This window comes from Ammospiza caudacuta, chromosome 3 (assembly GCF_027887145.1).
Source record: "Ammospiza caudacuta isolate bAmmCau1 chromosome 3, bAmmCau1.pri, whole genome shotgun sequence".
Taxonomy (NCBI): domain Eukaryota; kingdom Metazoa; phylum Chordata; class Aves; order Passeriformes; family Passerellidae; genus Ammospiza; species Ammospiza caudacuta.
In genome coordinates, this window is record NC_080595.1 from 27128540 (window position 1) to 27272718 (window position 144179).

Here is a 144179-nt window from a genome sequence, read left to right on the forward strand (position 1 = left end):
CTTCATTAAATTACAATTTTTGCTTAGAACACAAACTTTCAGCATAATTTTGCATCTTGTTCTATGTACATCTTAAAAATACAGCAGAAAATACCATTGCTTAGCACGTTAACAAAAATCACATATGAGAGGTTTGTCAAAATACCTGTATACTAAGTTATATACAATTCTGGAAATTCTTCTCTCTCTGAATTCTATCATGTTACTCTCCAGAAACCCAATCTGTTTGTCCTTAAAAGCTGAAGTACAGAAAGTATGCTGATGAAACAACTTGAGCAAAAAAAAAAGATTAAATTTTCCAATTCCACTTTTAATTTCAAAATAAGATGGAATGGATTGCCATGTGATGCCAGCAATCTTTTTTTTTTTTTTTTTTTTTTCTTAAACTAACTGTCTCTGATAAGGGAACATGTGAATATTACAAGTCCTACTTGGGGTCATATTCCCAAAAGGATCTGGATATGGTGGACTCACATTGTTGATAAGCGTTTTATCCCAAGGTGCACTATGTTGTATGCTCCCGTGTACAAAAGCGAATGTGCGTAGAAATGTGTATTCTGGTGGTTGATACATAGCTTTTCAAATGTAGATATATTCACAATTCTCAGTTTTTGTTATTTTTCTCTGAGAAAAAGTCCACCTCAGCAAGCAGCTCAGCTGACTGTTGTGATGGCTGGCGTCTTCCCGCCTTCCTCTCCTTCGGCCCCTTCGGCTCCTGCTTCCACCTGGTTGAACTTACCCAGCTTTTTCAAGTTCTCCAACGCAGATTTGAAAGTGTCCTTCAGGCTGTTCTCCAGGATCCACCCTTCACTCTCGCATTCAGGGTCTTCAGGATTGGCAATGCTTTCCAGGGAGGTGTGCAGCAGGCGCAGGCCAACCATCACTGACATCTGTGCCGGGCAACGGGAGAGGCAGAGAGCGTCAGCCAGATCTGGACACTCCATCCCACCCTCCCTGTGCCTGCCTGGGCACCCTGGAATGCTGCTCCCAGGGGCCACGTGCCCAAGGGGCCTCTCCACAAGCCCCATCAGTGTTGGTGCCTTCCCAGGAGGCTTTAATGCATCCCTGGCTGCTGTGCACGGGGTGTCCACAAGGCAGTTTGGATGTGCAGCACTGTCCTTGGCCACCACCCGCTTAGTTTTAGCTAAATATTTTGGCTTTGCATTGACCTTAATATGCTTGGTGAGTATATTAAGCTGATCAAGGAGATATTAATGAATCAGCATCTCTGCAGAATGGAGCAGAGTTAGGATTTGAGCTATTAGTTTGTCTGGTTCAGAGATTCTGATTTTGTTTTAATATAGGTATATGTGCAAATAAGGAAACCAAGGGAGTGGGTGATCCCTCCCTGGTTCCACCTAAAACAAAGTTTATATTTCTGATTAAATATTACCTAGTCCCAGCAACCCTGACTGAGACTTTTTCTACTGCACTGTGTAACCCTGCTGACACTGGCAACACCCTGCACCTGCCTCCAGAGAGAAAGTGTGGTTTCAGCCAGTCTCCTGCCTTCTAACACCGTTCACAACAATCTGACCTCTCCCCTGTGGTGCATGTGAAGAAAGTGATTGATGAGAGAAGTAGAGAAGGACAGAAGAGCAGCTCCCAGAAGAGGCAGCCTGCTGACATGGTAGGGCTGGTGGTTGGGATGGGGCAGCAGTAAGATGGGTTTGGTCCTTCACGTGCTGGGTAAAGCTCAGTTGGAGAATACCTACTGCTGTCAGGACCTCACAGGATTTGTTCTCCAAGGGAAGTACAATGCCTCTGTCACACTATCCAGTTTCCCAAGGAGCTCCTTTGGTCCTCCTCAGCCCTGATGGCTGAAGAGGCTGGCAGGTTTGAGTTAGGGATGCAGCCACATGGCAAGGCCAGAGGCAGAATTCACATCTGGCTTTTGGGCTTGAGGCACTGCCCAGGCATGTGCTTCCATGGACCATCCATCAGCCTGTCTGCTGTGGTCACCCTAGTTGTATATGGTCAGTGTCTCCAAATTCTTGGAAGACTAAAGCTACATTTGTCTACTCTCAGCCTTTGCAGATGTTCGCATTTCTCTGCCTTCACTCAAGATCAGAAAGGGAAAAGCATTGGTCAAACAAACAAGTTTCATCCAATGCTTCCATATCCAAGGGCAAATGTTGATACTGCTTAACACAGGAATGTATGACTAGCCACACTTTGGTCACTAAGGAAGTTTCTAGTGGCTCTGAGTCTGAAATAGTCTCATCTAGCCAATAATATGATGACTTAAATCAGTTAAAGCAGTATTCTATAAAAGTCACGACAAGTGACAAATCCCATCATGTTAGTCTTGGGATTTAAAGCCTTTGACATCTTCCTTCCACTCTGAGTCTCAGTTTTGCTGCTCTCACTCATGGGGCTGATATCTTTGAAATCAAAGGCTGTTGCAAGTGCAGGTTAACAGAGCTGGGTGCAGGAAATGGCCTCCACGTTGCTCTTTACTTGTGTTGCCTTGCTGCATGTCAGCAGGAGCTTTGTTTTGTGATTGACTTGCCAAGTGCCACTATTTGACAGCCTGGTAGGTGGACTGGCTTCCTGGATGGCTCTAAGTCACTAAATATTATCATGCTTTTAAAAATGAAGGTGCTTGTCCAGCACTGAGCATCTGACCTGTCCTTGGAAGAGGTTTTGTGGTATTTTCTCTCACTTTAAGACTGAGAGAAAAAAAAACTTTCTAAGCAAGGTTTTGAGTCCCTGAAGCTGAGATTCCTTAAAAGCAATGCAAAATGTCTGTCTCCTTATTACCCCCACTGATCTGAGCCTGCCTTCTCTGCCAGATGAGAAGAGAGCCCAGGAAGTTTGAGACAGGTAAATCAGTCTCTCTCCTATTTGATCACAGAGAGTCTGGGACCCCCAGTTTATCTGAAGTCTTGCACCAGGGAAGGCATAACCCCAGGCAGCAGTATGTGCTGGGGGTGACTGGCTGACAGCAGCTTGGCAGCAAAGGGCCCTGGGGCTCTGGGTGGCACCAAGCTGTCTCTGAGCCAACAATGTGCCCTTGTGGCAGAGTGGGAAAATGGGATCCTTGGCTGCATTAGAGGAATAATTGCCAGCAGGCTGAGGAATGTGATCCTTCTTCCCACAGCTAAACCTGCAGCCTTACCCAGCCTGTGAGTTGTAGGCTTGAGCTTAACCACAACCCAGCACAGAAGGCTGCGGGGTCAGAGCCCCAGAGCAAGGCCAGTCCTGCTGAGGGATGATGGAAATTCTTGTCACTTTACAGCAGCTTTAAAGTGCCAGAAAGAACATGGCCACAGTGTTTCTCCAGGGCTGCAGGGCTGGGCTGGTGGATCCCCCGCACCTCAGCACGCTCAGTCTCTCCAGCTGGGCCAACAGAGCAAACTGTGTCCTTCTGGAGGGCCCCTGCTGGCTGTGGGCTGGTTTGGGAGATCTCCAGGGTTCACTCCTACTGTTAGTGCATCAGAGAGGTTGCTCTCCAACACAGAACATGCAACATGCTCCTGTGAATGTCTCAGTGCTCTCCTGGAGCTCAGCCTGGGTCTGGTCTGGTGGGAGCACAAGGGAGGTGAATCCCAGGGCCGTGGCTGCTGTGGCAGCTGTGACTTATTGATATCCACATGTTTGCACAAGTGGAAGACCTGGAGTATCTCAGGAACCAGCCTCAGCTCTCTATTCCTTTTGAAATGCCTTATTCAGGGCACCCTTGAGCCCCTCTTCTCCCCTTTGCTGGCTGAGGCAGGTCAAGAAGACATCCAGGCTTGCTCTTGTTGACCTTCTGCAGCGAAGCCCATCTGCTTGCCAGGGTTTAGCCTGAGGCGGCTTAGCCAGAGCAGGGTGTGATCTTTTTTTGTCATCCTCATGACTGATTGTCACACATGGGAAGCCTACAGCTTTTGTTAGGAGGAGCAGCTTCTAGATATTAGCATTCTTTTCAAACAGAAGTTTGGATGTTTCAAAATACAGGTTCATCCTTCCTTGTGCCTAGTATAGAGAGGTGAAATAGAATGGCCCTCCCTGAGGTCCCTGTGCCTGTTTGGCATGTTACCTTTTCCTACAGCTCAGAATAACAGCTGTCATTAGTATTTCCCCTCCGTGTTCTCTCCCCCTTCCCACACCTCAATTCCAGCAACCCAGCTGGAAGAGTTGTCCATGACCCCCAGAAGGGCTTGGTTGGAGAAGCCCCTGGTTTGAGTCCATGGTGGCTGCAGGTGCAAAGCAACCCAGGATTTTGCTTTTCCACTTTTCTGTGCCTTCCCAGAATTCAGTCAAAGTGGAAATGAGGAGCACAGAGCCAGCACAAGCTCTGCCTCTGGGCTCACCCTGCTCAGACCCACACTTACCTTGGCCAGGAGCTGGAACCTCTGCTGCCCTCCTACTCAGCATAAAATTGTTTCCTATCCTGACTGGAATTTAAAGGAAGTTGTTATATTTCAAGGGAGACTAAATTAATGTCAGTTTCGTGCTTTGCTTCCTCCCTTCACAGGGAATTTCAAACCCAAATCTGGTCCCTTTATGGTAGAATATCGTGCAAGTAATAAATACTCAGGAGGGCAAGTTATTGTGACCCAGGATTGTATTGTTTCTTTCAAGTTTTGCCCTAAAAGTCCTCTGATTGCCTGAAAAAAAGTCTCACCTTCAATTTTGAAAAAGGAAAAGAAGATCTTATTTCTCATTATGCCACAGGCTGAAAAAAATACCCAGGTGTACTTTGAAGAGTTAGGCATAAAATACTGCATTTTTATCACTGCTATTAATGTTAACATATCACTGTCATTAATCTCTTGCAAGTTAGCAGAGCTGGGTTACAAGTTCCTAGTCATGATTTTCTGCAGCTGGCATTGGTATTTTTGTGCATTTTTCCCCTGAGTTTTTGAATTTCTTAGACTTTTGAACACAGTTGAAATTCCCCTCTCTTCAAGAGCTCTGCACTTGGATCTAGGCTAAAATAAAGACCTTCTCTTTCTTTTCTTAGCAGAATAACAGTGCAAAGAGGTAATACATTTCTCTGCAGCTTGGAGCAGTTATTTTTAAAACAACGCAACATGGAGTAACTTCATGATTTTTTTTCAGTTCACAGATTTAGGTAGGTGTTTATTTTCTAAAAAGCATCTTCATTCCTGGAAGGCTGTAGGCCAGTGCTTGTATCAAAATGTAATTCATCTTTTTTTAATTTGCATGTATCTAAATTTTTTAAAAGGCAGCTGAATCATTTAAAATAGGCAATGCCATTTGCAGCAGCCATTCCAAGGATAGGAAAAGATCTGCTGCACCCCAGGGAGCTGCACCCTTCCTTTTACCAGCAGCTCCTGCCTGATCTCCACATCCAGCACCTCACGTTCCAGCCCTCGTGCCAGTGCCAGCCCACGCTCCCCGAGCATTAGTGTTGATTAAACACCCTGGCTGGAGAACTGGCCATCTCCCAGAGGCAGGGGATTCATTGCATTGGATGAACAGTATTTTATCAGCCAAGCTGCACTTTGGTGCCCACAGACACCTGCCCTGAGCAGTGCTGGCACCTGTTTGCATTTGCATTGTGTTTTAGGAAGTGGAATAAAATTAATTTAATCCACTTGCTCCACCTAAACCACTTTTTCTGATCAAATACCTTGGTGGAGCTGATGGAGATCCACATGCTGCCTTGAAATCTTTCCACTGTGTGTGGCTTAAAGCCTTGTTTTGTTCAGGGTGTCAACCCTTTAACTGCATTTTCTGTCCCTCTAATTACTGTCACGTCTTTCTGACGTGCTGCTTTTTTGTATTCCTCGTTCCCCACAAATGGGGACACATGTAAAATTAATGCATCTGGACAGCAGAGCCCTTGCACTCTCTTCCCTGCTCAGCACCTTGCCTTGGACAGAAGATCACTCCCTTTTCACCTTTTGCTGTAGGATACTCAAGGCTCTGGCCCCTGCTAAGAGGCGTCTGTGATCCCACACCCTCTCCACCTCTGTTTCTAGCCTGGCACCTTTCAGCCCTTACTCAGCTATCAGATATTTTCTCAGCCAAACAATGGGGAAATTTATTTTAACCAGATTTGATTTTCACTCAGAAAACCCCCCTGCTCCTGCAGGCCTGGCACTTGACTGCAGTGTGTGTGTGAGGGGAAGGGGTACCTCGAAGAGCCAGACGAGGAGGATGACGGCGCCCATGGAGCTCATCATGCTGCTGTAGTAGCTGAGCAGCGCTTCCCGGCAGCCGCGGCGCCACAGGTTCAGCTCCTCGGTCTGGTAGTCGTAGCTGTAGTGGGCAGAGTTGTTGGTGACCTGGTACTGGATGCAGGGCCTGGGGGAGCTGGGGTTGCAGCAGCTGAAGGGGACTCCGTCCACCAGGTACCGCCCGTCCACGTTGCTTTTGATCCGGCTACGGGCAAGGGCAGAAGGGAGCGTGAGTGCACACACAGACACGGACATACACACAGACACACACACACACACAGACACACAGACATACACACAGACACACACACACACACACACACACACAGACACACACAGAAAGATATCCAGGAGCAAATCTGCACAAGGACAGAAAGCAAAGGCAAGGAGGATTTTCCACCATGCCTTTTCTCTGTGTTCCCCTGTTCACGTAGCGGTGTTTGTCCAGGGTGTCCTCTCTCTCTCTGTCCTTTCTCTCCTTTTCTATGTCAAGGCTACACTGAGTCTGTAATTAACTCCTCCTGGTGGAAATGCACGCCCTTGGGTCACTTCTTCAAAGAAATTAATTTTTAACAAAAGTGAATGGTGAGAGAACTCAGGAAGAGCAGTCAGAAAAGAGCAATCACGGCATAGTTAGGATGGAAGAGAGGTGCTGGAGCTGACCTGAGCTTGGAAAAGAACCCAGAGCAGCCTTGGAACCCACTATATCTATTGATCCAGCAAACGTAATAGCTTCTTTTTGATGATAATATCTCCAAGGAGGGGTTGTGCATTTATTCTTGGTGTGGGAAGGTAGCCAGTATTGAAAACATGAAATGTGCTTCAGCAACAGGATGTTGCAAAATTTAAAAATTTCCAAAGTCCTTGCAGGAGCTCCCCCAGCTATTGTTCATCTGACACTCTGGTTGTTCTCTGTTAACAGTCATTTGGCCTGGTGTCTTAGGAGATGTTTAGTTGCAAGATAACTTGGAAGGCAAATAGTTCCACTGACTCTGCAGAAAGACTATAATAAAAGGACTGCAGTTTTAAAACAGGCCATTTTTCTTAGAAAATCACAGAATGGAGAGTCCCAGTGGTGTAGAGAGGCGAAAAAAAATCTGAGTCTCCCTTGTAGCTTTCTATATGGATATTTTTAAATTGTGTCATAGAGAGAGAAGTGATTCCAACAGCCTGGTGAAGGGAAATTCCACTTTGCAATCATGACCTAAATATATCTAAAGAGCAAATGCAGCTGAGGTTTTCTCTCTAAATGTAAAGTGTGCTCTGGATTGGATCTAATTCCCATTCATGTGTAAATGCTCCACCAGTTTCAGAGAGATTGGATATTGGATCAGGCCTTTGCTCTACAAATAATATAAAAATCCCACTGTGAGGGACAGACTCCCACCTTCCTTGGAACTACGGAGAACTTTACTATTGGCTTCAAAGGGGCCAGACTATCCCACCAGGAATGGGAGCAGAGATTGTGCACCACCACACAGGACAAACCTTGAACTCACTAAAACCCATTTGTAGATTTTTAATGCCCTAGTTCCCACCTCAGTAGTACAGAGAAATTACCTTGAGTCTCAGTCCCAAACAAGGCATGAGTTATTAAGGACAGTATAACCCCGTTTTCCCCCTGTGCCTTGCCCTTCCACTGCTGCTGGATTAAGCTACAGCTCTCAAATCTCCATATAATGCTGGCGAAGTTTTTTCAAGTAGTTATTTATACCCACGGGCATACCTTTGCAACGGGAACATCCCCTTATCCAATAGTGAATGTATTTGTTATAACACCCTGCAGTGCAACGGGTTAAATCTGTAACAGTTTTCACTAAAAAAAGTCCTCATTCAGAACTGCAAAAACAACCAGACCACCCAACAAGTCAAAGGAACACACAGAGAGACACACACGAGATAAATACCATTTACACAGTCGGGCAGGGATCTCAAGAGATCCCAAGAGATACACAAAGCTTTTTTTCAAAATTACTTCAGACATTTTTAATACAGGCAGTATATTTAAAAGGCAGATTGCTTCCAGTTTACAGGACCCATTATGCAACCACAGAGCATAAATGTTGACGAATGATGTTCCCAAAGAACCCGGAATAACCATTTCTTTCCCTGGTGCATAATTTTTTAAAAGGTTGTGGGTATTTATGCCTAATGCTACTTTTTAATTTCAAAAGTTCATTTTGTTCTCATGCTTATTTTCTGCTTGAGCTTACTGCACCTAACCTGATTTTAGGATTACTGCCTCTTTGGGCACTGACATCAAAGCCATTAAGGTGTTTCTGGTCAACAACCTGATCTGGTTTGTACAGAAACAATAAACTAGTTCTGCTTTCATGTGAGGTTTCAAAAAATTAGGCACAGGACAGAACTTAAAATACATATGGCTACAAGGGCCACTTTGTAAAGCTAAGAACATCAATTGATGCTTGGTATTATCACAGCACTGAAGCAGTCCATTGAGTGAATACAAAAATAAAATTCTAAATCTTAAGGATCTAAAAGACAAGAGTTATTGGCAAAGTGTTTTTGCCTCTATTTATTTCCATCCATGATTAGCTGCCAATATCTGAGCGGAGTTTTAAAAGTGGTATCAACAGTATATCTCCAGGGAATTCTTTTTTTAGGAAATTAATCAATCACATTGTCTGCTTAAGGATCAGTAAAGTTCTGCTACTTTCCTGTTGATTTTGGGAGTCTGGCTCAAGGTAATGGGTTTATAAAGCAGTAGAAGACAGTAAAAACTATTTAGCCTGTCTGAGTAAGAGTGGGAACTGTAGTTTGGTACTTTTTATTTTATGTTATGGACGACTTTGGAGGAATTTGTCAGGGGAGGAAGCAATCCAGCTGTCATTTGGGACGATTTATTACACAAGACCCCATTTTACACAGACCCCCTTCCAGCCAGTGCCTGTTGGCACTCGAGGCCAGCACCGACCAACGTGGACACTGCGTGACACAAACCCCACCGAGTCACTTACTCTTTCACTTCTTTGGAGCTGAAGTCCAGATATCTGTTGCTGATCCACTGGATTTCGAACCAATCTTTGTAGCCGTTGTTGCCGCAGCACTTGAACTCGATCTGGAGCATGTCGATGGTCTTCTTCATGAAGCACCTCCCGGGGGTGTCCGTGTCCCGGTAGAACTTCATGCCGTTCTTCAGCCCCTGGGCCAGCGTGCTCTCCAGGGAGCCCCGCATGAGAAAGCAAATCAGAGCCACGAAGAAAAGGAGCATGTTAAAGACGCAGCACAGAGCCAGGTAAGGTTTCAGCAAAGGCTTCCACTTGGCAAATTTAGCGGGATCCAGAGAGTCGTAACAAATTTTTCCAGCAAAACCATTGAAGGCGCAGGATAATATACCCATCAATATCAAAGAATTGGGCACAAAGTGGCTTTCAGAATTGTCCATCACCTCGCTTCGCTTCCGGAGCTCAATTTTGAGGAACAATCCCATGCTAAAAACAAGGATTCCAGCAAACACCGAAAACCAGTTCATGAGCCATAGTCCCTGCGCTAGCTTTACCCGTTTCTTCTGATTGAATTTGACTTTCAGCAGTGCCATCTTTGTAGTGGAAGATGTTGGAAGACTTCACAGCCTGGACCCCTCTTCTCAGCGTAAGCAACTCGAGGAAGAACCATTCAGGCGTCGGAAGAGATCCCGAAGGGCACGTCGGGAAGCAAGCCGCTGCACAGTCCTTCCATCTTGAAGACCTCTGGTTAGGATTCAAGTGAGTAAAATATTTAAAGGTCCCAATTAACAATTTCACATTAGTGAGAATAATGGGCAATTAGCACCTACACCTATTTCTGGTGGTTTCTTCCAAGCAAAGGAGAAACACTCTCAAGGTTTCAAATGATTTGATCTGGATCTGCAAGACGTCATTCTAATACCTTTAATCATTTGATCCAATTTGGAGAAATGTCTGTCAACAGATGAGTGGAAGTAATCCCTCATTTTACTATTTAGTAGATTTGTGCTCTCTTATGATAGGCTGTTGGGTGGAATATGAAACCCCAGAGATATAAAAAGATCTTTGTTGCCAGAAGAATATGGAACCTTTGAGGAAAAAGGAAGAAGGCTCTGGACTTAAAATGGCTGCTTGTATACAAACATACACTTCCTCACTGTGATCCCAACATATTCATATCTACAGCCAGACCTACGTTTGAGTCCTTATCCTTCTGTGCTGGCTTGAGATGACATCCTGTGGCTTATGTATTCTGAAAGGGGATAAGCGTGTAGTTTACGGTGACCTAAAAAACTAAGCTTGGCATTTTCTATTTACTTCCAAGGCTTGCACCATCTCTGGGTCTTGGCAGGAGAGCAGGAGAAAGGAAAAGTGCAGAGAAACTCAACAAATAAACCCTGGGCTGAAATCTAGAGGTGCTTTCATAAAAAGTGAGCTGGCATGAGCAGCTTACTGGATAATCACCGGGCCGGGGAGGGGAGCAGGGCTGCCCAAGGAGACCCACCCGGGAGCTTCTATCAGGGAGATCAGGGAGGAATCCACCTCAGCAGCTGGAAAGGGACCCTGGGGATGCTGTATCTGAGGGCAGGGGAGGCAGCCCGGGGTGCTCCGGCTCTGCACAAGGACCTGCAGCCGGCTGTGCTGTGGGGGCACAGAGAGGGTCCGAGCCCTCCTGCGGCTGCCGCCTCCTCCTTGCGGCACTCAGCGGTGCCCGGCTTCTTCCACCCGCCCCACTGCTCCAGGAGTTCTGCTCACTTTGAAACATCATCTCCCACTCGCCACACAAGGGTTTGGAGCTGCTGGGAAACTCCTGCACTGCCTCGCCCGTGTCATCACAATGCAAAATTAACCTCAGGCTACCCCCAGCAATGGAAAATATCCCTGCAGGTGTGTGAGGGCAGGACTGGGAGGATTCTCTCCTGCCTGTCAACCAGACCTGCTGCTGCCACCACCCGAATCCCTGGGGGCATCCTCTAGTGGCTGCCAGCAGCATGGCCACCAGTCCCCGGCGACACAGAGGGGAAGGAGTGTGCCAGGGTGACGCCAAGTGTGAGAAATAATAACACAAATAATTAAAAAGCCCAAGCACTGAAAAAAATAACGTTTTGATGGTCTGCAGCTCTGTGGTACCGTGGATGCTTCTCAGTTGCCATTTGAGATCCTGGAACGCTGAGGGTTCCTTCAGGAAGGACAAAGGCTGGCAACTCACAACTTCTCCCTGTCCTAATAGAAGGTGTTTGTGGTGGACCTTTCCCAGCCCATCCTGGCGCTATTGCACTGAGCTGGAGAGCAGCTGGTCACTGGGATTTTTCTAAAGCAAGCCTGGTGGTTTGCATTGCTGCTGCCCTCGCTGGCGAAGAGCGAGTGTGTAAGATGAGAGGGAAGGTGATTATCCATCAGGGACTATTCTCTCCTCTTGCCGTGAAGAGGATGGGAAGTGCTGTTTCTTGAGAGAGCCTATTCATGTTTTTGTGCAATAAGAAATGGCTCTGAAATAGCATCTCTCCTGGCAAAATATCCCACAACCATTGTAGCACATGTTGTGTTTCACTGACTCTTTCAGGGCTCAGCTAAGAGACTTGAGTTTGGAAAATGTATTTATCTGACAGCCTGGAGTTAATTCTAGATAAAGGAACTTGAAACCATTTCCTTTCTTGTCAGTGATGACAGTGAAACTGTAATTAAAGTGGAAAAGAATTCTGCACCAGGTCTGCAGGTCATGAGGATATACAGTGAAATACTTCCTGCCCACAGCAGATGAAAGCCTGGTGCTGCTCTGGGTATGGGTAATTTTGTATTCAGGAGCACAGGTGAATCTGAATAACTGTCAGTTCAATAATTTAACATTTAGATACCCACGATAAATCTGATGCAGCAAAATCATGGAAGTGTATACACTACGGTGTTTCCTGTAATTCAGGAATTAAAGTAGTGAAGTAGAACATGCAGGACTTGCTTCAGGGCTCACTGATCCCTCCAGATTGACTTTTCTGCCTATAAACAAAGGAAACAGGAGAGGTCCTCATAAATCACTGCTAAATTGTTAGCTGGGAGATGATCAGTAAAAATCCTGGACCTGATGTTCAGGAAGGGACACTCACCTACTAATTAGACCTTTGAGACTTCGGGTGGTCCCTCTAAAATCATCAGGGACAGCAATCAGCACCACCAGAACAATGTGGATCAGGAAAAGCGCTGTTTAGTTAAGTAGTTTTCAACAGCTGGGGACTTCAAGTGGCAAAAACTCCCCCACCTATCAACTTGACTTGCCCTGCTTGGGGGTTTTAAAGGGGATTGGGTAACACTTTTTAAGCAGGAATGAATGCTTCCATATTGTCCCAGGCCTGGAGCAGACAAACCCCCGTGCAAGCATCGGCACGAACCGGGCAGCCAAGGGCTGTCTCTGGCAGAGCAGCCTGGAGGAGAGGAAGGTGATGGGAGATCATCGAGAAGCGTTTTGGAGTGGGGATAGTTTAAAAAAGAAAGCTTTTTTTTGCCTGGCATCTGCTTTTCTTAAAAAGCTTTTTCTTGGCTGCTATTTGTCTTTAGTTTGGCACTTACTACCTCTTCAAATAGAGTATGCTGAAATTGATCCATAGCAGATAAAAGCTAATTGCTGCAAGAATGTTTGAGTTAATGGTCTCCTCAGAGGTTGTCTATTAAATTCAACTGTATAATTCATATGCCAATATTGGAGAAAAAATGGTAGAATAAAATATTCAAACTATTATTGATCTCACCATGAATCTGTTCAAATTCAAAATCTAGTTAAAAATTATAATATGTATGTAGACCAATACAATATTGATACCTTTTCAAAAAGCTATGCCTGCTAACATACATATAAGGTACAAATTTATCAGTTAAGAGAGAGGAACATAAACAATTTAATCTGGTGTTTGTTAAACAGTCTGGTGCTCGGCCCCGGACCAATCTTAGTCTTTCCATCTTCAGGGGTGTAAGATATAAAATACATACATGCCTAAACTGTGGAAGTGCCCTCGGTAAAAAGAATAATTTTCTGGCCCAATCTTTCTTTCACACTGCTCTGTGATATGAAATGTGTGCCTTTCTGAGGCTTTTTTTCTCCTTTCCCTAAGAGTGGCTATATTTCACTGCAGGAATAATGATGTCTAGCTTTACCTTTGATGGGAAGCTATTGTGTAGAGGGGTTTGCTCATGTACCCTCAGCTATGGTTTTGCTTTCAATTGTAACTCAGTGGTGTGAACAGGGACACTCTCGAGGAACAATGTGATAAAAATGCTGTACCTCACTGTACGATTATCAGGGGGAGAAAAGTCTGATTTATGACTTTCTTTTTACCTCCTTACACAGGAAACTTGCTAGGCTACTATTTTTGTGGCATGTGAGGTGACTGCAGGTTCTGAGACTGGAAACAGAGGCAAGTTCTAAATTCACTGCTGGGATTGTTGTAAATCCTGGGAAGAGTGACTTGACCTGCTGTATTCTGTGGCTCCTGCACTTTGCTGGGGCACACTGTGGGGGTTTTGGTGTGGTTTTGCTCTGGGTAATTCCCAGAATTTCAGCCATCATTCATATGGTGGTGTGTAACGTGCTCAGAAAACACAGCTTTTTTTTGACCTCCAAGATGGTTATTAGGAGTATTTGTTTGTATTATTGTGATGCCTGGGGTGTAGCATTCACTGCTGAAAAAATAAGAGTTAGAAATCAAAATTTGTATTTGCAGAAACAGGAAAGAAATATGCTGGGAATTAAAAGAAGCTTACAAAAAGCTCATTATAGTCATTGCTGCTGGAAAAATCTCAGAACAACAGGTGGGTCCCCCAGTCAGTCAGATAAATCAGATCATGATGTGAATGGAAATGCTGAAATTTCCCCAAGTTGCATAGATTCTTCTTCTTGCTATTCCTGTCTTTCCTTGTATGTGATGAAATTAGCTGTTTAGTAAAACCTGAAGCAATTCCAGGTAAAATCACTGAGATTTGAACCTTGTCTACATGCAACTATTACTTAAATAAGAAACTTCAAAAAAAAAAAAAAATCCAAGCCTTCAAATATATAATGCATAGAAGTGTGTAGGAAATTGTCTTAGGCATATATTTCTTACCTGTTTTTTTTCACGAAACAATTCTACTACAGCTCACATCAGAATCTATTTAAATGAAAGAGAGCTGGCTAAAGAGAGAATGTAGTAACTCCATTTCTGTTCTGATACTCAGAGAAGCAGGGGCAGACAGATGAAAAGCCTGGAATCCAAAGGGAACCCGGGGGGGGTTGATCCCTCTCAGGACAGACCTTGGGTGAGGGGATGGCCCCATGGAAGCAGCAGCAAAGCTCCAGCTGCTTCTCTGGATGCAAGCTTTGGTCTGTGCCACCCCTCAGAGCCTCAACAATGGCAACACTCAAAGCTCTGTTTTGAGTGAAAACAGCCTCAGTTTTCTCCGGCGGGCTCAGCGTTGTGTGTCTTTGCATAGAACTGTTTTATTCCCCGCCCAGACACACACAGGAGCTTTACAACACTGAGTAACAGCCCTGTGGTGGGCTAAGGAACTTTCACTGGCCTTAAAGATTTTGGTGAGGCCACAGGCTGGAGGAGGCCTGTCCAACTAGGCTGTCTTTCAAAAATGTTTGACACAGGACTGCTTTCCTGACTCCTCATGGAAAATGGTTCTGCAGCTCAGTGCCCCCCACTATTTTTATAAACTTTCTGCCTGTAGCTTCTCTTCAGGGCAAATTTGCACAAGGTTTGTGGTGCTGATGTTCTGTTATCCCATGCCTCCAGCAGGCATTTGTTTTGCAGCCCCTTGTGATGTCTAGCATCATTAATTTCTTTAAAGTACATTATTTTTAAAGAAGCTCCTGGTGGAACTGGTGGCACTGTGATGCAAACCAGAGCTAGAGTTCTTGAAGAGACTTTGTTCACTTCAGTTGTATATTATGCAGGGTGATTGCCAGCTGATTAGAAATACTTAGGAGTTTGCCTTCTCTTCCTTAGAGACCCAAAAAAGTTGCAATTTCTATACTGAATAGCCCATGAGCATGCTAGTAAACCTTTACTAGTGCTTAAATTCTCATACAGCATTAATAGACTGTTGTTTCAAAACAGTCTTGAATTTCTGTTATGATTCTACATCAGGGAAGTACAATTCAAAAAAAGTGTTTGGAAACATGTGCAACTCTGTGTGTGTGTGTGTGTGTGTGTGTGTGTATTTGTGTATATATATATGAGATTGTATGTTTAGAACTATAAATCACATTTAGGTAATTGCCTGACCAAATTTTTCTGGACTTACTGTTGTCAGATTGGATCTTGTTTCACACCATGCCTGAGCAAGAGCCAGTTATGTGTTCTGTATTACAAAGGTAATGCCAAATCTTTAGGGTAATTGTCTGGCACCAAGTTCCTGGAAACTATTACCTGCCAACTGTGGTTTGACCAAAGTCAAGTGTTTGGAGGAAGGAAAACAGTAGGAGCTAGGATGTCAATAACTGGTTTGTGAAAAACATCCCCAAGGAAGTAATTTCAGAGAGAAACTGAAGTTCAAGCTTCCATGTTTTGACTCCCGTTGTTTATTCAGGCAGAACTGCATGCCATGGGCCAGGAGCTGGAACAGGACATGGCACTTCCATGGGAGGAAGGCTGGGAAGCCTCAGTGCACCCCTGGTACTGCCTGGGGTCTCTTTCCCTGTCTGGATCTGCCAGGATCCATCACCACAGGAAGGAGGTGTCAATGTTCAGAGCTCAGGGCAAGCAGAACAAAGGCATTACTGTAATTCTTGCAGGCTGAACATTTTGCAATCTCAAGGCTAGAGGATGCTAACAGGATTGATCTGGAGAACAATTAACTACAAAATCAGATTCTGTACCAAGAGGGATATGTTAAAATAACTTGACAGCCACAACTGATCACATCCCTCTAACAAAGGATATAAATGATTACATTGAAGTAAGACTGAGGGTGTATTCTTTAAATCATGTTATGATGCTGTCAGTGCAAAGAAGGCTCACTAGTAAAGGAACAACTAAAATAATTCAAAACAAGTATATCTGAAATGCAAAATCCAATTCAGTCAAAAAATATACATTAACAGAAGTAAACAAAACTGAAAATTGTCAGGAATATAAAAAAAAATCCCTTTTGCCCTCCCCCTTTAAATTAAATATGCTGAAAACAACTTATAGAAAAACATTTTCTGCTCAAGACCAGACAAGCACCTAAGTGCAGTTTCAGGTACTTCTCCTGTGAGTGATGCAGTTTTTGACAGTTCAGCTAGGATTTAGTGTCTGTCAGAGGCACATAGATGATGGCTGCACAGCATAAAGAATTTTAAGTTTTACAATAAAGCTTTATGCTAAGGCAAGATAAACAATTATTTATTGAAAAATGTCACAAGTTAAGGAGGGGTTTCAGAAACCTAAAACTGCTATGTATACTTATATATGGACAGTGGTCACTTCAGCACGCACTAACAGGGCGCATTCCAGTGCTGCTACTTTATTACTATGTAGCAAGAGTGAAGAGACTTAAATTATTCTGCACTTTATGCAACATGCAAATCTGGAATTGGAATATAGCACCTCTTCTTTCTGTTTTGCTGACTCTCTCTGCCAGCACTGCACACATGCAGCAGCAGAGTGCTGCAAATCAGGATCACAGCACACAAAGCCTGTTGTCTGGAAAATTAATGGGACATCCCTGGACATCTCTGCCCTGAAGCTTCAGCTTGCAGAGGAACAGTTAACCCAGCTTCTCTGATGTTCATCAGCACTTGCTGGATGCCTCCAGCTGCTTACAGAAGCAGCATCCTTTCACATGGCATTTACAGATTGTGAACCTTTAGTATTTATACAGACTCCATAGGTTTCTGAATTTTAAGTAATCAGTATATTAGGAGAGCATTAGATATTTATTGGAACACCTTTTTCCTTTAGACTTCTCTCACTTGAAAAGCCTAAAGCCAACTAAGAGATTTAAACCAGTTCAACAGAAGCTGGCTCATCGTTGTACCATAGCCTAGGATGCATCTCAGTCTGCTGCACTGTGCAGTTACAAACTCTCCCTTTAAATGAACCTTTTTCACCCCATTACCTCACAGCAGTAGTGACCTGCACTCCCCCAAGAGACACTGTGCTGCCATCAGAACATGAGAGCCACACAACATGGGAAATTTGGTATTTGATCTTTTCATTCTAGTACAGTTTGCACTACTTGCAGCTATTTCAGAGTCTGCATAGGTGAATGAAAGCAGCACAACAGCTCTAACAGAGCCTCATTGTGGTTTGTGTATCAGTGGCCTTTGTCACACCTTAATAAGTTTTAACTCACAATGAGGTACCTCAGAAATTGGCAAATCCCACAGTGATACATACAGATTACAGCAGCAACTTGTGCAAGAACAGTAAACTCTATTTGACTGGTATGCTTCAACTAAGAAATCCAGCCATACATTGTAATTCGAAATTTGAATACAGAATGGGATAATTTAATGGCATATCGGGGATTAAGTCCCACAGTTTGTGGATCAGTGCGTTTACACGAGGATCTCCGCAGTCAGTCCCAGCTAGTGATTCTCTCCTGCTCGGGGATCAGGCTCCAGTTGGGCGAGGGCCTGTCAGTCGCCAGCCAGTCAAAGTCATCCACCAGGTTCCAGTTGTTACTGTTTCTGTCCAGCCCAGACGACTCGAAATCTCGCTCGATCCCGGGGTAGCTCCAGGAGTAGGGGGCGAAGGAGACCTCGGAGCAGGCCTCGATCACGGCGCGGCTGGTCACCTGCACGTAGACGCGGCAGTCGCGTGTGCGGTGGGTGCGGAGCTGCTGGCAGGCCAGCGCCAGCAGGCAGTCGCTGCAGCCGTCCACCAGCACGGAGGTGGACACGGGCCCGCAGAGCACGGTGCAGCCGCTGCAGTCGCGCACCCGCAGCGTGTTGGGGTTGCCGCGGAGCCGCACCCGGCAGCCGCGCAGCTCCGCCAGCAGCACGTCCCGCTGCAGCAGCTCCGCGGGGCCGAGCTCCAGCTCCGCGTCCTGGGCGCCGCTGAACCCGCACAGCGGCGGCCCGCCCGACTCGCCCTCGGCGATGCCGGGGCCGAGCTCGGGCGCGGCGGGGTCCGGCGGGGCGGGCTCGGCGGGGCGCGGGGCGCTGCCCGGGGCCGCTTCCTTCTTGAGGGCGCGGAAGGCGAATTTCTTCTTGGGCTGCAGCTGCTGCCGCCGCGCCGCCAAGTCCCCTTGCAGCCGCGCCACGGTCTCCTGCCCCTGCCGCACCTCGTAGGGCGCCAGGAACCGCACGCTGCCCGTCAGCAGCTTCTGCAGCGCCTGCAGGCGGGCGGCCGCCTCCTCCAGCGTCCCCGCCGCCAGCAGCGCCTCCACGGCCTCCCGCTCCCGGGCGAAGGCGGCCAGGAAGAACTCGCTCTGCTCCTCCTTCACTACCTGCGCCTCCTTCTTTTGCCGCTGCCGCTCCACGCCCTGCTGCCGCTCCGCTTCCCGCCGCTGCAGCCGCTCCGGCAGCACCACGGCGGAGGCGGCCGAGCCCGCGGCCACCTCGGGCTGCGAGGGAGCCGCCACGGCCGCTGCCTCTGCCGGCGCCGCCATCTTGCCGCTCGCCTCCCCTGCGGTCACCAAGCGGCGCGCGGATTGGCTGCCCACAGCCCTGGCTGCGTCGCCGCCGCCGATTGGCGGCCCGGGAGGCGCGCGGCGGGGGAGGGCGGGAGGGCCGGAGGGAGGGGTCCCCCGCGGTCTTAAAGGGGCCGCCGCCTCTCCGCGAGATGGGGTGAGTGCTGGCGGCAGGTGCCGCGCGGGGCGGGTTATCCCGCTTCCCAAATTAGCTCGGGATATAAATGAGCCCCCGCCCCGCTCCCCCGCTGTGCCCGCGCGGAGCTGCCCGCTTCTCCCCGCTGCTGTGCTTACACCCACACCTACCCTCCCGGGCCGCGCCCGTCGCCGCCGGCCCTGGGCACGGGGGCTCCCGCGAGCGGCGGGGCCGGGCGGGCTCGGGAAGGGGCGGCTCGGCTCGGCTGGGCTCGGTGCGGGCTCGGGCGGGAGGCGGAGGGGCCGCAGCCCAGAGCTCCACCTGCCCTCCCGGGCGGGCTCGGGGCCGCCCCGAGGCGCCCCGCGCTGCCCCGTGCTCTCCGGAGGCGCCGGGCGGTCGCGGCCCCGTGCCCGGGTGGGGGCCCCCGGCTGCCTCACACGGCCGGCGCCTCCGGGAGGCTCCGTGCTCTAGTAAACCTTCCCTGCTGCCTCCCTCTCCCCAGTGAAGTGGCCGAGGAAAAGGCTGCTGAGCCTTGCAGGTAACTGCAAAGGTGCTGCCAGGTGGATCGAGTTCTTCCTCGCTGCTAATTTGGTTTCTGGAGTGTTTTGTTCCAGAAGAGAGCTCGGTTCTTGAGGGAAAAATGGGAGCAGTGCCAGTGGATTACTGTGCCCCTGAGGGAGGGCTGTATGAGCAATCCACAGAGGCCTATATGGAAACATGGGAAGGAAGGCTTTTATAATTAGGAGATGTGTATTAAAGTAAATTTGCAGCAGGAACCAGAAATTAAGTACACTATCTGTAAAGTAAAAAAGTGACCATTGTTTTGCTGTATTCGTTTGAGCTTTTTTGGATTTTAATTTGTGCAAAGAAAGTTAACACTAAGCACTCTTTTAGTAATATGGAAAAAACTCTAACTCCTGTCTATTTCTACAAATACCATCTTCTTCCCCTTGTCATTCTGAAGTCACTTGTAACAAATTGACAGGACCTAAGACTGTCCATTGAAACAAAAAGGTGGTAAACCCAAAGTAGATAATCTGACTTTTCTGTCTTCTGTTTGGCAATAGCATGAGTTTTTTACCTTATGTTCCTGTTTGGAAGTATAGATTGTTATGTCCCTTAAGGTTAGCATTTAAAAGTACCCTTTAGCTTCAAAGTAGCTGTTGTTTTCTGAGAATGTGGTTTAATTTCTGTGTTAGATATGATATAATGTTGTTAGAATGTATGGAGTACCTGAACCTTACATGCAATAATGTCAGTCCAGTTTGGATGACAGAGGAAAGGCAGTGAAATGCCTTTAGTCCTTGCAAAAGACTCACACTGAAATAGAGAATATTCTTTCCCTAACAGCGTTAGCATATAAACTGAGGGGATTGTCCGGGACCCTTACGTAACAGTAGCACTTTGGAGCAGGCTGGATGGGCAGTGGGATAGGTGAAGTGTTGGATGCATTACAGCTCTTAATGCAGCATTACGTCTGTTGCACTACTGCAGTGTTCAGAATTTTAGTTTTGAAGAATTAGATTGAGTCTTAAAAAGTAAAACCTCTTATGCTGTAGAATAGCACTGTGCTCAGACATGAAAAAGGAAGGGTTTTGAAATATTCTCACTTGATATTTTTTCCTAGCAATGTGTTTAAATGATACATTTAGTAGTATCATTAGGTATTTTTTTTCCTAATAAATAGTAAATCCACTCCTTTAGTTATTCCAGCAATGTTCCATTAGGCAGGAATATGCTGCAATTAATTTTCCATAAGAAAAAAATAATCCTTATTTCCATGTTGTTGAAAGATGTGAATGTTTCATTTTAGCTAGGAGGCTCTGTTTGCCTTATGCTCCCTTGAGTCTAGCTAATACAGGTGGTAACAGTGATGGAAGTGCTTATCCTGTACGTGAGGGTATTGACAGAAAAAGGTTTTTGCTGTTTTTCATATGCACAAATATTCGTTAATGCAGATGTGAGCCTGTGGATGAACTGCACTGGGTAAAAGAACTTCATGTTGGAATGATTGCAAGCAAACCTTAGCGTGCACAGCACAGAATAAATGTTAAGTATTTTATGCTGTACTAATTACTCCTTATTGAATCTGGGCACTTAGGATGCTAGGTATTCTGAATTGTTTTTTCTATAGGCGATTGGAGGTTTAAATTAATGAGGACCAAATACCCTTGTGAATATGAGTGTCTGGGAGAGACTGGAAACTTTTCACCTTGCTAACGTGCACAATTGCTATTTTGGTCAAAAAGCAAAAGTATACCCAGAGACAAGAAGGTAAAATGTATGACCATAATGAAAAATTCTTCCAACTGTTTCATCCTGATGTTCCAAAATTACTTTCCACACTTACAATTTGAGGTTTTGTATAATTTATATTGGCATGTGCTTTCTTTTTTTTTTTTTTTTTTTTTTTTTTTTTTTGGTGGTCATACAACGACTGACAATTTTCCTCCTGACTTTGCTGGCAGCAACTTCTATGTTTTGAGGCTGCTGTGTGTGCCAGACAGTAACCACCTGAATAAAATGTAAGCTTTCTAGCTCAGGCTTGCAGTCACTTGGGTAAGCTGTAACAAGTAGTTTGGCTGTTTGAGGATATGAGAAAAACTAAGGTACATAATTCTCTGTGTTATATTTTTTCCTATTTTTTTCCCTCTTGCCTGTGATTTTGTTCCTTTCTGGTTTGAAGGTAGATAGTAGTCATTTCAGTAAGGCCTTGTGCCATTGTTTGAACTCTACAGTTTCCATTATTTTATGTGGAGGTGCAGGTTGCACTTGTTTACTTTGATCTAGTGCTGTGAAAGTCTGGAAATACGAGCTCCGTGTGTGCTTCCAGGTTTAAATCTGTGTCCCATGGTTATCAGTCATGAATGCTATCTGCCTGAAATATTTCCTACTGATTTGTTATAGCTCAACAGCATTACCTCATAGCCTTTTAAGTGAGATGTATTGTGTAGTTCAGCTGAAGGTTCAAGATCCTGTCTCGTTCCATCATTATTTTAAGAAGAGTGGGGAATAAAGGGGAGATCCACAGAGGCAACTGTGTGCTCAGCCTCATAATAATGGATTCTTACACCTGAGGTTCCTGTGCTTGTAAAAGTCAGGGACCTCATAGATGTGGCGTGATCTCAAGGTGTAGATTTGCAGTCTCTCAAGCAGAGGAAGGAAGGAAGTAGAGTTATGCCTTCTCATCAGTATGTATTCCCAACACTGACAGTTTTAATTCCAAAGGGTGTTATGCATGTGTGTTGCACCATCACACAAAAATGCTGTGCGTGTTTTCAAGAAAAGCAGCAGCCTCTGTGCCTTGCATGGAGCCCTTATCTGCTAGATGTGATCTGTGTCTGCTAGATTGAGTTTCTGCAGCAGAGATTAGCAGAGCAGCGTAATTACTTCTGGCTACAAAGTAGGTACTTCAGTGCCTTGTGCAACCAGCGTTTCCACTGATGGTTTTAGTAAGGGCTCTTTGAACTCCTCTGGCTCTGTGATCAGGCATTAAAGATGTAAGCCATATTATGATTCATTTAAGATACTGTAGGCTGCACATTTGTCACGGTGCAATGGGGCTTCATTAAAAGTGAATGTTGAGTTACTGTATCTCGGTTCATTTGGAAAAAAGAAATTCTTTGAACGTTACGTTTGGCATACTGATTGATTTTTTTTTTTTTTTTTTTAAAGCTTTTGTTTGCACTAAAATGTTGTGCTTTATATATATCTGGCCATATGGAAAGCCAGGACAATGTAAAATACATGTGTTTTTAAATCACTTATTGAGTGTTAAAGCTAAAACTATGAGACTTACTTGGTGCAACTTAATTGCTGTGAGTAATGCCAAAGCTTTGAATGTAATCCTTGGGAATGCTTAAGATACTAATTATATTCCAACCAGTCAAGGTGCACTTGTTTTGAAACTAGTCTGAGCTGGTCCCTTCTGAGAACATGGTGTTTCCAATGCCAAAGGTGGAGAAACAGATTTCAACAAAAATGAGTTATCCTTCAAAACCAGGGACAGGCTTCAAAGCATAGCACTTTATGACAAAAGGTACTTTCAGATTAACAAAGCAAGGCCCAAATATGCTAAACACAAGACCTCAAGAGCAGGAAGTGACTTAGGTTTGGTCCAGGTCTAGCTGCTGACTGCTATATAGAATCCTAGCTTGCTAATTGACTGTAGGTAAATTCTGGAGACTGGGTATGTAAGCTACAGTTACTGCTTTATGGACTCTCCCTTTGAGGCAATTATTCTATTAGTTATGGAGTTTCTGAGAGTTTTTTCATTGCCTTGCTTTACATTTCAGATACTTTTACAGTTATTTTTTAAAATGGATTTCAGAAAACTGTGGTTATTGGACTAGCCAGTTCAATGGATCACCTAGGTTCAATAGCATATCAAAGTTTTCTATTTTAGAATTGTGAATCTTACTTGGAAACATATTCCATTTATCTTTGAGTGATTTAAATAGAATTAACTCCAAGTCATATCCAAGTTTTCCTATTAGCTCTCCTGCAGTATATTCCCTAGTGGATAAAACTATACTTGTATTCTTTTTGCCATTTATTCATCTTAGGAAAAAGTCTGTCAGCTATAATTTTGAATGAGGGCTTCCTCCTCCTATTATTAGCATTTGTTCTCCAGTCTAAATCTGAGAATAAATTCCATTCATACTGATACCCATTCTAGTCATAATATAAAGATTTCTTTTACAGCAATCTTCATTCATATCCAATTCTTACCCAGTTGATTTCATAGCAGGAACTCAAAAATGTCCAAGTAAAACTATTCTGTCTCAAAAGTTCTGACTTAGGTTATTCATAATGTCCCTTCTGTTTGTCCATTTTGTCTTGTCCTTATACAAGTGTGGCTTAGCAGGTCTGTGTTTCTTTCAAGAACACAAACGGCTTTGGTATAATTTACTATTCCACTGTGTTTCTGTATCCCTATTTCATGTTTTAGGCCTCCTTTTTTTTTGCTTAAATTCCTCCCATTTTTGTTTGGTTTTATTTTTTTTAAAACAACCTCCACAATACCACAATTGTATTAGGAATGCTTCTCTTGTTAGTTTCATTAACAGGCTGCTGTTTATAATTGGTACTATGTTTAAAAAAAACCAAACCTACACCCAAATCCTTGTGTCCAACTATTCATTAATATACTCATCTGTATTTCTGTATCCTTACTTCGTTGATTTTTTTCCATTAATTTGTGCTAGCCACATTAACTATGAATGTGATAGAAGGTTGTCCCAATTTCTGCTATCATTTTTAGTTTAAATTCTTCCATCAGTTTTGGCAGTGTTAGTTGGGCAAGATTACTTCTCCATTATTTCTGTAATAAAGCTCTGTCTCCAGAGGTGAGGGTATTTTTATTTTTTTCTGATACATTTCAGTGGCTGAATATCTTAAGATTATTCTAACTTGGAAGTGAGAGCTATTAATCTTTCGAACTTAATTCTCCATTTTAGGGTACTTTAGGCTGAAGAATATGAGACTATATTTAAATAACCTAGAGAATGATATAGTAATTCTTGATCTGTTCCAGTAATAATTTTGAATTGCAATTTGTTTAAATGGAACCTCCAGTCACCATGTTTTCTTTGGCTTTACTTAATTGTTGCTGTGTGTCAGATCCCCATCTCAGAGAAGCACAGTTCTCCAAAATCTGCTTTTTAGATTCATCATAGACCAGCCCTGTTGGCCTTCACACACTCTCCAGTCACAGAAACCTGTCTGTCTTCTGGTATTGGTGGAAATCTCTTGTTCTGAGGTTCACTCTTCATTACCCCCTCTCACTGCCTATGTCCTTACCAGTCACCCCTTAAGATACCTTTGGTTAAGTAGTCCTGCCTTTGGTGTGATGATTGATACTGGAGTCATGCAGCTTTACAAATTACATCATGCAATTATGACCCAGGTTTTGCAAGTACTGTTTTGGATAAGGAAGGCATGGTATCAAGCTGAACATTGTAATGTCTAGGTAACTTTTATGGGTGAGTCATCAAAATAGTGGTGGTAATTGTTCAGAATTTGGTGGATATTGAACTGAATTTTTTGTGTGGTATGTTAGGTTTATGTTCCAAGTTAAAGTCCTTGTCTGTTTTCATGCTGCTGTATTTGGGTGCCCTACTTTTCAAGTGACCTCTACCTCTCTATTGCCTGTGCCCTTTAATGATGACCTATTTGTTTCTGTGCCTTCAAGCTTAGCTATTTTTTAAAATTTAAATAATTAATTAAGCCATGTGTAGATAAGTAAAAGGTGTGACTGGTGATGAGCTGACGTAAGAAACACATTAATGAATGGAAAGAAAAAGCATGGGAGGAAGAAGTGTCATCAATAGAGCTGAAGGATTCAGGCTGAGGAAGCAAGGCTGCAGTGAAGCAAATGGCATTCTTTTCCTTGCAATATATCTCTGAAAGGATGCAGTGAGTTGAGGTTACAACCATCTATTAATGCAAAAACCTTGAAATGCCTGTGGAATTAATTCCTTTAATGCACTAGTTTAGTCCTTACATTCTTCATTATGAATCTATTGCTGCCTTACCTTCTTTTGGGGTACTAATTTATGATTGAAGAAGAATTGGAGTGCATGTGATGCAGACCTGAAAAAATGGTCTGAATATTAGCAAAGTGACTTGATGTAGGAGAAACCTGGAGACAGAAAGAATAAGGATGTTTTGTACCCCCTTATTTTCTCCCTCTCAATATCTAGGCATAGTTTTCAGTTCTTCACAGTCTGTCATTTCAGGGCAATGTATTGGATCACTCCAAATGTCATTTGGTGTCTTTGCACACCTATGAGAGTGGTGTTTGTTAAACAGCATGGTCACAGTTTGACAGCTGGTGTCAAAATACAGCCAAGTAGTTTGTTGTGTGATGAGTGCACGTGACATTCCCAGTCGCTGTTTTTACACCAACGTCTCTCAGTCTTCCAAAGATTTCTCTTCTTCCTTTTGACACTGGTCTTTCCTCTCTTGTGCTTATTTCCCCTTGCTCCTTATAAAGCTGCTACAGGAAAGAAAATGTATTAATGTGATGGTGGAAGCTAAAGAAGGGCAGCAACTGATTGTGCATTGTACATAGGACTCTGGTTGAAGATGACAGCTCTGAGCAGGTGACCTTGAGGTCGAAGAATGTTGACATACAAGGGTCTTTTGTATTCAGGCAGTAAGGCAGTGAGAAGAGGGGCAACCTCTCAGGGCAGTGACACCCAGTTCTGAAACACCACGTGATGCTCTTAAAACAGCATGAGTACCTGCCAGGAAAAAGCAGTAGTTCTTTACAAACATGGTCTGAGAAATTCTGTAGTACACCTGAAAGTGGTAACATTACAGCTTCAGACCTCTGCATTCAGACCTCTTAGTACTGAAGGTAACATTAAGTGTGTACTTCAGTATGACCTATAAAGTTACATCCAACCCTTGATTTTTTTTTTGGTAACCATTTCTACCTGTGAACAAATATAGCAAATGTGTGTAGATATGGAGAAATCTAGTTACTGCAGGGTGCTTCATTGTATAGATGATGCTAGTTCTCCTTCCCTTTTTGTACTGTACCTGCTTAGTAATGCTCTTGTCAATGCTGCCTTGAAACATCCTTTAGGGAAAGTAAGTTATAGTACCATCATGGAAAACTTATGTAGGATTCCTTGTGTTTCTTATGGTAACAGAATCCATTCAAAATCACTTGCCTTCCTTTCTCCAGTTCCTTCTTTGTATCGTATTGCCTGCTTCCTATTTGTGGTTTCTGTAGGACTGGGAGAGTAATAATAATAACAACATACTGATCAGATGCTCGGCCTTGTAACCTCTGAAACAAAGTTCCTTCCTGTTAACCAAATAAGAATGCTAGTGGTGTTCCTCCATACAAGTTCTCACTTGGGCAATATTCTCTAAAGCCAGTGAAGCTGAGCAGGTTTGAATTCAGGGCAGTTTGGCCTTGAAGCATTTACTCAAGTTAGGAACCTTGAAATGTTGGCCTTTTGGATTTTCTAATGCTGGTGTCAGGAGTATGGGCTTACAGCTCCTGCAGAGCTCTCTGGCACGTGGTGTTTGTGTCCGTGCAGTGGCTGTTGGGGTCCTTGCTGCAGTCATGAAAGTGCAGTTGATAATCTGGCCGATGGCCAAGGCACAGCCACGGGCAGGTTCGGTCTGGGCTGCACAAAGGATCTGCTGGACTCCTGCTGAGGTTTCTTTGCTTGGGCCCGACCCTTCCACTTTGGGAGTGATCTGAAACTTCACCTCACTTTTCTACTGGGGGTGTGCATGTAAACAAGGATTGTAGGCGAGTCTTGGCTTTGGCAAAAGTTTGGAATTGGCTGAATAATTAAAAAAATAATATAACCAGATTCTAATTGGAAAACAATGCTGAGGTGCTGAGATTTTTTTTTAAGATAAGCAGTCTGGCCAAGTTCTTTAAAAAGGTTCACTTAGTACACTGCCCTTAACCATTTTGATATAGTTGCTCAAAAAACCTAAAGCATTGTGAGAGGGTTTTTTTGAGCTGTGTGAAGCTAATAAAGAAGGATGTGTTACTAAATAAAGTCTTCAAATCCTTGTCTCTAAGGAGTTTTAACAAAGTTACTTAGGAATAAAATAGTAAAGTCCTTGGGAATTACCATAACTAGCAGAAAAAGGGTCTTAAAGATATTTTTTGTTGTTGTTTTTAAAAGCATTACCGTACATATATCTGCATGCTAAAAATCTCCTTTCAATCAAAATGGTTTTTTTAATAAACCAGGCTTCTCTGAATTATCTGCAAAATTAATTAAATTTTTAGAATTAAATTGTTCTCAATCAGTGAATGAAGTGAATGGTGGAAATTGGAAGTTTTCTATAACAAAAAAGCTTTGAACAAAGTTATTAATGCTTTTAGCTGAAGTAAACTGTAGAACAGCATTAATAAACTCTCAGTGCTATAACCTTTGACTTCAAATTAACAATTTTAGGTTACCCAAAACTTTTTAAAGTAGTTGAAGTTCTTGAATTTTGTTTCCAGCAAGGCTGATAAGAACATATCTAAAAATACTTAAAGTAGTATAGCTTGCCAGGGGATCAAATCTTGTATTTTTCAAGGTGACCCTGCATTTATTTTTCCGGGGAGCCCCCTGCACTTGCATTTATTTTTCTGGGGACCCCCTCCCACCCACCAAACTTATAGTGATTTACAGCTTTAATATGAAGGAAATCAGCCAAATTGTTAACATTAAGGTTAATTTTAATAGGATAAAAACTTTGTTTTACTTCCCTGTAACCCCAAACAAACCCCAACTTTTAACCTAAAGCCAGCAGCCTAGGCTAGGTCTCCAGACCTACGGGTTTCTGAAAAACACAACCCCCCAAAAAAAGGAGCCGAAGTTTTTAAAGGGCCTGGCTTTAAACGCGGAGCGAGGATCGCGCCGGGGCTGGGGACTCATCATGCCAGGGCGGCGGTGCGTGTGCCCGGGCGCCGGTCTGCGGCGTTGTGTCCCGGCGGAGCTGCGCGGCCGTGCCGTGCCGTGCCGTGCCGTGCCGGGCCCGGCGGTGCGGTGCCGGTGGCGGCGGCGGTGCGGGCGCGGAGCGGAGCCGAGCGGAGCCGCGCTCTCCTCCCGCTTGCTTTCTCTTTCCCCCTCTCTCGCTCGCTCCCTCTCCCGCTCGCTCTCCCCCCTCCCTCCCTCGCTCTCTCGCTCTCCCTCTCTCTCTCCTACACTGCCAGCCCCTGATGTGATGGCGAAGAAACCCCGTTGACAAGGCACTGCTTTTTCATGACGGTGAGTTTCCCTTTGAGTGTATTATAATTTTGTGATAAAAATTTCAAGGAAAAAAAAAACACACAACCTCCTTCCTCCCTTCCTTCGGGGAGGGAAAAGAGAGGGGGGAAATCTATCTCCAGACAGACAGAAAAGAAAGAGGAGCAAATTAACAACCAGGAGTTGCCAAAACCAGGATATTAGGTTTCAGCCCAGAGAGCTATTGGCTCTGGGGCTATGTATATAAATATATATCTAGAGAGAGAGCGAGCGAGAGGGGAGACGAGGAGGAAGAAGAGAGATATTTTGTGGGTGGCTGTTGTTTGGGCAGATGTGGATTCACATGGAAATGAACTATATATATTAATTTTTTTTTTTTCCGCGAGGATGGTGGTGGTGGCTGCTGAGGGCACTTAAAAAAAAAAAGTTGTTTCTTAAAATAAAGGCGCGGGGGGGGGGGTTGAAGGGAGAGATAAGGTTTCAGGTCCAGGCTGATAGCTGCAGAGAGGGGAGAGGTTTGGGGTGGGTTTTTTTTTTTTTTTTTTCCTTGCTGATGCCATGCAAATTCAGGAGAGGAGGGAAGAAAAATCTCTTTTAATGACTCATTGATTGAGCCGGTTTAAAATTAGTTGTTGTTGTTGTCTTTTTTTTTTTCCGCCCCCTTGATGGCCATCAAGAGAGGGATGGAAAGAGGAGAGGAGGGAGAGAGAGTGTGTGTGTATGTGTGAGTGTGAGAGAGTGAGAGGGAGAGAGGGGGATAGAGAGAGTGTGTGAGGGAGAAAGAAAAATAATCTTTTCAAATCTCCTCCCTCTTTTTTTTCCCCCCTCGTTTCTTTGCTTTTCTCTAAAGCTCTGTGGTCTGTGAAACAGTCTTTTCTTCCTCCTCGTCGGGAAAATGGAGACACTTCGTCTCTCTCCTGGCTGTGCAGCTGGGAAGGATTTTTCTTTTCTTTTTTCCTTTTTCGCTCATGGCTTGATTTTTTTCTTTCCCCCTTCCACTCGCCACCACCCTAATCTTGTCTTTTCTTTGAGCTTGTGTCTCAGAGTTGTACCTGCTGGGGATTTATTTTTCACTAATTTCCTCGTTTTCGGTGTCGCCACTAGATTTGATTTGATTTGTTTGGTTTTTTATTTGCAATTTCCTCCGAATCGCTCCGTGCCTCCTGCTTTTAACCGAGGAATGGAAACGGTGCCGCTTTTTGTGGGTGCGCGAAATGCTCGGGCGGTAGGTTTGGGCTAATGCGATTTTTTTTTTTCGCCTTTTCGGGATCGAGTTTTTCGATGTGCCTTTTATTTTATTTATTTAATTTTTTATTTTTCTTTCGGAGACAGAAAATATTTAATTGTAACGCCTCTTTAAAACACAATAAAGCGTCTCTTTCTGGAGTGACCCCCTTTGGCTTCGCTGTAGAGTGGATGTAAACCCGATCCTTTGTGCTGCTGGGATTATTTTGCGCAAAATAAGCAATATTTTGTAAATAGATTTTTTTACTTGTGGCTTAGAGAGAGTAGTAGGTTGTGAAGGGGGTTTTCTAAAATGGTCACTGTTCACATTTATTGAATCATGGGCGGTATTCAAGTTTGTAAATTATATTTTGTTTTTTGGTATTTATTACAAAATTCAGTTATAGATAATGGCAGAAAATAGGTATAGAGACGTTAAAAGCCGGGCAAAATCGAACGACGCGTAGAGGGCACGCATGTATTTCCTTAGAGCTGTTGCTAATCACTGTGGAGGCCTCTGCCTTTCGCCATTCCGTGCTCGCCGCTCCTCTCCTTCCCCGGGCTCGGCAGCACGGGGTGGCCGAGGACTGCCGGGCAGAGAGGAGAGCGGCTCCAGCGGCGGCCCCGGCCGTGCCCGGGCTCGGCAGGCAGGCAGCCCCGGCTGCGCGGGGGAGCGGGAAGATGGCGCTGCCTGGCTCCCTGCCAGCGTTTGTTGCGCAGTTTCACCCGCTCTCCTCCCCCACGGGCGCCATTTTAAGGTCCTTTCTGCTGTCGCCGCGCCGTGTGGGGCGGTGCCGTCGCGCCCAGCTCGGGCCATATTTCTGTGTCTTGTCTGGGAAGCATTTCTGCTTTGGGCTTTGGGAGCCGAGATCTCCCCGAAATCCTCAAAGCCTTGCTTCCCTCCCGCACCCCCTCACTCCTTTCCTAATCCTTGGTCACCGTCTTGAGGAGCGGTTTAACAGCCTTGGCTCGCCCGGGCCCGTGCGCGCAGCTTCGATCCCGCCAAGAGTCCTTACAAGCTTGTTTTCTTTACCTCTGAAATACGCGTTTCTTGTCATTCAACGTATAGGAATTAATAAAAGATTTGAAAGAACATTTTTTTTCTGAACGATGGCCGAAAAATAGAACATGACATTAAAAAGGAAATCCACCTTTAAAAAATGGTCCGGTGTAGTCCATAGGGCGAGGTATTCCTCATTGAAGAGGTTTCGGTAGTGCTTGTAAAAAAAAAAAAAAAAAAAGGTAATTTTTTTGGTGGGTAGGTTGCTTGTTTTGTTGCTGTTACAACTGTTATTGTTGCTGTTACGTAGTAGTATCTTGATGTAGGGAGGGGACTACGATATTTTCAAGTTTTTATTGCTCCTTTATGTCTAAGGGGAAGCTGCTTTTTCAAAATTACTTAATTTGACAGCTCCACCTTAATATATTTTTAAAGTTTTGTTTTGGTGCTGTTTTCAGGACGAGCACTTCAAATACCTTTTTTTTTCAAAATCACCTTTTTTTAAACATTTCTGTATGATTGCTCAGATCTCATGAGACTTCAGCTTAATACCAACATCACCTGTAGCTGGGAAGAGGAAGGTGTGCTGCCAAGCCAGCTTATGCTGTGCCTGCTAAGGAGTGTGGAATGCTTGTGTAATTCTTGGATTTCTGTTTTTTCTCACATCAGAGGTCAGCTTCCCCATTCTCATTGCTCATTCCTGATAGAAGTGGGAGATTTTTTAAAATTCAGAAATAATCTTAAGATGTTTTTAATTATTTAAATGTTTAAATTTTTTTGCCTGTTGAAGGGTTTTAAACAACATTTCTGTGAAATGCACTTACTGCTTGGAATATACAAAAAAATTGTCTGGATATAAACTGTCTTTTTAAAAGACTTTCCTGGGGACTTGTTGGCATTTTAGCTTTGAATAAAACACCAACTATGAAACTTATTTACAGAGATTTTGAATGTAGAATACAGTATTTGTTCACATATTTCAGAACTCTTATATCATTAAATTGACTGCTTCTTGGCGTGATTATTTTCATTAACAGGAATCTTGGGATCAAGGTGGTGAATTATTTTTTTAATGGTGGCATATCTATAAATAATAAAATTTCTCTCTTATGCCTTGAATGTCTGGGAGACTGTGTGTGATTTTCTTCATTAATTTGTGAAAATAGTGAAGAAATGGCAGAAGCAGGATAAAAATGACCACTTTATATTCTCTCAGGGCCTAGTACTTGCCAAATGACTATATGTAATCTGCACTGCTGCCTGCTTGCATTAAAGCACACCATATTCTCATCTTGCATAGAGATCTTGGTTGGTTACTACTTAAATATTCCAGATCTGTTATTTTTAGATGTGTTTTTGTCTCTCTGAGCTTAAAAGTTTGTGGCTGTTGTTGCAAGCAGCACTTTGCTTTGGGTGTCACTTGTTTGCACTGCTGGAGGAATGCAGAGCTCGCTCACCATGTTGATACAGTAGCCTGGTAGTGCTTCCGTAGATACCCCTTGGCTTACTCACTGGTGTGTGCTCACCTGGGTCTTCAGGTGTGTGCTTGTTTTGGGCATACTTGGAGTGCTTGCTTTGTGTGCAATACCTGTATCCTGGGGTTGAGAATGCTCTCACTAAATGTGTGGGCTCAGCTACAGAGATGGTTGTACTGTAGCTAAGTATTTACATCACTTTATGAATGTGCATCTTTCCTGCCCCAGCTCCCTCACATGTCATTTCCCAGTACAGTTGATGTATTTATTTTAGTTCTACTGAGAGGAAAGGCCCAAAGTTGTGCTAGTATGAGCTGCATATCCAGTTTGCTCCAAGGTCCCTTTCTGTGTGCATGGAGTTTTCCAGCAGAGGGAAGCCCATGGCTGGAGCTGAAGAGCTCTAGGGTGCCTGGCTGTGGTGCCGGCTGCCTTTGCAGAGTTTTGCTGGTACACTTCACATGGTTTCCAGAGAAGTTGTAGCTGTATAGCTTCAGTTGGGTTTCACACTGAGGCTCTAATGGTCAATGATCGTGCCTCCTCATGCTGTATTAGGCTCGTGGTAAATCTAATGGCTGCTGCTTTTTAGGGGAGATGTAGCAGCCAGCGTCAGTGTGTCATTGCTGGCTGAGTACTGGCTGCAGAGCAGGCATAAGAGCCTCTTTGATAATGTAGTCACTGTTCAGAGAGTTGGCAGAATTCCTTGCAGTGCTTCTGCTGGAATAAGCTGCATCTGTACTTGAAAGGTTTTTTTTATTGCCATATAGACATGGGGATTGTCTACAAAAACAAGTGTGTTTTCCTTTCTTATGGTAGAGGAAAAGCAGTGACAATAATAAACTGTTCTAACATTCATTGTGACCTGCCACTGTTTTAATGTGAAAGAGTGAGCACTTTTGGGAGGGCCCTTGTTAACGCCACCATGAATGCATAAGCACGAATCTGAACTGAAGTTTTTTTCAGGTCATCACATAGTTAAATGAATATGTGTATTTTTTTCAAGTGTTAATTTGTTCCTGATTTCATAGTTGGAAAAAAACCCCAACTACTCTGTAATCTTTTGCTTTATTTGAGGTTTTAGACAAAATAAAGATTACCATCATTAACTAGCACAGAGACTATCAAGTTTTTTTTATTATTATTATTCTTTTATTTTCTTGCACTAGTTGAAAAATGTTCTAGGGCTAAGGGAATCCTTACCAAAAGAAATAGAAAGAAAGCAGGCAAAATCAGTGTAAAAACCTAACACAGTAACCTTACTCTCATTGAAGGTATTGAGAAGGGGTGGTGAAATGGAAAGGGAAGGTCTGGAGAGGAGGATTTAACTTCATTGCAAGAGACTGATTGATTATTTTTGTAAAGTCTGATCTTATGCCTTGTCTCAGGTGGAACTTGTTTTACTGTGAACTTGATCCAAGCGTGGAATTTCAAGACCTGGTGATGGAGCTAGAATTTATTGAGATAAGTCAACTACAGAAGTTCTCTTGGCCCCACGGAAATAGGTGGCGAAATTTCTGTTGGCAGTTGGCAGTCAGCGAGGCATTGGCTTCAAGAAGGACAGCGTGGAGGATTTTCAGCTTGGATTTGGGGCGTTGATAAGGACTGCACTGCTGAAGTAGTTACACATTGTCAATTAATCCTATTCACTTCTCAGTAGTTTCCCCAAACATAATAACTGAAAGGAGTATAAATGGCTGTTCAGCTAATTATTGGCAGTTGGTAGCAGATACTAACTAGCTCATCTGAACCATACTTGTGCAAAGTTTGGTTTTTAAACTAATATGGACTAGAGTGGCAATGAAAAGGTATATTAATTGGGCATTGGTTTATAAATGAACTGAGAAATATTCATTCATAAAGAAGTTACGGGCCTGCAGGATATTTTTTCAACATCTCTGGAAACTATCTCTCACAATAAGAAGTATGAAACTTGAGTATTCTCAAGTAGAAACAAGGTAAAAACCATCTGAGGGACTGACTGAACATTTCTTGGAGTATTGTTTTGCACAAAGAACATATGCTAGCAGTCTGCACTATAGCCTACAGTAGTTTGTAGAAATGCTTAAGGGCACCTCATATCTTCTGGGCAGGTGAATGTTTCCTTCCTAAGGAACTGCTGAGATCCTGCCTCCTGTGTGTCTTGTAGGATAAAACTGGGACCTTTCAGAATGTTTTATGAATATTGAAATTCCTGAGGAATCGTGTATGTGGTGGAGCAGCTTGGAGGACAGAGCCCAAAACAGGCCATAGGGTAGTGATGAGCATAGTCACTGCTGGAGGAAAGTCTGAGCCCAGCCTTTAGCCTGGGAGATCCCATGGGATAAGGCAGCAGCCTGACCTTCAGGCTGAGGTTACTCTGGATTTTCTCTATGTGATTTAAAAATAAATCTTATTTCCTGATAAAAGTCTTGTTAAGGTTTTGATATTGCCAAGAGCAGCTGTGGATGCAGTAGAAAAAAAATTGTATTGAATAAATCAGAAATGGTGTGCTGAACATGTGTATCTCAGGGAAATGACTGGAGACAGCCACACAGGGTGTTCACTTGTGTACCTGGAGTGTTGCCTGTAGCTGGATTAGCCATTACTATCATACATACTGTTAATTGAAATGCACATTTCCTTTCTTTCCCCTAACATACTAAAATGTCACTGTAGTTCTTGGAAGTTTGCTAAGTTACCACATTTGGCAAACTCAAATCAGTATTTTTTAATGGTGTACTAAAGGGGAATGTAGGAGTTGGATGAACAGCCTATTGTAGGTTGTCTGTGGCTTTTATTTACCCTTCTGTGTGTGGAGCTGGATGTGTAAGCACCTCTGCCAGATCTTAAAAACCATGAAGAGGCATAATGTTGTGCCTAGCAATTTCTGAGAGGAAGCACTTTTGTGTTTCTTTTCTTGTTGCTGTTTTTCTGATTCCTGAATTGTTTCTATTTTTTAGAGTAGTTTTTCTTAGAAAGGTTTTTCATCATTCTTTTGAATATTTAAAATTACCAACTTCTTCTCATACTTTGTTGCATACAGATGTCTGAAATGCTGATGATTAAATCAGTTCTACAGCTAATTTCAAGCGTTGCAAATTTATCTTAGAAGTACTATTCAGATTTAGATTCTTGGAATGAAAACTTATTTTTTAATATTAAGAAGGTAATGCTTGCATAATACACTGTATTACTGGATTAGAATTCCAGATTTCTTAGTTTTTTAGCTGTATTTTAGAGCACAGTTCCTGGTAGATTTTGCAACAGTGTAGTAACTTTTGATTACTTTGGAAAATAAATGTTTATAAGGATTAATTCCATATTGTAGGATATAAGTACAGCATACTTAGTTTATGAGTGAATAGTAAATCTTTGTGTTTCACAAAGTGCATTTTAAAAGGAATATTTTTCCTTAGTCCTGTTGTCTTGAAATGACCATGTTTGGATAATTATGAGGTTTTAATTTGCAATTTATTTTTCGATATTTACTTCTTTTCCATTGATTACTTTTCATTGTTCTGCAGCACATAATTTTTTTACAGTAATGGGAGGGGGAAGTGGAAATACCTCTTAATACCAATTTTTGTATTCCGTCCATGTAAAAGTCAATTTCTTGAAAACAGAGGGCTTGACATGGTAAGCAGCTCTTAAGTTGATTATAAGATGGAGTTTTGGTTACTTACAAGAATCTGAAATTCGCTTTGCAAGATACTAGATTGCTCAAAAGTAGTATTGACGTGAAATTTAAGAATAAACGATATGATGATAAGGATTTGAGTTTATACTTTTTTCTTACACTTCTGTGTTGCAGAGAATGCAAATGAGGTCTGGTTGTTCCTGTCTAGGAGTTTCCTTCACTGAATCCGAGGCTGCCTGTTGGATAGGAACCTGAGGGAGAACTGACAGGGTAAGGCAGGCAGTGGTAACAGCACCTTGGCAATCTGAAGTGATACATTACCCAGGGGATGATGAAACAGCTTGGGGTTTTTCCCTGTAGTTCAGAAGCACACAGAGCAAAATATTAGCACTGTGGAAATTAATGAGAGTTTTGCTGGAAATTTGTGTGAGGGAAGGACTTCGTTTCTGGGTGTTTGGTCTCTGCAGTCAGTGTGGAGTCACTTAATGCTGCTGCAATCCTTTTATGTAATTTAGCAAGGGATGGATTGGGTTAAATAGAGTTATCTTACTCCGTGCTCAGAAAGGTTGTGAGGGATGAAAATGCCACGAATTTGATGTAGCACACTCAATTCACAGCAGTACCATTCTCTGCAGTGACTGTTGCAGTAACTGATTTGTTCTGGTTTTGTTCTTGTGCTGATTGTTTTTCCAGTGGCAATGCATTTCTTCAGGTATTCAATACTTGTGTTGGGATTGTACATTAAAATTCTGAATGGAGAACAACAGAACAATTTAAAAGATCTTTTAGGACAGGTTCATTATAAAGCACAAGAGAGATCTTGTCAGAATTCCTGCTGACAGGATGTGTACAAAGGCATACTGAAGTTGTGAGGATCAGTGGGTGTATGTCATAACTCCAGCAGTAATTGCTTCAGGTGCTGGGGATGTTCCTGTGTGCAGTTTGATTATCTCCCATTATAAAGGTTTAGCTACAGCAGTCATTGCCTTGCTCTAAAGCATCGATTTCCAAAGGTTACTGTTCACTCCAAGGAGTCATGCTGCCAATCAGGAATTGATCTCATGTATTTGCACAAAACTCTTGAGTCTAGATTTTTCCAACAGTTCTGCAGATAGATTTATTTATGTGTGCCTTATCAAGGTTTGATGTGGATTATATCACACTTTTTGAAAATTATTGTTCTAGATGTTGCTCTTCTAAGCTATCCATTAGCTTGGGCTTTTTACAGCAAGTGAGAATAAGTTTATTGCTTTGTATCTGAAACAATCTGTTAAGGCTGTATGAAATGATAAGTGACTTTGAGAAAGAAGAAAATTCTATTGTTGCAAGCTGGAATATAACTTGAGTAAATTTAAAATCCAGTATTTGCAGCTCTTAGAATATGGCTAGTATCTGAAGAGTGTGTGAATAGTTGGACTGCTTCTGGGCAAATCTGGTTTTAATGGCACTGCAGGTTGTAGTCCCTGCATGTGTTATATGATACTGTGGATTGTGTAGCATGTTGGTTAAAAATTTAAGATGGTTACCTGGGGATTACCTGGCCCTGCCCCCTGCTGTAAGCAGAAGAAGCTTCACAGTTAGAACAGGTTGGTCAGGGCCATTTGTGTTTTGAAAATTTCCAAAGAGGATGATTCCAACCCCTTGCTTGAACATTCTTGCTTGTGAATGTTTTTCCTTGCATCTGGTTGGGGTTGTGTTCCATGTTTTGGCTCTTGCTTTGTGCCTTGCTGTGTGCTGATGAGAGGCAACCTGCTTGGCTCATCTTACTTTCCCTTTTAGCAGGCTGCAGGTAGCACCTGGGTTTGCCTTCTGTTGTCCAGGCCTAAGAAAAGCAGTTCCTTCATGTGAGCACATGATTTTACTTGCACTCTGTTGGACTCCTTCACATTGTTTTGTATTCTTAAGAGCAGTGTCTGTGTGTGAAAGCCCAGCAGATTTCAGCTGGGAGCTCAGAGTGCTGCTGGAAAGGGAATAATCGCTCCCCTGGCCCACTGCTTGCGCTGCGGTGATGTGTGTATTCAGTGTGTGCTCCAGCCCCACATGTGCTTTAAGCTGCCTTCCCCTGCGTTTAACTCTCCACCTGCCTCATTCCCTCCTGTGCTGGCACTAGTGCTGCTGTAGCCCTGTGGCAAGCCAGAACCAATCAAGGAGCTCATCCTAAGTTGAAACAGATCAATGTATTTTATCAGATCAGTTTTTCTTCCAGCTGACTCTTCAAAGCCTTGAGCTGACCCAGGGAAGGTGGATGAGAGGAGGGCAGGACTGCTCTATTCATCTTCTATTGCTCTTTGCTCTGTAGTAGGTCAGAGTGTTGAAATGAAGGCAGCGGCTTTAAGGCCAAGTACTAAGAGTCTCCCAGAGGACTGGCTTGCATAGCTGGGATTTCCTTGTCAGTTTTATTACTTTCAACTTCTCTTATGTTCCGTTCAGGAACGTGTGATAAAGGGCACTGCGGTTATTTCCCAGAAGGGATAGGCAGGGCTTCTTGCACAAGTACATGTTATCCAAGTTGAAATATATCTTGTATTCACCAGTGTGGTAGAAGTATGAAATAAAATGGTAGGGGCTTTGCTAATAAGCTACAGGGAATATCTGTGCTGGGTTGTGACTAATTAGTGAGGATTGCCCTTTGTAAATTAGTTGGATGCACCAGCAGGGCTGAATTTGGCCTACTTCTTATAAGCAGATTTTTTTTTGTGCCTTTTTTTAGGACACTGTAGTATTGGTAATTAGATATTTCCTAGGCTGCATTGTAACAGTGCTCCAGCAGTTTGTGTGACTCTTCCCAAAGTGTATTTTCCACAGCTTTCTCTAGTGTGGGCTCTTGGCAGGGCCCTGGATGCATTGATGGGTCCCAGTGGCCCAGCCAAGCCTCACCGAGAGCCTCCACTGGCTGAAGTCTCCAGAGACTGATTCGAATATAGAAGTGAATCAATGTTTAAGGGTCTAGGCCAATGGTCTCCAGATGTTTGTGATTGCACACTCCTATTGGCAAGATTTTTGAGCATGTGTCCCCAATATATTTATATTAATTTGCATACACAAGTATGTTTGTGTATATTACAACTTCATATACCAGTGAAGTTTTAATAATTTCTTCTTGCACCCCACTGGATTTTCTTGCACACATCCTGCTTTGAAGACCACTGGTTCAGGCTTCATAACTCTTTAATTTCACTCATTGTAGAAAATTTTATTTTCAAATTCTCATGGCTTAATATGGTTTGTACCCACTTCATACATCACTCATTGCTGTGGCCCACTGTATGTTAACAAACAGTGAGGAGGACACAAAACTAGAAAAGATAGTTGGCAAGAAAAGTGACAAACTTTTCTGTCATTTGTGCCATAGGAAAGGTTTTAGGAAAATTCCTCAGGACAGCCTTGCTTTTGTTAACACACTTCTAAATGATCATCTGTGTCAAGGTCACATGGTGCTCAAATTCCACTTTTCAAAGTAGACTCAATGACTACTTTTGGGTGAATTTGTTTTTGGGCATGCAAGTACTCTGTCTGATTGTTTGCTGCTGCCTCTGTTGCTCTCCTGCAATTAACAGGGCACTAATCGTTTGGTAATCCTTGTTGAAAATAGGCATTAGTTAAAAAGATTTAAACCTGCAGTGTCCTGGTTTTGGCTGGAGCAAAGTTATTTTCTTCCTAGTGGCTGGAACAGTGCTGTGTTTTGGCTTTAGGTTGAGAATAACACACTGATGTTTTAGTTGTTGCAAAGCAGTGCTTGCACTAAGCCAAGGCCTTTTCAGCTTCTCATGCTGCCCTGCCTGTGTGGGGGCTGATTTGTGTTTGTAATAATAAATCCTGTGACCAGGACTGGAGGGGCCCTGCCTCCACCTGGGTGAAGGAAGGGGACTACCAGGTTTGACTACCAGGTTTATTGGACTGGATTTGGCACATGGAAGCCACAGGACATACAGGACTCATTTTCACAGCAAACTCATGGACTCCTAGGCATAAAAGTTGGATATATCTTCTTCCCTATCATGCATCAGCCTCTGGGAAAATCCAACAACACAATGGACTGTTCAAGGCCACTCTGAGAGCAAGGGGTACGGGGACATACAGACATTGGGATAGGGGATCTGCTAAAAGGGCTGGCCCTGCCCAATCAAAACTTTAACATCCTGTAGAAGTAGATAAAGTTCCTATAGTGCACACAGAAAATGGTGTTGTGCAAGGCAGTCTGGGTTTTTCCTGTCTCAGGTAAAGGTAGACCCATCCATGGGATTGGATTTGCTCAAGCACCTGGGTGCACTTAGTGGGTAATGCAGAGGGATGAAGTCTGGTGTGTACTCAAGGGGATTTGATTTTGGGGTAGAACAACCAATGAGGATGTTAAGTGCTGTATAATGCTGTATTTCATCACTGGTTGCCTTATGCCATGGCAATGGTATTGCTGTAAGATTCATGAAGAATGAGTGCTGATGAAACTGAGCAAAGTGCAGCAGCAATGATGGAACCAGACAAGCACAGCAGTGATGAACCAGATTTCAGCATGTAATCATCCCAACAGCATTTACCATCTCTGTCACTTTGAAGGAATGATATGACAGATGGAGCCCAAAGTCCTGGACTAAATGAACTCAGTGGACATCTTAGAGGGGTGGCCCATAGATTATGGGCCTGTATGCCTGCATATATGGCAAAAGGCAGGAAAGGTGGTTGTGATTTTGTGGGATGCATTGGAAAGTGTGGGACCGGGACATGATGACCTTGGAATAGAATAAGGGGTGGATATTGTCTTGGTTTTGACTGGGGTAGAGTTACTTTTCTTTCTAGTAGCTGTGTTTTGGATTTAGGATGAGAATAAAGTTGATAACACACTGATGTTTTAGTTGTTGCTGAGCAGTGTTTGCACCAAGTCAGGGACTTCTCAGCTTCTCACAGCACCCCACCAGTGAGGAGATTGGAGGTGTGAAAGAAGCTGGGAGGAAAATAGTCAGCAGATCAGACCCCAGCTGACCAAAGGGATGTCCCACACCATATGGCATCATGTGGAACAATAAAACTTTATTATCTGGGATAAACTTGTAGGAGTTTGCAGTATGTTGGGTAGATTTTTCTTGTATCACATTTAGCTAGTAAAGCCAAGTGTATGTTCAGTAGTGGGTGTAATAGTGAAGATTATGTATTGCTGTTAGGATTTTCTGACACCAGTGTGTACATGCATTTTATTTTCCTTCTGATCATTCTATGCAAATTTTGAAGAATTCAGTGAATTTAACAAGTTTATCTTAATTTGTGTCAGTTGTTTTAATACCTCCAGAGTATTAATTGAAGAAAGCTCTGTGGTATCACTTCAGCTAATAGTGAACCCTTATTATGATAAAATCATGGATAATATTTGGTTATGTAAAGGAAAGACATTTTATGATGTTTAAATAATGCTGTCAGTATTTCCACAGACACATGGGTTGGGATATACAAAAGTAGGTTTGCAGTGTGAAAACAAGGGTAATTTTGTATAAATTTTTGCTTTTGGTTAGCTAGGAGACTTTGGAACCTTGTTCTTGAGACATGGGTATGCTTTCAGCAGTTAAAGGAAATAACAGCTTTCTGTAAGTAGTACTATCACTACAGTTAAAACAGAATGCTAATTGCTTATTAATTTATTCTTAGTAGTACACATTTATATTTAAATTTCCTGACATCATACTATGTCATGCCATTTGCTTAGCATTGAATTGCAATATCAGTGCTCAAGCTGGTGGCTCTATGCAAGAGTAAGCAGCTGGGTTGCTGAATCATGGGAGAAATTGCTTTTCTTAATAGTCACCTCCTGAATGCTGATTTTTGTCAACATTGAGGTAGTTCTCTTTAATATACTTTGTTTTTCTGTCCTCCCTGAGAGATGATACTGAATAATCCTCACACTGACATGCACTCCATTTCTGCTTCACCATCACTGTAAGGTAAAGCACAGAGACAGACAAAATCCAGGCTCTGCAGTATAGAGGACACAGTACCTCTGCTAGTGTGCAATATAAGCTATTTTCAGAACCAGTAGAGTATAGAAAACCTTCAGGAAAGAGGTTACAGAATCACAGGACAGCCAAGGTGGGAATGAATATGTGGAGGTCACGTTATCCCCTGTCCTGCTCAGAGCAGACTCAACCAGAGCAGGCTGCTCAGGGTCAGAGCACGCAGGTCAAGGTTGTGGTCCAGCTGTGCCCTGGGTATCTCCAAGGATGGAGACTCCATTACCTTGCTGAAAAACTTGTGCCAGTATTTGGCTACCCTCAGAGTTTTAAAAAAGTTTTTTCTTTTGTCTACATGGACTTTTTGGTTTATTTTGTTTTGATTTGTGCCCTTTGCCTCTTGTTCATTGCCTGGGTATCACTGAGAAATATTTGTCTCTGTATTCTTAACACTCCCCCACCAGGTATTTATGTACAAGATAAGGATTCCCCCATGGTTTTCTGTTCCTCAGGCAGAACAGTCCTGGTGCTCTCAGTCTCTTGTATAGCAGGTGCTTCAGTCCCGTCAGTGTTTAATCATTATGGAGATCAGGATGAGGAATGACTCACATGGATCTGGTCAGGGACAGTAAGTTTCTATTTGTCAAGAAATAAGAGAGAGAGCAGAACGAATTAAAGCCAAAACTGTGTTATAACATTTGAGTGATAAGTATGACAGCACAACTTTAAAGGGAATTTGAGAAAGAAACAAGCATGGAATGCAATGATCAACTTGATGTGAGTAGAAAATATGCTAAATATGAGATTGGATAACTTCAAGGAAGCTGGGGTACCAAGAAGTTTTGGTAACAATAACATCAGTTGGTATTTGAACTGGTGGATTAGATGGGATCCTCACAGTTATGGGCAAGAGGGATGATAGTCTGGGATGAATAGGAGAGCCCAGAATATGCAAACAGAAGCTTTGAAGGAGCAGCAGTTGGAGGGGAGAGTGAGTGTGAGACTTTGTGGTGCAGCAGTCCCTGATGGAGTGGGCAGTGTGTGAGGAGTTGGTGGTTGTGACACTGTGAGGCTTAAAGTGCTCTGCATTTGGTAGTTGCCCTCAGGTTGGGCAGGGCGCATGAATTCCCTCCCTACCCATTGCTAAAGGGGCTGTCAGAACTCTGTACCGTTAAACTCAAGTTTAAGTGCTCTCCTGAATATTGCTGAGGAGAAACTGGAAGTGGCCACACTGACACTTAGCTTTTGCTAAGAAAGGTCTGTTAGAAAACAGTGTTTGTTTTAATGCTTAGTCATGTTTTGGCTATGGTTTTGATTCTAGACTGTAGCAGCATCCTTGTGACATTGACCTAAGTTTGTTTACCTTTTTGGCTGCTCAAATTAGTGGCTACAGCCACTAATTTGTAACAGTTTTTGTAGGCTCTGTAGTGCTTAGTTATTCCCTCTCTGGGATTAGCTGGGAATAAATTCCTATAGAAGCATTTTAATTGGAGTCTTAGATTGCATTCAGTGTTGATATTTTTACTTCTTTAAGTTGTAGAAGTTATTTTTAATCAGTTTGGTTAATCATTTGTCTTTCTCTGACTTCAAATTCTAAAAACCCCCTGGATGGTAAAACATTGCATTTTGTAAATCTTTGCATGTAACTGAATTTGATTTTGATATAAATCAGCAGACATCTGTAGTACTTAAAAACTTTGTCAATAGTAGACAACTGTCAACTTCTTAAATTGTTTAATAAAAATACTAAGATATTCCAAATTGGTTTTGTTGTTGAAAACAAACTTTTGTGTGATACATATCAAATATCCACCTTCTCCTTTATTCTAGTTGTCATGGATGATGATGATGATGAATCCTGTCTCCTTGATCTTATTGGGTAAGTTTTCCACAAGAGTTGTTGCACAAAAGTTGGGAATCATAATTTTGCAAAATCATCTTCTAGAAGGTGATTCTGTCTTGGTATTGTCTAAAGATGAGGTGACTTGCAGTGAAATGAGCCGACATGCTTCATGTCTTCCACGTGGAGATGTGTGGAGTGCAAAGCCTTTAATGCCAGTGGATACAAGCTGACAGTCCACTTGCTGACATTCTTCTCAGGAGAGGCTAAGGAATGTGTGTTCTTGGAGAATGGATTCTCTTCTCAGGTAGTGCTAATACCAGATCAGTGTTGATGCATGTTACTGCTACTGCAAACTTCATAGCAAATAACTTTTTTTAAACACATCCTCAAAGATGTCAATATTTTTGAGTCATGGGACTAGATAATTTTTTAATACTAGGCTTGTATTTTAAGGGAAGAGTAAAATTATTTTTTCCTGAATTTGGAATACTTAAATATTTCATTTCTACTAGCAATACACATTGGCATCTAAATGTTAGGAAAAAAGAATAGCTCTCTGTACTGTTTCCTCTTCACAACAAAGAATTTACCAGCATTTTGGTCAAAGATGGTTGATTTTAATAGAATCAGGGACTTTGAATGGACATATGTGTTGTTGGTGGGTTTTTTGTAGCCCCCTCCCCTTATTTCCATAACAGATTTATATGGAGTTATGTAGTTCTATGTGGCAATCTCCAAAAGTAATTGGGATAGCTGAAGCTTGAACAAGTTTTGTGTGGATTGTATATGTGACAAGTTGCCTTCCTTTGGCTATCATTTGTGTCAGTATTCAGGAACAGATAATATGCTATAAATGCATATAAAACACAAGAAGAGAATTGAACTTTTCATGCCCAATACTTTGTTCAAACTCTGCTAGAAATTAGACCAATATCAATCCCATAGCTCCTGCTAAAAGATCATTCCCAGTTCACATGAGAATTTTTTACTAAGTGTAGGAAATAATTAGGCTTTTTACCTTTCTTACACACCTGAAAACTTCCAGTGAAACCAGTGAGAGCTGTAACTTCAGAAAGACCAAAACAGCCTCAGAGTGGCTGCTGTAGTTTGAGGGTTGCTCTGGATCAGTAGCAGAAGCAGTTCCTGTGAAGGCTCAGTTACATTCTGTGGGGTAACTGTTGTGAGAGGTTACTGATTGTGGCCATGTGAAAACACTTCCTGCTTGGAACATGAGCATAAAGATGATCATGGGACAATTAAGTGCTCTGTCATGAGCTTGAATCATGAGGATCCTGCTACAAGATCACAGGTGGTCCAGAAAATGAAGTGCTCTCTATACAGATGAGTGTTTGTGTGAAAATTACAGTGTTCTTGTTGCTCCTGGCAGCAATTATTGTCTTAAGCATCTAGAAGAATAGAAAACTTTTTTTTTAAACTGATCTGTGATTTGGTAAGTGCCATTTAAAATTCCTTCCGTACTAAAGACAATATTTAAGGTTATGAAGTGTTCTTAATTTTTAATTGCATTTTGCACGATTGGAGGACAGTGAGGGTGATTAGTATTAATGGCCTGGTTATTTTACTGATAAAACTCATGAGCATAATACAACCCTATATGAGATCATAAGTTCTGTGCTCCTTAATTTTTGAAATTCTGTGAAATCTACTATGAAAATGACATTTGTTTCAAAATATATGTAACCACTTCAATATTGTAAGCATAATAGTACAATAAAGTTCCTGCCAAGTACTGTCATGTCTTTTGTAAACCCATGAACACAGGTTTTTTTTTTTTCAGAAAAAAAAGGGAGTAGAGGTGTGTTTGTCCTTCTAGGAGAGTAGTTGTGAGCTTGAAAGATCTTTGACTTTATGCATCTTTATTTTCTAGGACCATCAAGCAAGAAGGAGACATTTTTAGTTACTGCTTTTTTACATGATAATCGCCTGCTTCTAAAAAATGTTTCATTATTACTTGTTAATCAATGAACATGTTTTAAAAATCAGAGAAACCCATGTCAATTTACTCCTTATGCTAAGGGAAATGCTGTATTATTATTGCATTATAATAATCCCATGTAACACGGCCTTGTATTCTTTTCACTTGTTCTATGCATACAGCTAAATTAATGTATTTGTATTTGTTTGAATTTCTGACACTCATTCTATCCAACTACATTTTTAATAGGAGTTTTGTTTAGTGGTAGTGCTAAGTTAATTAAATACACTGAAATTCATAATATTTAGTCAATTATTTCTATGGTTGGTTTCACTTGGAAAAGGTGCCACTTTTTCTTCATGAGGGGACTGTTACTCTGGCAATCATAAATTTTTATTAACTTGTGTCAAAGGTGACAGAAAACCCATCAAAGAATCAGATTTGTAAATACCCTACTAGATGCTAGCTAAACAAGGCATTACAGTTTAGCTGTAGAAGAGGTGGTACCTGTTTTAGTTCTCACATTATTTGGTGGTAGTGTATTCCTTAGTTTTTGTACTGTGTGCTGTCATAAAATACCATGTTTTTTAAGAGAATATGAGTATCACCCTCATAAAGGGAAATATAGTAGAGTGCAGCTAAAATTTTGTGATCAACATAGTTCATTTGCTTGAAATGCCTTGTTACAATGGCAGCAGAAATGATCAGCATCTGGAGGTTGTGCTGATACAGAAACACAGAGCCCCAGATGACACAAACTTTCAGCTTTGCATTGGGTTCAATGAAAGATGTGTTTTTACTAGAACCCTGATTTACATGAGTACAGTATGTGGCTTAATTAAATTAGCCTCATTAGTAAAAAAGACTTCCAAAAAGTGTTAAATGTCTTTATTTTTTCCCCCCCTTCAGGGACCCACAAGCGCTGAATTATTTTCTACATGGACCTAGTAGTAAATCTGTAAGTACATTGCTGTGTATTAGACATAGATAAACTTAATTGACTGTATTAGTTCTAAACATTATTTTTGTCTTTTACCAGAGCAATGAAGACTTGACTAATGCAGAATATTCTGTAGCCAACTCAAATTCAATTTTCGCCAACTCCAATGTAAGTGCTCAGGAGATAAATGACATTAGTATTGAGATTGCATGCTTTGTATGGCTTTGCTTGGCTTCATAAAACTGAATGAAGCAGATGTGGGTTTCAGCTTTTTCATGTGAAAGCTCTGAATACTGACATAGAACCTATCTTGTGCTGTTAATATTTTAAGTATTGCAGTGGAGAATTAATTGAAAAATACTGCACTGTTGGGATGTGTTTTGTAAATATGTAAAGCAACTTGCTGAGCAGTGAAAATGCTCTCTGGTGTAATTCTTCAGTAAACTGCATTTGTGGCTTTAGTGAATGTAGGAGTAGTAGTGCTCAAAGATAGACCTTGAAAGTTAGTCATTCATATGCTCTCTGTGTATGTTAGAATCCCTTTTGTTTCTTAGTTTATGCAGATTCTGAGCTGACAGGTTTTCTTTAAATTAATGAGTGAGTTGGTTTTTGGTTTTTTTTTTGCTTTTTGTATTTTTTTTTTTTTAGACTCAGGAGGTAACTTTGGATGTGTCCTTCCTGTAACTTCAGTGTTAGGGAAGTTGCTTTAAATTCATTAGGTGTTGCAAGAGGTCTTCAGTGTTCCTTCTTGCCAGGAATGTTGTGCAGCCCTGGACCACGTTTCACACAATGAGGTCGTGGAATCCCAATCCTTGGTGATAAATTCAAGGCTCTAGTGTGGGTGGGAGTCATGCTTTGATTGAACATTGGACTGGAGGACTTAAGAGATCCCTTCAGATTCACATTTCTTTGGTTTCATTTGTGTGTTTTTAAAAACAACTGAATTGTTAATCCCACAATTAAGTTATTTGAATACATAGAATAGGATTTTCTTGGTAATTCCTCTTTCTGTGGTACTGTTACCTTATCTGTTTACCTCATTTTCATAACAGATACATGGATACACTTGTAGAATTAAATAATTGGCATGCAGAAATTCTGAAAACTATTAATCTGTGTGTGGAGAAGTAGTGACTTTCCTGTAGGCACAGGGGTGTAAGACAAGCTGGTTGAGATAATGGTGAGGGAGTAGGGTACCAAGAGGAACAGGGCATGCCCAATTTTCAGCTGATGGGGAACAGTGGCTTTCACTTGGTACCAGGCTGTGGCCATTAGCAGACTGTCTGTATGTAGCACTGGCAGAGGTGGGGTTTCTTACTTATCCTAAGAAAAAAACTGGTTTGGGGGAAAAAGGGTGACATGACATGCATTTGTCATAGCCTAGACTTCCTAGTTGTTCCTTGTAGGCATCCTTCTGATGAGCATGACTAGGTGGGCAGGAGTCAGGTGTTTCAGGTGTATTTTCAGAAAGTGAGTTTCCTTGAGTAATTTTGAGGGGCAGTGGGAGATTCTGGACAAGGTGGGAGTAGCAGTTGGAAGCAGTAAAATACTTGGTGAAAGCTAAGAGCTTTCTGGTGTGTGAAATTTGGGGTAAGTAATCTAGAAGGCAGGTGATCAGAGGAGTGGGGATTCCTAGTACATGTTCCTTGGATGACATACTGCAGTTTGATGTTCAGCATGCTCTGTCCTCATCCTTTTATATCTCACAAGGAGCACCAATGCCATCTTGTCTTCCCTCCTCCCTCCTGTGAGAGCCCTGTGCTGATGTAGGTGAAGAATGACTTGATTACAAATACAGATTCTTACAGTTCATTGGGAAGGACCAAGTGTTACCATAAACAGATGGTTTCATAGTCCATGCTTATAAAATGGGACACCTGAAAAGTTAAACGCTTCTGAGGCTTTTGCCATTAAAGTTTTTGCAGATACTGAAAGTTCTGTCTTTGTATATATTCAGAATTGCTGCCATGAAGTAGGATTGACTGTCTTGCTGCCTGTCTCAGCCTTTCAGTGGCAGAGTTTACAAATTCAGTGTCGAGGTTCAGTGCCTCAGTGGGTAAGCAGGCTCAGCCAACACCTAACACAAGCAAGATGAAGTTCCTGCTGACTGAAGGAAAAGAAAGCACTCTTCCCACTCCCTTTCACTGGCCCCCATGCCCCATCCCAACCTTCCCTGAGTTGAGTCTGTACCACCTCTGCTGATTCCAGGTCGGTTTCCTGTGGCTGTTGTCATGAGAGGCTTTCCCTGCCGTTGCCCTGTTACCTGGCTTGTACTGGGTGGCTGCTTCCATTCTCCTGTTACAGTAAAATAGGACAGCATAAGAGAGCAGAATATTCATGGAGCCAGTGAGAATAAGCTCTTCTTCTTGGGAAGCACATTTGTGAAGCTGCAGAGGCTTTGGTTTCTTCTTGAAATTAGCGTGGCATTCTGCATGGCTCTTCTCAATCTGGACAGTAATGATTCAGATGTTAACTTGGAAGGTTACAGTTTTTGCATATAAAATTATTTTCTAATGTTAAATAGTCCTGGGAGCAGGGAATGAAACTTGGCATTCTCTGTTCCAGTGGGAGAGTTTTAAGCTATTAATCATATTATTAGTGTTATTATTGGTAGTAGTAATAGTTGTATTGTTTGTACTAACTGGAATAGCATTACTGGGACTGTTTAGGTTACACAGTTGTAAAACATTTCAGTTTGGTCATTTACTCGGGGACAACTTAGAGATGCAATAGGGAATCCCTCTGAACCTGAGAGTAAGAGTCCTAATTATGGCCTAATTAGTGATTCCTTTTTACTCTGCCCAGTGGTAGCTAGGTACAGTTGAGAACATGATTTGTAGCTTTAGGTGTTCCTGAGGTTCAGACACTGAGACATTTGAACAGTGGTTTAATTCCTCTATTAACATAAATGTTTAAAGCTTGCTGTAGTTAAATAGTTGTAACTTGACAATATTTTATCTAATCTTAAGAAAAATCTTGTAATATTTTAAAACATGACTGAAGTTTCAGAAAATACACTGGTTTTTTTTTGAGAAACAGATTGGGGTAAAATTCTGAATAAGTATGCTTGGGGAACTGAAGTTAGGGTGGGGACATCATTGCATGTGATAATTACGGCTTGCAGTATCTTCACACAGTTTACATGAGGTGGAAACAAGCGTCTATGACCTTCAAGGAGTGAAGGCTCAGAGTATGAGTGTAACTGATAATTGCACACCCACAGTTTCCATTTATCCTGACCTACAAAGAAACTGGTTGTTGCTTCTGAATAGCTGAGATGTGATCATGCAATTTAGAAAGTTGTACTTTGCCTAACTTAAAACTATCATGAGTATTATTATGCATTTAAATTTGTCATTCCATCTTCAGAAACATGATGCTTTTGTTATCTAGAGTTTCTGGACAGAACTTTGTTTTAGGAAAATCTTGACAGTAGGCCAGAGTAAATAGGTTTTGATTTTCCTTATCACGGTATTAATGGATGTGGATTTGACTGATTTTTTTTGTTAAAGGTGCCATTTAATATTTGTGGTAGTTCCAATGTTTATAGTTCTCAGTAATCTTTTTATGAGCATAAACCACAGTCTGTAACACTTTTTTTTTTACTCCCTTGTTTCTAAAATTTTTTTAAACAAGGAATTTGCATAATGCCTTAACATTATGAAATGGTCACTGGTTTGCACCAAGTGATTATAGAAATGCTGATAGGATTTTGGAGGCGAATCTTGTTTGGTAGAAGTTGGTGGAAGAAAAGCTTTCTTCTGCCTTTTCTCTGCTTCTACTGTTGCTACTGAAGCCTTGCCCTAAACCGAATTAGAGTGGAGGTGTTTTCCCTCCTCGTTTCTTTTATCCTTTTGTCAGTAGAGTGCTCAGCTTGAGGAAGGGAAAATGGCACTTAGAGAGCGTTTCATGTCCTCTTGAAACAGTGCAGCTGCAGAGCTAAGTGCTGTGTATTGAGAGATTTGAGAAGGGAAAGGAGAGAAGCCTCTCCAGCAGTCTGAGGGTGTGAGTGGGGTATCCATGATCTGTTTGTGCTGGCTCACTGTATGGGATCAACATCATCCTGTATAATGCTGTGTAAAAAGTTTGCTTGCATGAAAAAATAACTAATGAGGAAACAAGGCAAATACTGGAGTTTCTGAAAGTGATTTACTTCTTGTTTTGCATTTCAGAACACTGATCCTAAGTCGTCTGTAAAAGGTGTAAGTGGTCAGCTTGGAGAGGGGCCTAGTGATGGACTGCAGCTGTCCAGTAGCCTTCAGTTTCTTGAAGATGAACTTGTGTCTTCTCCTTTACCTGATCTTACTGAGGATCAGCCTTTTGATATTCTTCAGAAGTCCTTGCAGGAGGCCAATATTACTGAACAGACTTTGGCGGAAGAGGCATATTTGGATGCCAGTGTAGGTTCTAGCCAACAGTTTGCACAAGCTCAGCTTCATCCTTCTTCATCAGCATCCTTTACTCAGGCTTCTAATGTTTCTAATTACTCAGGTCAGACATTGCAACCTATAGGAGTTACTCAAGTGGTACAGCAACCTGTTGGAGCATCTTTTGCAAGCAATACAGTTGGTGTGCAACATGGCTTTATGCAACACGTCGGAATTAGTGTTCCCGGCCAGCATTTGTCTAATAGCAGCCAGATTAGTGGTTCTGGGCAGATACAGCTGATTGGTTCATTTAGTAATCAACCTTCCATGATGACCATCAATAACCTCGATGGATCTCAGATAATACTGAAAGGCAATGGTCAGCAAACACCTGCAAACATGAGCAGTGGCCTCTTGGTCCATAGACAAACTCCAAATGGGAACTCGCTGTTCAGTAACTCAAATTCAAGTCCCGTAGCACAACCTGTAACTGTTCCATTTAACAGCACAAATTTTCAGACTTCATTGCCTGTCCATAATATCATCATTCAAAGGGGTTTGGCACCAAACTCTAACAAAGTTCCTATTAATATCCAACCAAAGCCTATTCAGATGGGTCAGCAGACTGCTTACAATGTGAATAACTTGGGAATACAGCAACATCATGTACAGCAAGGGATTCCATTTGCTTCTGCAAACTCACCTCAAAGTTCAGTAGTTGGTCCTCATATGTCTGTTAATATTGTTAATCAACAACAAAATACAAGAAAATCAGTTACACCTCAGACAGTTAGCAATGCTGGAGGTAGTATTGTTATCCATTCTCCTATGGGACAGCCTCACGCACCTCAAAACCAGTTTCTCATACCTACAAGTTTGTCTGTTAATTCTAATTCAGTTCATCATGTCCAGGCCATAAATGGACAACTTCTTCAGACTCAGCCTTCCCAGCTGGTTCCCGGCCAAGTGTCTGCTGAGCACGTAATGCTCAACAGGAACTCTACAAACATGCTAAGAGCCAACCAATCGTATTCAGGACAGATGCTGAATAATCAGAACACAGCTGTTCAGCTTGTTTCTGGCCAGACATTCACAGCTCCTGGAAACCAAGTTATAGTAAATCATGGAACTTCCCAAATTGTTGGTGGACAGGTGCCACTGCAGCAGGCGTCGCCAACGGTGTTGCATTTGTCACCCAGCCAAGCGAACGTTTCCCAAGGCAGGTCGAGTTTCACCACCATGTCACCTGGGCAGTCCACAGCCTCAAGTATGCCAGCTTCTGGTCGATTTGCTGCTGCCAGTTCTTCTGGTTCCGTGCTCCCCAGCCTGGGAGCATCCGTTCAGTCTGTCGCGTCGGGAGGGAACTTCACGGGGGATCAGCTGGGCCAGAACAGAGCTCAGGTTGCCGTCAGCGCGTCGCATCGTCTTCCAGCATCCTCCTCCAAGTCTGTCAGCACCTTCAGTCACACGTCTGTGGGAGTAACACAGCAACAGTTTGCCTTTGGTCAGGTAGGAAAGCTGCCTGAGAATGTAGCCAAAGAAAGGCTTCTAAGCTGTGCTAAAATTGGCTAATACACAGAATGGTAATTTTGCTAGTTTGTATTGTTACAAATACTGTGGAGCTGCTAAAAGTTACTGTAACCCAGAATTGTCATTTCACATGGTATTTTCTAAATCAGTGAACAACTCTGCCACTTTGATTAATCCCAAAGATTTTGTTGGTGATTTATAGTATTATTTTCAGAAGTGCTTGGCATTAATTTGTCTGCTCCTGTTTAAAGGAGTGGGCATTGTAAGTTTATACAATTGCAGGCTCTCCTGTAAACCTTACCATAGGCTAGATGTAAAGGCTCAGGTTCATTCTTAGCACTTAAAAATCTTTTGACCTCCCTAAAACCTATGCATTTTCAAAGTCTGACTTAATGAAATTAGAGATGAAAAGGCTTCTTGGGCTTTCTTTTGTTATTTATCATATTGGTGCTTTTGTTATGTGTTTCTGCAGAAGTTGGAAGCTTTCAAATTTGATGCAAAGACAGGAAATGCTTCTTAGAATCCTTAAAAATAAATACCTTTTAAAGCAGTTTGTAAAAGTATAACATTAAAAATAATCCTCTAAGAAGTCAAGCTAGTACGTAAAAAAAAAATTCAGAATTCACTTTTAAGGTTTGATGTTGTTTATTTTGTCCAGTAGATACACTTGCAGTATATATTCAACTCAGATTTTTCTGTTTTCATAAGCAAACTTATAAGCAGTCAAAAGTTTAAAAGGAAAAAAATTCATAAAGTTACAGAGCTAATTTTAACTCAGTGACTTTTCACACAATTATCAACAAGCTATTCAATTTCTGTCACTTTTTAAACTTTTTTTTTAATTGGTAATTTTGAAATACTGGTCAATCTCTCAGAATGCATTTGCACTGATTAGATCTTTCTCTTTTCTCTTTTACTTAGATCTTTCTTTTTCCAAAGGCCTGATGGATTTTTTTTAACCAAACCCAAATCTGCAGTGAAACAATGTCTTAGAAAATAATGTGCATTATTTAAAAAATCAGTTATGAACATGTTGTAGAAACACATTTGTAATCTTTGCCAAGATTCTGGTTCAGGTTGTAACATTTTATTTGCAGATGAGTAACTTGAGGCCTGTCTGATTTCTCTTCTTGTGTCTGCATCTTCCTATTTGCAGGTCATGTGCTGGGTCAGTGAGTTTCAGCAGTTATAGAAGCAGATTATTTCTTATTGCTATAAAAGATCATTTTGTTCTTGTGCTGGAATTCAGAGCTGTAATTGGGAACTTTTAGAGAACAAATGGCACTATTTGCCAGAATCTTTTTAGTTTATTTGTACTTTTAAACATTGTACTTTATATACTAAACCATGTATCACTCACTTGCTAAGCAGTGGAGGGTTTGTTCCACTGTGAGTTTTTTTTTGGTTGGAGAAGCAACTTCATCATGTTGCAGTTTTGGAACTGTGAGAAGCTGTGTTTTCTGAGGGCCACTTGTAGTGGGAAATGAGTGATCTTGTAGAATGCAACTGGTATGTATTTGTGCTGTTAGTGTAATTTCTGTTCCCCTCTGATTTACTTTATAAAGTTCTTGAACTTGGAGGGATTGAGATGTGTGAAATTTCACCACTGATGAGTTTGAAGTTAAAAAAGTATACATGGAGATGAAATTTAGGTGCCTTTTCCTTGTTTTTCTTAAAGCTTTCAGTAAATATTTCACTGTGATTTTTAAAAAAATTGTTCTTTATTTTATGTATGTGCCACAGAAAAAGGCTGTGAACCAGACATCACCAGTTTCTGCATCAAAGACACAGGACAATTTGAGGCAGCCTCAGCTAACAAATCTTCTGAGCAACACACTATCAGGTCAACTAAGGTCTTTTTAACATAATTTCTTAATTTTCTGCAGCAACCGAGACTCATTCTACTTCAGTGTGTCAGACTTACATAGATGCCTCATGCTTATAGAGTTCTAAAGGTTGTTAGAATTTTATTTTTAGAAGAATTGAAGCTATATTTTTCAGTATTGAATGTGTGCTTTAATTTTTCTCAACCATGGCACTTCATTTTGTAGAGAGAAGAGTTGAATCTCCGCAATTAGCAATTATTTCTCTCCTCTATAAAATCCAAAATTATACCTTCTTTCATTTTTCTTTTTTTTTTTCAGCTTAGGAAAATAGAAATATTCAATTTTCAAAATAGGCATCTGCTGGAATTCCATGCAAGTTCTAGAATGTTGAATGTGGTGGCTGCTTCAGTTACAGAGATAGGTATTAAAAGGTTATGTGCAGGCTGTCATCACTCACTTTATTCTTGAATGGGTCCCTTTCAGTTAGAATAGTTCATGCATTGTTCATGGCAAAACAGCAGCTTTTCAAGCAGCACCATGCTACTGAAAGAACAAAACCAGTACAATCAAGGCAAGCAGAAAAATGCAGTAACTTTCCTGTTCTCTGTGTACATAAGTAACCTTTTGAATAAGGTCCTATACTCTGCCTTGCTTTTTTTTCCCCCCCCTTGTGTACTGTTATGTATAAGCTGTCCAGGCAATTCTGTACAATCTGCACAGTATGCTGGGTGTCTTTGGGGAAATAAAACTCAATAAACTCTTACTTGTTTTGGTTGTAAGGTAGCATGACTGATAAGATGCTGTTTGGATTATGAAGCAAGGCAATTGGAGGAAGTCTGCCTAACTAAAAAAATCTAGGGGAAGAAATGTGCTTGTTGTCCTGCAAGAGTACTTCCAGGAGCTCTAGAAAAATTTGGGTAATCACTTGAGGGAGGATTGGTATTGAAAAGTTTGCTAAAATTTACTGTATGATTTTAGGTAAATTGTTGGGACACTAAACTTACAGCACTTGAATTTCTTCTTATGTTGCAGTACCATGGTGTGATTTATATCTGAGGATTTTTATTGTTTTCAGGCAAAATATCAATCCTGTTTAATTTTTATGAGCTGGTTTCTCCACAGGATAGTTGCACTAGTGCTTTTAAGCATAAGATAGAGCTTTCCTAGAAACTCAGGTGAAATGATCAGGATAGGGATACAAAATTATTCCCCTCTTGCTTAGGATGACAAGAATCTTTTCAACTTTTTTTTTATAGGACAGGACTCTGGAGGAAAAATCATACAACAATCTCTAGGAACAGCACAGCCACAAGAAAAAGTGATAGGATCATCATCAGTTCAGCAGAGTATACAGGTAAGAACACCTCTATTTATATGTTTCCCTGTCTTCCTGGTTTTTTCTGGGATAGAGCTAATTTTCATCTTAGTAGGTGGTACAGTGCTGAGTTTTGGATTTGGCTGTGGATAACGTTGGTAACACACCAGTGTTTTAGTTATTGGGCAGTGCTTACTCTGCAAGTCACAGCCTTTCCAGTGCCCCATGCTGTGCCAGGGCACACAGGACAGCTGGCCCAAACTGCCAGAGGAGGGTCCCATTCTCTGGAACATCCCGTGGTGTTCTGGGTGGAAATGTACGAACTAATTGCCTGTGAGCCCCTGATGGCTGCTCAGGAATGGGGTGGGCATTGTTCAGAGGGTGCTGGGCAATTGATTTGGGCATCACTTGTTTCTCCTGGATTTAATTCCCCCTTTTGCTCTTTTTCATTACAACTTTGTAATAACTATCATTATTATATTGTTTTATTTTGTTTCTGTTTTTAAACTGTTCTTTTCAGCCCATGAGGTTTACTTTTTCCTGATTCTCTTCTCCACTGGGGTGAGGGGAGGTAATGAGTAAACAAACAAGAATCATTGTAGGTTTATTTGTAGAGTATATGAACTCCTTCAAACTTGACAAATTCTACCTTGGCATAGTAAATGTTGATTATTTTGCAAATTGATACACTGAATGCTGCTTTGAGATTTAGTTCATTAAGTGGAGTCTGACTGTACTGTTCCCTGAAGATAATTTTGTATGACATAGCAATTCTTCATTGAGTTGGCCAATAGTTCGACATACTCTTCTCATTATTTCTTACAAACTCAGCTGTTCTCTGGCTGATTGGGAGACAGTGGTTTGTGAGAAGCAGCACAACAGTTCCACGTGGTCTTTGTCTGTTTTATTCCTTACTGCAGTCTTCTTCTTTTACCATCAAAAGTTCTCCCACATAATGCAAGTATGTACAAAACACTGTCCAAAATGACTTTTTTTTGGAGAGGATCTGACTTAAAATTTTTGTTAGTAAATGTATTTGTCAATGCAGTAGGACAGGAATGTTTTTCTATGTCTTATTGATGTACAGGTAGAACAGAAGGTACAATAGTGCTCAGTTAGGAGGTCAGCCTGGATGTGTAATAGTTGGTCAGATGTTCATTCTGCTTGGTGGTGATTACTTTTTGTGATCTGAAGTTGGAGGCTTTTTGAGGCAAATATTCTTCCAGTGTCTCTGCCATGAATCTTTACCCCCTCAGAGAGCCTCTGGTCTTAGGAGAGTGTTCCCAGGAAAATCTTGATTTCATTAAATGTCTAAGCAAAGGAAAAAATGACTTGGATTGCTACCTGATGGGCATATCTGTAGCATTGACACTGAAATAGAATTCCTAGAATGACTTTTACAATCCCCCCATCCACTGTGGCTTTTGAGAATTGAAGTGCCCAACCTTAGCCTGCTTTCCTCATAGATACTCTAATCCATTAATGTCAGGCAAGATGACATCTTCTGAGAAATGCAGAGAGGGTTTGTATGAGCAGATTTGTTTGTAAAAGTTTTTAGTTGTATCTTTCCTTCTTTGTACCTGCTAACTTTGATCTTCTCTTTCTTAGTGAAGTATGTGTAATGCAAAACAGTGGAATTTGTCTACAAACAGCATTTCAGACCTTTGGTTTATGTCACTTCCCTATTTTGTGGGTACACAGTGCCCTGTGAAAACAGGAGATAGTTGAAAGTGTTTATACTTATGTGGTGGTTACAGTTAGTATTGGTGATGGTACCTAATTGACAGAAACAACTCCTGAAACTTAGGTTTTGCAAATGAGGGGCTGTATTGTAATTTGTCTTTTATTTTGAACGTAGGTCGATGGTCATTTAGTTGGACAGAAAAGGCCTGCTGCTAAACAGTTAACTAAAGGAGCTTTGTAAGTCACTATTTCGTTTTAATTTTGTTGCAGAAACCTTAATTTTTACTTTTGTCAGTGTAAAAACTCTGTACAGTACGTTAAGTATATACCATTAATTTTTTTCTAGTATTCTGCAGCAATTACAGAAGGATCAGGTACATGCTGTGACACCAGATAAAAGTCGGTTCAGATCATTAAATGATGCAGTTCAGAGACTCCTTTCTTACCATGTGTGCCAGGGATCGCTGCCAACAGAAGAAGATTTAAGAAAAGGTAATTTTCTTTTTCAAATTTGGCAGTAAGTTTGTAATCAGTTTGTATTGAGAGAATTCTTAATGTAAATTCGAGCAATAAGAAAAGGATTATTTTAAAATTTGTACAGGTTATTGAAGAACAGTGTTTGAAAGTGTACTTTGTCTTTCTAGTGGACAGTGAATTTGAATCTGTTGCTACACAACTTCTGAAGAGGACACAGGCTATGCTGAACAAATACAGATGTTTGCTTATAGAAGATGCAATGGTAAGGTGTAGAACCCAGGTACACTTTGTTTAAGGGATGGGATTAAATTTGTTGAAACAAAGTCTACAGAACAGGTGCATGAACTTCTGTTCTCTGCTTCTGCTTTGCTCTTACACTGAACAGGCTGTGATAGTCAGGAGGGTGATTTCTGTGTGTTTCTGTGGATGATGGAACCTGAAGTAGTGTTGATGTTGTCCATTCCGAGGCCTCCAGCCATATTATAATTAGAGCCAAATCATATTACAGTTTAGGAAATCATTGTCCTTAAAAGCTAGGTGGAACTTCATCAGAAGTGCTTCTGATTAAAGTGCTTTCACAATCCCAGGTATGAGGCAAAATAAAACGGACAAAGTTAAGGAATGTGTTTTACAAGGATCAGGAAATGCCATTGTGACCTCAGATATGCTAGTTTTCATACCTGGAAAAGTTTTGAATTTGAGTGTAATAGGCATTTAGATATTTAGAGACAGGGATACATAATACAACTGTTAGAATTAATATGATTCTACAACTAGCAGTTGCATTGTAATAGATCCTAACCATTAAATATTTGCAAGTATTTGCAGATGCAAAGAGAGGATGGAGGTTGAGATTTGTTCTTTTAGCATCTGGTATGTTGTATGGCAAATCCCATTTAGTAATTTTGAAAAGTTTGTTTCACATAGCATTCAGGTTTGAAACTAGTTGTCTGTGTTATGGCCTAGTGCAGTGACCATTTTCTGTGATGGATGAATCAAAGTGGCTTGAAGGCATTGTCAGTAAAATGTAGCTCTGACCAGCTAGTTACAAGGATAGGAGAGAAGTGCAGGGAAGATGACAGGATGGTCCCAGTTCAAGATTTTTGCTGGTTGATCCCCTAAAAGAGAAGGATACTGTATGAATTTTAAAAATTGTGGTATACAATAGTAAGCATACTCAGTCCTTAAAAAGTACAACTCATACAACTGGAATAGCAATTCTCTTTTTTAAAGTCTTTCCCAAATAAAATTTGCAGTACAATGTGAGTAATACTTCATGACTGAGTTTCAGTAGTGGTTGGGTCAGAGACAGGATTGTTGAATTGTGAATGTTCTTTGCAAATACATAGTAAAGGAAGTTTCTTTTCTCTGAAATTTAACTAAGCTGTCGATGTTTTGATTTGATACCAACATATGAGTCACTCTAGAGATGGGTTGTGTTTTCCCTTTTCCTCCAGCGGATAAATCCCTCTGCAGAAATGGTTATGATTGATAGGATGTTTAACCAGGAGGAAAGAGCATCTCTGACCCGGGAAAAGCGTCTTGCACTTGTGGATCCTGGTAAGCAATGCTTAACTTCAAAATAAAGTGTGGAGTGTTTAAAAATAGTTGTGGCCACAGTGAGGCAGTGATTGCTGTGGATTCCAGTTAGTGAAATACTGAATTAGCATTTGCAAGATAACCTTTTATAACTCCAGAATTGAACAATCCAGAGACATTGTAGGGTTGAAGCAGTTATTTGTGGGGGAAAAAAAAGAGTTATCTGTTTGGCAGAGAAATGTTCAAGTTTCTTTTGACAACAGTCATGACTTCTATAGTTCCTCCATCCTAGCAGGGAAGAATCTGAGTTTACTTGCAGCCAGAAAGACCAGCACTGTTTGAAGCATGAACACTCTTGTTCATCTTAATGAAGTGTTTCTCTTGGAGTGCCATGGCCATTTAAATGGCACTGTTTTTAACTGGGATGTTGTTAAACATAGCACCTGGAAGCACGTTAATTGTGTATGATTACAGTTACGATTTGTTTAAAGGTTCTGCATGATCTGCATATTTTAAAAGATATTCACAGGTTGTGTTGTAGAAAGTATTAATCTTCAGAGACCATATTTGCATATTTAGAATGCTGGGAAGTGCCCTTAATCTGGTTTTACAGCGCACATGCGTGAGCAGTGTGCTGATTAATTTAGTGCTAATCTCCTGCACTGTATGCAGCAGAACGCATAAGCATATGAACATCTCTTAAAGACCCAGATCTGTAAGCTGTGGATGTTATTTGAATTTCAGTACACAGAAACTGTGTTGTCAGTTATTTGGATGTGCAGGTGATTTTAGTAAAATGTTGCTACTTAATTTTCAGATGGTTATCAGGCCGATTTTTGTTGTTCTGCCAAACAATTTGAGAAAGCAGCCGAAGAAGCTCAGTCCAGCAAAAGTGACCATCAGTCTAGCAAAACATTACCTTCTCGAAGTCAAACCACCAAAACCCAAGCCAGAGACCGACCAAAATCCAGCTCAGCAGAGTCCACAAATCACAGTAAACTTCCTATAGTGCCTAACAACATTCTGACACCACAAGAAGGAAAAGCTTCTACTAAAAAATCCGAGAGCCTCACTAAAGCTTTAAAGTTTGAAAAAGCTAATTGTTCTTCTGAGAGCCAATATGTGGCCCTTTCTGAAGAAAGGATGAGTGGGAAAGATCTTGCCAAGTCCACTGAGAATTCTTCGAGTTCTGAAGACTTGTCAAAAATAGTGTCAAGAGGCAGTCATGGAACACACAATAAAATATCAAGGAATGCAGTTCAATCTTTCTCCAAGGTAACGTGTAATAATTCACTTCAAGACAAAACTCTGAGGAGCTCTCCAAAGAATGAGGTTTTGCATCCTGCTAACAGGAAAAGCTCTGATGAACCCCAGGAAGACTTACTGCTCAGTAAGAGTTTAGAAACTACATTTAAAAACATCTTGGAACTTAAAAAAGCTGGGAGGCAGCCACAAAATGAGGCAGCAAGTAGTGGCTCCGTTGAATTAGAGTTCCCTAATTTTTCACCTATCGCTTCACAAGAGAACTGCCTGGAAAAATTTATTCCAGACCACAGTGAAAGTGTTGTAGAAACTGACTCTATTTTAGAAGCAGCTGTAAATAGTATCTTAGAGTGTTAATAGTTACAGTACCATGGACAAGTTATGTTTCTCTTAGCAGAAGCAAATGTGAATGACACCACAAGTACAGCCTGACATGCATTTAAGGTTAACCTTTCTAAACTAGATTCTGTTCTGTGTTTGAGAGCAATACTCATTGTGGTTACAGTGAGATATCCAAGTAAAGTTAATCCTTGTTAGAATGCAGTCTGTTAGGGCCTTACTGTTTCAAGTATTATTATGATAGTGCTTTTGATTATTGAGCAGTACTGCAACGTAACAGGGTTGCAGGTTGTTAGGCCCTACATAATATGGTAATATACTGACAATCACAGTCATTTGAAAGGATATATTTATTAAGAAAATGTTTTTAAAGAGTGATGGAAGCAACAATTCTCCCCTACCCTTCTCTTCACAAATCATCAAAATTTTAGTTTTTCTGGAAAACCCACTGTACCTCTATTCAGAAGTGATTATTTGCTTTGTTAATGAATCTGTATTCTAGGATTCTTAAGTTGGAAGGAAATCATCAGTGTGTTTACGAGGCTTCATAATTTAAACTTTAAGTGCTTTTCTATTGCTTTCTGAGCAGAAACTAGTACTTGATATATTTGTAGTGGGTAACTTTAGTCTGTGGGATGATATTATATGATCTTAGTCACAGTGGCATGATATGAAGTAATAAATGCTTGACTAAGGATGGTAGAACGGAAGCCAGTAAATAGCAAAGTGTACAGGATGAGGCCATGATAGAGCCATGAATTTATATATATAATACATATATATGTTATCTCTTGAGGAAAAGATTTTGCATTTTATAATTGGATGTAGTCAGCCTTGAGTCTTTCTGAAGTGGTATAAATGTTTTTTTTTTATTTGTTGGTTTGGTTTTTTTTTAGACCAAGTGTCAAAAGCACTTTGATTTGAAAACTGTATTTGTAGCTTATATTTTAAGAGGATGTTAGCCTTACTCTGAGTAAATTTAAAGGCCAGTGTTTATTTTTGATTCTTTTTGCTTTTTGCTGTCAGAGAATGTTAAATCATCCACCGTAGCAGTCATTATTATCAAGATATGTACAGACCAAAGTTGATCAGCAATCCCATTGTTTAAACATATCAAAAAAATATGTAATTATTAATTCATATTGTAAAGCCAAGTGAAACCATTGCATGGTTTGCATTTGGCTTGCTGTCATGTTGTTAAGATAGAATCTTATTATTTTATTTATTTATTTTAATCTATGACTTTTTTTTGCTGCCCATGCTGCTTTGTTCTAGTTTACTTTGGTCATGAGTGCTTCTGTGCACATAAGCGCGCTGACGTTGGTCACGTGTGTGTAGTACATATGTCTGCTCAGGAGGATACAGCTTTTGTGGTTTCTAAGGTATGCTCATGTGCTCCCCCAGAACTTCTCCACCATTTCTCAGAAACATTACCAGCCCTTTTCCACACTTGCTGATTTTGATTTTCACGGTGTAAGAGGCTCATTGTGACAAGCTGTGGTTGTCTGTCAGATTGCCAGGAGAGAAACCAAAAGGTTTTGCTGGTGTGTAACTCAGTCCATCTGAACGACACGGAAGGAAGCAGAATTAGATCCTTGGGATAGTAGAACATTACAGTCAGCTCAGTACTGAGCTGCAGTCCACTGTCTGACCACTGAAGGAAACCAAATCTAGAAAGCAATGAGAGAGAGATGAACTTCCTTAAAATTCATTTCCCCTTCAACATGAATGGAAGTACTGGTTTTATATGTTACTAATTGCCATTTAAAAAAAATGTGCCAATTTTAAAGTACATGTTTGTAAAAACCCAACATTCCCAAGTGTTGTATGTAATATTAATAAGTATTGCCAGTTTTAAATTTTTGGTTGGGTGTCCACAGAGTAGACTCTCAGGCAGTTAGTTGTTTTCTTATTGGCAAAACTGACAAGATAGTCTTCACCTATTGCCTTTTTAGATTTAATAATATTCTCATGGCTGTGTATTCTGATGCATATTTTATCATTTTGGAAGTGTAATTAATTTATCATTCTGAACTATTTAGGAAGGAGAGCAGTAAGTTACACAGCTGTATGCTAACTAGTTAAATTTTTCTTTTGAGGAAAAAAAAAGTGAAGTTGCACATTCATCAGTCCCCTTGCTTGTTGTGCCACCTCGAAATGGGTATGGGGTTTCCAGCCTCTCTACAGCAAATACATAACTGGTTGTGTGTCTTCTATTGGGTCTCATTGGGAAGGGGGGACAATGGCATATAAAAAAGGACAAATTGCAAAAAGTAATCGTGATTGATTTGGTCAGACACATTTCTCTGAACTGCTGATGAGAGGAACCCCTTGAACAATCCTAGTAAGATTGATCTTAGATTGTTAATGTTCTGTTGTTCACTCCTTTGAATTCAATTCTAAAGGAATTCTGGTATGTGGTGAAGCAGTAAATGAAATAATTGTATTTTTGTGGTGCTTAAAAAAAGTTTATTAATCATATGGGCTCAAGTCCAGCAAAGTATTGTGAATATGCATGACTTTAAACATGTTTTCATTATTTTGCTGGATCAGCATTGTGATTTCAATGTTATTTAATACTGCCTAATATTAAAACAAATTTTAAACTGGCAATTAAGAAAACTATGTTCATTTTGAAGATTTTGGTATAATTTATCTGTTAGAGTAGGGAGGCCTTACAGACTGACTTCACTTAAAGAGGATGTGTCACTTATTGTCAGCGTGGTATGGACTTTATTTGCTTAAATACCTTCATTTGTAAAGTATGTCTCACTTGAAATTGCTTTGTATACATTTTGTAAAAATATTTATAAAATGTTTTGTAAAAAAAAAAAGTATAACAAATTGCAGTTTATTTTGTTATGTTGGATAAATACTGTTAAAAGACACAAGTCAGTAAATATATTGTTAATCCATGGATAGGAAATGTTTAGTTGGAGATTACAAATTGAAACAACCATTGCAATACAGCCAAAGATTTGGGAAAAAATGTCTATCTGTGATTGTCTTGATTTAACCAAGTTGAATATTCACATTTCCAAAAGATGATTTGTGTCAGTTTTAAGTCTTGCTCCTCTTCTTTTCATGATGCAGCTCTGTTGTAATATACTTAATAGGCCAACTTTCCATGCTCCTTATGCATCTTTCTGAATATACACACTGCTAGGATTTGGTTCATGTGGCATTATAACTACATTCACTAATGTTAATCTCCAAATTACAAGAGAGCAAATGGTCCTCCCTTACTGGTATTAGGAGTCTTGCCACAGCAAGGTTCTTGCTTGCTCTCCTTCTCTGGTGTATTTTCACAAGGTAGAGGCATCATCTTCCTGGTGCCTCAGGGAGATGGAAGATGAGAAGGCTTTTGGATGAAGTGGTCACTGCATCCACACTGCAGGTTTGACTCATGTCAGCTGCATTTGGTTATAGATGCCTGTGTTTGGGTGTTTTGTGAGACAATGCTGCAATTGCAGGTGCTACAGGGAATCTTCCTACTTTTATTAGAGGGGTGATGAACCTTTTTTTACTGTGATTGAATTTTTCAGAGAGTATGCTGAGACTGATCTAGTAAAGCTCTCATGCCTGGAACTTCCTCACTTTGTTTTTGGAGGCTGTGGAAGTGGAGCATTGGTGAAGTGGTGAAGGGCAGTGCCTCTCATCTTGGAGTAGGGCCTGCACTGTTGAAAGGTAGAGATCTTCATGGTTAGTATTTGTTATTTTGTCAGTGAGACAAAATAAATATGCCCTTTGAATGCTTCCCACATGGATTCAGACAGCAACAAAATTAATAAAACCAGTTATATGCTATTTTAATATCTTTTTGAGTTAGGATGGCTAAGCATCTTGGGCTTGGCTTTTTTTTTTGTTTTGTTTTGTTTTTGTCATTTCCCTGTGGAATCACCGGGCAAACCTTTTGTATTCCTCAACATTTTATGTGAAATCTACTGTGCAGGTATCTTCACCTGAGAATATCTTTCTTATAAGAATTTATGGTGTATTTTTTTTATTGCTTTTCAATAATATTTTTATACCTGGGCTTGTTATGTTTATTCCAACTTATGGGGCAGAATTTCTGAAAATTTTTGTGTGTGTGTTAATGCATAGCTGATTTAAGAAAGTCAAAACACTGTTCATTTTGAGGATCTGAATGAAGAAAAAAAAAGCCAGGAGCAGATTGGCACAAGGAAAGGTAAGTGTAAACAATTTTAAAACTTAGAGGAATTCCTCCCTTCTTTTTTTAATAAGCCTTTGAATTTTTCCTTTCAAATCATACACACATTTCCTTGAAGGTTTCACAACAATGCATTTGTCAAGACAGCTTCAAGAAATGGGAGAAATTGTCTTTGTGACCAGAGGTCAGCTCTCTTTTGGCTGAAGAAAATCACTGGAGAAAAGAAGGTCTGTTGAAGATCTGCTCATGGCAGCTCTGGTGCACAGATGCAATGCATGCACAGATTTCATATGAGTAGTGGTGGGTGTACTGAGTTATTTGTGATTGATGGGGTGGCATTTGTGAGTGCTGCTAATCTTGCAACTGGTCATCATATTGGACATGGAAAAAAGTGTGCATAATAATGAGTTGCAATGGTAAACAACAAGTAAGCTTGAGGGAGCCTCCTGTGCTAGGGGAGAAAACCTGCAAAGGACACAGTGTCCAGCTGAACCAATATTTTTGGTGTAAAGAACAAACCTTTAAAGTTGCCCTGCTGTGTGCTGAGGATAAACCCCATTTTATTTTTTTATACAGTTTATATCTTACCTTGTGTTCTATAAATGAAGGAGTTAGCTGCATCAAAATTTTAAGGCTCTTTGTATTTTTCACACACACACACACACACACACACACACACACACACACACACGTATATGTATATATGTATATATATATATGGAGGGTGGAGATTGACCTCTTCTCCCAGGCAGCTAGTGACAGAACAAAGCCTCAAATCTCTGCCAGGCTGGATATAACAGGAATTTCTTCACTGAAAGGGTTGTCCATCACTGGAATGGCCTGCCCAGGGAGTAGAGTAACCATCACTGGAAACCTGCTATAGCTCATGTCACAGTGAGGCATTGCTGTGTGTATCTGGGGCTGACAAATGGCCAACAGCATAAAAACGCATGGATTTAATGTTATTGAGGTTGAACAATTTCATGTTGCTTTCATGGCAAAATGAATCAGGAATTTTGGAAGCCTCTGTTAGCAGGGGCAAATAGAGTGTCTGCTGTGCCTGTGGAAGGTGCTCTGCTGAGTGCTCAGGAACAGGGACTTGGAAACCTTTGTGTCCCCAGAAGGAAATTCATGTGAGACTGAAGGAGATGAGGCTCCAGAGTTTGGAAGAGATGAGTAGGAAGGTGAGTAGGTGTGTGCAGGGTGAATGTTTTGGGGATCTGAGATTTAAATTACTTAAACTTGATTTTAATAACACAGGATGTATTGTAGATACAGGAAATTTTACAGTACTGTATCTCTTTATATATTAGATAACATAATAATATTAAACACACTGTTCTTTTTGCCTTTGCACCTGGGTGAAGAATGGATTTAGTGAATATTTTACTCAGATGAGGATTTGTGTGTCTTAACAGTTGCGAGGACACAGTTTGAAAGCCATTTATGAAAGAGCATATCTGATATGCAAGATTTGATGTTAATTTGACCAAGAACATTACTGAAAACTGAGTCAGTTCCAAAGTATTGTGGAATGGGGGAGGTATTTTCATGCTACTGAATGAGTGTCATTGACAATGTAAGTCTTTATTAAAGAGGTAAGGAAGGTATGGAATCTATTTGCTACTATACTGGGTTTTTTTTCTGAGGTTAAATGTGATTAATTTTGAATTTTTAGTGAAAACAACATACAACATATCTGTGGTAATTAGAATTCTCTTTATGACAATGCATTATGTTACTCTCCTCTATTGAGAAGGGCAGTTTTAGTCCTGTGACAACCAGTCTGAGGGTCAAGTCTCACTTCCCTGGAAGCTGAGAACTGCTTTTTTTAAAGTGAAATATTAACACATATGATTTTGTTAAAGCTTAAAGGGAGATACCACCCCACTCTGATTTTGTTTTGTTTTATCCTTTGGCAATCACATTTTAATCACCTAAGTAAAAAATCATTCCTGGATAGTTCTAGTCTTAAGTCACTTTGACCTGTTTCTTCAGCAGTGTTCCATCAGAGGCTGCATGGTTTGTTTCAGAGGAATTTTGATAAAGCAGAATCCTACAAAAAATTGTCATCTTTTACATGCTCTCCCATTTTCCATAGATTTTCTGTTACTTTTGGAGGAATTAAGGTTTATGTCTTCAATTTGTAAACTTCTAGCTAGGAGACCCCCTCTGCTATTTGCGTGCAGATGTGTTTAGCATTTACCCCAGTCAGAGTGAAGGTATTTTCTTCCTTACCTGGCTGGGTGGTAGAAATAAATTCCAGGGCAAGATTATTGTTGGCAGGGAAAACTGGATTTATTTAATTTTTTTTTTTTATTTGCCATGCTTTTTCAGACTTGAAGGTGTTAGTAGTTTTATGGCTCTGAATTCATTGAAAGAATTTGAGACTGAAGATGGGATTAAACCATGCCACAAATGGTGTGACCAGGAGCCTTAGAACCTTATACTCAAATACAGAGCTGTTTGTTTGTACTGCAATCCAAAAGCAAGATTTACCTTGAAATCCAGTGGTGTTGTGTGTATGGAGAGGAAGAGGAGAAGGAGCAGATGTAAATTGTTACAGGTCTGTTGATTTTAAGAACAGAAAAAAGAGTATTTTCACTTGCTTCCTTTGTCCCCTCAGTTACTTAAGAAGATTGCAGGAGCTTTGAAATGAGAAGCAGGGTGGAAAGCAGAATATGCAGCTCTATTTGTCCATTCCAGAGGTAGCTCAGTAACATCAGGTTCTGTGCAAATAAACAGTAGATTTCAATTATCTGCTGCTAATTATCACCCAAATCTGATTTGCACTCTCTTCAAAGGGACTCATATCTTTCCATTTAGTTATTTGTTTCAGTGCAATGAGTGAGTTTAATTCAAACCAAACGTGGCTCAATTTCCTACTGGAAAAAAAATTTGCAAGGAATGTATTTATCCACAGTCATATCAGTTTAATTTTAGTTTAATGTATGTGGTGATTCACAGCCTCAGTGGGGAGGTGAATTTGTGTCAATCTGTGAATTGGCTTTGCTTGCTTGGCAAGTTTGTAAAGGGCTTGGTCAGCTGTAGAAGGTCTTCAATAATTGCACCAAAAGGGGTGGTTCTGGTGGGCTCTGAGTAATGAGAGGAAGTTTTAATGTTACACAGATGTAACCAAGACTCATTGTGAAGACTTGCCCCCCCAGATATTATTTCTCTTACACAGCATCGAGCCAGTTGGTCTTTCACACAGACTTTTTTTGTGCTGCAGTAATCATCCTTTTAATCTTTATAGACAGACTGTATTTATTCCTCTGTCTGTAGTGGTGCAGCCAACAGTCTCTGAGGGCGTTGAAACAATCCTCCTCCCTTCATCAAAAGCACCTACTGAAAACTATAAGCCTAGGGAAGAAATGAGGCAATTTAAGACATGTCTGATGGAGTGATTGACTAAGGAGATCAAGCAGTGCTGTGGAAATCCTGAAGTACTGTCATGTGGACACTGTGCTGGGAAACATGCTCCAGGTGACCCTGCATGAGCAGGAGCCTTAGACAAGTTGACCTCCAGTCATCCTATTAATTCTTAACAACTCTATGCTAATAATATTCAGTTAACATTGTGGAGAAAGGTTATTTAAGTGTGCAGTACTGGCTACAGTTTTCAATTGAACTTTATGGGATCACACAAGTGATGGTACTTGAAATCCAGTATTGTATGTATGGAGAGGAAGAGGAGACGGAGCAGATGTAAATTGTTAAAGGTCTATTGATTTTAAGAACAGAAAAAATAGTATTTTCACTTGCTTCCTTTGTCCCCTCATTTACTTAACAAGATTGCAGGAGCTTTGACAATGTTCTATAAGAGGTTTAAAAATGAGAAGCAGGGTGGAAAGCAGAATATGCAGCTCTATTTGTCCATTCCAGAGGTAGCTCAGTAACTTCTGGTTCTGTGCAAATAAACAAATGATGGTATGTATTGAAAAATGCATTAATTTTTGCTTTTTATGACTTAGAAAGAGAATTTACTGTGAGAAAGATGTTCAAAGATTGTTACCAGTCAAATGGTTAGTATTTTACAGAAAATAACAACTGTCAGAAAAGTAGGCATCATCTTCAGCAGAGCTGTCTTGTGACTGAACATTCACCAAACACCAGCAGCTACAGATGCTCTGCTGGGGAGTCTCCTACATGCTGTAGCTCTAACTCCAGGCAGTCATTCAGAAAATGTTCACTGCATGCAGTGAATGCTCTTCATTTTAACATGTCTTGTCTCTTTTCACTGTTAAAAATATTCTATGTCCATCCTCATCCACAATCTGTTTTGCCTGGTCTGTTACCCACTGCTGCAGTAGCTGCCAGCTCCCTCCTCCAGTCTCAATCTCTCCCTTCAGCTCATGGTGACAGCAGAGCTGGCAGCTGCTCTCTGAGCACAGATGGCAAACTTAGCCAGTCCTTGTGCAGACACTTGAGCCTCTGCTGCTTCTGTCCTTTGGAATGTGTCCCTTGTGATAAAAACACGATTACTTATTTAGTGCCTTTGTGGTGTGGTGGATGCAGCCAGGGGGCAATGTGCCATGCAGCTGGCTGGGCAGGGAGCAGCCACAGCAGGGAAAAGGGTAAATCCAGCTGGGAGCTGCTGCCCGTGAAGGTGGCAGTGAAAGTGTTGCTGGCCCTGGTAATTGGTAACAGCCATTTACAGGGGCAGAGGCTTTGGGGACATGTACTTGCTAAAATTTGTATTTGGGATTGTGCACTCCTGTTTCCTCTCTTGCATGCGGGAATGGAAGGACCCTCCGGGACAGAGCCCTCACAAACCAGGGACATGCAGCACTGGCTGGGTGTGGATGTCAGAGCTGCCCTGGCAGCGCTGAGCCTAGCACAGGGCTCTGACCTCTTTTGCCCTGTGGGTTTAGGCTGAAATCACTGGGATCTCTGGATAAAGAGCTTTTGGGAGTGTGGGGTTTGATTTGTTTTGTTGAGGTTTTTCAACTTTCCTTTTTTTCCCCTCAGGAGAAGGAAGAAGGAATGGAGGGCTGGTAAACACTAAAATCTGCGTTAAAGCTGAAATTTGCCCTGCAGAGCATTTTTATTCTACATTTTGACTACCTTTCAGAAAGAATAGTATGTATAGATTCTGTAGGCAGACAGACACAATAGCACAGCAAAGTGTGAATTTCTTCCAGCTGTCTTAATGGAGCGTTGATTTTAAAACCTAATTTCACTGCTGCTTGCAATGCAATTAGCACACAGTGAATACATTGGGTTAGTTCAGATGTGTGGTCCTGTACTTTGTGTTGGGGTGGGTGTCATTGTGGATACTTCAATCAAAACATCTCTGTTAGGTAAGTGAGCAAAGAGCGAACAAAATTTGAGGAAATGAAAGCAAGGATATACCAGGAAAACTGGTGATATTTAAATTCTATCAAAATATATTTGAAGGAAGTGTTAATTACTCTTACACAAAAAAAAAGCCCAGCCCAAAAGCCCCATCTACCCCCCTAAGCCCCGCCCCCAAAACAACCTAAACAAACAAACAAAAACCCAGCAAAAGTAGAATTGAGATAAGGGAAATTTTAAATCCACAAAAACAGTTTTTTAAGGTATCAAGTAAAGTAGAACCTGACAAATGGGCTGATCAGGAGAAGATTAATCTGATACTGTCATGTAAACTTGACATAAAGGAGAATAAGACAGCTGATGAAACAAAGATAAGCACCAATGAAATAAACCCACTTTTATTAAGAATGTATCAGTTCCAAAATAGAAGTAACAGAGTTGTTGTCTTGTGTAGTAACAATAATATTTACTGGTACAAACTTTTGAGTACAGTGAGATGAAGAAACTCACCCTGACTGAAGAGATTGTCCCCACTTTCTAATGATGGAGCGATTCATAAATGTTATAACTTTCCAAGTAGCTTAAGATCTGACTATTTCTTCTCAGTAGTGATGGCTAAGTTGCTTCTCTAAAACTCTTGTTTATTTAATGATGTTTTTCACTAATGGAAAAAGGGAAGATTTTAACCACTTATGATAGATCAGATGGAACAGGAAACTCTTTCCAAAAATTCTAGAACACTCTGGGCCCGGGAAAGATTTTTTAAAAAATATTGTGTATTTAATCAAATTTTGGAGTCTGTGGTTTGCAGATCATTCTCACGATTCTCCACGAGGTGGAGGAAGCGGCTTGTGCTTGGGGCTGCGGGGCGGCGCAGGGCTCCGGCTGCGCTCCTCTCCCAGCACCACAGCCCCGCTCCAGGAGGGAGCACCCAGGGAAGGGCTCGGAAGCGTTCCTTGCTCGCTTCCTCCTCTAAAAACCATAACGGGGACTTCAGAGTCGTGATTCACCAGGAGGTCTTGAAGGGCTGCACAGGAATGTGCTGAGTTGGAAGGGACTCACAAGATCGGTGAAATCCAACTCGTGGTCCTGCACAGGGCATCCCCAAGGATGTGCCTGAGAGCCCTGTCCGAGCGTGGAGCATGCCGAGTGTGACGGGAGAAGCTGGTGCCACAGCTGTGTGCTGCCTGTCCGCGGTCACACAGCCAGGGCTGGTGGGTAACCCAGCTTCTCTGAGATTTGCTGTGCTGCTTGTCTGTGGTCATACAGCCAGGGCTGGTGGGTAACCCAGCTTCTCTGAGATTTGGTGGATAAAACAGCTTCTCTGAGATTTGCTGTGCTGCCTGTTCGTGGTCATTCAGCCAGGGCTCGTGGATGAACCAGCTTCTCTGAGATTTGCTGTGCTGCTTGTCTGTGGTCATACAGCCAGGGCTGGTGGGTAAATCTGGTTCTCTGAGATTTGCTGTGCTGCCTGCTCTTGGTCATTCTGCCAGCCAGGGCTGGTGGATAAACCAGCTTCTCTGAGATTTGCTGTGCTGCAGTGTGCTCAGTGCTGCAGGGCTGCTTCACTGAAAAACTGCTCTTCTTTATGGATAAAGTACAAGTAGAGAAAATAACAGCTGATGTCTGTAATTAAAAATGCTGTAACTTATACTAGATTACTGCTAAAGGCTCTGATTTGTAAGCAGTGTTTCAGGTTTTCTGTTGACTGTGGTGAGATTTAGAAAGACTTATCTTGCACAGTTATCCAGGGTCCTGTGTTTTCAGTCTTTGCAGCTCCTAAACATCAAACTCCATTCAATTTGTAATTTTCTTTCCCTGTCTAAAGCCCTCACCCAACCGATTTTTATTTTTGCCTGTGATGAAGCATGTCAAGCCCAAAATAGAAAATACTAGTTTTAAAATTTGATTCAGTGCATTTCTGTTGAAAACAAAATACCTGTTAATACTCTTATGTGAATGACACAATAATGCCTGTGTTTTACCTGATCGTCTTATGGCAGATCACTTGACTTACTTTTCAAGGCATTAAAATGTGTTTGCAGCCATGCTAAGGTTGTTTCAGCATTGCAGGCCTAACTCAGTTGTATCCAGATAAAAAATCACTGGAAAGGGGTGTTATCAAGGTGATGTGCCATTAGTGATCACAAGAGCAGAACTGCAGACTGAGATGGTGAATTGCTTGGAAAGAAGGCTGGAAAGGGGTGCTGAGGAGCCATTTCATCCTTCATACCTGATCCCCCGAGCCTGTCCTTTTCTTGGCAGAGGCCTGTTGAAGGTTGCTCTTGTGAGCTTGCACAAAAGCTCCTTTTGCTTCCTTTTGGCCCAAACATTTTCTACCACCTGCTTGCCTCTGTGTTCCCACAAGCATTGTGTTGCCATAGATGAAGCATCTGAAAGCTGCAGTGTGAGGTTAAAAAGAACTGGGATGTGAGGAAGGTGTGGACTTCATAAATAATGTTGTATCAGGGGAAATATCCATGAAGATGTTATTAAATGTGAGAAGGAATGTATTCCATTATGTCCCAAAGCTTTTCTTTTCCAGAGGGAAGGGCAAATTTTTGGTTGGTTGAATTGATGCTTGGTTTTTCTTTTTTTTACATTTCTTTTCTTTTTCCTTTACTGGTATTATTTGGGCCACTTCCTTAAAGGAAATACAGAATTTATTTTTTTTCTTTTGGCCAAAATACATGAGGACTTCTTCCTGCATAGCCTTGCCAGTTAGAGCCATAATTTCTTCTTGCTTCTGACTGATGCACCTATGATAGTAACTCATCTAGCTCACAGGCAGGACTTGGAAATTTCTAACAAATTTAGATATATGATCTGTACTTCAGGCGAAGTTTGGTCCCTCTTCCTTCATATATGTTACTTTATGACAAGCTAAATAATGTTAACAAACTTCTGAAAAAGGTTTATAGGATCAAGCTTTGCCAGCTTCTGTGACAGCTAAAAGAATGTGTTTTGTTACTGAGGACTTGATTTAGTGGCAATCTGTTAGTGTGGTAAAGCAGTCAGATGACCAGGCCCCAATTCCTCTTGAGAGGCTTAAAATTCAGGTGACCATACTTATGATTAGTAGAATCTTAGCTACAATAGAAATTATTCTGCTTTGGTGAGGTGGAAATTTAATGGTTATATGCTTTCTCTGGGTGGAGGGGTAGGTGTATGGGAACACCTTCTTGACTTGAAGAAAACCCACATTTATTCTGAAGGATGTAAACTTGGCCAGAGATAGCTGATCTCTGGAGCTGTTCTAAATTATGAGAGCTATCTGACCCCAAAGAGGCAAAACTTATCTCCTGAGTCCTTGAAAGCGTGTTGGCTTTGCTGTTTTATTTTTGACACAGGACTCAAGTTGGGCAATACCTCTATGGGAAGCAGGGTGGGACAGCAGACTCCTTAAAGCTTCACTCTTAAGCTGAAGTTTTCTCTCTGAGTGATGAGGAGAGGGACTGCCTTATGTTCTCTAGCAGCAGCAGATTCAGAGCAAAACCCAGCCAGGAGCTGCAGAGAAAGCTCTGTGGCTTCCTTACTGGGTTGGGCTGGAGCAAGGACCAGCCCAAGGGGCTCTCCCTGGTGAGGGATGGCACCTTGCTGGTCCATGCTCAGGGCTGGAAACAACAATCCAGGAGGGGCCCTTGCTGCTTCCTGAAATGGCCCAGCATCCTGCTCAGCCTGGGGTGCTGCTCTTGCTCCCTTGCTGGTGGGCCTGCCAGGGAGAGGGGCTCCCTTCCCTGCCCACTCATGGCCATCCCTCCATCCCTGTCTCCTGTTGTCATGGAGAATTGCTCTAAAAGGAGGCAATAACAATCTCTAGCAATCAAATTTTACTGTCACAGGTCTTACCTCCAGCAGATACAAGTGAGTGTGCAATGTCTCTTCCTTTTGGAATGAAGGCTTTAGTAGCTCAAACTGGGACCAGTTTCCTGACACAGGGAGATCTCTGTCTTGAGAATTGCAGGGTTTTTTCTGTGGAATTCATTAATCTGATAACTGTTTTCCTTTATCATAAAATTTATATGATTTCCAATATTTTAAAAATCTTTATCGTCCTCCTTCTATTTGGTGGTAGCTCAGGCCGACTGGGAAAAAAACCAATCTATAAAACATGCGGTGAAGTGAAAAATACACCAAAATTTCACTTCAATGCTCTGGCCAAATCTATCTTATGGGAGTTGCTACTCTAGCCTGCTCTGTGCTGGAGAGACATTTTTCTCTTCTTCACTGTGCTGCAAAACTGTGCTTCCTCTTAGGTTGAGGCCAAGCACATCCTGAGAAAAAACTGCTTGGTTTGCCAAACATGCAGCTGATGACACGTATATTTATGCTCCCTGGCAAACTAAGTTAAACAAACAGGGACTAAGTTGGGCAGACATTATAGGAGGTAATACTTCATTATAACTCAGCTATGAGCTGCTTATTCTTCTTCCCAATTATGGCATCCCCATGCATGGCTTTCCCAAGAGGAGGAGAAGTATTCTGGGGAAAAACAAATTCCAGCATATAAAACCTTGGAAGAGCAGTAACTGTACAGGAAGGGACGGTAGCTGGAGTGAGGGGTCTGAGCAAATGTCATTTTGTCTCTTTTTGTTCAGAGCATGGTTGTTTCTACCTCAGCTACAAAACTTAAATTAATTCCTGAAAACTCACTTGCTCAGTTCACAGTGTGCCTGAATTCAAGCCGTGTTTCAGTAACATCAGGTTCTGTGCAAATAAACAGTAGGTTTCAATTGTCTGCTGCTAATTATCACCTAAATTTGATTTGCACGCTCTTCAAAGGGACTCATATCTTTCCATTTAGTTATTTGTTTCAGCGCGATGAATCTTTAATTCAAACCAAACGTGGGTCAATTTCCACTGGAAAAAAAAATGCCAGGAATGTGTTTATCCGTGGTCATATCAGTGTCTCTCTTTAGTTTAATATATGTGGTGATTCATGGCCTCCATGGGGAGGTGGATTTGTGTCAATCTGTGAATTGGCTTTGCCTGTTTGGCAAGTTTGTAAAGTCAGTTGTAGAAGGTCTTAAATAATTGTTCCTAATGGGATGGTTCTGGTGGGCTTTAGAATAAGGAGTGCAAGCCCTGAAGTTACACAGGCACAGAAAAACTTGTTAGGCTTCAATTCCCATCCTACCTATAAAAAGAGGTCTGTGTGAGGATGAAGTGGAGAGATGGGGTAATGGGATCTAGACTCTCTCCTACTGCTTTGAATCTCAACTTAAAAACGTGTGTGTCATACTTTACACAGGCTCCTTGGTTGTCTCTGTGACCCTCTGGCTTGTACACCACCACAGAATTTCAGTCACAGAACTGAAGGATTGCTGGACATTTTTCTTTTTAGAATAAACAGAAAGCACTAAATGCAAGCAAGAGGGCTACAGCAACAAGAAAATTTCATTGTAATAAATACCACATGTGATCACGATTTACGAAGTAGACAATAAAGAGTAATTTAAAAAGAGAAATCCTTCTATTCTCTTTCATGTGGCTGAAGGCAGCATAATTTTTGGCTGTCTTTACTGGAGATTTACTCAAAGATTTAACACCCCCTTCTGTTTTTCTTCTCCTGGAAGCTCAGAGGAGAACACTTTATTAACTTGCTATTCTTTAGATTCACATCTGACCTCTGATTTCTTTTAACATGGAGATAGTTGGTAAGAGTGCTGAATTTTTTTAAATTTAAAGAATATTTTCAAGATATTTCAGTAGTATGATGTTGTGTTTCCAACAGTTTTTAAATTTTTTTTTTCTCGTGACTGGAGTAAATAGTAGTATTTTTGAGAAGTCCATGAATACTGAAAGCACCTTCTCAAATTCTGTATGTTGTCTTTTGCTACTTTAAAGATAGGTTATCTAACACCTCTGCAAAAGAAAAACCTGTTTTGATTTGGTGCTCAAACAGTCTGAAGTGGTGACCTAATATAAAAATATTTGCTGTTGGAGTGGAGGAAAGATTTCAACTTCACAGCAGTATTTCTTACTTCTCCCTGTTCTGGGCTTCTGTCAGTCCCAGTTAAAAATCAGGGTCAGTCTGAAGTGGAGCTGTAATTACAAAATTAACATCCACGTGCATTTTTACTGTGACTGTGTCTGTAAGGTACATCTCAACAGGGTTTGATACAGGGAGTTCTTTGTTAAATGGAAACTTTTCTGGTTGGATTGGTGTTTCTGGATTCCAGGGCTGTGTGACTGGTTAGTCTCTGTAGTGTTTTTATGGTTTATTTTCAGTCCTGCCAAATCCAATCCAAATAGCTGTATGTTTTCTTCCTATGATGGAGGTAGAGTATGTCCTAGTACAATTGGTGCAGCATACAAGACACATTACAATTTACAGGATAGAGGATTTTTATTTACATTGTCTCAAACATTTGTTGACAAAGATGAGGGGTCCTATGGTTTAGGAAACCCCAAAGTAAAAATAAACTCCGGAACAAGTTCTTTCCTGTGACAATACAAGTGGAAAAAGTCTTAAGGACATTCAGATTCATAGATGTATTTATTATAAATTCTGTGTGTGTTTCGTAAGGTTTGGTTTCTTGTTTCCCAATATCTGAGTGAATTCTGCCTTGGTAATGAACAGCAACATGAGAAAATCTTTGCTTTTCTATATTCATAGGGTCTTCAGGTTATTATTTGTCTCAGAGTGAAGTTCTAAATAAATTATTACCTCTGTGCAGAGATTTTGAGAGTGGATAGTGGTGAGCTTTTTAAAGTTCTTCAGCACTCTGACTATAATTTTCATAGAGCTGGAGCTCACTTTAGTAGAATCTGAGCATTCACCTTTTTAAGGATGGTCTGTCTGCAGATTTTCTGCCTGGAATAATGTTCATACCACATGAAGCATGATACCTTTGCTAAAATATCATTGAATTATGCTATTTTGTGGCAGTTTCTCTGTCCCTATCCTCAGGCCTGCAAAGCCTCCGAGTTGAGACTCTGGAAACTTGTGAATATGATTGATATGGTTTGAAATTACCAGTTCTAAATTAACATGTTGGCTTTTTCTTTTGCCTTGCACAGTCCCATTTCACAGTTCTCCTTGTCCAGAATTTCTCTTCGGATTGAAAATTCAGAGAGAACAAGGGCTTGAAGATGGGCTCCAACACATATTGCTTTCCAGGCAAGGGAAAAATCATGGGAGAACCCCCAAATAATGTATTTTTCTTGCATTCAGATAATTTCATTGGTGTGTCTAGCTCTAAGTACAACCATTTCTGTGGGAACAGTTCAGAACTTTAATTAATTTTTCTGCTTTCAAGAGGAGGAGAGTGACCTGAAGTCCTCTTCTAGCCAAGTAGTGTAGAGTAAATGACTTTTAAATATATATTTTTGAAGATATGGTTACTTTAAAATTCTTTTGCTTCAGCAACAAGTTGGTTTGCTGTTTATTTAAAGGTATCAGAATCTTTGAATTTCCCTTAATACTTGCTGTTCATGATATTGTGGAGAAAGAGTGAGTGAAAGATTAGGGAGTGGGAAAGATTCTTTCTGTCAGTGTGTCTCCCTAGATGGCTTCTGTGACCCCTTTCTCTCAGAAAGCTTTTTAACTGAAGTGCTCTTTTGATGTCCACTTTTCAGCCAGCTTTGTTACTCGGCCCAGGAGCCTTGTGTTGTTGACTCATCACTTATGAGGAAGATAATTAACTGCAAATACCCTGATGCATCCTTGATAATTCTGCACAGAGCCTGGGTCTATAAGGTGCTGTGCCAGTTCAATCATAGAGGAAATTGTTATAGATCTTCAGACTGGGCAAGAAACTAAAATAGCTCTTTGCTTTGCGTGTCTAGTAATTTTATTTAATTGACTTATTTGCTCCAGAATAATTTGCACCCCTGCTTCATGTTATTGCTATTAAATTGGTGACAGAGAAAATCTGTGCTTTTGTCCCCAGTCTTGTGCTGGATATTTGTAGCTAGACTATCTGAAATACAAATTGCCATTATGTGTGTAGGAATCTACTCAGCAGTATTTGTTTATTTCTGGTTTTGGTCCTGCAAGTCTGTTAGAACCAAGGGAAGTATTTAGATTTTCCTCCAGTCCTAAAGTACTTTGAATTGTTCGTGTAATTACAGTCAGAAAGCAAGTGACAAAATAAAGAATGTGCAGAAAATCAGCTCAGCTATACAGGACTTTAAATAGATTAAAAAAAAAAAAAAAAACAACAAACCCAAAAAGCTGCTTGGTACAGCTCAGTCCTGAACTGAGAATGTGAAGAAATTAACTGACTAAACCTTCAGTGGGGCATGGCTGAAACGAGCTCTTGGAGAACAGAGACAGACATTTTATCCACCAAAATTTCCCAAGTATATCCTAGTTAATCTTCACACCTGAGGAGTTTTGGGGCTGCTGTGGCCCCCCATGCTGCTTTCACACATAGGTAACTTCATTAACTTTGCCAGGGTGAGGTCAGGAAATTCTCAAAGCACAGACCAAGTCGATAATCAATCTTTTATAAGGGCCCCAAGATTAGTGGTGTCCAGGGCATAAAAACACTCTGAGAAAAGTCTTTGACAAAATATCCATGTCTTTACTCCCCTTATGCTACTATTAAGAAAAATGGGTCTTTTATGTCCAGTGGAGAACCTTGTCCCAGCTCTCCATGCCTCTGACACCTTGGCGCTGGATTATGTTATCGCCCTGCACTCCATATGGAGCCATGTGCTGAGATCCTGGGAACTGGAGCTGGTGCACAGTGTGGAGCTCCATGCCAGGAACACCTGAGACCAGCCTTGCTTGCTGTTAATAAGTTCCTGGGAAGAGTTCATGGTGTTAGTTGGAAGCTATAAAGCCCCAAATGGTTACCCAGGAGGCTGCTTCCCTTCCTGCAGCACAGCACTCGTACCTGGAATCAGCCAGAGACACCCGAGCTGCGCTTTGGAATTCACGTCCCACATCCACCCTCCTGGGCTGGGGTCTGTCCAAACTTAGTGTGCGCCGCAAGCTCAGCCTGTTGTGCCTGATCACCTGGTAGGGGATGGTGTGAGGTCCTGGGGATTTGCTTCCTCCTGGTGGTGGTGTAATTTTACCTGCTGGTGAGTACTTCGTTCTCTTTTTTTTTGTTTCCCTTTGTTCTGCCAAAAACCCCAGTATATTGCTTTTTGAAATGAAACCAGAGCTACACTCTATACCTGCAACCCCATGGCCGGAACCAAGGCGTTGCCAGGTGCCTTTCAATTAATTACATTTCTGTTCCATCAAAATCAGTGGGTGTATGCAACCTATCCCTGCTATGGTAGGATTTATTCTCCTAAGCAAAACATTTGAGGTCAGATATGAATCTATAAAGAAATTCTATATCAAGATGGGTGAGATGAGGAAACCCTGATTACAGGGCTTCTCTTTAAGGCTGAGAACAGTGATGAGCCATTATGGAGCAGAAATATCAGCTGGAGAATGCAAAGCAAAGACAACAGTGTAAGGAGAGGCAAAATCCGTGTTGGTGTTTGTTATGGCATCGGCTTTACTCTGAGCTGGTGAAACCAGGTGCAGAAGAGGGGAAGCTGCAAGAGGTGGGATGTGCTTGACCTTGATTTCTGATGGAGAGAGGCAGGATGTGCAGTTGTTTCAGCTCTGCAGTACAGAAAACACCATGTGCAAGCTCAGCTGACTCTTCCTCAGTGCAGATTGTATGAGGTGCCATGACACGGTCTCAGAGAGTGCATTAAGGGAATTAAAATGGGAAACCAAACCTGGGATATCTGGGTATCTGAGTGATTTTGCATAGCTGTGCTATGCCCTCTGAGAAAGGGCCTGTAACAAGATTTTTGTGTCTGTAATAATGTAGCTCATGGACAGGAAGAAATTATGACATTTTTTTTTGTTTAGCTGTATAAATGATAGTACAAATAATAATATATAATTGTTCTAAGTGGAGAATCCAATTACTTAATGAGAGAAAGATCTGTTGCTTTTCCATTTCACCAGGAACTGTCAGGAGAGGGAGGATAAAGTGTTAGAAAGCTGAGAGTATATATAAATCCAGAGGCTGCAGTGTTTTATTCACCAGTGGCTCATCCCTAATATTGCTTGGCTATAGACCAAAGTTCCTATCTGACAAGACAGGATGTAAAACTCTAATTCATCCACCAAACAGCACAGGCCAGATTTTTCTGGTTTTGTGTATAAACAGTTTGTCCCTGGATTTATATTCCCATTTGTTTACACAGACCCCAAATTTAGGTGTAGCACTATGTGGTTATCCACAGGTGAGAGGTGCTGTATCCCCAGTGAACCCTGTGGGCCTCCCACCCACAGACCCCTGGAAGCACCAGATCCCAGTGCAGCCCGTTCCTTCATAGAGAAAATATTCTAGCTGCTTGATCAGCCCAAACTTCACCTTTTTCTGCTTTCAGCCTCCCAGCTATGGGGATATAGCTCTTTCAGGCAGCCTGGAAGCCTGCCTCTCCTTAAAGCCCTAAATATTTGCACAGTGAACAAGCCCCACACGTCTGTCATGGCAAAAGGCTTTTCTTCAGCTGTCGAGCCATCCCGATGCAATTGTAATTTTTCTAAACTGTTCATTCATTGCCAGTAAAGAACTTTTTTTTTTTTTTTTTTCCCTTGGAAAATGCCATGTCCCAGCTCTAGTAAGTTTATTTGTAAGTCTGATTGACATATGATGGGGCGAAGCTAGACTGACAGTGAGAGTTTCATTGATGTGAAATTTTACACCATATCTGGACATAGTATATACTTGGTTTATGATCCAGCTGGGCATGCTTGTTAGTTATTGTTGAGGTCAATCAAAGTGTAATTGTAACATAGGGAAAGACGGTCCCAGGGCTGCAAAGGTTTGCTTCCAACAGCTGCTATTCATTATTCATTAAACTCTACCTTCTGTTTTTTTTAAATTAATAACCCTTGGCTTTCTAACAAGGTATCAGACGTGCAGAATATAGATTTAAAAATCAAAGATGCACTGGTTTCATCCCCAAACAAGAGAGAGCACAAAGCACTTTAGCTAGCAATAGCAGTTGGCAGCAGAACATAGTGTTTCTGTTTGTGGAAAAGCAGATGTGAGTTAATTAACCTGAAATTTTTGGGCACTGTATGCTGTGTGTGAGAGAACTGACTGGTGCACAATAAACCCCAAACTTATGGAAGTCAGGGGGAACACTCAAAACTTCAGTTAAACAAAATTTCATAAAAATTAGGGCAAAGTATATTGCAGGTCTGCAGTGAGGGAATATCAGATGAAACAGGGTTCATTCAAATTGGCACTTGCACCTCCTTTAAGGCAGTGATTTTACAGCATCCACTCACCAGTTTGTTTGAAGTGTAGCCCAAGCTTTAGCTCAGGACGATGGCCAAAGCAGGCACAAGATGTTTCTGTCCCATGAATCCCATTCCTGTGTCCCTGTGAATGCTGTCTGACTGAGATGGCACATGGAAAAGTGTCAGAACTTTGGAGCATGACTGGGGACAGGGTCATTCCCAGCCAGGTCCCGGCACATTTTTTGCAATTTTTTGCATTTTATCATTTTGTCATCACAGAGGGCTAATACACTGTGGCAAAAATTATGTGCAAGACACTGCTCTGAGTCTGAGTGTCTCAGTGCAGGCCATCTGTGGGAAATATGATTACCTGTGGTGCATGATCACAAGGCCAGTGACTATGGTAGTGTATCATAAGGTTAATTGACATTGGTCTAAGAGTGTTAACACAGCCATCTTCCCACTCTCTGAATCAGGTCTTTGTTGTCCTTTCTTTTCCTGTGTAAATTCCACTACTTATTCATCTGGGGTGCTCTAAACCATCACTAAATGTCACATTTATGACACATTTCTAAACAAACATTGGGATATCCATTGCACATGAGCATGCTTCCTCAGCTCTGCTGGCCTTGTTGGGCAGCTTATCTACTGTTCTCCCTAAGTCTGACCTTTCATGTTCAGTTACTTTAAAGACACTAGAAAACCAACTATCTACTCAATTTCCTTGTAGCTTGGGGGTAAGGTTAAAATATCATGTAGCTACCGTATGTTTGACATTATACAGCAACAACTGATAAGAAAATATTTTCTTTTTAAATACACAGTACATCTTGCAAGAGTACATAATGGGTGTTCTCGTTCTTAGTCTTTGTCCTGGAGAAGGCCTGATGTTGTTAAATATAAAAAGTTGCCACTGGTATTTACCTTGCTGAATCTGCTCACATCAATTGGTTCTGCCTACCTCATATTTCAAAGGGGAATGATGGGGAAAGGTCATATGGATTGCCCTCCTCTTCACTTCTCAGCTTAAGGGTGTCCTGGTTGTAATTAAGGAACAATTTCTTTTGTGGTGGTAGTAAAGAAATTTTTCTTTCACTTCCCTCTTTCTCATTTTTTCACATCATGTTTGGAAAGGCATGTGAAAGCCAGAGAACAGACAAGTGCAGTTGGAAGATTTGTCATTCCAGAGGTAATTTGGTTTTTCCCAAAAAAATAAATCTGAAACAGCTTCTGTGTATTTGTATTCAAATTCAAGTCCATAGACTATCAGCAGTGAGTTTGGGGGTGACAGGCTGAAGGCAAAGGTTTTGATTGCAAGGCCATCTGGCATTGTTATGAGGAAAGTTCTTGAATTCCTAAAAGAAACCAAAACCACATTGCTCAGTAGGTGCTGACTCCAATGAAATTGAACCATCTTAGTGCAGGTTTGCTGTCTGACTTGTTGGAGAGACTGTGGGAAAATCAGCTATTTCTATACTGATGAAGTGACTGTGGCTGAGAATTGTGATTTTACGGGAAAAATGTGAAATGGAATGTTTGGCATGTTGAAGCAAAATGTTTTAAAATTGTAACTATTTTTTTAGCTTCCTGCAAGATTCATGCAAGATATACCTTTATGGAAGGCCAGAAAGAGGTAATCAATATTGTGTTGCTTCAGTCTGGTCTTACAGAGAGAGAGACTGAAGAAAGACAAAATCCATTTACTGTCACAGAATGGTCTGAAAGTGAGCAATAAAGAGAAATACTGTTCTGCAGAATATGGAGAGTTTTACTGAGGTTGATTTCCTGAAGTCTGGGTTTTTGGATTTCTGTGAAACTTGATTTGTTTGCCTGCTTTTCTTAAAGTTCATGTGCTGTGTTAGCTTATAGGCCTCACTGCTTGGATGGAACCGAAGGGATTAGAGGTGGGATGTAAGGGCTTTTCAATCCAGGTCAGATTGGATTTAGCACTGACTGAAAATGACACCAGTTGTTCAGTGTTCTGGATCAAATGTACAGTGGCCAGATCCACAGCAGGCTGGGTCATCTGAGGTCATAGTGCAGTGAAAGTTGAGAAAACATAGCCCCAGCTGAAGCAGGGCATTTTCAGCCTGCTAAGCAGGGCAGGGCAGCAGTGACTGTTCCCACATCAGGTTTCATTCCTGTGTATTTCCCCTTCCTTTTTGAGGCTGAACACTTTATTCCTAGATGCCACATGTAATGCATTTACAAGCTAGGAAAGCATGCATCAGGCCAGGCATAAATCTGATATGTTTTTTTTTTTTTAGTTCTACCTTTTCCTTTGCTCAGCAGAGAAAGGAACAGGAATGGGAAAGAAAAAGGAATTGGTTTCTGCTTTGGCACTGAGGACCTACCTGCACAGCAATCTGGTGAAAGGCAAATGCTGTTTGTCTGGGTCTCCTTTGACCCAAGTTGGGTTATTTGTGGCAGGCCTGTGGAAGAAGGTTCAAGCTGGAATGCACTGAGTGACAGCAAACAGCCCAAAATCAAAAGAATGGGGATTTAAATTTTGTTACCTGCCTTTGACATAGCAAGTCAGGTGTTGTTGCTGTGGTATCTAAGAACTACAATTAATTAATGGAGCCCCGGTTCAAGGCCTTAGTTTTGTATGGGTGAAGCAGCTCAGCCATGCAAAAATTAGACTTCTAAGGTTTATAAATTTGACAAAGTGTGGGACCCTCTCTGTAACCAAGATCTCCTGCCAGTGGACAGTGAGCTCCAGTGACTTTGCAGCTGCAGACATGCTGAGCTACATTGGTAGACTGTTTCATGTTTCAGGCAGAAAAGATGTAAATCTTCATCCTCTCTGTGATAAATTGTGTGTTAATGAAGACAGACCTTGCTTTGATATGCAACCAGGTTAAAAGAAGAATTCTTCTGATGAGGCAAATCCAGAGATAGTGAAAGCAGCAAATTAGAATCCAGGAGTACTTATGGATTATGAAGAGGAATTTTTGTGTGGACAATGTCACGTTCTGTGCAGCTGTACTCACATATTTTTAAGATTTGAGCTAAGATGTAAAGGGTGCCTTCACAAGCTACTAGTACAGATGATTACTGAAAAATTTGGTGCTGTGTTTTGGGCATAAGATGTGTTTCACTGTGAGCACACCACCTCTGTTCCATAAAACACAGCTTGTCTCTGTATGTGTAAATGGCCTTTCCTTATTCTGCAAAAAGGGTCTGCAAACGAGTAACTAAATGGGAGAAGGGACAGTTCACCCAAAATGCTGTCTGGAGGGTTTGCTTTGAAGATCTCCCGTATCTCACATGCAGCGTGTCAGGAAATGAGCCCTCAAATTGGTTGATAGAGGTATGTCCTTGGTTTGACTCACTGCTGCATTATTCCAGTTTTATATTGATCTATCACCATGGGAGTGACCTCTGAGCTTTTTATCTCTGTGTCTCATCAAGGCATTTATTAAGCATCCAGTCTCCTTATAAACTGAGTGCCTTTGGTCCTGTGCATAAACCAGGAAACACTAGCAAGGACTCTTCAGGACTGAATCATTCAGAGCTTGGTGGAATACAGAAAATCTGATACCTGCAGGTTGGTCACATATGTCCTAGCACAAAGCATGCTGAAGTTACTGGGGACTTACTACAGACTGAAAGGTCACTTTCAATAATGATTATTCCCTTTTTACAGCTCACCTTCTGTCATAATCAAGCAGCACATTTTGGTGTTGCTTGTATTTCTCCCACTGATATTGCGTGTTTTAAGGAAGGAAACAGCTCTGGTCTCATTCTTTGTTCTGTCAGGAGCTGAATATCAGGCTGGTACTTGAATTCCCAGTTTCATGTGGATTATGTTACCTATCTGTGTTGTGATCCCTTTCTGTTTTCCATATGATACAGTTGGTGTAGGGTTTTTAATCATATAAATGCTATAACCTGGAAGATCCAATGCTAATTTCCTCTGGAGACTTATGAAAAGTATCAAGGGTGTGCCTGACTTGTGGTGACAGAGCTTTTCAGCATCCCCTGAGAAAGAAGGGCTTCTGGGCACACATGGCAGCCAGATATGGCTCACACTCACAGCAGTGCACACAGAGCACCAGTTATTAGCTTTCCACCCATGGATATGCTAACCAGATACTTTAATTGCACTTCTAATGTACCATCACATGGCTGGGGTCACACACTGGCTGCACCAGCTGCAGATCAGGCTGAGGTTCCATACGACCACAAACAGCAGAGATAAGGTGAAAGCCAAATACCTTTAGTCTTATGAACCCTCTGTCTCAGATATTACATCAGACATTCATGAAAGGACAGACAGAATAAATTAGTCAATGTAAAATGTATCTGAAAGACTGAGATAATCCTATAATTCCCAGTATTATCCCTAATAACAAGACTGTAGAACCAGTGATGAAATGGAGCAAAGAGGTCATTGCATGTCAGGGTGCAGATAAGATCTTCTGTGGATTCTTTCCTGTAAGATCTAACCAAAGAAGCTGAAAGTAATTTGAAAAGAACTTTTTAAAGCAGTCTTCACTCTGAAGGGATTAGGAGCCCACAGATGAATATGATGTTCCTCAATCTCCCTGGAAAAAAAAAAAGCTTTGCAGGACAGCCTCAAATCGCTGCAAAATAAAATTAGAAATCAGAATACAATTCCCAGGCACAATGCAGCACATATTTGGTGTGATTAAGGAATGGTAAAAGGGGACTTTAAAGGGACCCTACATGGGGAGCTGATTGAAAAAGCTTTGGGAAGGGTCTTGCATCTGGGTCAGGTTTCTGAGAGAAGGAGAACAGCTTTTAGGAGTGACCTGTATCTTACTCCCAGAGTTGCAGCAGAGGTGGTGGAGGAGTGCTGTGGCTCTCAGAGAAGGGATCTCAGCGTGGTCCTTGGCTGGAGTGTGCACTGGTGGCCTGGGGAAACACCTGCTTGTGGCTCCTGTGTCCTCCGGCCCATGTGGTGGCCTTTTGACAACTGCACTATTGTTTTTATTTTTGTCTTGGGACCGGTCCCACCAGTAGGATCTGATGGATAGAAGGAGGGTGAAGGAAGTGGTTGATGGGCAGGCTCAGCTGATGTTCAGCTGGTCCTGTGCCCACAGCTGTGTGCTGAGGATATGGGTGCCTGTGGCCCTCTGGTTCTTGGGATGCTGGCATGGCTGTAACAGAGGGGACACAGCTGGGACAAGAGCATCAGATGGACAGGTCACCAAAAGTGTGGTGGTGCATGTCCTGAGCTGAGAGCATAGTCTGAAACCAAGAAAAACATTTGTTTTCTTTTCTTTTTGCAGAGAGAAGGTAGCAGAGTGTAACCAATTCCAAGGTATCTGTTTATAAATTAGTGATGTCTGGACCTTAGTACCACAAAGTCCTCCTTGACACCATTCCTTGTTCATTCTTCCCAAAGCATTCCAGGAGAAAGGGTAAGCAATGCTTTCTGGTTCCCACTGGAGAAGACCATAAATGCAGAAGGACTTTCTATGATTTTCCCTGGAAAGGAACTGTGGTTGGGACATATGTTCTTCTAATTTGGAAAAATCTTATATTTTCCAGGGTGCTTGCCATGAGTCAGGGAGAGTTTGGGCTCACAGGAAAGATGGGTGGGCGGAAAAGCTTTTTTATTTTTTTTGCTTGGTTTGGTTTTATTTTTCCAGTTTGGGCTCTGACACACACTGCTTCACTCTGTTGTTTCAGATTTTACTACTAAAACCTTGGGAAGAAAGGAACCTTCTTCCCCGTTGCAAAGCTGGTATTGTTTGGGATACCCTGCTGGGCTTCTGAAGAGAAGTGATGACAGACACCCTGTGACAGACGTAAAATCCAGCTCTGGAATCCCAACAGCAAATCCAGCGTGTGAGCAAAGGCTGCTCTGGCTTGTGTGGGTCTTCACAGTTGCCTGCCAGCTTCAAACCAGGCTGTGTCAGTGGAGAACTGTAAATGCTTCTTGGGAGAACTGGCTGCTCTGAAGAACCATAACTTACAACTGTGAAATGGGCAGTGCAGTTCCTGGAGAAACAATGATTGCAACACAGGGATATGGAGATCTCAGCTGTAAAAGCCTCTAAGGCAGATAAGCCACCAGGGATTCTCTTGTACCATACTGGGAAGATTCCTGGTCCTCAGTACGGATGTGAGACATGCAGTGAGAAAGAGCTGAGCCCCTCAGACAATTATAATTAGGTCATTAAAGTTAAATGCCAGACTGTATCTTTATATTGCAGTAATAAAAGGGTAGTGAGAACCTCCAGTAAAAGTGTCAGATGATGTGCTATTCCCAATCTGTGATTCCTATGGTTTATGGGTGAAGTCATGGCCAGCACACAGCATATTTCCCATGTGAACAGGTCCAGTTTCACAATCACCACTGCGAAACACACAGGACTGTCCAACAGGCAAGCTCTAGTTAGGTTTGGTTTGACAGCTGAGATTGATTCCTGCATGGAATCATTTCCAGTGCTGTGTGCTGACCTCACCCCACTGAGAGCAAAAGGGTGGAGAAGAATGAGTAGCTGGATTCATGGCAACAGAAGAGGGGGAAAAGCAGCCTAGACCTGATGTGGTTAACCTTGCTTAGCCAAGGGCTGTCTGGGGAGTACAAAGAGCCTCAGGGTGGCAATAACAGCTTTCACTCCCCATAGCAAATATGGCTTTGTCCACTGGATATATCCATCCTGAAGGAAGAGGAACCACAGGCTAATACACATCTTGAGATCAAACAGCAAAATCAGTCACTTGGCACACTTGAAATTGCTTGTTGAAATATTTTCTTCCTGTTTCTCTTTCTATCTTGATAACCATATATCCTTGCATACTTACAAGTTTTACAGGGGTTAACTCATTGGGACTACCTTGGGGACAGAAATATTTGGAAGCACTGGAATTCCTGTTTCCCCAAGTGTTGAGTGGATGTTATCTGTTCATGTCCAACTGTGTCTTTGATATCTTCAGATGGAAGGTGATGGTGATGCCCCATCCCCTTTGTGCCAGCCATATATCACCCTTCTGGCACCACAACTCCTCTGACATCTGACCTGAGTACTATCAGTTGCAGCACATCCAGTTGTCTACAAAAGCCAGCTTTTTGCTGTAGGGAATACCATTTCCTGTAGCTCCTGGCAGACCTGAGGGGCCAGAAAAATCACTGTGCAGCACTCTCCCTTCGAGAGTGTCCAAAATGCCTTTTTTCGCTACAGCAGAATTTGTACCTGTACATAGCTTGTACCTTAGGAACTGCTCAGCCTTGCACAGGGGACAGGATGGACAGAACTCCATGAAGGGACAGTTATTCAGAATCATTATCCTGTGTTTTTTGCTGGCTTTTTTAGGTCCTATGTGTTTCCAAAGCATCTTTTACTTATAAAACTTTCTTTTTTTGTGGACTTTTAATGGTGCTGATTGTGAAGTTACCTGAGACTTCTGTATCCATGAATTAATTTTTACTCTGCCCCTGTGAGGGGTGAAAATGGGCCAAACCAGTGGTAGACGGGATTTTAGATTGCAGCAGGGATGTCAAGAGTCTCCAAAAATTTCAGCTGGTTTTGTGAGAGATTAGCAATGTAAACAAATCTGGTTTAGACTCTCACCTCCAGGTGACACTCCCAGAGCTGGTGACATGTGTGGGGAACTGGCACTGCCTGAACTGCCTGGAGTCCCCTGGAAGTGTTGCCCTTTGCAAGAGTAAACCTGAATTGCTGAGAACAGCATTCACGTGGGAGCCATGGAAGTGGCTCTCTCTGTACTTACTCTTTGCCTTTCTTCCCAGAAAAAAAGGCAGAGTGAGGAAAAAAAGCAACAGAGGTGTAAATATCTGTGTATGGGAAATAGGTAGTTGATTTCCTTGAGTTTTGCTCGCCTCTTTGTCTAAATTTCACCCCCCTCCCCAGCAGTGTTGATTTTCAAGAGAGATTATTGTATTCTGCCCCACTGACAGTACAAGTTTGTTTTTTGCCCCCCCCCCCAGTATCTTCAGCTGCAGCTTTATCAAACCTACAGGGCAAATCCAAGTTGTCCTATACACCCAAACACTCTGAGTGCCCCAGCTGAGAGTGTTAATGCTCCAACTTTAACGACTGTACCTTTTGGTGTGATTGCTGGGAAGTTTTGCACAAAGCCCTTCTCCCTAAGCATTTGAGTGTAGGACTCCCCTGTGATGGGTGAAAGCTCTGAAGAGCTGGAGCCCAGCACAAGCCTGTCCGTGTGAGACAATGCACCCCGTGACAAAAGATGCTGCACTCTTTGTGAGAACTTGGGGGAGGCTCCCTAAGGGCATCAGGCTGGGAGAAAAGCCAGCACAGGAGATTCCATCAATAGCTGTAGCTGAAAATTTCCTTTTGCCAATGGGCTGCCCAGTTAAATGGAAACAAAGGAGGGCTTGTGGCTCCTGACTGAGGGTTACTGGCATAGGAGAGAAGGACATTTCTTTCAATATGATCCTGACTGTAAAATCTACTAAGCCCCACTTGGAAAGGCTCACACAATGACCTCTGTCAGTTGATACCTCCTGGACCAATGAATTTTCACCCCTACATTTTAAAATTAAATATTCACAGTATTTTTTCTTTTTGAAGATTGTAGAATTATTATAAATTTGTCAATACTAAAGAATTTAGCGACATAAGAAAAAACTTTGCTTTTTCTCCAACATCCATTATTTGATAAAAACAATTTTGTCCATTTGAGAACAACACTTTCACCAAGGTCTAGTAACTGAGTGCTGACTTTGTTTTTAAGCCATATTTCATCTGATGCTGGGAGGGAGTGTACTCCATTGCTCCTCTGTAAGTTAGAGCTCATAAAAAAGAAAGACCAAGCTTTTCTTGCTGACAGAGTACTTTGGAAATTTAGGTTTGGAGGTTTATATTTTTAATATTAACATAACTTGAAAGTAAATAGATGATTAGGACTTTTTCTTTTTTTCCTCAGGGGGAGAAATGGCAAAGAAAGATGAGAGAGCATTCCAGATCTCAGCCTGACAACATTAGTCTCTTGAAACTGGCACTTTGAAGGGCAGTTTCAATCTGGTGATTTGTTTGATCTATTATAAAATCCTCTCTACCAGTGTGTAGCTACCACCCACTTATATTTATTATGGAGTTTTATTTTTGCTTGGTAATATTTTTCTTGCGTTTATTTTAAAAGGTCTACATTTTGTGGTGACAGTCTCCCATTTTCCAAATTAACTGCTAGCAGATGTTGCTGTGTGGTGTGAAGCACACACAGCAGCTGAAACCAGCAAGGTCTGGATACAGTCTTAGGAAGAAAAAATCTTTGTGTTGTTCAAGCAAGTTTCAGGAGTGTCTATAAAGTCCTTATGTAGAATCTTATTCAGAAAATAAATTACTGTTGTTTTTATAGCTTTTTGCTGGTTTCAGTGTTTGGAATTACTGCTGAAACCTCACAAGTCTGTACCATGTTTTAAGAAATGAAATATCATTCGGGCAGTGTTATTTAGGAAAGGATTGGCTGCTGATACATTATATACAGGCAAATGCAGGTAAGTCCTACTTAGAGCTACAGCTGCCTGGTTTTGTCCCTTCTAAAATCCCTGCTGCTGTTACACATGTTCTAGACTCTAGCTTGTGGACCCAAGATCTTCAGTGTGAGCACAGCACTTTGAGCAGGCTGGTTTTGAAACTATTGCTGAAAATAAGAAATGAGAGGTTGTGCTTTTCCTTTTGGAATGAAGAATTTCAATTTGATTGGGTCATTAGGCATGCCCTTGTTTGTTTGTTTGTTGCATCTGTGAAATTTCACCCAGGTTTGGACCAGCCACGATGCATTTGTGGGAAAGTGGGGATGTGTGTCTTGCAGAGCTGACTGGCTAGGCACGTGACTAACCTGTCTGGGCATTTCTATATCCTGCCACTGCAATTGCTCATCCAGGTAAATAGGTGAGTTATAAGCATTTCTTCCCATTCTTCATGTCTGTCATGAGCAGGGCAAGAGGGGAAGGAAAGAGTGTCATAGTGCAGAAAGTGATTCACTGCCCAGCTTGTTGCTGGAGTGCTCAGGAGGAAATGTGGTCATTGTGGCTGTGGCTACATCACAGAAAAGTTTTAAGACCTGTTTTTGTGAGTTTTGTTCAGACCAAAGCAAGTATTAGAGAATCACAGAATAGCCTGGGTTGAAAGGGACCTTAAAGATTTAGTTGCAACCGCCTGCTATGGGCAGGGACACCTTCCACTAGACCAGGTTGCTCAAAGCCCCATCCAACCTGGCCTTGAACATGTCCAGGGATGGGCAACCTGTTCCAGTGTCTTGCTACCCTCATAATGATGAGCTTCTTCCTAATCTCTAATCTAAACCTACCCTCTTTCAGTGTAAAGCTCCTTGACTTATCCCTATCTCATGCTGTAGTTGGTTCTGCATTAGAGCAGCGAAATGGAGTAGAAAAACTTTGAAGTTTCCTCTAAAATTTGTCATTCTCAGTCTGAGCCTTGCTCTGTAGCCTCCCTCAAAGAAATTGGAGAAGTAACCGGATTTGCCCCATTAGATGTGCGCCTGCAGAAGAGCTGCCCACTAGATGTCACTGGTACTTCGCTGAAATAAGATTTAAACAGCCTTTTCTGGTGGGTAGCTAAAAAGGGATGAAGTGCAAGCAGCCATCATCCCTGCGCTTGTGCCCTTCTCGGCTCCACTCCTGTGCAAGGGCTGTGCCTCCCACTCCACCGGGCATCCTGTGCTGACCCAAGGAACAGAGCCTTCCTGGGCTTATGGTGTGCTGGCTAATTCCTCCCACAAGCTTAAGGCTTGAAAACTGGACTCTGTTATATGCTGAGGTTTTGAAGAGCCTGTGGACAGGTACAGGAATGCTTTTGGGATGAGCACCGTGCATGCACATTTGGACAAAACATGGCCATTTTTCACATTTCTCTTTGTAAAAGTGTTTCAACACTCCTCTATTCATCAGGACTGCTAAGGATTTTATTTTCCTTATCTTTCACAGGCAACAGCTAATTCTGCATTTGATTCTGAGGCAAAACTCCATGCTGATATGGCTTATGCATAATTTTGTCTGTAAAGAGGATCTGAATGTCCAATAATCTTGTTAAAAAAGGGATGTCACAAAGATGGCAGATATACAGAAGCTGGCCTTCAACAGTATTTTTAATGCAGAAGTTGGACAAATTATATCTACTTTATTTCACTTGACCTACCAGTTAAATCACCTGCAATTGGCCTATAGTTGACCCTTTGTTGACTTATTTAACCATCTGCTGGTTTTCAGAGCAGGGTATGAGCATTCAGAGTGAAATCAGTCCTTGAAAGGGTCCTGTCACTGGGCAGTGAGCCTCATACCTGATTGTCTGCCCGTCACATAATATGAGCACAGATGACAATCACTTACCTCTTTTATGTCATGATATAAGGCTAAAATTGTCTGAAATGAGGAAGAAAGCCATTATTTAATCAATGGAATTGCGTCAATTGAGTAAAATTTGTCTCCAGTGTAAACAAATGGAATGTCTTTGTGCTTTGTGAAAACAAGAGTAAATTACTTGCAGATCTTGCAGATAGAAAAACATAGGAAGTGGACTTGTAGGCTGACACATTAGGGGGTTTAGAGTATGCATTTAAAATAATTATCCAGATTACTCTGGATTACTTAATATAGTTTTTGCATCATGCATATGCATGTTTGATTTTAAAGCAATAAAAGCAATGTTAGTCTTTTTTTCAGTCATGTTTGATTATTTGAGATTTTCCTCAGAACAATGCAGGACTATTACCACTGAATGCCCTAGTTAAATACAAAAATGCCAAAACCCAGTTTTAACTTTTGCAGGTGAGTTGAAGAACAGTCCTCAGTGTCCTCCCAGACAGAGAAAGTTTTGGGACAGGCACATATAAGGGACTTGATGTGAGAAAATGATCTTTCTTTAAAAAAATTAAAGTAAACCTAAGAGTCCACTATGTAGCCCCATATCTATACAAATAGCAGAACACAGTAAAGAATTTAACAATTTTTAGATTCATGCTTTTAACCAATTATCCAGGTTTTGTAATATGAATGCTCAATTATTAGTGATTACAGCCTGAAGACCAATCTGAATATGGAAAAACCAGGAGCTGTGTGGCTGTGTGACCTATTGGGATATCAGCCTGCAGGTATTTTACATATCCTTAAGTTTTCCTCAGGTTCAACAGAAGAGAATGTGAGTGTGATAAAGATGTGTGCTTCTAATCTGTAGAAGATTTTACTTGTTACAGTAAACTTTGTCGGTGCTTTTGTAACTGGTCTGAAGTGACCAGCTGGAGTAAGATCAGTCATGTGCTTGACCTGATGCCTCTAGAAGGCAAGATATGCCTGTATAAATCTTCCTTGCTGATTCAAAAATTGGGTTTGCTCTGCAGAAAAGCTTGTAGGAAAAAGCTAGTCTAGGAACCAGGTATTTAGTATTTTCTTTTATAAATCTTCTGTTGTGGCCTTTTGGAGACAATATTAGATGATTCAAATAAACACTGTGGGAAAGGCAATAAACTGTGTGTTTAGATCTTGAGTCAAGAGGCTTCCAGGACAGTCCCTCTTCTCAATGAATGCTTGATGAACCTGGGTGAAGGGCATTTAATAATCTCAGCATTCATAAGGTTGGTCCTTAACTGTGACAGGTGGTAACTGAGAGGCAAAAGGTGGGCAAAATTTGCACCAAAGATCACAGAAGTGGTACAGTAAATGTGCAATATCTTACTCCTCCCATACCTCTTCGAAGAGTTGTCTGGAGTTGTAGTTCTGCAGGGATTTTGAAGGGGTGGTCGCTGCAGGAGGGAAGGAGCTATCAATTGAAGTCTGTACCTCACTGCTGTATCTGCCTTGTGTGTGCAGGCTCTGGCTGAGGGAGCTGCCTGCCTGCTCTGACATCAGCTGTGTGCAGGACATCCCATCGGCACGGGCCAGCAGGGCAGGACTGGTCCATGCACAGGCAGTGCTCTGTCTGTGTCCTCATCATTTGTCAAGCTAGACCCCATGGAAGAGGTTTGAAGGATACTGTGCTCCGTCTTTTCCCCAGCTGTGCTTAGGGAACAGTGGTTGGGGTGGTGTTACATTGTCAGATTGATGATCAGGAAGATAAATGTAGAAAGAAAAGGCATCATTGTGAAGCTGAAGATTTGGAGTCAGGGCTTTTGGCTCTGTCCTTGATCCTGCCAATACAGAAGTACAAATTATGAACCAAAGTTACAGAAAAATGGGGTCTCCTTGCTGCCCTGAGGCGTTGGGTCTGGATTTCTGGCAACACTCAGGAGGGGAGCTCAGCACCATGTAATCCTAGAGATCTCCTCTGCTCCATAGCAGCTCTTGTGCTCACTCACTGTGCCACGCAAATTACCCCAGAGAGGGATATGAAACTGGAGCTCCTTTGGTTTATTTGAACCTAAGACATCCACAGCTCTGTCTTCAACACCAGCCCTGAAGCCCCAACCTGAATGAAGTCAGCAAATTTGTTGCCAGTGGGGCTCCTGTTCAGCGTTTCCATGATGGCAACTTTAACTGGACCAGACCTCAGCCTCCACAGGCGCCCTCTTGCAATAGGGTGTGCTTCCCATTTTGTGGTGCTGGTCCTTTCTACAGGCACTCTTTGGGAAAGAGTGTGAGTGGGAAGGCTTTGGAGAGGGAGAGGTCTATACATCCTGTAGGTTCATATTTCGGATTTTGAGAAATTAGTAGGAAGGCAACTGCCAGGTCCAGTTTCACCAGGGTGAACACCCTTGGCATTTGGCTTTGTTTACAGGTCAGTGTAATGAGAAGTTCACTTCCTTTCATTGCAGGTGTTGCCTTGGATATCTGAATATGTTTGTTTAGAAATGCCTGACATAGCTGATAAAGAAAACACTATGATAGATTTTAGTAAAATAAATGAGTCTAATAGACAATAAGCAAATTGACATCTCTGTGTGAGAATCTGATTCCTACAGCTTCTTATTTCAGGTTTAGGGTCTTGTTTCTCTTCTTTTGTCATTTAAGATAATTTGTTACCTTTTAACTGAATTTAAAAAAAGCTCTTTGTTGTGCTCTGCATAGTAAAGCATACTTAAGCAGCAAGGTAGAGAAACCTGCACCTTGAGAGAGTATCATGTTGTGCTGAGACTTCTGAGAGATTAGCTTTTGAAGAACCTCTTTGTTTTTATTCTGAATATGATCCAGTCCTGGGAATTTAATTTGCTTCTCTAGATCATTATGTTTGCATGTTTTCTAATCAAAGGAGGCATAAGCTTAGGGCATGAGCCTGTAAATCTGTTTTCACATAATTTATTAAAAGTCACATAGTACTGGTACCGTTGAAGGGAAGGATTCTGTTTATCTCTTAACTCTACAGTGATATTTAGTCCTTTAAACATAGTTCTCATTCTTAAAGGTCAGTGCATATTCTACGCTATTGTTTTTCCAAGGATTGGTGGGTTTGTGAATAGAAGTCACGTAAATTTTGGTTTCTTTCTGCTTATTTTTTCTCTGTTCTGCATCTCCTTACAGTGCTCATCATCCAATGAAGTCAAGTTGCCTGTTGTTATTGCAGGATTGGCTTTTTGCAGGACAGTCTTGGCTGGACAGAGGAGAAGAAGTTTAGCAACCTCTTTAAGCTGCCTGGTTTTTCTCTGAAGTCAGCCAACCTCCCATGTTCAGAGGCCAAATTATTATGCTTTTGTTCAAAAGACTCTTCTCATCCATGTTCCACAAAGAACTCTGAAGAGTTTATTGTTTTTGTGTTGTGATTCTTTAACAGTTGATGAGGTTTGTGAGTGACCTTTTCTACCATTTCTGAAAATCCTATAGAATACTTTGTGGGATTTGCAGAGGCAAGATTCCAATTTCCTTCTCCTTCCTTCCGTTAACACTGAATATCCCAGGGAGTGAGTACAGCTCTGTTCAGAACCACAACCTGTAAGAAATGATCACTTGCTGGTGAGTTGTGGCAGCCAGGGGACACTAGTCATATTTAGGGCTGATCCTCTCCTTGTAAAGAAGGACAAACAGCCTGATTCTCCTTGCACAAGTGGAAGCCAATTTTGACTTCAAAGGGGGAGGAGGGAACAGAACCGGTGAGTTTTGAAAGTGGATTTGAAAGCTGTGTCTAGATCATTTGGATGCCCTTCTGTTTTACAGCGTGTAGCCTTATGAGATGAGAAGTAGAGTGATTGCTTAAGGTCTTCAGCTTCCCCACTCCTGGGCTGGTGAGTTTTGTTTGCCAGGGAAAATGGCTGTGTTGGTGTTTAGGGGCCTTTGGCCCAGAGTGGCTGGCTGGCTGCTGAAATTCCGCATTGCGCAGGATGCCTTCCAGACCCAAGCTGGGACACCTTGAAACTTGAGTTGGTTTGGCAGTTCCAAGTGGCTCCTGCAGTCTGCCATCAGGAATCTGGGCTGGTGAATTTTGTTTGCCAGGGAAAATTGCCTGTGTTTGAGTTTGGGGACCTGTGGCCTGGAGTGGTAGGCTGGCTCCTGAAATTCCTCATTGTGCAGGATGCCTCCCAGACCTAGCTGGCACCAGTGCCAACTTGGGCTGGTTTGACAGTGCCAAGTGGCTCCTGCAATCTGCCATCAGGAACCTATACTGGTGAGTTTTGTTTGCCACGGAAAAAATGCCAGTGTTAGTATTCGGGGGCCTGTGACCTGGGGTGGCCAGCGTGCTCCTGAAATTCCACATTACGCAGGATGCCTCCCAGACCCAAGCTGGCACCAGTGCCAACTTGGGCTTGTCTGACAGTGCCAAGTGGCTGCTGCAAACTGCTATCAGGAACCTGGAATGCTGAGGTTTATTTGCAACGGAAAAGGGCCAGCTTTTGTTTTGTTTGTGGTCTGGGGTGGCCGGCTGGCTCCTGAAATTCCTCATTGTACATGATGCCTCCCAGACTCAAGCTGGCACCAGTGCCAACTTGGGCTGGTTTGACAGTGCCAAGTGGCTCCTGCAATCTGCCATCAGGAACCTGCAGTGCTGAGTGCTGTTTCCTAGGGAAAATGGCCGATGTTGGTGTTCGGGGGCCTGTGGCCTGGAGTGGCTGGCTGGCTCCTGAAATTTCACATTGCACAGGATGCCTCCCAAACCCAAGCTGGGACACCTTGAAACTTGAGCTGGTTTGGCAGTTCCAAGTGGCTCCTGCAATCTACCCTCAGGAACCTGAGCTGGTGAGCTTTGTTTGCCAAGGAAAAGGGCTGGTGTTGGTGTTCAGGGGGCTGAGGGTTGGAGCGGCCCTCTGCCTTCTGAAGTTCTGCATTGTGCAGGATGCCTCCCAGACCCAAGCTGGCACCAGTCCCAAGTCAGGCTTGTTTGACAGTGCCAAGTGGCTCCTGCAATCTGCCATCAGGAACCTATACTGGTGAGTTTTGTGTCCCAAGGAAAAGCGCCGGCATTGGTGTTTGGGGGCTACCAAATTTAGTTTTGACTATCTCACCTGGCCTCTTCCCCAATGCTATTTGTGCCTATAGCACAAATTTCCATTTTCTTCTCTTGGTCTAGATGTTACCATGATGCACAATTTCTTTTTCATCTTCTCTCGAAATGCCTACCATGACACTCTTCCTCTGGACTAACTGCTGGTCTCATACAAGAACATTTGCAGAATAACCTCACTCATTTGAAGTCTGTCCAGATTTCCACTATGAATCCTAAGAGCAGTTTATGGGCCTACAAACTGAGACCCACAAATCAGCAATAAATCCAAAAATTTTTCAGGGAGGGAAAATTTAATGCAGATTAGATGAAGGTTTTTATCACTTGTTTGCCTATCTGTGAATATGTAAGAGTGAACAAAGGGGACTCTCACTCTACAGACAGTTCAGTGAAGTGTACACAGGTTTTCCTAGGCCATTTTTAAACATATTGCTAAGAACATTGATATCCCAATCTTCCTCCAGAAAAGTTAACCACTTATATTCTGATAGTGTCTCTGCAGTATTTTTCTACAATGCTGAATCCCTGGCTTCTTCACTTAGATAAGCAACCTACTGAAATGATTTTTCAGAACTTCCCTCCCAAAAATGGAGGAAAATCTGAATTTCATGAAACAGAAAGCTGGTTTCTTAAAAAAATATTTATTTTGGCTCTGGCTTTAAGGCTACATTTCTCAGTTCATGCAAGTGGCAGGAAATACACGGAATCTAATCAAGAGATAGTTCACTAGGCTTCTTAAATGAAATGTTAAATCAAGAGCTCTTATGAAAACAAAAAGATGCAGCTCAGGAAATGAGCTAGGTCATCTCACAACTCTCTGTTGTTCCACAGCCAAGCATTGGGTAAACATTAGATTATCATTGTAAACAATACACAGGGAAAAAAATACTAGCAAGATTTACCCTAAAAGTAAGTCTGAAGAGCACCTAAGTGACTTATAAGGCTCAGCTTTATTTTTGAATCTGACTTAAGAGACTAATTCAGATCTTAATGAAAATGAGGGAATGTACATTTTCAAGTAAGGCACTTTTAAAGAATTTACTTAAAATGTAAAATACAGTTTCATGCACAAGCCATAAAAAACGATGAGAAAATATATTTGCAAAATGTGAGCTGAAGAAAAATCCTTTCACGTGGGAGAGTCCTTCAGTGCAGAAGGTTGATGTTACTAGAAAATAAATAACATGAAAGAGGCGGAAGAGGACAGGGGAAATTACTCTGCAGAAGAAAAACAAAGAACAGCAGTCACAAACTTCTCATGAACTCCTGAACTACCAAGTTAACCAAGGTAATCTATTGCTCTCCTCCATATTACAGTCCAGCCTTTCTTTCATCTCTTTGGCCTCGATGCCATAACTTGTGTGCATTTGTAAGGGTGAGCTATGAATTAGCACAGGGAATGTGATCTCTGAGTTTCCAGTGGGGTTCTCAAACTGGTACATATTAGCCTCAGACAAAGCATTTTTTCCAGATTTTGCAAGTGTGACAGCACTGTCTAGTATTAATATCATTGCCTCTGTTTTTATTTGACAGCATGACTGCATTTACATTTCAGAGAAAGCCCATACAAAGGGATGGCTTTGGAGCTTGGCTCCTGTATGCGCTCCTAGCTCATAACACAGTGAAATTAATAGCTGTTTTTATTTAATCTGGCAGGGAGTTTTGCAGTCAATGTAGGATTGCATCTCCTGTGACCACAGGGTTTCTCAGATTTCCCAACAGTTTAATTGCTCCATGCTATGTGAGGTTGCATTTTCTGAGAGGGAAGGAGCTATCTCATACAGCTAGGGCTCTGCAAAGCAGTCAGTATTCCTGAAACAGTCACTGTTCAGTGACTACTAGGAAAAGAAAATTAGTAAAATTTCAGTGGATAAAGAACCACAATCAAATAAAGGGCTTATGCCTAAAAATTACTATCAGATAAATGAATGAAGGACAAGAAATTTAAAGCAAAATCTTGAGTATGAAATGATTTAAGTATCTTCATTTCTGATATTAAAATTCTATAACCCTTTATTTCTAGAAGGGGAAAAGAGGGGAAGGAGCAAAAGGAAGAGACAACCAAGTGAGCTGGATGTCTGGACAAACTATGAAACATGGACAATCAATGAAAATACATGTTTTTGCTTTCCTCTCTTCCCGAAGGAATTAAAAAAACTCTTGAACTTTGGCCTCTTTTTTAGGCTAGAGCAGCAAACAGACTGCCTGACAACCCACAGCAATGCCGATGGAAGATTTTAGTGTGAGAACACTGTGTGCTCGCTTGGCATTGCATTCCCTAGAGGGATTATTGTAGACAGCATATAGATTAAATTTAGCTAGATTTGGACATTAGGACACATACTTGGTGCCTTGATAGAAAAGATCAAGAGAGGTCATTCTACATGTGGTTTTCTTTGTAGGCTTATAATGCTTTTGCCTTTCTCATTCCTTTTTATGGCATTATTGTTGCATAGCAGACATTTGTTCCATCTTTCTTAGTGATGCTGGTTAGACAGTATAGAAGCTTGTGTCAGGAAAATAATCACGATTCTCTGAAGAACACAAAGGCCTTTCAGCATGCTTCAAAATTGATTTCAAGTGTCTGATGAAAAGTCCCTGCGACACAACAAATTCCTGCCATAGGAAAACCAAAACTTCAAGTCTGAAATGAGAGTTTTCTGGGATTTTCTAGTTTTACATGAAACGACACTATTCAGTAGGAATCCTCAGCACGGCACCAGCTAATAACAGCACAGCTATATTTGCCTGTAGCCAGTGCCTTGGAGACAATAAAAAGACTCACTTTTAAAGAATGGTGCAAAAACAGATTCACATCATTTCCCTGCTGGCGCTTCCAGTCTGGAATGCCTTTCAGAGTTTTGGCTCTGTTGACACTGCAGGTTAAACGAAATAAAAAATTCAAATAGAAGCCACAAAACTCAGCCACTCAGTCTTTTTGATCTACCTAAGTGTTTTTATGCCTGCTCATCACCATGGGATCCAAGTGCCCCTTTTCACATTTCAGTGTTTCCAAAAGGATCAAGTCATAGTAAGACCATAATACTTGAGTGGCTGCTGCAAGGAAAGATTCCTTTAGAGAAAAAAAAGTCCTCTTCCCCAGAAATAACCCTAAACAAGGCAAAATAGGGGTAGAATAAGAAAGAAAGCAACAGGGCAAAAAGATTTCCTTGGCAAAAAGATTAGTAGAGTTGGCAACCAACATATAGAAGCAGAGTTGTAAAGAGCTGGAAGAAAATGCTTTCCTCTAACCTTCAAGTGCAAAGAGGTCACAGTTCTTTCAAAGAGCTTCCCTTGGGATAATGTGAATATAGATCGTCCCATACTTCAAGGATTGAATAACCATCTGAAAGGAGAATAACTTGAGATAAACTGAAATTAGTTCCCTGCATCGACATCTGCTTGGAAAATCTAGTGCAAGGGTCATTTGGCTTGCTATGCTAATGATAATACTGCCAACAAGTATCAAAACACTGAGAAATTTGTAAAGATCTGGCACATTACATTCTGCTTAATAAATTTAGAGATTTGAACATGACAGCATATTATAATGTAGTAATGCAGTAAATGTGCAGAACCAGATTCAACCCATAAGGAGACCCAACACTGATTTCAATACACATGCTTACTGCAATCTGAATGAATTGTTTGAGTACATACTAACAACACTACATATGGAATGAAGAAAAATTGTGCTCCTTTTTTTTCTTTAATTTATGAAATTGGAGGAGTAAAAGTATTTTTTTCATACATATTTGTATCAATATTTTTGCAATTAGTAAAGTATACTTATAAATTCAGGGCAAGATTAAGACCTGGCTGGCACGCTTTAGTTAATGTGGGTTAACAAAAGCACAGCCATTCCAAAAGAACTACAGTGAGCTTTTTGATGAGGGGAAAGCAGTGAATCAAAAAGATCTGCTTGAGTCACCCAACAAAGACAAACCAGTCAGGGGACAATGAAGAAAAGGACGGGATAACCACAAAACATCAGCTTGGCAGAGGCAAGTTACTACTGGTGTCTTGATTCCCCCTGCCCCCCAGCAAATGGTGAGACTCATCATGCACTGGAGTGCCTGAAAAACAGCTCTCTGGCTGTCTTGCACTGTTACCTGGGGTGTCAAAATGAACAGCCAGAATAAAAATCCTCATTCTGCAAATTCCATTGGGAAAGTTTCATCATACATCTTCCCAGAAAGAGGAAAGTTTTCAATTAGCAGAGATTAGTCATGGTATTTCCGCTGGGATGGGCTAACCACCGTGATCATCTTTTCACTCCTACAGAACACCTGAGAAGACGACTGGACAGAGCAGGAGTGCATCTGGAAGGGCCATAACATTGGACAATCCCTATGCTTCCACAAGACAGAAAGGGAGAGGCATAAAAGAAACAGACGTAGACTAACAGTTCCTGTTCTTGTTCCAAAAATGGAGCTGTGTGCGAAGGGTGAAAGTTTTCTCTAAGTTCCTCTGTCAGGAGCATATGTGGGAGAAGTGACCCAATGCTATTTGGTTATCCATGACACAAGCATACCTCTTTGGCCACATGGAGAGAGCTGGTGGAGGCGGAGGGGGAGCTGGGCAGTGTGGAGAGATGGCTCGCTAATCCTGTCAGGAGAAAAAGTGTTTCGTGTCACTCAACAGCATCTCCACAGGGCAGTTACGGGAGGAGCGCTGACAGCCCCTGAAAGGAATCGCCTCAGCCGTCCTCCAGCAGGAATAGGTCGGCTTTGACACGAAGCTTATATGGTGGGGGAGATGAAAGTGTGGGCAGGGACATCTGGGCTCCATGTAGGATTTCACCTTCCTCTGCCCCACCAGCAGTCCTGACTGCTTCCAGCTAGCCTGTCCTTTCCGACCCCCTCACGAATCAGTTCCATGACTCTCTCATTCCCCAACTCTCAAAATTTAAACTTGCCAACCCTGCTGCCAAAAGTAGAGACAGAAATAGTATTGGATTTGAAAGCAATTTCAACATAAGGAAGAGCTGCAGGGACAGAGCAGGGATTCTTGCCACATGTGACACAGAGTACCGACCATACCACAGCACACGCTGATAAGTACATTTCGAGCCAGTGTTACAGATTTATCCTGCTTTTCTTTAGAAAATGTTTAGTCAGGCACTTTCAGTCAGTGGCGTACTTGAATGATTTTCAGCAGAGGAAGCAGTAAATAAGTGTAGACAAAGAGGTGAAACATCTACAGAAGGGATGAAGTCACCCAATAGGGTTAAATGAGAAGGCACCTTAATCACATCATAAATGCCTATATTGGCACAGAGTTATCACCTCCAATGTACAAATAAGAAATCACACAAGATAAATGTAATCCACAAATCCTCCCTGAGTTAATGGGATTCATCATCCCCACAGATGCACTCCAAGGGACAGGGTATTCAGCTGTGGCCAAGGACCTAAATCTTCCTCCCAGAAGATTTAAAACACTTCATGTTTTACAAACACAAAGGTACCTGTTGGGCATTTGGGTTTTTATGCAAGATATTCCTTACCATCTCGGAGGTTTATAGAGCATTTTTACTGCAGCACACTGCCTACTATGTGCCACTGTCTCTGTGGCAGCAGCCACGCATCCCTCTCAGGGACCCTTGTCCTTCTCTCCTAGGCCCTCAGAACCCCTTGAAAAACAGACAATAATTCTTGCCTCAAAAAAGCAAGTGAAAACTGCTTTTTCTGATAGATGACATCATATAGGGCAGCCCCTTACCCAACAGTAGGAAATAAAATTCAGAGGTCTGGCTGCTCCTTTGCCTCAGTTGGACTTCAACATCACATTTTCCCTGCTTTGGTGGATTAAAGCTGAAAAGCTTTACAGGAGACATGTCTGTTACAGGGATGTGAACAATAATAATTACAGGAAAGAGAAAGAAAGACTGATTTATTGAAGACTATTCACTTCTTGAAAGTAAATAACTGCACTTTCAATTTAAATGGACATTTTTACTGCCAAATAAATCTGCTTCCACAGATATGAGAAGAGACTTCATGTAGTACACAGAAAGGGAAAAGTTAGAGAAATTCAGAGTGCCAGTGAGCAGACAGGGCCAGACTCTTGATAGATGTTGTTGGTTTAGACCAACCCAGGATTGTTTATATACTCACCTGCCATTGGATGACTGTAGTGAGATAGAGCAGACATAAACAAATTGCTGTTGAGTACGGGAAAAGGAGCCACATGCCTATCCAGCAGCCTTCACGTCACCAAAACTGCAAAGACCTTGATACTTGCTTTGCCCAAATATGGACCACCAGGACTTTTGAGATAAGCTCCTAAAGTTAGGTACCACATCTATTTTTATGTTTTTAAATGTTTTTTTTTCAAAAACACTTGAGTACCCAGCAGTCCTCCTGGACCACAAAGAGAAGTGGCAACTTTTAGCATGACATCACTGATGTACCTTTGTGGATGGTACAGATGGAGATGGGTCTGCGGACTGGTATGAATATCCAGAACCAGAGTTCAGGAACGTTCAGTATTGCCCACTACCTGCCTTGTTGTGAAAGTTCTCCCAGGGCACCAGAGGTCAAATTATGGTTACTAGCCAGAGAACCCCTGGAAATGAGAATGGACTGATAGATCTGATGGGCCACCACAAGAACAATAATTGCACTTAGCTTATTACCTGAATCAAGTGCTACATCTGACGCATCAGGAGCTACATTTGGACACATCCAGTTTCTCGTGAAGATGAATGTGACCTGAGTTTCTTATCACCTTCTGAGAAATGTTCAGGCCAAAACCTGAGGTCTGAATATCCTTTGCCGATTTCTGCTCTGCAGTTTCTGTACAGTGCAATGCTAGAAATAACACCATTTTCTTGGTCTACGTGGATTATTTCAACAGCCTAGAGAATTTAAAACCACCCTCCTTAATTTTCACCAGCTACTCCCTCTAACTGTCCTTTTCCAATGAACCAAATATTATTTCTTTTTGATCTAATTTCCCACAAAGTCAAAGTACAGTTGACACTCCCCGAAGTAACATAACAGATATGGGTATATCTAAAACTTGTGAACTCAGGAGAGATTTGGAAAGTTTTATGTATGTGAAATAATTGAATTCACACACCACTGACTTTTATCTCAAAGGATGGCCACACAAAATGCTGAGTGTGACTCCTAAGTGGTGAGATACTAGATTTCCATCTGATCTGACGGACAGTCTTAACAATTTTATGGAATGTGATCTATCCCTCAGGCTTAGAGTGAACTCTGACAGGTCATAATTTTAAAGCTCCAAAACATGAATATGTGGGTGAGATTTGCAAATCTAAAAAGTTTTTGTATGAGTAAAAGCACTAAATAAGACAAAATATGAGAGAAAGGCAGAGAGAAGAAAGAAATACATCCTGCATGGGTTTTTATATTTGTTTTACTGTTATATTTCACTTTATTTTCAATTAGTCTATCTCTGAGGCTTCTTCTATTTGTTTCCTTAAAAATTAGTAATCCTCACTTCAACAGGAAAGAGCTGGGTAAGATTATTCTTCATCCAGGTGCAAATACAATGGATCTTCCCAAACACATAGAATTTTTTTAGTCATGGCTGGTGAATTTCAAGAGCTCCCCCTGTTTTGTAACCACATACAAGAAATCCACGTTTCTATGGCCAAATCAAGCAGATTGCAAACTTTTCTCTAGACTTGGAGCAGGCTTTGAAGTCAGAGACTCAGTGTTGAAATTAAAATGCAATAGGACATCAGTTCACTGAGTTCATGTAGCAGCAAAAATCTGTTTTAAGATTTGAAACTGAAGTTAAAAGCACAATAAAGATACAAATTCCTGCTAATCTGAAGCTTTCTCTTTCTCACCCTGTCATAAAAGCCCTTTGTGCCTGCAGCCACAGTCCCTTATCTATCCTGCAGACTCTGCCAAAAGGAAGCTGACACCTCATCAGAAGATATCTGGGGAGAATGGTACTGCTTGAATCCTGCCTCTGTCTTCAGAATGATATTTTAGTCTATAAGGCATGGCAAAGGATTTCCACAGGAGATGAATCATCAGAAAATGTAAGTGAACAGCTCATAAAGAACATGTCCTCCTCATAACCAGACAGTTGGTTTTCAGTTTCATGTTCCAACTTTTAAAAATTAAAAATTCAACTGGGACTGAATCTTTGCCTAATGCCTCTGAATTCCATTTCCCTAATTGCTACCCTGGAATTAGAACCATAATAATTATAAACGCAAATAGGTTTTTTTCGTTCACTGACAATGCTACTCTGGTAGTTGCATAACTGTATAGTATTAAATGTTAGCTATCCCCCTTAGCAGAACTGCAGTTTTTCTAGGAGATCAGAGTGGGCAAAGGCAGCCAGGGCTGTGTGTGAGAGAACCATGGGGTGTCTGCAGGGCAAGACTTAGCAGGCACCAGTTCAGCTGCAGTAAAAAGATACCCTTTAGCAGTAAAAATATATACAGAGAGCCACTTCATTCCTCCTTTCTTATTCATTAGCAATATTTCCTTCTTTCTTTTCCCCATGTATTTACATAGCATTTCTGCAAAAGAAATCTTGGATGCCTAAGAGTTTTTGCTCAGCCATTGTTTCTGACCACTTGTGTATCAGAGTGCAACTCTTCACAGATGCCCCTTAACTGCAATATTTTATTCCAGATTAACAATTCAGCAGAAACACAGATAATGCTGACTCTAGAATAATGGAAAATGAATGACAGGTAATACTGATCTTTATTCAGGAGCTTCTTTTATTGTGCATGACACAATATTTATTAAAAATATTGTTCTAAATACTCAGGAAAAACAAAACTTGCAGTTAGCAAAGTCTTTAAGTGTGTGCTTACCTTTAAGCCTGCAGAAAGTCTTCCAAATATTTGCTGGAGTAGTCGTGTGCCTGGAGTTAAGCATGCTTAGAAATACTTCACTGGACTCAGAGCCAAAATCTGTTTGCATTATGGTTTGGGAATAGCAAAGGACAGAGAACAAAAGGAACAGTTATTCAGAATTTGGACAAATAGCTGTAAATACATTTTTTGGTATGATTAAGTCAATATTGGCTCTGTTCTGCATGCACTGACTGAACACACAATCCTAACAATCAGAGCTGAAAAACACAGACCATGGACATTTATTGATTTAGACAAGATCACTCCTCACAGGAGAGTGAGCCTCTAGTTTTACAGACCTTTTAATTCCCTGTACACCATTCCTTTCCCTTTTACAAATCTCCTGCTGTGAAACTCTAAAGCACTCTTGAGACACTAGAAATCATGGAACTAGCTCTGTAAATTGTCCATCAGCCAAAAGAGGAAGCAACTCTCAGACCAAGGAGTTTAGCTGTTGCTATCCAAGCTGGTTTTGTCCAAAAATAAAGCAACAGCCACCACACACCAAAAACTGAAATGTTGTTGCAAAAGATATAATAGCTGCATATAACTGGTTTTTTTTTAGTGTTATCCTCTAACCACCTTCCAACACCCCAAAAAAGGTACCAAATGTCTGGGATGTCTATTGGCAAAAACCATAATTTCTTACTTTAGGCAAATCCAACATTCCATGTAAATGGAAGTAATTTATGCAATACAAAAAGTCCTTTCAGAAAATGCTGAACTGATTAGTATTATGGAAAAGTGGAACTAATTATTCTAGTGATATAACAAAAAGAAAAGATGAAGTTAAAAATTAAAACCATTCAATTCTTGCAAAAAATAATGGCATATTTCCCACATATGCAGGCTCTGTGGAACTCATTTAAAGGTATGAGCAAGATAACCACGAATCTCCCTGACCCATAAATGCAGGTCTCTCTGTAAACCCTGAAGGACCAGAAGTGTATCAAAAGCCCTCACAAAATGTTCATGCCTAGGCTCAATTACTCTTCAGGAACTCCCCAAAAGAGCTGGTTTTCTCCCTAGAATTGAGGTTCACCAGCACAAACCTTATCTGTTCTTCCAATCCCTTGTGAGCTCAAAGCAGAGACCTTTCGCTGGCCCTTCACTCCATGGTAAATTTCACTTTTGGAAAACAGAGGTATGGGCTTGTCTGAACAACATGTGCCCCTTTTTTTTGAAAGAAGACTGTCAAGGCTACAGAGCCAACTCATTAACCTATCCCCCAGCAGTTCCATCTGGATGGTCTTATCTGTAGGAATCTGGCCTTTCATTTATTTTTTCAACCACCATTTGTGACAGAGTTTCTTAAAAAACAGACTCATGACTTATTATTAGCACATGGGCAGGTCAGCACACAGGTTTATTTGCTGTTAACCAACATCCTAACATGCTGTGCTTAAAACTTCCAAAGGGACTATGAATAGGCTGTAAAAGTAGGAGGTTGAATTCCTGAAGATAAGAGCTTGTGATGGGACCACTGTCAAAGCAACTCATATTTTCCTCTGATAACCCCTGAAAATCACTATGCAAACACATATAGTTCAAACATATGTGAGTCCCTAACAATTCCCTTTTTAAAGGCACTTTGATGACTGGCCTCTAACACTTCAGCCATGCCACTTAGGGAATAACAGGCAAAAAATAAAGTGTTAAACTTTGAAAATGTACAGCCCATCTAGAAAAGGTGAAAGAAGGGGAGAAGCCAGGATCAAGAGAGAAAGGAAGGGAAAGATGTAAGAGAAAAAGAAAATATTCCCACTAAAGCAACTGCAGCACAATGCCTGCAGGCTATTATGGTGAATAAACACTCCCATTTCTCTTGTTAGGGGCAAGCCCTAAGAACAGGGGTGTGACCAGAAGGACACTGGGGACAATGCCTGGAAGGCAAGATCCCATTTTGTATTTCATCTGGGATTTCTAACAGATCTCAGGCCATTCAGAGCTTCACCACTGGAAGATCTCTCCAAAGTAGCCTTCACTATATCATGCATACACACAGTTGGACACCACATCCCAGGCAATTATTCCTAGTGGAAGACAAAAATACAGCATCACCTCCAGGAAAAATTATCCACTCACTGGCTTTCATCTTGTGCAGAGCACTGAAAAGTCTGGAGAGAGATAAATGTCTGTTATACAGGGATTTACACATTTCATCCAGACAATTGACTTAAATTTCAAGCATGAGGCCAGAATTGATCATTTATCAAGTTAATCTTTGTGATATATTTAGTGTCTAACCATAATACCTTCAATTGCTTTCACAGTCAGCAGAGACTGGGCAGTGGGAGAGCACCTGTTAAGAATCAAGAACTGAAAAAGAGCTATGCAGTAGATTGGAGTTATAAATACTGGCCTCGATCCTGCAAACACTTGGCATCCAGGGAGAACCAGTGTGAATGAAGCTACAACTGGCTGCCTTAGTGGTCTGATAATTGTCCATCTATTTTAAGCAGGGACCATCTTCTTAATTCATTGTGGGGCAGGGGAAAAGGATTAAAATGTTCAGCTGCACTCCACTGTTCCTAGCCTCATGAAATGAAGCAGCAAAAGAAGGTAACTCGATTACAGCAGTGACTTACATCATTAGGATATCCAGTAGCTTCCTTTCACCACTAGTGTCTCAATGCTTAATCATCACTGAGAAACTTTGGGTTTGATTCTCACTTAATGTATTGCTCCTGCCAAAAGCAAGTATTAAAATATATTCATATAACTGTTGATTATCCATTAATCATTGATTAATCCCTCCACTTTCATTTACAAGATAGTTTCTAAACATGAGCTCTTTCAGCCTATTAAGTGTCAGAAACTATTTTCTTTCTTGAAGGAATGAAAACATAGTTTTGCAAGTAACATCTAAAGACCACCAGCTAAAACTGTGAAACCTCTAATCAAAACCGAAGATTTGGTAAGTAAACATCTTTAAATCAGTCATTTCCTAAAGTTCTGCATCTTAAAATTCAAAACTAAACATTTTAAATTATTTTTATCTTTGTTAAACTGAAACATAAATACCAGAGAAAATACTACAAATGCTATATGTGGCTTAGAATTTAAATCCTGCTGACTTTTGATAAAATCTATGCTCCTGAATCTCTTGGATATATTTTCAACAAAGCTCTGTCCTTTTTGTAAATGACCACTGCCAATTTTTAACATTTGCTTTGTTTTCCAGGCTATCCTTCCTGTATGTGTCATCTAATTTTATTTTAATTGAATTTTTCCTCTAGATCAGTTTAACTGTAAAAAAAAAGAGGGTAAACTATTCATTCTTGAAATCAAAGGGTTCTGTGCCTGCCATCATAAGTCTAGGAGAGTGTGTGTAGGCCAGTTTCTTGGCTGTCTGTAACCATCACACATCAATGAGTGCTGAGTTACAACAATACTACATGCTGGGGAAAAGAATGACCCCTTAGATCTCTAATTAAATCACCCTCTTCCCTCCCTCTAGCTCTACCCTTTCATTTGATGACCACTTCCAGAACCAGGGGGAGGGGGAAAGCAGCTACTGGGGATTGAGCAGAGGAATGGAGGAGTCTTCGTGGGTTGTTTTCCAACCCACACATCATAAAAGGTGGTTTTTCATTCTGATTTTGTACAACACCTCAACACCACAGAACCCCAGATAAAGACAGGCTTTTCAGCACTCCTGTAATTCTATTAATGGACTTGGAGGCTACTTAAGTCATTATTTGGCATCACCAAGTGAAGAGCTGGGGGGCTGTAGCTCTACAGTCAGGATGCAGAGTAATATAATTATTTCCAGTCCAAACTTAAATACTGGCATTCATATAGTGACCAATTGTAAGGGAATGTTTTAGCTGCCCAGATGAATGAGAAGAGCACATTCAAAATCATTGTTGCATGGATTGTCTAAACTGTACTTTTATATTACATTTGGCCTTCAGTTCAGCAAGCCCAAGCACAGATCACTAACATGTGAAAGTCAGACACTGCAGAGAGACTAAACCTGTGAATTTGCATTTGCACATTTTTTAACTCTCTGGGGGTAGTTCTGGATTACTGCTGATATGAAAAAAAAATTAAAATAAAATTATGTCAAGGTGAAAATTCACACATGTGGGAAGCAGTGAAAATGCTTTTTTGTTCATTTATACTCAAAAATGGACTTCATTTCAAAATGGGGGGAAAATACAGGACCTGCATTAATTCCGAGCAATTTGAAAAACAGCGAGAAGTACAAGCGAGGCTATCCAAGGTAGATGAAAGCTACTTTGGTCTGACTTTTGCTTTCTTTTCTGAACTGCTGCTTCCCTAAGTGGCAAGCAGTGGAGGTCAGAGGCCAAACGAGAAGGATAAGCGTCAATGGGAGGCCCTGTGGTGTGACACAAGTGCATAGTGGTATATTGTCCACAGCCCATGAAGAACTTGTCAACAGCTCAGTGAGAATCCCTCAAAGGAGCGTCTACAGTTTCACTGCATCCTGCTCCCTGGAGGCAGTGGCAGATACCCAGGGAAGCTGCAGCTATATAAGCAAGATGGCTCTCTAGGAGCTCTGCTCTCTTCCAGTATTTGTTTTTATATATTGGCATAAAAAATTATTAGCAGTAAAGGCTTCCAAATAACTGGGAAGTTCTACACAAGCAAGAGCGGCTAGTTTAAAAAGTAATTATGCCTTAGACAGCTAGGTGTCAAAAGTACAAATAATATTTACTAAATTGGATCCTGTTTAAGCCCCTTCAAAATCTTCTTGGGACACCCCAATGCCCAGACTTTCAGTCTCCTGAGAATGATGAACTTACATAAGTGGGACATGAGGCTTTGATGAACCCAGATTTGCTACAAGGGAAATAACTAAGACATGAAAACTGTCCTTTTCATGAAAAATTAAATATCAAGTTATCCTCTGAAGTACAACCTCTTGCAAGCTCTCATTCCTTCCCACTGCAGTTATCAAGGCCAGCATGAAGAACATCTATGATTAAATGATAATGGTCAGATTTTTCAATCCTGGTATACAGTTAATGGAGTTCAGCAAAACAGAATTTGTCTCATAGTTAAGGAGCAATTCTGCCTTTCTATAAGAATATGTTTAAAAGCATGCAATAGCATACACATTGCCTTTGTTCTGGTTTTATACAGCTCCTGGAACAACCGAGTAAGAGCCCAGGAAAGGGCTGCTAGGGCCTGAAATGATACAAGTAATAACTCATCTTCCTGATTCTATTTTGAAAAGAAATCAGGAAATAAACTTGAATTGAATTCTGTCTGTAACAACACAGACAACAAAGAAGTTCACCAGGAAAAGAAATCAGAAGAAACTAAACAACATTTGTTTGGTGGATGAGGCCCGAAAGTGTTGAGGATGGATATGTAGTCAGGTTTGTTCATAAAGAAATAACAGGACTAATCAGAGAGTGAAAGTATGGGGAGGGGGGAAGCAAAAGAAAGCAACACTTTGTCCTCTTGACAGTGGATTTTACAGAAACTGCAGCTTGTGTTTCTGTAGAATGGGTAAGAATTGGGTTTGGGGCTACACAGCACATTTTAATGAATCTCTTCTGTCTCTTAACAAGTCAAGCATTCTGTATTTTCTACCTTACTCTCCAACTCTCCCTTAATCATAATTTTAAACACAATAAAATATGCAAGAAATGAAGACAGATCGCAGTATCCCAGTCACGTAACTTTAATGCAGCAAAGGAGTTTTTGCCATCTGAGAGGCTGAGTCACATTTCTGTATTACTTTTTATCATTTTGTAGTGGCCTACAGGCATTTTGGCCAGCTTCTTTGACTTTCAGCTGCATTAGTGCAGATCAGCTGTGTTCAAATAAATGGGGTTATGGCAGCATAACCTGAAAAACAGAAATGAACCAGACCCTGGCACTGTAAAAATGATGCCATTTGTGAGATGAAATGTCACATGTTTACGTCCACTGCTTCCAGAGCCAGAAAAGCTCAGACTGTCTCTCTGAACAAAATAAGATTGAGAGCAACTAGTTTTTGGAAACTTGACTGGCAAGGAACCAAACCATAACTCATAAATATTAGAAGATGAGTTGAGCTTCTCTGAATGAAATACTGCCCAAGTCATAATAAAATAAATACCTTATGATTGTTAATAACAATAGTAATGTACAGTTGTTTAAACTTCTGAGGGGTCTTGAAAATGCTGGAAAATATCAGCCAACCAAGCCTGACAGCATCCCACACCATCAAGAGACACTGAGAGACAACAGAAGCACCGTTTTCAACTGCAAGTAGAAACCAAGAGTATCCAACTTGGATTAAGTCTTGCTATTCACAATACTGGCACTTGCATCTCCTGTTGATCCTAGCAGGAGCTGTGGCTGCTTCAAATCTGTGAAAATTTGGGTTTCAGATCCCAGCCAAAAGCTGCCATTAGAGCACAGCCTCTCTTGCTCCAAGCAAGATATTTGCATGCAATGTCAGAGCTCGGTAGAGGATGTCCAACAGGAGTCCCAGCCCCTGGACTGACGAGTCAGAACTTCTGCCTTTGGAGCCTGCTAGAAATTAATTTACAACTTAGCATTACAAGCACTCAAAAAAACCTTGGCACTTCATTCCACATAGCTGTAATGCAATCCCACTCTTAACACTGAGCTTCCCTAAAACCAGCCTGGCCAGAGAGCAGCTGAGAGCTGCTTGTTCAGGGAAGAGGAGCGGGAAGCACCAGCCTGCACTCAGCCACGCTGCTGCCACAGGGAAGCAACTGCCTTTGGGCACAAGTGAAGTGCATTGTGCTCTCTGCACAATGCCAGGCTTTGATCAGCTGCCTTTAGGAACCTGGAGAAAGCCCCTTTTAAATACAGTATTTGAACCTTTGGCAATAGGAAGCTTTTTAGGGATTTTTTGTCTGAAAGTTTCCCAGTGGGATATAAATGCTTAGGAAATCACAGATATACTCACCCTCAGATGCCACATTTACTGGTTTTGTCTCATGAGCTCATTCCCCAATTACATCAACAGGACATGGCAGATTACAGGAGCCACTTGGCACTGTGAAAGCAGCCTGAGTTTGCACTGGTGCCAGCTTGGGTCTGGGAGGCATCCTGCACAATGTGGAATTTCAGGAGCGTGCTGCCCACTCCAGGCCACAGCCCTCTAAACACAAATGCTGGCCCTTTATCCTGGGAAACAAAAGTCACCAACCCAGGTTCCTGATGGCAGATTACAGGAACCATTTGGCACTGCCAAACCAGCTGGAGTTGGTACTGGTGCTGGCTTGGGTCTGGGAGGCATCTTGTACAATGCAGAATTTCAGCAGTCAGCTGGCCACTCCGGGCCACAGGCCCCCAAACACAAACGCCACCCCTTTTCCCTGGTGAAGCGGTCCAGCTGGTCAAGAATGGTCCTTCTCAGACGTCCCGGCCAGTGTTCCAGCACTGCTAGCAGTCCAGGGGGTGCTATCCCAATCTCCATGGCTCAGGACAGCACCTAAGGCAAACGCTCTGTGCTATGACAGCAGCTTTACCTTATGGTAGGATGTGGCTGTGCTTATAGCTACAGCCAGCATGAATAAGAGAGCGCTCTCCAGCTGTAATGAACTCATGTTCATTGACACCAACAGGAAACCCACAGCCACAGAAAAATAATGGGAAGTTACAACAGCTTATAAGAAGGGAAACAAGGGAGGAGTCAGTCCTTGGATGAATAGGGTTTCAGAGGGGAGTGGGATACAAATGATTGACTTAGGGAGAACACCAATGGGGACAACTTGAGGGTGGAGCCCCAGCCCCTGAGCCAATCACTTGATGCTTTAGTTAGAAGTTTCTAGAGAGTTCCAGAGAGAAGGGTGGGAACTCCGAGTGACGGACAGGGTGCTGGGGAGGGATTTGAGAGAGGGTACAATTATCTCCAAGGCAAATGGGGAGGAGTTGGGATAACTGGCAGCATAAAGGAGGGAAGGAAGAACCAGGGCAAAGCCATTACAAGATAGGGGGGAACAGAACAGTCCGACTTCTACAGACACAACACAACATCCCGGTAAACAAAACTCAGCAGTCCAGGTTCCTGCTGGTAGATTGTAGGAGCCACTTGGCACTATTAACGATTGTCACCATGGGATACGCCTCTGAGAGGTTCAGCCAAAGGACTTGAATGTTTGAAGCTTTTCAGGTTTTTTCCCCCTCAACCACTGTAAGAATAATTTATAGTATTCGGGCAGGGGGGAAGTTGGGAGATCGGGTCAAAATGATGGCAAGCTGCCAAAATCTGCTTAACTTCTTTATCAAAAGAAAAATAAACTTTAATCTGTTTTTCTGATGTCTTTGAGTGTGAAAATGGGTTTGTTGCAAAAATGAATGTATAAGTTGCTCTGTAGCAATGAATTTGAAATTCTTAAAGTTTATGGGACATTATTAACCTGTAGTTATGGTGGTATGTTAACAATTGCTAAGTTTTACTAGCTTTGCTTGAGTTCACTTTGAAAAAAAAGGAAAACTCGGAGAATTGACACTGTTCTTAATTTCCAATGGTCAATGTCCAAATGCTGCTTGGATTTTCTCTGCTGATTGTTTTCATTTGCTTCTCAAATGTTCTCAAAGGCCAACATGTAATTCACTAAGTCTGGTTCCTGAGTCTGATTATGATTTTTATAGTGCCATCTCCCTGTCTCAGTCTTCCTAGGTTTTCTTGATTGCTGTAGGGCTATTGCAGCTTGGTTTTCTCTTGTGAGCTTTCAGTGAGATGTGCCAGGTCTGCAGGATGGTAATACTTTTTTTCCCTTTCAGTCTGATTGTTGTGTAACTGCATTTTGGGAGCCAGTGTGCCAAAGCTCCCAAAATATGTTAATTTACTCTTTGGTAATCATGGTTATTGTAAGTTCCCCAGTTACTGAATTTGCCTGTTTCTTCTCTCCACTTCCATAAAACTGTTTTTATAAGACACTGTTAAATAAGACCCCCTTTTTAGGCACTTTGGCTTTGCCAGACTTTAAATAGTAGCTTTAAATTTTGTCAGGTGTCTGCATCAAGCAGAATGTGTTTGCTTGGTCAAAAAAATACAGCACCACATTCTAACATTTTTCACAGTAATGAAAAGGAGAAAAAGTACCCTGTTTCATTTATATTTTAGTTCTTTACCATTAAAAAGATATAAAAGTATTTATAGCCGCACATTTTGAATCAGATATCTGAAAAAGCCAGAGGTTTGAGCAATTGGGCCAGAAATATGTCTTTTGACAACTGCCTTGAAGGATCTTACCTTATTTGATGAAATTATCACTTTTTTGAGAAATCTGAATTGAATTATTTAAAAAAAAATTTAGCTTATAAAGTCTGTATTATATGAAGCATTGACATTTTCTGGGTGCCAAAAATGTCTGCTGTGCTCAGCTGTTACCAAGGTGATGTCTTCTTTGATACTATATTTTAAAATGCTTTTGGATATCATCTTTTGAAGCTACCAGTACTGTTGAATACTAAGAAGTCAACTCCCAATTCTGATATCTGGAAAATTTTAAGTAAGGACGGTAAAAAAGAAAGGAAAAGAAAAGAAGCCCTGTATCACATGAACATGAAGACACTTTCCCTTCACTCATGGTTAGATGACTCATGGTGGATATGGCAGGGTCCAGTGGTGAAAGATGCCAGCAGCCATGCAGTTCATGGTCCTGTCATGTAACAAGAACACTGGAAGGACTGAATGAAAACATTGGGAAAGGATAGATAAAGATTTTGTTAATGAGTTTTTCATGGGTAAACCACCTTGACATGGGGAATTTTGGTTGTATTGATTTATTGCAAATTAACACAAAATTTTAATTACTGGTTCAACTGTGGTGCTCTTCTAATAAGCTTCAGTTTTGAGGGGCTCAACAGTGATGCTGGAATAAGCAGGACTTTGTGGACACCAGCCCTGGACCTCCTGCAAACACAGTCCCTGCATTTCCTTGCTACCCATACCCTGCCATTTAGGTCCAGCAGAAATTTAGCAGCATTTCCTACCTTTCAGTGTAGGTGAGCATAGCCTGAAATCTGAGTCCTGCAGGGCTCATTCAGATTTGGTCCACTGGGTAGAGAGCTGACTTGTGTTTCCCTGCCCCAGGGAATTTTGCTTTACTAAATTTTTAATGCTTTTCTGCAAAAGCTACAATTAAAGTTTTGAGGAGAAAAGAGACATCAGATATATTTTCCAATATTTTCTGGTTGTGGGACTGAAAAGCTGCTGCAGCTAATTTATCCCTTTAAACATTACGCACTGCTATTGAAAACAGGCGGAGAGAAGTGGAATGGAAGTGTCCAATAAAAACATGAGTTTAATGGAAGATTTAAGAATAAAAAACTTGCAGAAACAATGTTGAATATCATAATGTTTTCATCCTACAACATTGTTATGTTGATTTTTAAATGCAGTTCTAATGAAAATAGTATCCCAGCTTACAGTTGAAATGCAGTCAGCTCCCTTTGTGCAAAACACCAATTGATATGGATGAGTTATGCCAGCAAGAAATAAAGATAGAATATGTTATTTGAAAACCATGCTTGTCAGATAAAAGGGGGAATAAATTATTATATACCTTTGAAAAAAAAATACATTAAAGACACAAACAGTGAAGAGAAAAGCTTTGGGTGAAGAAATACAGTTAAAAGAGCACATCTGTTTCAAATTCTTATTTGGGGCAAAAGATCCCCACATATGTTTTTATTTTACATTTGCATGTGTGTTGTTATCCTTGTGTTAACTATTAGGTAAATAAACGTATTGAGAATCCATTTTTCAGTGAAGTTTGGTTAGGAGTATTTGTACACACTGTGTGAGAGATAATTTGAAAGCTAATTGAAGTTTTGTGAGGAACCAATTTCCCACATGTCCCTTAACTTTTAATACCTGCCTTTCATGTATTAGTACTGATCAAAGGCATTTATTTATTTTGGAAATGAAATAATTTTCCCCTTTGGTTTGTGTTTTTGACATGCCTTACTAGAGAACAGCATAACACAGAACCACGTCACAGCTACAGCTGCAGCAAGAGTTCAACTGTAGGGGAAACTCATTTGGTTTTGGTTAATGAGAGTCATCACATTCAGCTGTGATTGGTTTAGATAGTGATTTTAGATACACTAAAAGTAAAGTTAATAAATATTCTATTTAGTAGATTGGGGGATCTCATGCTTATAAACCTAGCTGTCTGGACACAAGTAGGAGAAATTCCAGTGCCATTGAAATCTTTGGTAAAAACTATCAGTTTCCTTCAGGGGAACTTGAGTTTCACCCTGCAGCCCTTGTGAGGGTCTCTCAGTCTCAAACTGCATCTTTATAAGGATTCATGGTGAAAAAGTATTCCCTTTATGTTGCAAAGTCCATGTCATTAGAAAAACTACTGCATGAGCAGAACATCCTCTCCTGCTTTTGTCACCAAATCAAAGCACCTATGTCAGGAGCCTTAACCCTTTCCAAGGCCAGTGAACAGAGAGGGGGCAATTTATCCCACCTGGGACCTGATTTATCCTCTGGATGTGGTTCAGGACAGAGCTGCCTTGTACTTGCGCAGGTGGGAGAAGCAGGGCTGTGGAGCTGCCCATTAATGCTGTGGTTCTCTGGAGGGTATGAGATCCTGGGGTGGTCCAGGGAGCATTGCTAGGCTCTGTCCCAGGCCCTCTAAGGAACAGTTGCAGGAATATCACAAAATAGAAGTCAAGGGGACATTTCAAGTTACTCTTAAAGTACCTGGGCAACATAAGTTCACCTTCTGATATTGGCTAGGTGAGCACACAGGTGAAAAAGAATTTTTACTGTGTTTTGAGGGAGTTAGAAATGCATTTGCTCTTTGAATGAAAATGACTTCATGAACTAATTATGCTCTCTTCTTCACTGTAGAAAAGTTAGTCATTCAATATCATTGCCTCTGCCACTTCATTGCTCCAAGAAATAGTCATAAAAAGTAGCAATAGAGTCATTACAGAACTCTATTAAAACCATCACTGTGCCTCTAACTGCTGCAAGTAAAGAAAAAGGCTTCTGGGCCAAAGTTTTCTGTCCAAGATTTTTGCCCTCTGTAGAGACGAAGGAGACTAAAAAGAAATCCCTGTCTGTAGTTCTTGCCAAATAGGCATGGCTTCAGTGTTTGGAAAGTCCCTCTTGGGAGATCAGGAATCGTTCAATGTAGAGAGATTTACAGAGACTTAAAACTTATAATGAAACTATTATCTTTGCTCTCTCTCCTCTTCCTAAATCATATAAAGTCAGGTGGTGTGTTCTCACAGTAGTATTAGTAACTGTCAAGTCAGATATAAAGCAAAAAATATTCCTGACTTGGGTAGAAGTTAAAGCTGAGGATGAAAACTGTCAGTGGAGAAGTGATTTTTGTGTTGTCTCCAATAGTAAGTAAGGTGTTGCTCTTGCAAATAATTCTCTATAAGATGATCTGGTGCCAAGTCTCATTAATTTCAGCAGGAGCTTCATGAGAGCCTGGGGATTCTGCCTTTCAGAGCAATTTATGTGACTGAGGCTGAGATGGAGAAACAGCTTTGTGTGTTGGAGGACAAGGTGGGGAGCTGCTGGCAGGGGAGCTAAGCAGGGAGGGAGCAAGGGGGAAGCTAGAAAGGTAGTAATGCCATTACAATCAGAGAGTTTTCTTGAGTTAAAATCCAGCTGAAATACATTCCCTGTTCTGCTTGAAAAAACACAGCCCTGATAATCCTGGATTGCCAGGGATCAATCCTGCCTCCACTGAGAGCACTGAAGTCTGTTGGTTGGTTTTACAAGCCTGGGGTTTCAGCCCCTGTCAGATCATTCACAGACGAACATTTCTGACTTGCACAAGGTTGCCAGAGCACTGCAGGGCTGGTTTATACCCTCCCCTGTTTTCATGCTAAGATGGAAACATTTTGAAACCCAACCCGGCAAAAGTGAAATTCTCAAAGAAAACACAGAAGTCCCTGTTGAATACTCTGGAGCTCATCTTGCATTACAAAATTCTCTAAAGTTGGCTTGATAAATGTGGTAGATTGAGGATGGATCACCCTATCTGTTTTTAGGCTTTCCTCCCTTTTAGCCATCAACAAATTGCGGTCGTGATAATCACTGCAGCTGATGCTCTTAGGAGGGGAAACTCAGATTGTCAGACTGAGGCATATGGAGAAAGAAAGTGAGAAAATACATTGAAATACACATTTTCCTTTGCACCATGTGTTTTCCTGTAGAGGAAAAATTGTTATTGGGTTTTTGTTTGTTTGATTTTTATTTTTTCTTACCCTGTTTAAGATCCTCAATTAAAAAGTTTGTTTACTGTAGGAACTGGCCTGTTAACCTCCTCCCCAGACCAATCCTATCTTCTATTTCACAGAGGTCAGCACCATCCATGCCAGAGAAGGTATTGGGAGTGACTGAGATATGTGTCGCTGAAAAACCTGTCTTTATGGTAAGTTTCTCCTTTCCTCTCACCCTCTTTAATAAAAGTTTTGCTTTTGCGGTGCAGTCTGAGCACTTGTCATTAATAATAATTAAAAAATAGTGTCTACATGTTTGAAAAGACTGATTGAAAACAGGACTATATGTGATTTGTGTGCATTGAGTTAACAGCTAATCTATTTGTGCTGTGTTAATATAAAATTGTTTCAAATAATTTTGTTACTTTGAAAGACTTGCTGTTTAAACTTTTTCCCCAAATCTCTAAACACATTTAACCTTACTTTTCTAAATCTTATTCTATGCTCCATAGGTATGAGATCTCATTTTGAACACTTATTGTTAATTTTTATGATTGGTGTAGAAGAGAAGCATGGAATCCAGGTCACTTGGATTGAATCCATGGGAAAATGCCCCTAAAAATTAATTTATGATGGATGAGATTGATACTGAAAAGGCTGACTTAATTTGTTTCATTATGTTTGGGAAACAAATCTGAAGGCTTGACAGCAGCAAACTGAGGTGGGCAGAGCAAAGCCCATTTCTTGGCAATCTTCACTCGTAGCTTTGTCTGTGCATCTCTCTAATGGTAAGTAATGTGCTGATCTTTGGCAGCTCCTGAACAAAATCCTGAATTAATTTTGCACCCAGGGGAGAGTACAAATCATCAGCATGTTGTTGTTCATGGTGTTTATTTCTCAGAAACTTCAGTAGTGCAAAGAAATGGTTCTGAAACAGAGACTGGTGAAGGGAGGAATGGGAAAAATAGGGTAGTCAGAGTAGGAAAAGAGGGTATTTCCCACCACTGTGTTCAAGGAAAAATGGAGATGGGAGCTTGAAGACTGGGTGCTGGTTAACCTGTGGAAAGCACAGGTCCTTAGCAGGGATTTGTGCTTCCATGTGCACTATAACTGTTCAGTGCTTCCTGAGCAGTGGTCTGCTGGTGGCACAAGGATGTCACACATTAACTCCTGTTTGGGAACGCAACCACCTTAAAGCTTCTGAGATGGCAGCATTTCTCTTCTCTGCCTTCATTGAATCAGACAAAATGCAGAGCACATTTTTTAACTTTAATGTCAGAATAGCTCTCAAATATGTTGTTGTGAGAACTTCTGTCATGAGCAGAAGCATGAACTGCTGCCCCTTCTCATTTGACTAATGAAAGAGATGACTAATGAAGCAAGAGGGCGAGAGTTCACGCATAATTTCATTCTATTTGAATTTGAAAATGCTGGGTTACAAAAGTGTTATGAATTTCCATTTGTGGAAGAAAGATAACTGTTAGAACAGAGCTCCTACTTCAAGCTTCCTGCAGGGATTTTCTCTAGTGTTGCTTCTTTTGTTGTAGTGAAATATAGAGATTCTGAAAATATTTTTCTGTTTTAAACAAAGGGAGCTGTTTTTCTGAGTTAGCCAATGCTGATGCTGTCTGTTTCTTTCAGATGTGGACTTGACACTCTGGATCTATCACAAGAAAAGCTGAGGGTCTGGAATCTGAGTAACAATGATGGGAATCTACCTTGTTTGTCATCAAATCTTAGTCCGGGGAAAAATAAATTTTCCTTTAAAATAATATGTTTAAACTCATTTTTAGATTAAGCCAAATTTGAGAAATTAAGGCATGACTACCTTCTGGCACCTTGTAGGGCACCCAGCAGTGATGCTGTAAGCTGCTGTTACCCATGAAAATGGGGTTTCCACATGCAAACACAGAGAAACTTATGGACACTTGGGTGTTTACAAGTACACAACATCTGCGTGTTTATGGCCGTGCAACGGTACATGGACTTTGGCCACAGAAATGTTGTCCATAAAGTGCAAAACCATGGCTGTATGCATAAGGGCATTCCCTGCTGATTAATCAGGATGCTGATTAGCAACCTGCCATAAACCCCTGTTGACACAGCTATTGGTTGTGCGTAATCATGCTGCGCGATTTTTGGCCATCGCGTTAAGATTCCCAGTTTCTTGTAAAATCAGTCACTGCAGTATTTTCTTTTTTTTCTCTTTTTTTTATTAATACCTGTGTGTATGAGGTGTCTGACAGAGTTATTATCCACTTTGGTGATGAAAAACTCCTGCTGAGGTCCAGGGGAACAGGATTGCAAAGAGCAGCACGATGTCTGTCTCATAAAGCGCTCATTCTTCGGAGCGACCATCTGTGTGTGAAAAAGGACTGCTCTTACGCAGCAGTAGTTTTGTTGAGTTTGGCCTTGATTTCTTTTTTCCAGATTCTGCCTAGCAAAAAGGAAGGGAGAGAAGTGAAAAAGCAAATTTCATTGGGGAATGGAGGAGGTGGGGGTGGAGGGAAGGAGAGCTGAAAGCTTAAAAAATGAGTGATTGGTGGAAGAGTACAGTAAAGTCAGTGAATAATTTTACTGTCCTGGTCTAGCAGCTTGGGAATGTGCCATGTTAAACAATAACATCTTCCAAGTGAGAAAGGCAGAGGGGGAGGGAAAAGTTGGGGTGAAGTGAGAGGAGGGGACTGGAGGTAAGAGAGGGATTGGATCCTTGAGTACAGTCACTGCCAGTCCTTGGATCAGTTACTTTTTATTTTTATTGGGTTTTTTTTCATTAAATATTTGATACTGAGTCAATGCCCAGGATATAAAAATCTGTACTACTCTGTAACCATTGCTTAACAAATAAAATTGCAGATAGGCTGCTGGCTTCAGGTCTTACCCAAATAAATTAAATCATTATTGCTTCTTTGGGGCCTTATGGACCTCCCTTCCCTAAAATCATTGTATTGCATTGAAGGCAATCCAGAGGCAAAGATGTAGGGCTGACATGCAGCTTGGCCTGGGTCTCTCCTTTAATTTCTTTCCATTGATTACTGAAAATGCTATCCAGAGGTTTTGAAGGCTTCACAGATTTATCCATATTTTCCAAATGCCTAGGAAGGTTATCCGTTGTGACACCTGCTGCCAGTTTGCCCTTAGCCAGGTGCACCTCTGGGATTTCAGCTCAGAGGTTATCTTGGTCAGTGTGATGATCTACTAGGAAAAATTAATGTAGCTGGGTGCTTTGGGAAGCTTTGAGTAAACCCTACGGACAATTTCCTGCTCTGCTTCAGGCTGTTTTCCTGCTTAGCAAGAGTGCTGTGCTGCAGGAGTGTTGGTTTCAGGTTTGCCATGGAGGAGAGAGGGGGCTTTCAGGGCATGATGACCCAGAACAAAGGGGCTGTCAGTTCACTGCTGGAGAAAACCTCTTATCCTGACAGAGATGGTACGTGAGGCCTGGGCAGTGGCCACCCTCAGCCTGGGCTTGGGCTTGCACTGAATGCAATTTTTGTGGTGTCTCGCCGACATCTGGTTGGGAGGAAACCGATGCTTTGACTGAGTGGGGCCCTTAGTTCTCAGTTTAATTAGGAGTTGAGCTCCAGCAGGTCTGATGCACCATCTGGTGAGAAGATGTCCCGTGTGCACCTGGCTATTCATGTGTGGTGTGCCCCCCTCCTCCCCAGCACCAGCACACCGGCACAGCCACTCCCACCTGCTGCCACGGCCACCGGGGATTGATTTCATGCTTAAACCCGCTGCCTTCCATCAGGGGCTGCACACACCCCGTGAGACACATTGCTCTGGAGCCGTGCAGCACACAGCACCTTCAGCTGCCTGATTGACTGGGAGGTTTTCTCAGGAGGGTGTGAAATTTTAGCAGCCTCAATGTTTGTTGTGCAGGCAGAGAGACAGGACCAAAAACCCAAGAACATTTTTGGGATGTTGGATAATTTCAGGCATTTGAGCTAATACTGGTAGGAGGCAGGCCTGAGATCAACACTGAACTTGTCTGGAAAAAAAACCAAACCTCCAAAACCAAACCCAAACAAAAATAAACAACCAAGATAAACAAAATATGTATAGGAAGCTGAGCTTCCTATAACAGGTCCTTTTAAAAAGAGCTAATTTATCATAGCATTGATGGACACCAAGCAAGAGGTAAGAAGGAGAAAGAAATTGCTCTTCTAACTCAAAACTTATGTCAGTTAAGAGGTATTTCATGCTTTCATGGGGATGGATGTGGAAAGCCTCCAATAAATGGGTGAAAACAATGTAGACAACACTTCCCCAATTATCTAGAACATCACGATGATGCAATAGAAGGAATGGCAACCACAGGAGTGGAAGGTTAGTGACAAAAATCCGTTCCATGTTAATAAAATTATTCCTGATCTAAAAATGGGGAAAAGCAGTAAAAGGACAAGATTTGCAAATTTTACAAAACTATTCAGGAAAACTTAAACCAACCCTGGAGAACTGTAGATACTACTAGGATGCTGAATGACTGAATCTCTTTTCTCAGCTTATTTTCTAATATGAAAAAATGAAGAGTGATGAAACAAGCATAAACTATACATATGCCATGACTTACAGGAAATAGCTACTCCCACATCTCACGTGTCATTATGGCTGTCTCTGAGAATGTCACCTCAAAATGATGGCAGAGTCATCTAGAATGCTAGGATTTGGTAGAAGGGGAATGGAAATCAAAGTATAGAACAATAGCATCCTGCCACATTCACACCTGATCTTCTATGTGAAACTTTGAAAACATTTAATTTAAAAATCCTAAGCATTTTCAGAAAAAAATCCCCAAAAATATGGATCATAAAGATGGTATGGAATGACTTCTACATGACAAAGGGCTTGATGGATTTTCTAGGCTGGAAAAGAGTGACTGTGGGGGAAAGATGATAGTTATTTTTAAAAGCTATGAGTGAATGAAGGATAGAGAAATTAAATAAGGAACTATTTATATATTCATTGTTCCTCACTAAACAAGGACTATGAACAAGCAAAAGGAAGTGCAATGAAGTTGTGGCACATCTTGTCCTGGACAAAAGCATCAGCAGGTTCAGAAAGGGATCAGGCAAATTATGGGAGGATGGGTTTGTGAGTTCCTACCCAACATGATGGTGCAGGTGCCAACTCTCAGTTCAGGAAGTCTCTAGGCTGGTACCTTCCTGGGAGCTGGATGGATACAGCAGGGAAAGAATTGCTCTGTACATCCCCCTTTGTCTTATAGCCATTTTTAGACTGAACTCTGTAGGCCTTTGATTGGCTCAGATGGTAGTGCCAAATTATGAGAGATGTTTTTTCCCCACTAGGTAGGATTAGAAATTGCTTCTTGTTGGCCTGGTCCAAGTGATACAACACATCACTGAGTGAATGGGGAGGGTGCTGGGTGGGGAGGAAGGCTCTGCACAGCCTGCCAGGGGCACCAGGTGTGTGGCAAGGGTGCCCATGTTCCTCTCTGGCGGGCCATTGGAGAGGATGATGGAAAGTGCTGCCAAGCAATGTGCTCTTTGTTTGATACAGATCATCTGTCTTAGGTGATCCAAACCACAGCTTTACACCAGAGAAAATGACTGGCCACAGCTAATTTGGGAGACAGAAGTCTGCTCTGGCAAAGTGTACAGCAGCTGATCAGAGGGTCATGTTCTTTCTGATAGTGGGGCTGCTGATGTTTTTTCCATATCAGTGTCAAAGAGGGAAACCAGCAGCTCATGTGCCAGTGGCAGGGATATCTGTTACCAATGTCAGTACTTTGTAAACTGCTTCACTATACTCCTTGTCTCTTGTCTCTTCTCTTTACCTCTTAGTCTCTGCTTCAATAAATATTTTAGATGGAGAGATAGTCTGTGAAAAACCTAAATGTGCTGTGTAGATGTACCATAAATGTGTAGAAGAACAGAACCTCCCTTTACCACTTGCTCTGGATTTCACTCACAAAAATCTGATGGTAAAAATGAGTAGCATAGACTGGGAGAAGTCAAGCAAAAAAGTAAATATGCTCTGATCTAGCCATAAAAACTGATATTAAAAAAAAATTCATCAAAACACGTAATAGATCGATGTGAATAGACAATGATTTTCAAAGTGTAACCTGAGTTTTGCTGAGATTCTGCAATATTTGGTTCACATTGTGTTTTTTTTTTTTTCATTTCTGATTTTTGTCCAAAACTGGAAGTGCAGGAAATCCCTCAAGAAAGGCAGTTCTGGAGATTTCCAGCTTATTTCAGGGCTCTAGAGATTCAGATAGTTTGGGTAAACCTGTGAACTTTTGGATGTTTATCTGAACTGAACCTGAACTCTAAATCTTCTAGGGTTCACCCAGCTAAGTCAGAGGGAGGAAGGCCTATAATGATCATTTTAAATTATTATTTTCTCATTCAGCCATGGATATGACCCTTCTCAGCCTCCTGAGAATTTCCTTGTGCTGCATGGAACAATGAGAAAGCTAAATAGTGTGTATCACATATGCACAATTAAACATTGTATGCACCATTAGGGTTTCAGCTGCTATACACCCTGGTTGCTGGTTGCTGTCTTTGTAGGAGGATTTAGCTAGAAAACAGATGACTTTTTCCAGCCTGGCATTGTCTTTAGTGATATCTTTCGTGGCACATGAAGATAACTTAAGGAAAATGCCCTGGAAACAAAATTACTGAACTACAATAGGCAAAGCCATAAAAAGAAAAAAAAATTAAAAAAACACGTAGGTGAATGTGTAGTGTTCATTCTGTCAAGTTTTAAGAAGTGTCTATAGTTACATTTCTCTTGTCTGACTGTATAATCTCAGTATCTGAGTTCTGGATATTTATCTGTGGAGACCTCTGGGAAACAGAGGAGCACTTTATAATAATTTCTATTCTACAGAAAAGAATTTTCTATAATACCAAAGATAACACCATACCTTTCTTGATGTCAAAGGCAAGGCACCAGCTGATTTTTCTTGCTGCATGATTTTTCTAGTAGAAGTTAATGTAGGAAGCCCACAGGAGAGTGAGGAATGGAGTCAGGATTTCCCTCCACTTTGTCTAACTATCCACACATATCCCATCATCCTCAACAATTACCACTGGGTCAAATTTGTATGCTTGTGTTACATGTCCAGTCTGAAAAGACACAGAAGTTGCTGCACTGCTCTAGCTCTCATGTCTTCTGTCCTTGTGAGACTGTGTCAGGAATAACAGTGCTCTTGCACACACTGACACACAGATGTGATAAAAACAGGGTGTATATAGTATTACAGTGTCCTTCCAGATGCAAGAGAATGAATTGCTAGAAAAGTGCAATTTTCATGTGGGGAGCTGGCAGACAGGTGCTCTGGTTGGAAGTCTGGAGAGGCAGTGTGCTTTATGCTAAAGCTTGCTTCCCAAATGCATTCTCAAGCCATGCCTCTAGCGTTTGTGAAATCACTGTGACTTTCTTACCACATCAGCAACCATTTGTGGCTCTGGAGCTGCCTGTCACTGCAGGGGAAACTCAGAAGATCTCATTTTATTTTTCAAGGGAATTTGGAAATCATCAGAGCTGTGTTTGAGCTCCTGGGTTTTCCACAGGACTTGGCGTTCAGCAGGGCTATGCTGCTCTCATCAGCTCCTCTCCATGGAGCAGCTGCATGCTGAGGCATTTTCCAAACTTCAAGGGTTCCTGTTAGGTCCTTCAGGCACAGGAAGTATCTCTTGCTAAGTTCAGACTAGACTTGTTCACAGATTTTGACAGGACTCTCAAACAGATTGCAGTAACTTTATACTTTTGAACAGAAGCTGTGCAGGATTCAATGATTTTATGGGATTTCCAGATTTTTGAAATTTTGCTATCTCTCTGTTTTTTTCTGAGTATGCAGGCATGAGGTTCATAGATATAAAGTTCTGAAAGCGATACTTAAGGACTGATTTTCAGCAGTCCTTGTGAATGGAGTCTTCCAGCCTGGCTTACCTTGGTTTACATTGCACTCACCCTTTCTAAAAGAATGCCTTCTGGAGAGTATGCTTGAAAAAAAAACTGTCTAAACCTCATTCAGCTTCTAGGAACATCCTATCAGAAAAAACTGGGATTTTTTTCCTCCCATTGAAGCCAATGCAGTGGAACACAAGTGAGAGAAATGTGTTAATGAACAAATCCTCTGTAGGGAATGGCTTAGAAATGTCCATGCCAGCAGGATGCAGGAATACCTCCTAGATGTATTTAACCCCAAATGTGCAACTGTGTTTATACGGCAGATCAAAGAAAATGAGCTTCTATACACGAGGTCCGAGGAGATCTGAACCAGGGGAATTATACTTACTTGAAGAATATAGCACAGTGAATTTTTTGTGATCAAAGACTGCTTTGGGGCTTTTCCCACAGATTGAATTCTTAGTCTTAGCTCAAGCCGTAAGTATAAAATTGATTCAAATGTTCAGTGTCTGAAACCTTTCTGGTTTATCTAAATAGGTATTGTTCCTCTACTTCTGTCTTATATTGATATTTGTTTTGCCATCCAAAAAATGGTTATGATTTTCTTTTGAAACCAGAACATTGGATGCAAGTTTACAAACTTGAATCCTTGCAAAAAATACTTAGATGTGAGTGTTGCAATGTCTTTTACTCTGAAAATGTTGTAAAGAGAAGTCCAACATGAAAGCGGGACACCATCATCAGTAAGATTCTAGTGCTGATGCAGATTTCTCTCAGAGGGAGAGAAAGGCCAGGTAATAAAAATGGTATTATCAGTGGAAATGAAAACATTCAAAGGAGTGAAGCATAAGAATAAGCAGTTTCTTTCACATGCCCTCAAAATACATCTTTCAGCAGGGGCTTCAGATAAGGAAACATTTCCAGTAGAGGTGCAATTAGGAGAAATAATTGGGTTGGTTGAACTCTGAGTGAGTTGACCCTGAGCCTCATTGTGACTTAGGTCTGGTCCTCTCTCTGGAGATCAGATTCTTCCCTGAGTCCCAATGCCACAGGTTGAAGCACTGACTCTTGAAGATCCTAAGATCCTGATCTGGATGGGGATCTGTGCTGCATGGTTTGGATCCCCTTTATCCCCAGGGCGCTTTAGCATGCTGCGACACTTGATTTCTTTTGCTGCACTTATTTATTTTGAGTTGTACAATTCTGTCAGCCTGGTTCCTTCTCTCCTGATGAAATTGGAGTATGGTGCTTAATGTCTTGTGTTTTGTTGTGCCGCGAGTTGCCATGGAAATGAGTTTGAGGTTGCAAATCTAGTGAAGTCTCCTATATTGTGCAACGAAGGGAAGCAGGAAGTGGTGACACTGTGGGCAAGAAGCTTCATGTGAAAATCTCTTGTCTGAGATCAGTATAGGTCAGCCTGGCAGTCCTGGTGCTGCTTATCTTTGTCTTTCAGCACATCAGGGAATCTTACTAGGACTTCCTCTGTTTAGGAGTCATTCATTACATAAATGTGGATTTTAGAACCTCATTTCCTATATGCTTTTTAAAATAATGGCTGTAAAATTCTTGTTTCTTGCCTGCTTAAAAGTTTTTACTTGCTGAAAAAGGAAGAAAATACGACTAAAAGCAAAAATATGTATGGGTCAAAATTTCAAGAATGGCTGAGACAAATACCAAGACCCCCTTTATTTTGGTCCAGGATGCAATGCTCCATTGTGGATGTGCTGAGAAGATGTGTAAAATCAGAGTACTGTTGGAGTAATGCTTTAATTGTTAAACTGTCAAAACAGCTGTTAATCTGCAGTGGAGGGACTTCCCAGGGCAGGGATTGTGTCTTGACCTTTGTGTTTTACAGCCAGTGGTCCTCACTTCCTTCACCTCTAATAGGCTTCAAAATTATACAGAATCATGCAGACTGAAAGAAACACAGAGTTATTAGGGAGGGGTGGTGCAGTCTCTGAACAGCTACTATTATTGTTTCCTACTCAGTCATATTTCCAATTGGGTAGGAAGCTGAATTCTTCTTGTACAATTATTCCTCATAATTTGTATCTCACTTCCTTTCCCGGGGTGGGCTTTCTTCTCTTTGGGCATGTGAAAATGCTGGAAAACTGTATGGATAATGCAGTTGCTCAGTGCTGTCCTTTTCCAAAGCTGTGGTATGTGCAGTGTGCAGGATTGTGCTGGGAATTTCCCCCCTCGTGCTTGAGCCCTGACTACGATTTATAGAAGGATGGAAGTCTTGACATTTGGAACACAGCAATGCCTATTGCTTATTTCCCAGTAGAACTTTCAACTTAAAAGATTTAGATGCTTTTCTTTATTAAATGGAGCAAATACTTCAGTGTTTTCAGCTCAAAGCCCATCGGCATATCCATATTTTGTCAGGGGGCCCAGCTGCCAATTCTCAGTGGAAGTGCTGTTAGCAGTGGTGGTAATCCAGCATGGTGGTCCAAGAAAAGGATAGGAGCCAGAAATTTGTGCTCAGGCTCCAGTTTTCTCTCTTGTTATTTGGCTACAGTCATGAAAACCAAAGCTTTAACAAAAAAGTGTCTGGTTTGGGATAAACTAGATGGTCACCCCAGAATCAGGACCTGCCCCCCTTGCTATTGAAAATGTTATCCCATACCTCTGTACCTCTGTTCCTTGATCCGTCAGCTCTCAATAATGCTATATTTCTTAAAACAGACTGGCTGCTTGCAGTGCAGTGGTTAAATCTAAAGAAATAAATGTGCAGATGGTAAAGGAGGTCGTTAATTTTGGTCTGTAATTGCAAACTGAGACTAGAGTAGGAAAAGTCATGCAAAACAGGAGTATATGTTTGAGACTTCAATGTCTGCCTTTAAATTTCCATCTCTGTGTGTCTCTTTCTCTCCCTCTCTTGTGTGCACATGTCCCCCAGACCTCATACTCTGGCATCCAGCTCATCCCTGCTGTCACCACAGTGGCATTTGGCAGTCCCTGAGGTGAGAGAGTGAGCTGAAAGTGTGCTGTACGGTGTCCTGCAGCTCTGTCCTGATGCAAAACACATTTCCCACCTCTAGGATGCTTTCTCATGTCTCCCCTTTCTGAGCTTTCCCTCTCCCCTTACTCCCACAGGACAGCACTCCCTATCCTTCAAGCAAAGTTTTACATCCAGATGACTAATTTTAACCTGATTATTGTTTGTGAAACCAATAATTGGAAGAAGTCAGTCATTGCTTAACAGCTTTAGTGGTAAATCAGTTCCAGCAGCTTGCTGGGCTGCTGCTAGCATGAATCCACGTGCTTCTCAGCTAGACGCTCTCGTCTCTCTCTCCTCCCCTCTCTGTCTCTCTCTGAGATCCTTTGCTGGGTCCATATGGGTTTGGGGATGTAAGCACTTCAGAGGAGTGTTTCAATATATGGTTATGATTCTAATTTTTGGCATCAGCTTTTTATTACAAGTTGTTGACTGGCTGGAGGCGTGAGAGAGTGGGAGCAGCGAGGGTTCTCGACCATGTGTGAAGCAGGGAGACAGCAGTAGCAGAAATAGTACAATAACTCCTCTCTGGAGCATGAAAATGGGGTCTGGAGCAATCCCCTTGGCCCCTAATCTCTTGCTAGCTCTGGGGTTTATAGCATGGACCGTGACAGTTTTGCTGCAAGGAGGGGTCAGGATTTCAACCACAATAAAAGTTGTAGCTCAAGTTAGTAGCATGTAAAGTATTTTGGTCTGGCAAAAAAGAAAAATAAAAAGCACTTGAATTATGAAATCCAAACCTGTTTTAAAATAGTATATATCCTATGTACAGGTGTTCATTTTTGGTATTGTTTTGAGTTTGATTTTCTTGTGGGCCTAAAAATGTAATACAAATATAAGCAGATGTGTTTATATGAAAACACAAACACACACAAAAAAGCTCCTGAAATGCAGAAATTAGTTTTGTATTTTATATTATGCAGAAGTTGATAATTTATAAATATCCATATTTCCAAACAAAACCAGTAATAATTGTAAGAGATTGTACAAAATTTTTAGTAAATGGCAAGTCACAGAGTAATATCCTCTGATTATCAATTACAGAACCTGGATGTCAGGACCCAGGACATCCCTCTGGCTGTCCTGAGCAGCCAAGACCCCTGCCAGGGGGCTCAGAGACCCTGGCACAGAGCCCAAGATGCCTGTGGTTTTGATTGTGACCCGTGGAGCAAACTACCAACCTTGTATAAAGATCTGCAAGCCATGACAAATTAAGTGGAGTGATAGTGAATTTATCACAAGGTGAAAAAGCAGATTTTGGAGTTTTTGGTATGGGGGTTCAGGGGGCAAGATGGAGGGATCTGGACATGTCCAGCCTTTCTCCTTCTTCTTCTTGGCCTCCATCCTCTGCTGTGATGTTGGCACTTACAGACTGGTTTAGAGTAGAAGCTCACTGTCTAACATAGGTGATGGTTATTGGAAAGTTATTGTAAATATTGTACATGTAGTTTTCAGTATAAAAAGATAACACTGCCCTGAGGGCAGGCAGAGTGCCTCGGACTGTCCTGCTGAACAGACCTTGGCAGGGCAGGAGAAAGAATTGTATAGATAAGGAACAATAAACAACCCTGAGACTGAGAACTGAAGAACTCTGACTCCTTTTTCAAGCACTGGGCTGGGAAAATAGACTTTCTAATGCATCTCGGGGTCACTCTGACCAGCGAGAGATCCCGACACCTGAAGATCAAAAGCTAAAACTAAACTCAGAAAGGAATGAAAATACTTCAGGGGCAGAATGCTCACGTTCAGGCTCTATGCTGGAGTGATCTTGTGTAGCTGCCTTACAACACCTGACATATTTCTGTGTGTGCAGTACCAGACACAGCTCTCCCTAACAAAGCACTGATGTGCCACGGTTGATGGGAAAACCAGAATAACAGAGATTCCCTAGGGCACAAGGGGAGCAAAAGTATTGAGCTGACTTAGCGTGGAGCCAGGTGTGACACAGCTGAAACTCTTCACTCTTGTCCAACATGAGCCCTGCTGAGCATAACCTGGTCACTTTGAGATTATGAGGTCCCTGCTCACCATATTTCCTGTTACTCTGCCTTGTGCTGGTCTTACAAAATAATAATAACCCAAGCAGCCTTTTTGAGCACCCAAGGGCTGGATTTGCTGGGCTGTATCATGCTGAAGCAGTGGGATGAAAACCCCAGGGGATAATGCTGGAGATCAGAAGGATTCCAGCTAGATGCAGGTACTAGGCATTTGTGTCCTGCACCTGGGTGCTTTTACCTCCTCACAAACTACATGGGTAGCTGAGGTACCTAAAAAAGGAGGCTTAGAGATGCCACTTGAGAGTGAGCAGTGAGGGGGACCCTGTGATCTCATGTAAAATGCTTGCCTGTAAGAGAAAGTTTTGTGGTCTGTGAAATTTTGGATAAGTTTTGGGCCTTACTGAAAGTAGTTAGGGAACAAATGAGTATACAGAGTCCTTCTGAAGGAGAAAAGGATGAGAGTATTCCAAGGAGACATATTAAAGTCAATCCAAAGTGAACTGATGACTTTACAACCCTCAAGCAAATTACCCCAGATCATTTGTTTTGTGCAACAGGATCGTGTATGAAATATGAAAATGTGTACATGACCTTCTTTTAAACTGCTGTAATTTATTACTGCCAGAACCACGAGGGAATCAAAATGAGTTTATGAAGAAATCAATGTTATGGGGGATTGCAAAATGATGCCGGGTCTGACGAATCCTTTCTGAAACCCTTTAACCACAAGAAATCTGCTTCTTTGCTCAGATGTTGCAGAGTGGATAAGTCATCCACTCTGATTCCAAAAAGCCTTAGGTCTCTAAATGATTTTCAGGATGGCAATGTTTGCTTTTTTTTATTGTTCTGTGCAATCTTCTGCATGCACTTCTATGTTGTTGTCATGTCTCTTAATTGATGAGAAATCTGAATGATGCTGGGTTTTTTTTTGGCTGCGTAAAACAACCCAAATCACCTTTTTCAGATTTTTCAGCAACATTTATTTTACTTGGTTTGATAGACCTGCTTTAGTTTAAAAGCTACTATACTCTTTCATATTTGCAATTTGATGCTTTTCCCATTTCCCCATCCTTCTCAATGTCTTCATTCTGCAGTTCTCTTCAGGTGATAGTTCTGAAGCACACAGAAGAATAGCGGGGAGAACAAGAAACTTTTGTTTTCTTTGAAGAAAAGAAAAATCATTGAGCTGAAAAATGGGACAGCACACCTCCAAATCATAATATTATTTGTGTTTGGGAAGGTACCACAGACTCCTGACTTTCATTGCATATCAGTGTTTTTTATAGAATAGGAGTAAATCTATTTGATGTTTTAAACTAGTTCTTTTTCTCCTTTTCTGATTTTTGATGCTGACTGAAAGCTTTTGCTAATGAAACCATCTTTGGTAGCAAGTTTCCCTTCTTTGCAGAAGAGGAGGAAGATGACACTGCTTTCTCTGAAGCTTCTGGCCATGCAGCCTGGAATAAGCAGAATTTCCTCTGCTTCTGGTAGGAAATAGTCAAGAGTATGCATGACAGGGCTGTGTCCTATATGGACACATTAATTCTACATGTGTCTCATCTTGAGGTAAGTCTGGCCTTACCTACCTTTACTTTGGGGATGAAAGAATGGGACTTCTTTTTCTCAAAAAAACCTCTAAAACCCTAACAAGAAACATGACCTAACAAAAAAACCCCACAAAAACCAACCAACGAAGCAAATTTGGAAAAAAATTCTTCTCAGACAAGATTAGTGTTTTAAATTGTTTAGAATATTTTGATGAAAAATCATATCCTGTAATGTTTATTTTATTATTATTGCCATGTGTTGTTGCTAGTGCTAATGTTTTCAGTTAAATCTCTCTGTTTAGGTTCTATTTTCAGAAGCATGTTTTGCCTTGAGACCATAATTTGGATTTTTTTTTTTTTTTTTTTGGTGGTCAGATTTGGTAAAATACTGCCCTTCTGTAAACCAAAGGATGGTAAGTGGCATTTGCTTCAAAAGCTTGCTCCTGATTTGAAACAGAAAATTGGTAGAACTGCACTTCATTTCTTGTGCTCAGTGATATCTGACACATTGGCCTCTATGTGAATATCCCTTGCATGTTTAAATCTTCAGAAATGCACCTGTGGTCTCAGGCAAACTTACACATTTTTGACCTTTATACATCTAAAAAAAACAACAAAAAACCCCTGAAAAACCAAAAAAAAAAAAAAAAAAAACAAAAAACCAGACAAACAAAAAAACCAAAAAAAACCCCCTACAAAACAAAAAAATCCCCCTCAAAATCAAAACCTAAGTACTTTAAGAATTAAGAATTCATGTTCAAAGTACATTAAAACTGTGTGAATGGTTGTCCATCCCATGTTTCAGATCACATTCAGGTCACCTGGAGCAAGTGTCTTGCATTTTCATCAGTTCAAAATGTGGATTTATTTTTCCATATTCAGTAGCCTTCAGCAGTAATTTTTCACATCCCCATGCTATCTACAGTGTCAGCAACTGTCTTTACCTGGCCTGGATTCTTTTCCACTTGCATTACACCTGTATTTCTACATACACCTTTTCCCTGTTTTGCCTTATCACCTGTAAAATATACACTTATCTTCTGAGATCAAAGCACAGTTGGTAACAGGGTGATGTGTCTATCCACCACAGCCCAACTCAGATTTGGGAGCATAACATGTCCTATTAAATTCAGCATGTCTTTCACATATCAACCACTGGTGTAAATAGAGCTACAAGTCCAAAGAATGTAATTCTGTATTAACCATACTTTTCTACATCTGTATGTTTATAAGAAAAGTATAGTTCTTATAGTGCTTGATGTTTCTAGTATGTTAAATATATACAACAAACAACCATTAATGAGTTTTTAAACTGTGATGCTTATTCAGTCCACTCAGTGCTCTTGAATGTGAGCCAACATTAATTCAAGCTCAGTTGATCCTAATAAGTAACTAAGGCCCCATTTCATAAACATGCAATTCTAGCTTGTTGTTTCTGGCACTGCCATTAAGCAAAAGTCTCTACCCTCAGAATGACAGAATTAAGGGATTAGGGATAAACTGAAAATTGTGAATAATTCACAATTTCTTCCCTCCTCTCCTTCCCAGCAAAAGCAGCTTTAGAGGGGCTCAGAAACTGCTCTCAGTTATGCACACCTTTTGTTCTGGGAGTTATGCACAGGGGTGTGACCTGCCAGTGCAGTGAGATTTGCTCATATGAGAGGAATCTGTAGGACCAGATGTAATATCTGTTACTTTCTCTTGTCATCCTGGGTTCACTGGAACAAAGCACCAGTGCCTGCACTAAGAAGTGCTGCTTACAGTTATCCATCCTGAAGGGGAACTTTAGTGCTCCCCAAAGGGTGTTGTCCCAACAATATGTATGTATTTTCAAAAGAAATTATGGCATTTCAAAAGAAATCTCTGACATTTTTTACTAAGATGCAATCAGGTCAGTCCTTACCCTGGCCCTCCAGGTAATGTAGAACATGTGCTCTGCTTGTTCCTGGAATAGATTTTCTCTTCAGCTTTCCTGATTTTGAAGAAAGATATTTTATAAAAATCCTGCTGCATATGAGCAGCTTTGCAGTAGATGCCTTCTGCTACATAAAACCCAGTAAAGTAGGAGCTCACATTAAAGCAACATGGACTGCACAACCATTGTGTTTCTCAGTGCAGGCATTTCTTACTCAAACTTTCTCTGCCATGCCACTGGATTTCAAGCAGCTGTTGAAGCCCTGGAGCTGTATTTCTATAACATATGGGTTTGGAACCATCCTTTCATGTGCTTGCCCAGTGCCCAGTCCCAGGACCAGTCACTCTCTGGCCTTGCAGGCTCTGTGGCCATGTGGAAGAGAGTCAGAGGTAAGGAAACACTTTGCCTCTCTCCTACAGTGAGAATTACTTGCATTCATGAAGTCTGTGCTGTTAACACACTCTTTTGCTCAAAGGCTGAGCTTTCTTGCTGTTGCTAAAATGTTTGTATAATGCTTATGTACTGTTGCATCGTTGTGACAAAATAATAATAAAAATATTTAGTTAAATTAAAAATTGGAATATTAATGGCCTTATAGACTCACTGTCTTTATTCAGTGCCAGTGAATGGCTGTGCTGTTTGTAGCACTCATTAATATTTCTCAAGTGTTTGCTGATGTTGTTATTATCATGGGCTTTCTTTTTCTTCATGTGCAAATATTTTTTTTTAACAAAGCATGTGAGGAAATGCTGTGCACACAGCTGTGTTAGGAGCGAATTCAGAAATGGCCAGATCAGTTTGAAAGAGAAATCAGGTATGTTGCCATCAAGTTTTGGGTCAGTAGCAGGGCACCAAGTGACTTTTTTTCTTGAAAAACGGAGTAAGGTTTTTAATTTCCGAACAGAATGGGGGAATGCGTGCAACTCACAGAGACTGGAGTCTCTCCAGGCCTATCTAACATAATGAGAGAATTCTTTGTGAAATGCATAAAATGATGACATTTTAGTGGTGAGTGAAATACTTGATTACTTTTTCCATAACCTAAAATAATTGGAATGTTCTTATGCAGCCCCATTCCCAGTGAGGACTAGGAATGTGTAACCTCACCATATATATTCCTGAGAGACATCTCTGGGGCAGAGTGTGGTGATATGGAAAAATGCATTGGAAAGTGTTTTTCTAAGCCCCAAGGAGAAGTTACAGGCATGTTCATCTGAGAAAACGTCCAGAAGATCAATTCAGAGTCATGGTCACAAGTCTGAGGAGAGAAAGGTTGGTCTGGGCAAGGTTTGCTGAGCTCCTTGGTGGCCACTGAGATAAAGGTGAGTGCCTGACTTAGTCTGGCTTCTCCACATGGCTGTTCGTAGAAGCAGAGGAGGGACACAATGCCTGATAGCGCTGGGGGACAAGGCAACACAGCGCTGATCCAGGGGAGTGCCAGCCAGGATGGACTGACTGCCAAAAGGACAGCTGGGCCCTGAGCTCCTGGGGCTACCATAATTCCTCCTCAGGTTTGGACATGGAGGATTAAGTGAATCATCCTCAAGGGATTTTGGTATTTTGCAACACAAAGGAGGTTTGGGGTTTTTTTGTAATATCTCTGACTAGCAAGGTTTAGCATGATCTTTCACAGGAAATCTTTTCTGGTAGATTGAGAGGCAGGATTTAGCATTTCAGAGGGGTAAAGAAAAATCAAAACCTATTAAAATGGCATGGAGGACAAGTGTGCTCCTGCAGCAATAGGAGTACTCCTGGGTACTGTGCTAGGGCTTGTACTTGATGCACGGACACTGAACAGCTCTGTCACAGTTTACCATCGCACTGACACAAGCCATAGCCACCCACAGAAGGAAGGGATAATCTCTGCCCTGTGGGAATGGCAACTGGACATTCAGGAGGAATCTCCTAGGTTGAGATTCCCTGAGTACACAGGGAATTGTATTGGCATGTGGAAGAGGAATAGACAGGCAGTGGGTGATACCAGTTTGATCGGCTTGGATTGCTTTAAACGTTGACCCAATCTTTCTTTTCCCATCCTAGTAGCATCCTAGTCCTGCTGCCAGAGGGTGTACTTGGTCACTGAGGACAGAGTGTGCCTTGCTCAGCATGGCTGTTTTATCAGACTCAGTGGATAGTTCTTTCATATTTTATGTTATCTAAATAGAGAAAGTTTATAAAGAGTGGTTTGCAAGTAGTCTGTGTTGGCACAACATTTTGTGGGGACACACAGTACCCAGAATGGCTCTTTCTAATGCAAAAACTTGGAGCATTTAAAGCTGGGCCTGTTTCATTGAGCAGTTAGACCATGAATAGTCCTGTCCAAAGGAGCTAATATCTATAAGAGATTCAAAGACTGCAAAGGGCTGCTAGAAGTTATATATTGACTGAAGATGAGCCAGGCTACATCATGCCTGTTCACGAAATTAATTATTTGTTTCAATATTTATAAAAGTGAATAGGAAACAGATGGCAGAACTGGAGATGCTTGTTAGGTTTCTGTAATGGAGTAAGGAGAAAGAGAGAGCAGAAATCAGAATCTCACCATAAGAGAGGAACAGGAAATTAAAATATCAGACAACTGACAAAACTGCAGGACCACACAGAAATATAAAGAGTTTTCCCATAGGATCTCCAAAACATTTTAAATTTACGTATTCTCTTTTACCACCCAGAAATCAGAATTAAGGTGGTTTTATTTTTTCTTTTTTTTTTAAGAGGAAAAAAGTTATTAGAACCCAGTTATTAGAATACAGTGTATTGAAAAAAAATTTGGAAACTTCTCTGAGTGGTTCGGAAAAGTCCTGCTGAGATATCTAATGAGAAGACAGAAAAGAGCAGAGATGGGAGTTGCTGATTTGTGTATTGAGTATTCACATCCTTGTCCTTGGCAGGAAGAATTCATAGTCTTTATTCTGCAAAGACTGGTGGTGTGGCCAGCAAAGGCCCTGCAGATTGGGGTTATCAGGGACCTCAGGGCTGTGTTTGTCCTCTGCACTTATTAAGGGCATCTGTGGATTGTGGCCTGCCCTTGAATTTGGCTGCATTGAAATTAATTTCCCCTGATGTGCAAGATGTGGGCAAGGGAGTCCTGCTGTTTGAGGAGTATCCTTACAGTGTATGTTCCACCTAGGATGTCGGAGTGGGGGAGAATAAAAACAAGGGGTTAAAAAGACTGGGAATTTTCATATTGAATAAATTTTCTGGAATTGTGCCAGTTGTGTTAACTGAGGGTCAGGGGTCTTGAATTCATGTGGGATTCTGATAGTCCACCTGCAGCCAGCACACAGCAATGTATTCTCCATGCATGTCAGAACAAGAGAGATCTGGAAAATCCAAGTTTCACTTCACAGAAATCTATTTGTCCTGCATCATCACCTAAATCAGCTGGATTTGGAAAGTGGTTGAGAATCCAGATAGACTTACTGGTTTCTTCCCCTCTCAGAATTGCTTCTAGGTTTCAGTATTCTTGGGAACACAGGGACATATGTGCTTTGTCCAATATCCTCCTAGATGGAAGGGTCTGCTGTCACTCTAATAATCTCTACTTTTTTATATTCAGCAGCCCTGAGTAAGGGCTTTCTGCTGACTTTTCCTTCAACAGCTCATTCTGAGCCAACTGTGCTGCTCTGCTGAGATATGGCCTTTTTCCTTTCTTTCTGTCTTTTTTTCTGTCTTGTGGTAGGGTTTTCTATGTCTCACTTTGACTTTGGCCAAGTGCCTCACAAGCTATGGAGCCTGAATGCCTGCCTGCCTCATTTGGAGAACATAGGCTTTTCAGTTGGCTTGACCTCTCAGTAAGCTTCCTACTCTCCTTTGACCAGCTTCTGCCTTGCCAGTCTTTGCATTTTTTCCTCACTTTCATTGTATAAGTTCACTCACCCTTCACCCTTCCCCCCAAAATAGAAGAAAAAATTTTAGTATCTGCTGCTGACCATTGTCCAATCTTTCTGCTGGTGTTTGATGTTCACCCCAGAGATAAGGAATTTGCAAGTTCCTATTCACACCATGTCAGCAGATGCTCCTGCTCATGATTATCCTGTAACTTGTAAAATAGCTTTTTTGGACAGGTCTGCTTCAGAAAATTGTTGCCCACTGCATTTTAGCATAGATTGGCAAATCCAGCCCTTTGCAAGCAGGCTCTATAGTGAGTCCTTGAGAAATAATCTGTTCTGTCTTCACGAGTCAACTGTTTGGGTTAGTGTTGCTGAACATAACTACAATTTTAGAGGGAAATGCTGGTCCCTCAGTTGGATCAATGAGAGCAAGGTTAAACCTCTTAAGTCAACTGCAGACCAGAGTCTACCAGAAAAATGCCTTTGTAGGCAGCTCTTTCTCCAGTTAGCAGCTGGTAAACCCCAAAAAAGTGAGTAGCAGAACCTGGCATGGTAAAGTCCTTGTCCAAAGATGATAAGATCCCTGCAAAGAAGATGTGTTTTGTGATTTCCCCTGTATTTGCCTTCAAAGGGAGAAGCATTGGAAGGAGAGGTGAAATAATTGAAATCAATGGTGCAGCAGTTCAGGAACAAGCAGAGTGGCAGATGGATTCATTCTTAATTTTTCTAGTGATCTAAAAGGTGAGTTTTCCATAAATGCTTTTTATGGCACTTGTTGTACACAGGTACTGTGGAAACAGCAAATATATTTGGTTTTACCTGGGTGCTAAAAGGAGGAGTTAAAACTTTGGGTTTTGGATTTCTGCCTTCCTCCAAACACTGGGAGCTTTACCATGTGCTTCCTTTGGCAGGTAGGTATCTCAGGAACCTGGTGCTTCCCAAAGGTCTGAACAGAGCTTGTCTGAAGTTGCCATTTACTGAGGATGTGATGAAATCAGCAATATTCAGATGAGAGACACTAGGAATCTGTGTCTTTGCTGTTCCCTGAGTAAAGAGAGACTCACCTTTGAAGCAGGGTGCAAAGGAGGTTTGTTGTACAATTTTCATCTACTCTTCAGATACTGCTTCTGATAAAGCCAGATCTAAATTCATCCCAGGGGCTACTCCAAAGATGAGTTGTATTTGGTCCACTGAATTTGTGACTTACAGGCTAAAAGAAGGCATACATGTTACAGAAGTGTTGCCTGTGACTGACTGAAGAGTAAAAATAATTCATTCTGCCCCAGAGAATCACAGAATAGGGAAGGTTGGAGGGGACCTCAGTGGGTTATCTGGTCTTCCCTGCTCAAGCAGGGTCACCCTAATGCACAGTGCACAAAACTGCATCCAAAATGATTTTTTCAAGGATCTGGCTGTAGCAAATGGAGAGCCTGGAATAAATCTTAAAGGTATTTTCTTAAAGATGTTTTCTTCTTTTCCTCTCCTCTCTACTTATCTGAATCCTGTCACGTGTTTCCCTGCCATTCTTCCTGCCTGTCTCCCCACCATTGTGCTGCTGTTACTCACAGGGAATTGTCACTGTGATGGACAGAACACAAACAGGAGTGACCTGATGAGGCCCATTTCTGGAGGAGAAATGCACTGGAAGACAGGGAAGAGGAGAAGTATCAGCATCAGCACAATATCCCAGGAGCTGATGCCTTTTTCAGAGCTGTGCTTATCCCTGCTCTCAAAGCAAGCCTTTCACTTTTTCACAGTGTTTCCTTCACCTGCAAGCCTTGCAAAGCCCAGCCTCTGGTGGGCTGCCTCCCTGTGCAGCAGTCCCCAGGTTACCACACAGCCTCTGCTGTCTGTGTGGTCTTTGGAATTCACATGGCTTGGTGGCAACCAGTAGGGAGGGAAAATAACGTGTTTTATTTATTTAGAGTCAAGCACAGTTTAAAGTCCATTCTAAATAAATAAAAACTCTTAGTCAGGTTTATATAAATAAAAAAGCAGATTTTCCCCTCTCTTTTGGCTGCTGTTGAGCAGCATCAGTTTCAAGACCCCACAAGGAGCTGTGTCGACAGCTCAGAAATGTGCAGGAGAGGCAGAGGTAGGAGGGGTAGGAAGGACCTTGATAACTTTGGTTTCTAAGATTTGGGTTTCCAATGCATGGATGTTCCTGTGGACAATAAAGAATACCCCCGGCACTGTGGTGAGTTGAAATGTTAGAGGAAAACTGTGAATATCTCAGGTCTTTAACAGAGGAATATTTCTATAAAGGACCAGTTTTTTATACACATGCTTCTTCTTCTCTACCAAGGCATCTGTACAAAAGGTAGGATAGTTAGCACAGCTGAGCAATATTTTCTCTGTCTCTTAGTATAGCTTAGAGGTGACTGAGCACCCAAAAGAAAGCAGTGATTTGAGGAAGAAACATTTTCTTCTTAGGAGGCTGATCACATTTGGCTTTTGGGGCTTGGGTCTGCATTACACAAAGGTTCCCAGTTTCCATCAAATGGTTCTCCCACACAGGTGCTGACAGTGTTGTGTCTCCTGTTACAAGCATCGCTTAGGGAAACTCGAAGCATGGTTTCATTTTCTTGGGAATGAAATGTATTATGTCTGCACAAGGTTTCAGATCTCTCCTCACTTGCAGACCTGCCAAGATATCAGGAAGGGTGACAAGCAGCTGCTGTGTGGAGCACCTGGGTTTTGTTACTCCAGATGAGAGATTATAACAGCCCTTAAATAGTTATCTGCTATAAATGGGTTCTCCTTGAGGCGGCATTTACTGAGTTGCTCATGGATGAGGATGGGCTGGAGAACATGATTCTGCTGGTTGCAAGATTAGGCTGAGAACAAAAAGAGCCCAATTAATGATTGTTATTTTGTGACTGGTCAGAGGCCACTACAATTCTGACAAAGAAAATCAAAGAATCACTCTTGCAAAGCAAAGCTTTTCTCACAGTTCATTACCTCTTTCATATTCTGAACTTCCTTGTGCTGGCGCACAAAATGACCAACAGATGTTAGCCACACTGAGGAAAAATTTCAAAGAATAATTTTTTAAACATGTCCTTTTATAGCTTACTTTACCCACTTTATACATTATATTTAAAGTTATGCATGGTCATATATCCCACAATACTTTGGGTTGTCTTGTTTTGTTAGTAAAACATCAGCTCACTTTTCTCTTCCCACTTAACGACACAGCTGGGGTCACCGCTTGTCAAAGGCAATGGTGTCAGAACTCCTAAACATCTTCCCTAAACCTTTATCCTGAGGGAAGTTAGTGCATATCAAGGCTCTATTGCTCTGTGGTGCAGTTAGCAGTAAAATGAAATTTTCTTTGCACATATGAAGTCATTATACAACTTCTACTTCTGCTGTGCCAACCTGCAGACGGTTGCTTCATCTACCTGAGACAGCAAATCTACCTCACACAGAAATGGTCTTAGTCCAGCCCACTCAAGCCAGAGACATGGAGAATTTCCCTCCTGGCTCATTGAGTCTTCCTCCTTGAGAACACTCCTCGCCTCGCTGTGAAGAGCAGACACTTGGAAAATGCTGCTTAGGAATTACTGTTCTATTTAGTTTTGATTATTTATAGCAGTTAAGCAGCAATTCTCACTAGTTCTTAGCAGCTTTGAAGGTATCCAAAGTGGTCACTTGGTGGTGGACTTGGCAGTACTGGGTTGATGTTGGATCTTGATGATCTTAGAGTTGTTTTCCAGCCTAAATGATTCTATAATTCTCTGGTGCAGGAACACAGGTAGTGTGCAATAGGCTCACATTGCCTTCCTGCATGAATTTCACGGCCCCACAGGTTGTTCCATGCACAGGGGAGTGGATTCCATTTTTATGTGTGCATATTATTATTTCAGGAAATTGTGCTGCTTTTTGAAAACCTGCGTGTAGGAAAGCTAGGGCAGATAGTGCAAGATATTTTCAAACCTGAATTATATTTATTTTTTCCTTCTTTTAAAAAAAGTTATTGAATGCTTTCCACTATGAGTGTATAAAGTCAGTGGCAATGGATTGTATGTGCAATAAACAGCTTTTTGTTTTTAATTAAATACCCCAGCCTTGCAATTTAACCAGTCATAATTTCATTTATTGCACTGCAAGC

At 41.4% G+C, this 144179-nt stretch overlaps 3 protein-coding genes and 1 long non-coding RNA gene across 8 annotated transcripts; 2 read left to right on the plus strand and 2 right to left on the minus strand.

Moving 5' to 3' along the window:
- Window positions 1–653: 653 nt before the first annotated feature.
- Window positions 654–9693, minus strand: PRPH2 (peripherin 2). Its single transcript, XM_058802681.1, has 3 exons — window positions 9113–9693; window positions 6093–6339; window positions 654–890 (listed from the first exon to the last, which is right to left on the minus strand). Exons 1-3 carry the CDS (start codon window positions 9691–9693, stop codon window positions 654–656), a joined length of 1065 nt encoding a protein of 354 aa, XP_058658664.1.
- A 6231-nt stretch (window positions 9694–15924) lies between these two features.
- TBCC (tubulin folding cofactor C) lies at window positions 15925–18670 on the minus strand. The gene has a single exon (XM_058802170.1). It carries the CDS (start codon window positions 18668–18670, stop codon window positions 17636–17638), a length of 1035 nt encoding a protein of 344 aa, XP_058658153.1. The 3' UTR covers window positions 15925–17635.
- Window positions 18671–19213: 543 nt separating this feature from the next.
- Window positions 19214–63861, plus strand: BICRAL (BICRA like chromatin remodeling complex associated protein). Of its 5 annotated transcripts, XM_058800954.1 has the most exons (13): window positions 28549–28567; window positions 36033–36128; window positions 43622–43670; window positions 46480–46528; window positions 46610–46678; window positions 50683–52386; window positions 54151–54250; window positions 55490–55587; window positions 57407–57468; window positions 57578–57723; window positions 57876–57970; window positions 59166–59268; window positions 60065–63861. In XM_058800954.1, the coding sequence occupies exons 3-13, from the start codon at window positions 43627–43629 to the stop codon at window positions 60865–60867; spliced, it is 3273 nt and encodes a 1090-aa protein (XP_058656937.1). In that variant the 5' UTR covers window positions 28549–28567; window positions 36033–36128; window positions 43622–43626; the 3' UTR covers window positions 60868–63861. The 5 variants fall into 5 exon arrangements, with proteins under 5 accessions (XP_058656939.1, XP_058656936.1, XP_058656937.1 ...); XM_058800956.1 differs by lacking the exons at window positions 28549–28567; window positions 36033–36128 and adding an exon at window positions 19214–19365; XM_058800953.1 differs by lacking the exon at window positions 36033–36128 and having other exon boundaries at window positions 28266–28567.
- A 50846-nt stretch (window positions 63862–114707) lies between these two features.
- Window positions 114708–121620, plus strand: LOC131556336 (uncharacterized). Its single transcript, XR_009274612.1, has 4 exons — window positions 114708–114873; window positions 120023–120097; window positions 120398–120673; window positions 121527–121620. It is a non-coding gene; the product is annotated as an uncharacterized LOC131556336 (long non-coding RNA).
- Window positions 121621–144179: the final 22559 nt, after the last annotated feature.

Excerpts from the sequence above, each read along its gene's own strand:
- PRPH2 (XM_058802681.1), bottom strand. The coding sequence starts at position 9,693 with ATGGCACTGCTGAAAGTCAAATTCAATCAGAAGAAACGGGTAAAGCTA. Across the intron at positions 6,340-9,112 it reads AGCTCCAAAGAAGTGAAAGA|CCGGATCAAAAGCAACGTGG; the intron begins GTAAGTGACTCG and ends CCTTGCCCGTAG. Across the intron at positions 891-6,092 it reads TCCTCGTCTGGCTCTTCGAG|ATGTCAGTGATGGTTGGCCT; the intron begins GTACCCCTTCCC and ends TGCCCGGCACAG.
- TBCC (XM_058802170.1), bottom strand. The coding sequence starts at position 18,670 with ATGGCGGCGCCGGCAGAGGCAGCGGCCGTGGCGGCTCCCTCGCAGCCC.
- BICRAL (XM_058800956.1), top strand. The coding sequence starts at position 43,627 with ATGGATGATGATGATGATGAATCCTGTCTCCTTGATCTTATTGG. Across the intron at positions 46,529-46,609 it reads ATGGACCTAGTAGTAAATCT|AGCAATGAAGACTTGACTAA; the intron begins GTAAGTACATTG and ends GTCTTTTACCAG. Across the intron at positions 54,251-55,489 it reads TCTGAGCAACACACTATCAG|GACAGGACTCTGGAGGAAAA; the intron begins GTCAACTAAGGT and ends TTTTTTTTATAG.